The sequence below is a fragment of the Vigna umbellata genome, chromosome 1, assembly GCF_029865625.1.
Source record: "Vigna umbellata cultivar VRB3 chromosome 1, Vumbellata_1.0, whole genome shotgun sequence".
NCBI classification, from domain to species: Eukaryota; Viridiplantae; Streptophyta; class Magnoliopsida; order Fabales; family Fabaceae; genus Vigna; species Vigna umbellata.
Window position 1 is genome coordinate 58,769,509 of NC_142165.1, and position 144,179 is coordinate 58,913,687.

The 144,179-nt window shown below is 34.2% G+C and overlaps 7 protein-coding genes, 3 long non-coding RNA genes and 1 pseudogene across 11 annotated transcripts in view; 5 read left to right on the forward strand and 6 right to left on the reverse strand.

The window, feature by feature from the left end:
* Positions 1 to 7,466: 7,466 nt before the first annotated feature.
* Positions 7,467 to 10,160, forward strand: LOC124835675 (uncharacterized). The gene is made up of 2 exons (XR_007028594.2): positions 7,467 to 8,333; positions 9,890 to 10,160. It is a non-coding gene; the product is annotated as an uncharacterized LOC124835675 (long non-coding RNA).
* Positions 10,161 to 30,773: 20,613 nt separating this feature from the next.
* LOC124835671 (uncharacterized) lies at positions 30,774 to 31,621 on the reverse strand. Its single transcript, XM_047310637.2, has one exon. It carries the CDS (start codon positions 31,522 to 31,524, stop codon positions 30,934 to 30,936), a length of 591 nt encoding a protein of 196 aa, XP_047166593.2. The 5' UTR covers positions 31,525 to 31,621; the 3' UTR covers positions 30,774 to 30,933.
* Positions 31,622 to 38,634: 7,013 nt separating this feature from the next.
* LOC124835673 (uncharacterized) lies at positions 38,635 to 40,613 on the forward strand. Of its 2 annotated transcripts, none has more exons than XR_015783388.1 (2): positions 38,635 to 38,713; positions 40,184 to 40,613. It is a non-coding gene; the product is annotated as an uncharacterized LOC124835673 (long non-coding RNA). The 2 variants fall into 2 exon arrangements; XR_007028593.2 differs by lacking the exon at positions 38,635 to 38,713 and adding an exon at positions 39,836 to 40,094.
* Positions 40,614 to 42,070: 1,457 nt separating this feature from the next.
* LOC124835674 (uncharacterized) lies at positions 42,071 to 44,722 on the reverse strand. The gene is made up of 3 exons (XM_047310638.2): positions 44,362 to 44,722; positions 43,106 to 43,178; positions 42,071 to 42,952 (listed from the first exon to the last, which is right to left on the reverse strand). Exons 1-3 carry the CDS (start codon positions 44,386 to 44,388, stop codon positions 42,252 to 42,254), a joined length of 801 nt encoding a protein of 266 aa, XP_047166594.1. The 5' UTR covers positions 44,389 to 44,722; the 3' UTR covers positions 42,071 to 42,251.
* Positions 42,848 to 46,206, forward strand: LOC148205888 (uncharacterized). Its single transcript, XR_015783387.1, has 2 exons — positions 42,848 to 42,985; positions 45,702 to 46,206. It is a non-coding gene; the product is annotated as an uncharacterized LOC148205888 (long non-coding RNA).
* A 5,664-nt stretch (positions 46,207 to 51,870) lies between these two features.
* On the reverse strand, positions 51,871 to 52,917 carry LOC124835676 (uncharacterized). Its single transcript, XM_047310639.2, has 2 exons — positions 52,526 to 52,917; positions 51,871 to 52,308 (listed from the first exon to the last, which is right to left on the reverse strand). The coding sequence occupies exons 1-2, from the start codon at positions 52,823 to 52,825 to the stop codon at positions 52,207 to 52,209; spliced, it is 402 nt and encodes a 133-aa protein (XP_047166595.2). The 5' UTR covers positions 52,826 to 52,917; the 3' UTR covers positions 51,871 to 52,206.
* A 20,843-nt stretch (positions 52,918 to 73,760) lies between these two features.
* On the forward strand, positions 73,761 to 75,571 carry LOC148205889 (uncharacterized). The gene is made up of 4 exons (XM_088105613.1): positions 73,761 to 73,967; positions 74,013 to 74,129; positions 74,240 to 74,508; positions 74,965 to 75,571. The coding sequence occupies exons 1-4, from the start codon at positions 73,761 to 73,763 to the stop codon at positions 75,569 to 75,571; spliced, it is 1,200 nt and encodes a 399-aa protein (XP_087961739.1).
* Positions 75,572 to 85,958: 10,387 nt separating this feature from the next.
* On the forward strand, positions 85,959 to 95,343 carry LOC124844238 (HMG-box (high mobility group) DNA-binding family protein). The gene is made up of 6 exons (XM_047321132.2): positions 85,959 to 86,088; positions 86,971 to 87,126; positions 87,834 to 87,891; positions 88,153 to 88,197; positions 94,779 to 94,859; positions 94,950 to 95,343. The coding sequence occupies exons 1-6, from the start codon at positions 85,967 to 85,969 to the stop codon at positions 94,998 to 95,000; spliced, it is 513 nt and encodes a 170-aa protein (XP_047177088.2). The 5' UTR covers positions 85,959 to 85,966; the 3' UTR covers positions 95,001 to 95,343.
* On the reverse strand, positions 88,229 to 93,582 carry LOC148205890 (uncharacterized; annotated as a pseudogene).
* A 7,258-nt stretch (positions 95,344 to 102,601) lies between the features above and the next one.
* On the reverse strand, positions 102,602 to 105,574 carry LOC124844239 (uncharacterized protein ycf23-like). Its single transcript, XM_088103919.1, has 9 exons — positions 105,279 to 105,574; positions 104,787 to 104,852; positions 104,480 to 104,554; positions 103,978 to 104,040; positions 103,845 to 103,904; positions 103,637 to 103,726; positions 103,433 to 103,540; positions 103,009 to 103,131; positions 102,602 to 102,879 (listed from the first exon to the last, which is right to left on the reverse strand). Exons 1-9 carry the CDS (start codon positions 105,483 to 105,485, stop codon positions 102,748 to 102,750), a joined length of 924 nt encoding a protein of 307 aa, XP_087960045.1. The 5' UTR covers positions 105,486 to 105,574; the 3' UTR covers positions 102,602 to 102,747.
* Positions 105,575 to 140,874: 35,300 nt separating this feature from the next.
* The window catches only part of LOC148205891 (uncharacterized), a 3,862-nt gene continuing 557 nt past the window's right edge, over positions 140,875 to 144,179 (reverse strand). The window contains exons 2-6 of the mRNA XM_088105616.1: positions 143,951 to 144,077; positions 142,771 to 143,834; positions 141,755 to 141,843; positions 141,512 to 141,646; positions 140,875 to 141,413 (exon numbers count right to left, since the gene is read on the reverse strand). Of these exons, the coding sequence (XP_087961742.1) occupies positions 140,875 to 141,413; positions 141,512 to 141,646; positions 141,755 to 141,843; positions 142,771 to 143,834; positions 143,951 to 144,077 (1,954 nt within the window). The remainder of the gene's footprint in view (positions 141,414 to 141,511; positions 141,647 to 141,754; positions 141,844 to 142,770; positions 143,835 to 143,950; positions 144,078 to 144,179) is intronic.

Below are 144,179 nucleotides of genomic sequence, written 5' to 3' on the forward strand. Positions count from 1 at the left end.
AACTGCACGCTAAGTACAGAGTATATGTGGACAATACACAGACTAAAAGTGTTAATAGGAATAAGAGATATTATTCTAATTTAATTCAGATTATTGAGTAATTATTATGAATTAGTGTATGAACTTGTAACTAATCTAAGCTATTTGGATTTTCATAAAATATTTTCATTCAATAATGGTATCACTTGCATTATCATAGAAAACTCAAATCCATTATCATAACACATCCTATCCTAACAATTATAGTCAAACAAAAATTCATTTTTGAACCTTTTAAGTTACTTGCAACACCTCATAGTACTGGTATACAAAATTACTGATTAAAAAGAAGAGGTAAAAGTAAATTTATTCAAAATGATGAAATTCCGTTAGACCAAAATTATAGGCTTATATGTCAAGACTCATGTTCAAACATATAGAAAGATTAGAGAAAATTAAAACTAATTAAGTAATAATCTTTTTATAGATCAAACTTTTTAAAAATAAAAATAATCACGTTCATCTTAAAAAAAATTGTTCTTACTCTTAAATATTTTCTACGTTCTATTACAATATTAAGTTTATGACATCAATTATATTATAAAAAAATTACTTTCAATCAAATATTATAAGCTTACATTTATCTATTTTCTTAAAATAATTAAAATAAATTACAACAATAATTTATTACTTATAGAAGATTGTTTTCAGTTGTTTTAACAAAAATCAAATAATATTATTGTAAAACTAAAAATACTAATATTTGATTTATTGTTAGTTCAATAAAATTGATTATATACTCTGCGTATTTTTGTGTGAAATATAAAAGAAGAGTTATATATAATTATTTATAGAAAATAATTGTAAGTAAGAAATTTCGATATATTTACTCTTTAAATTTATTTAAAAACTGATAGCCAAATTAGAAAGTCGTTTTTATTAACTTTATATAAAAAAATTTGAAATGTATTTAAAGTAATTTTAATTAATACTTTAATAATTAATGTGGAGTGCATCCCAAGTAACCATTACTAAAGCTTTATTATACCTCTTTCTTTTGAGGAAGTAAATTATTTATCCCTAAATGCGTTCAACATGACTAAGTGGGAACTATTTTTTTTTTTCTAACCACAAAACTGAAATGTTAAAACTCTAGTCTTATAACAAAAATTTATGCTAAGACTAATTTTATAAATACATATGAGGAAGAAACTGCCTGCTTATTCTCTTCTACCTTGGGCGCTTCTTTCTGCATTTAACAAGAATATAATTAATTTTACTATAAATTATTTTTAAAAACTAAAGGGTAAAATGGGACATTAAATAAAGTTTGAGGGTGCAGGAAGAAAATAGTGAAGAAGCGCCTCTATCTTGCTACTTAGTAAGCCCAAATAACCACCATTGGATCCATCCTACCTTTGCAGCCCAAACTTATCAAATGTTCTGTCATTCACATTGCTTATAGATTAAGAAAAGACACACAGAAGAAAGAGAGGGAAAAAACTTATTTCGGAAGAATTAGCTTAATATTAAGAGCTGAAATTTTCATGTTAAATAAAATTGAGAAAATTTAATACTATTTAAGGAAAACATCATATAAGTTCTTTATCTTAAAATTTTAAGTTGGAAAAGATAACTGTTATTTATACCAAATATGTCATTATAATGAGACATGAGATAACACTAAGAGATAAAAAAGTATTAACTCTATGACCAATTTATTGTTCTACAAAGCCTTATCGCAAAAAATAATTAAGAAAGTTGATTTTAAGAGTTTATATATAGAAACCATTATATAACCTGGAAAAGAAGTTCCATTTATAGTTGCAGTCAAATAATTTAGACTTTTTAACTAGAAGTCACTTTAACGCTTTTGGCTAGAACATATATACTTAAAAAAAAAATTCTCACAAATTAATACACACTGAAATGTATGGATTATTCATACTAGATTAAAACTTTTTTGTTTTTGTTAAAAAAACTTCACAAATAAAATGAGATAAAGGAGAATAATTTTCTTTCTTTTTTTTATCTTTGCATAACTCGTTAATTTTGAGCAAAAGATGATTAAAGAGGTTGACATATTAATAACTTATATACTAAACCCATATATATATATATATATATATATATATATATATATATATATATATATATATATATATATATATATATATATATATATATATATATATATATATATATATATATATAAATTTAATTTCATTCATTATTACGTAGACATACTTTGAGTTTTCATTTGTGAGTTTATCTGCACCTCAATTAATTTTCCTATCTGCTTTACAAAAAGAAATTATATTGCGATCAAAATTTCGTTGGTAATATTATTGTCGATAAATATATTAATGGATTTTTTGATATGTTAATAATTATTTTTGTCAAAAATTATCGATATATTTTTACTTCAATAAATTTTGATAGAAAAATTTATCGGTAAATATTGTGATATGGTGATTTTTTTTTGTTTTTGTTTTTCTTATTTCTTTTAATTTTTTCTTATTTAAAAAGAGACGAAGACTAGCTGAATGGAGATATCAGCGTGATTGAACAGAGACGATGACCTAACTGAACGGAGATGACGATCCGTGATAATATTGGTACACCTTTTATAACCATTCGGTTAGGTTGCATGACCCGCTTTTGTAGTTATCCTTCCCTTTATATATCTCTCCCCTTTTCTGTACTCAGTGAATCAATCAATCAATAATATTTCCTTTTTCTCTGGCTTATCTTGTCTCTCTCTCTTCTCCTTTAAGCCTTCTTCTCTCTACCGTGCTGTGAATCTATGATGGTATCAGAAGTTATTTCTGCTGCTCTCTGATTTCTCTGTTTACTCCAATCTTGTTCTTGTTTCTTTCCTCTCCTTGAATGGCTACCCCTGAAGCCAATATCCTAACCCACGATTCTACACATTCATACCTTTATCTTCACCCCAATGAAAACCCCGCCATATCCCTTGTCTCACCCGTACTCAACAATACAAACTATCATTCATGGAACAGATCCTTCGTTACGGCTCTTTCTGCCAAGAACAAGGTGGAATTCGTTCTTGGATCCGCGCCTCAACCTGCACAGACTGATGCTACGTTTCAAGCTTGGTTCCGCTGTAATAGTATGGTGGTTTCTTGGCTGTTACACTCGGTATCTCCCTCCATCCGTGAGAGCATCATTTGGATGGACAATGCTATCGACATATGGAACGACCTGAAGATCCGTTTTGCCCAAGGTGACCTTGCAAGGATCTCCACATTACAAATGGAAGCCACCACCTTGTCCCAAGGCGAATTTTCTGTCACTGAATTCTTTACCAAACTCAGAATCATTTGGGATGAACTTGATAGTTTTCGCCCAGATCCTGTCTGTATATGCAAATCCAAATGTTCTTGCACTGTTTCTTCGATTCTTTCTCAACGGAAACACGAAGATCGTGCAATGCAACTTCTCCGAGGTTTGAATTCTCAGTATACCAATATACAATCTCATATTCTTCTTCTTGACCCTCTTCCTCCAATTTCGAAAATTTTTTCTCTTGTTATCCAACAAGAACGTCATATCATGACTGATCATGTTACTGCTAGTATGAAAACTATTTCCTATTCTAATTTTCCTTGTCAACCGAACGGTTCTACCACTATTACTTGCACCTACTGCAATCGGGTTGGTCATCAAGAAAACACCTGCTTCAAAAAACATGATTTTCCAAACCAAGATCACCGGAATGCAAAAACCACCAACAACAACAATCGAAAGATCTGCACATACTGTCGTAAAACTGGCCATACCATAGATGTGTGTTTCAAGAAACATGGATATCCTCCTGGCCATAAGTTTTCCGATAACAAACTCGGCCATATTCATAATGTTTCAACCGCCCGTGATGCCATTCAACCGAACGGATTGGATCCTGATCATTCTTCTACCGAGACCATTCAAATCACACCTCAACAATATCAAATTCTTGCCGACCTGTTCAACAAATCTGAATCTAATGCTCCCAATGTTCACATTAATCAAGTAGGGACACTCTCCACCAACACCTCTCCAGGTAATATTGTTTCTGCTCTTCACGTTCATTCGGATAATACATGGCTCCTTGATTCGGGTGCCACCGATCATGTTTGCATCTCTTTAAAAATTTTCTCCTTTTATCAAAAGATTACCCCTATTTCGATAACATTACCAAATGGAAAAATTCTCCAAGCTCATTACAAGGGCACTGTTCGGTTTCACTCTAAATTCCATCTTTCTAATGTGCTATATATTCCTGACTTCTCATTCAATCTTATATCTGTCTCACAGCTTATTGCTAACATTAATTGTACACTAATTTTCTCTCCTTCCGGCTGCATCATGCAGGACACCCAAAGTCAAGAGAAGATTGGTTTGATTAGACATCACAATGGATTATATCTCTTTGACTCATCTGTTTGTAAAAATGATACTAGTTGTAGTCCTTTAATATGCTCTATTCAGACTCCAAATCTGTGGCATGCTCGTCTTGGCCATCTTTCAAATGATAGGTTACATCTTTTACAAAATAAACATGTTTATATAACAAATGACACTCAAATTCCTTGTGATGCGTGCCATCGTGCTAAACAAAAGAAACTTCCTTATACTGCTAGTACATCTCATTCATCATGTTCCTTTCATCTTCTGCATATTGACATATGGGGCCCCAGCACTGCTTCTATGAATGGTTTTAAATATCTGTTGACCATTGTTGATGATTTTTCGCGTTACACTTGGATTATACCTATGCTAGATAAATCTTCTGTTAAAAACCATATTCTTACTTTTCTCTGCAATATAGAAACTCAGTTTAATAAAAAGGTTAAAATAATACGAACTGACAATGGTGTTGAGTTCAATATGCATGATCTCTTCTCAAATAAGGGCATTAATCACCAAACCACTTGTGTTGAAACACCTGAACAAAATGGTGTGGTCGAACGCAAACACCAACACATCTTAAATATCACACGTGCCCTCCTTTTTCATTCACATTTACCAACTGTCTTCTGGTGTTATGCAGCTCAACATGCTGTTTTTTTGATCAATCAGATGCCCACACCTATTCTACAAAATGATACGCCACATGATCGTCTTCATGGGTCTTCTTGTGACCTATCCATGTTGCGTGTTTTTGGTTGTCTCTGCTATGCCAACACTATTACTGCTCACAGAAAGAAATTTGATGATCGTGCTGTCCCTGGAATTTTCTTAGGTTTCAAACGACACACAAAAGGTTATCTTTTCCTAAATCTCAAAAATCATAAGGTTGAAGTTTCCCGTAATATTGTTTTCCATGAAAATGTTTTTCCATATCACAATATTCAAAAAACCGAGAACTCTTTATCCCTTCCTCTGCCAACTAACTACACCCATAATTATGATCATCTCCTACCGTACGGCCCCACCACTAATGATATACCGCTCGGCTCTTCTACTGCTGATAGACCGCCCGGTAATTTGATTACTGACTTGTCGACCGGTTCTCACAACACACCTACAGATATCACTCAGCTTGATAATAATTGTAATGATATCTCTGAAAGTGTAAGGCGTTCTTCTAGACCCCGAACGACTCCGGCTTACTTAAAAGATTATAAAACTAATAGCATTGTCCGCTACCCCATCAAAGATTATCTTTGCTACAATCGTCTTTCAAATCATTACAAGCATACTATTTTGTCTATAACTTCTAATACTGAACCAAACTCTTATTCTGTTGCTTCTAAAAATCCCGAATGGGTTACTGCCATGTGTGTTGAACTTGATGCCCTACAGGCTAACAATACTTGGGTCCTCACCACTTTACCCCCTAATAAAACTGCTATTGGTTGTCGTTGGGTTTACAAAATTAAATACAATTCTGATGGCTCGGTCGATCGTTATAAAGCACGTCTGGTCGCCAAAGGATACAACCAAATAGAAGGGTTGGATTACTTAGAAACTTTTGCTCCTGTCGCCAAGCTCACTACCGTCCGGCTCCTTCTTGCCATAGCTGCCACAAAGAATTGGTCACTAAAACAGTTGGATGTTAACAATGCTTTCCTCCATGGTGATCTTCATGAAGATGTCTATATGAAAGTTCCTCCTGGTCTTACCACTTCCACACCGAATCAAGTTTGCAAACTGCAGAGATCTTTATATGGTCTTAAACAAGCTGGCCGACAATGGTATGCTAAGTTACATACTTTCTTATTGTCCCATAATTATAACTGTTCAACATCTGACAATTCTCTTTTCTTGCAACATGATGGACAATACATTACGGCAATTCTCATTTATGTTGATGACATACTCATAACCGGCAACAATGATGGAGAAATCCAACGCATCACCAATCTTCTTCATTCAACTTTTCGCATAAAGAATCTTGGTGATCTAACTTACTTCCTCGGCCTTGAAGTCGCCCGCAACTCCAAAGGCATCCACCTTAGCCAACGAAAGTATGTCCTCGATCTTCTTGTTGAAACTGGCATGCTTGACAGCTCTCCTGTCCCTACTCCCATGGTTCACAAACATTCTGCCACTAATATCGATTCGTCTTTGAATGGTGATGCTGCTGCCTCTTATCGTCGTCTTATTGGGAAACTAATCTACCTTACCACCACCCGTCCGGACATTACCTTTGCCGTCAATCACCTCAGTCAATTTATGTCTGTCCCCACGACTGCCCATCAACAAGCCACTACTCGTATCCTACGATATCTCAAAGGTACACCTGGTACTGGTATTCATTTTCCGTGCAACTCTACTATCCAACTGAAAGCTTTTTGTGACTCTGATTGGGCCACCTGTCCTAATACTCGCCGTTCGGTCACTGGGTTCACTATCTATCTTGGAAACTCTCTCATTTCATGGCGTTCCAAGAAACAACCGACGGTCTCCCGTAGTTCTTCTGAGGCTGAATACCGTTCGCTCGCCAGCACTGTGTGTGAAATGTAGTGGCTTACATATCTGCTTCATGATCTCCACGTTACTTACACGACTCCTGCCCTCATCTACTGCGACAACCAATCTGCCATACAAATTGCTTCTAACCAAGTTTTTCATGAACGTACAAAGCACATTGACATTGACTGCCACATTGTACGTGAAAAGGTTGCAGCTGGGCTGATCAAGCTTATTCCCATCTCCACAACTATGCAAATTGCCGACATATTAACCAAACCGTTACCTCCCCCTATTTTTCAACTTCTTCGTTCCAAGCTGGGTCTCCAAAACATTTATGCCCAGCTTGAGGGGGGCTGATAATATTGGTACACCTTTTATAACCATTCGGTTAGGTTGCATGACCCGCTTTTGTAGTTATCCTTCCCTTTATATATCTCTCCCCTTTTCTGTACTCAGTGAATCAATCAATCAATAATATTTCCTTTTTCTCTGGCTTATCTTGTCTCTCTCTCTTCTCCTTTAAGCCTTCTTCTCTCTACCGTGCTGTGAATCTATGAATCCGACTGAAAAAAGATGAAGACTTGTAGCTGCTATGGTGGAGTTGAGAGGAAGAAGAGAGAGAAGATGAAACTTCCTCAAGCACTGAATATGTACATATATGAAGGAGTGAAAAATATATAATGTTTTTGTCTTGCAAATAGAGGAAAAAAATGGAAGGAAAAATTTCTGCCCACTTTAAAGAAAAAAAAGTAACTTTTACATGTTAATTTAGGTTTAAACATATCCTATTTACGAAAGATTGCTGATTTTATTTGTTTTTAACGCTTTCCAAGTTGTTGTCTTTTTTCTTAAGCACGTCAAAGTCGTCTTATATTAAGATTTTCAAATTTAAATAATAAAGACCCCAAGCGAGGGAATTTTTCAATATGCTGACTAGTCGTAAAGTATTTATTTTTAATCTTTGAGTATTTGAGTCTTTGAGTCTTTGAGTCTTTGAGTCTTTGAGTCTTTGAGTCTTTGAGTCTTTGAGCCATGGGAAACAATACAAGCCCTAACCCCGTGTCCAAGAGGAAGGCTTCCTCTTCCGGTGTGTCTCCTTCGAGAGAACTTTCCTTCAAAAACTACCACAAAGAAGGGAAACAAAATTTCAAAGATTCACAGATTAAAAGCGATTCATGTTCATGTGTTCTAAGAAGAAATAAGTCTGGTAAAGTGGTTTTCAACGGTGGAGCTGGCCAAATATTCGAGAATTCAATGATAAACGGCGTAAAAGTGAAATCGGAGACCACATCATCTTCTCAATCAAAGACCACAGGCGGTGAGATCTATTGCACAACTTGTAGATCCTTCACGAACCTTGGAACTGGATCCCAGAATTTCCAAGGTTTCGTGTTGAATAACGGTTCAAACTAAGGTAACCTAACAGTGAGGTAAGAAGCACTCCCCTCAGTGTTTTACGACTCAATGTGTATATGATAATGAATTTTTTAACTTTTCTATTAAGTTTTCTGGGATTCATGTCTGATTTTCAATGACAAGAGAAAATATTAAAAAATAAAATAAAAATCCTCAAGCTTTTACTCTTGGTCTAGCCTACAAATGATGATTGGTTCCCTTATTTTCCGTGCTTATTTGACCCACCTTTGAGACGTAGGAAGATTGGGTCAGCGCGAATTAGGTCTGATTAAGCATTATCAATATCTGTTAAGATAGCACGAAAGACAAAAATTTAATATCATGAAAATGAAAAACAAAATGAGAAAAATTTAAAGGAAATGTTGTACTAAATATGAAGTTTTACTAAGAAAGGAAAATTTAATTAGGCATTATTGTAGTGTTGTCCTTTAATTGAATATTTTCATTCATACGGCCGTCAGATATTCTTTGATAGAAAACGGTGGTTCGTTAAAAAAAAAAGTCGTAATCTACTTTTGCTTCATATTTTATGATTTTCAGGTATTTGTATTAAAAGGGTAAAATTAAAATAATTAGCAAATATAACTGTTTTAAAGTGAAAGTGAGAAGACAAAAATGTGAGAGAAGTTGCATAGTTATATATATCTGTTACTGTTATAGAGGTGTTTTGATATGTTTTAATCTAAGTGCATGATCCGAGTAATAGATCTTAAATACGTTTCATGCAATAGAGTTCCCAACTGTGGAGGGCACTTAGCCGCATCTTTGTTGGTTTCTGTAATCTTTTAATTTACTTTTATCAAACTTGGATTATGTTAGTATTGACGCTGATTTTAAACAAACCATCACAACTTCCAGCTCTTGTAAAGGAGACATCGATGTAAGACATTAAATATGTTTTTTATTCCTTTTAAAACAGTTTTCATGAAGGTTGTTTACTTTTTGTGTTTGTAAAATATAAAATTAATTTTTGTTATAGATATATATCACATCAATTAATTATTTATATGTCTAAAGTCACTTGATCATCTTTGGTGTTTTTATAATATTATGACATTATGATTTAACTTTTTTTAAATAATGTGTCTGACAATTTTGTACTACACAAAACTAGCTAGGAGTGTTCTCAATCAGATATCGCGAACTGTCAACTATAAAAGGAAAGGAGTTCCATTAGTTTTGGCATATGCTGTATAATCCATGAGGATCATGACTATGATATATATATGTGTGTGTATGAATTATGAACAATAGATATTTATTGTGTCTCAACCCTTTTAGATAATAGTCAACATTACAACATGTGTAAAACAATGTATCGTTTTGCTAAGAGACCTTGTTCTATTTTTTATGATTGTCTTTAGGCACAATATTCATTGATATGTATACTCCATATGTATGACTAACTTTGATTGAGTGCACTTAGAAAATTGTAGTGTTGTATGAGAGTGTTGTCTTTAAAGTTGTTAAATTTGCAACCTTCTTTGCATGAAAAGGTTACATGTTTATTTATTTCTTGCCTTTGGCTTACATTACAACAAATCTGACTCTTCCTTGTCTGCGTTTTCAGGTTTTGTTTGGTTTAAACAGTGGTGGGGGAGCAGGTCGCAAGAGGGCCAGATTGGTACTGGCAAGCCAATAAGATGTGCTGTCTGTGTTTTGTGTTTGGTGTTTGTTTGTGTTAAGTTTTACAGTGGAGTTTAACGACCTAGGCCTCCCTCATGGATATTTGTGTGTCTTGTTATGCCTTTCCTTTCTATCAACAACTCATATCTCCTAAAACTTTTATGCTCTAAATAACACCATGAGTGTTGGAATGTGATCTACTTCGATTTCCTTTATCTGCTTTGTCTTTTAAATATAGTTCTGATTATGGTATTTCCAATGATTGAGTGAACTTTTTAGTTGTGCATGTTTTTAGTCTGTCTTTTAAATAACATGTTCTCCCATCGAGTCCTATACTCTTCCATTCTTGTTTCTTATATTTTCATACATTTTACACCCGTTTATATTTTATAGCGTTCTTTGTGATGAAGGTATTTCGAGCCAATGATTAAGTTAGCTGTGCATGAGTGTAAAATGTAATGGTTTACTCACCCAAATTCGCAAATCAAAGTAATACTTTTTATTGTATTGTTTCAAATTTGTTATTCATTAATTATTTTTTGTATACGTTAAGTATATGTATCTAACATCGAGTTTAATGTTTTGTAAATATAATAAAAAAAATGAACTAATTATTTTCTACGCATAAAGATGAAAATGCTAAAGAAGGATTAGAAACGAACCAATAATCTTCTGATTGTAACTTATAACTTCCAACTCAAATCTATTTTTTAAATGATTTTTTATCGTAAAAAAATTATATTTAATGAAACAAATAGGGTGTTTTCGCCCAAATTTTCTATATACGTTTTAATCACAAACATAGAATACGACATCATATGTAAGTTAATGCCCCTGCAACTCAACAACAGACATTTTGTATTGTCAAATGAACCCGATCTGAAAATCGCAGTGAGTTTGTAAATAGCACTTACAAACTATGCCATTCTTTGTCTTTCCTCTAACGCTTAAGTTTTATCTATAGCTTCGTATTAACGAGTAAGATATGTACTTCTTAAACTGCAGAATTACCTCAACTTTGTTCGTATCTTCCTATGATACTAAAAATAAAGTTGCTAAATATAGGGTGATTTTGTTAAAGTTTAAAAATAAAGTGTTTTATCAAACGATTGTTAATAATTAATTTTTATAAACATAGAAATTGCCTATGTTTTATTATAGTTATAAAAAAGTTAATTTCTTTGTTAAATGTCTTTCGTATTGTTAAAAATATAGGAGCTAATTTTAGTAAGTTATTCCAGTTGTTTATTAAAATAAGTTGTTTTCAACTTATTTTTTGCTTCGGCTTTTAAAAAGATAAAAATAAGTTTATTTTCTTTTACATTTAGTTTATGCTTTATAATTGGTTCCATAGAAAAGTCTGATACAATTAGTCTAAGAGTTGACTCCCCCGGCCGTTTCTGTTTGGAAAGGAATCATTCTTTTGTAAAGGTTAATTTCGTTCATTTTGTTTGGTTGTGTTGATGTTTATGGATGTTATAACATTCATTTTAAGTTCAGACTTTTGAATTATGTGGTATTTGTGGAAATTAAAGAAAGAAAAACAGTTAACAGGTTGAAGAACTCACAAGTAGATGCTAATAAGTGGTTGGGGTAGATTTTTGCAAAGAAATTTCTCTATATGAGCCATTTGCAGCATACAAAGTCTTGTGAATGGGTAGAATAATATTGCGATGAACTAGCATGATGGGATGTTATATTCATTGATTCAATGTATGTATCTTCCATATTTACATCTTGTGGTTGTTAAATTATTTTGGTTGACGTTGTCGGGGAGAAAATCAAAGGGTCTTCGCTACACAACCGTGTGGGTCAGCGTAATTATTACAATAATGAAAATAAGTGGTCCTGTCCTTTTAAGAAACTATTCTTCGTATGCTTTTATCTGATAAAGATGATCGTGGTCATGAACAGTATCATATGTGATGTGATTACACTTTGGCTTTTGTTTATTTTGTTTGGTTTTTTATTGCTGTGTGCAGATGGAGATGAATTTAGTTTGTTTCTAGTAACATGTGAACAAGAGATTATTTTGCGTATTATTTCCAATTCTTTAGAACTTTTTCTCATCTATCCCTTTCAAGTTTTGGCGTGAACTATGTTTTAACTTTGTCTTCGTCGTTTTCCTGTCACCCACCTTTAAAATAGTCATGATAAAATAAACACGAGGCTGAAATGACTATCAGCAATTATAGATTCAAAACAATTAACCAACAACAAGGTAAAACTTAAATGCCAATAACCCTTCGGAATGAAACAATTAGGCATAAACTTAAATTTAAGGCTATTAGATAATTATTATGAGTGACCATTTTATAGTATTGGGAGAAGAAGAGTCACGAAGATACATTATTATGATTTTTTAATTTATGGTCATTATAATGTTTGATTTGTAATAACCGAAAATATTATGATTTGTAGATGAAAGATATAATGTTAATAGTAAAACTTGTAAAGCTTATGTCACTAGTAAAAAATGTGGTTTTTAATTTGCTATATACGCTTCGGTTACGTAAAAACCAAAGCGTATAACGTTATATACATCGGTTAATCTAATACCCGAGGCAGAATAGTAATATTTCACCGGTTAATCCAACCCCCGAGGCCTATACCATTGCACACCGCACCGCAGATCAGAAAAAAAGCCCTATTGCCTCGGGTGGCTAGGCAACCGATGGCCTATACCTCTCCACTTTATACCTCGGGCTAGCCTTTTAACCGGTGCCAAATACTGAACTTAACCTATTTCTGCGCTTCTCCTTCCTCTACTCTCCTATTCTTCCTCTATGTAGCGTGCTTCTCCTTCTTCCAGCTCTCCACATAGCTCTTTCTTCTGTGAGTTCCTCCACCACTGCCACTCCTTGGCTCGCCGCTCCACCCTTGTGCTGTCAATGCTCAGCCTATTGGTGCCCCGCCTTGCGCTGCTGCCTGCGGTGCTTCCTCCAACGACTCCACTCTTTTGCCGCCGCTGTAGCCTCCGTTGTTGCTGCGTACACCGGTGCTGCCTCCGCAACTGCTGCCTCTACCACTACTTCCTCCGCCGCTGCTGCCTCCGCCACTGTTGCCTCCGCCGGAAATAGAAAAGGGCCAAGCCCAAATGGCCAAATCTGTTAGGGTTTCTTTCTTTTCCAGAAATCAGAAACAATTTATGCCTCCTCCCCCTAAAATCAAAGAGAGTATCTTCAGATCGGCGAGATCCACCGCTCCAAATCTCCAAGTCGCTCCAGATCGGCGAGCCTCCGTCGTCTTCGCCGCGACGCTTGTCGTCAAACTCCTCACCGCGAGTCGTCACTACCCTCTCACCCCTTCGAATGTCGTCGCCGCCCTAGATAGTAGCGTTTATAGCTGCTCTGACGGTTCCAGGTGGCAAGAAAAATGACTGGTTCGTTGTCTTCTTCATCACAAATGCAATGACATTATTCAGTTCTTCTGCTTTTATACTCTTTTTCTTGTCAAATTTCACTTCTTCAAGATTCGCAGAAAGTGAATTTGTCATATCATTACATCCCAGCTTGACTTTTGGACCTGCTTTGCTAATAATCTCTGTTGTTGATATGGTTGTGGCTTTCTCTGCAGCATCTTTTCTGATATTTGAAGACACAAGCAAGTGGGTTTCTCTGGTTTGGATCGATGTTCTGTACTCCTTCTTGGTCATTGTTGGCACAATACTTTAGACGCACAATAAAGGCCTTCTTCCAATCATCACTTGAGGCATGTTTATGGTGGGACCGTGTTGCTTCATCTCTGCTTCTGAGTTTCTTCTCATTAGTTGTTGCTATTATCACTTTGGTTTTGTGGGTTGTAATTTTGACATTGGTTGTTTATATGTATATTGTTCCTCGAATTGCTGCTTCTCTAGACAAAAACAGAGAACCAACTTGTTTATGTCAATGGTTTAACATTGTTGTAATATTGTGTCTTGTTTGATTCCAGTTATGATTTTCTTTTGTTTGTTTTAGATTCTTGAGCTGGGAAATCTTGTTTTGTTTGGCATGATGAACTCAGTCCTAAAGTTTGAACAAATAAAAAAAAACACGCTACTGCCTCGGTTATCTAAGAACCGAGGCATATTCCTATCTCGTTTTATTTCGATCCGTAACCGAGTCATAAAGCTTACCCTTTTTACCTCGCCTACATATGCCTCGGTAGTAGAACTGATGCCTATAAGCACGAATAACCGGTGCCTTTTCTCTTTATTGTACTAGTGTGTGAAATGAAAATACATGAGAAGCATATTCAAAATATTTAAGTGAGTTCAAGTGTAATTTTTTAACAAATTAGTATAAGAGTTGACATAGCCAGAGTGTTCAAATGAGAAAAAGATAGTGAGAAAGATATAGCACTACAGGAAATGTGCTGATTACCGAAGGGATATTACCGACGGTCTTCAGTCCTTCGGTAACGGTCATTTACCGAAGGCTTTCCCGACGGCTCTCATTAAGTTATTTATCGACGGTCATGAGCTGGTGACATAACATACCGAGGGTCTTTGGCCTTCGGTAATGTCCACAGTAGTTTAAGTTCTCGAATTGGGTATTCGTTCCCATATACTCAGATTTTCCCCAATTTCCCTCCCCTTTGCCCTCGTCTCCAGCTCCCCTTCCCTTTCCTTCCCCATTGTGCTCGTGCCATGAATTAACGGTGTTGTTGTCGTCTCCAAAATCTTGTGGTGCTCTCGTCTCCGTTGCTTGGTTGGTTCATTGACAACGGTTTGGGGGTTGGGTGCTAGGTTCGGTGACGCTGCCTTGTGGGTTGTGGTGGTTGGTCGTTTGTGCCAATTTGGGGTTCTGTGGCGGTGCGGTGGCGGTGTGGCGACGGTGCTGTGGTGGCGTGACTACGGTGTTGTGGTGGCGTGACCAGGGCTTCCACTGTCGCAAGGCGAGGCCAATGTAGGGAGTCTGTGACGAGGTAAGAGGTGTGCTTTGAAGTTGTGAATGAACTGTGTGAATTAACTGTGTGCAAATGTATAATGAAAACCCCTAATTCACTTCCATTCCAAATGAAAGAGGTGTGGTCTGAACTTGAAATTCACTGAAACAAAGATTAAGTGTGGTGTTTTGTTCTTCATGAGGCTAGAATGGTCAATTAGAGTGCAATTAGATGGTTGATTGATGTTTTGCACATTGCCTTGATTGTTCAATACCACTTTCCTTTGATCTTGAATGCTCCACTATGATCCTAGCACATCAAAATAGTTGTTGTGTTTGATCTCAAATAGCTAGAACAACATTTGAAACTATTGTTTTAAATCTAGTTTGGCTTATAGATCATTGTTGAACATCTTACATTAATCTTTTAGTGTCTTGTTGATGTTTTAATTGTTGTTCCTGAGTCCAGTTAGGTGTTCAAAAGCTATTTGAATCTTTGAGTAAAATTTTGGGTGGTGGAGTTGCTTAATTTGGGAAATATAGGGGTTGGCTAAGTCAAATTCTGGAATATTACATTTCTGCATTCATTTGTTGTGCAAACAAGTTAGTTTTAGTGATTTCAACCTAATGATGCAAAGAAACTACGAGTCTTAGCTGCCTATGCTTTTTCACTCTTTAAACCACCAAATTTTTGGCATTTTTGATATACAAGTTGTTGTTTCAGTGCTGCATTTTTTAATTTCTGAATTTGGTGCATTTGAACTTGTGTAAGAATTTGGTGCATTTGGCCTTATTTTGGAGTGATTGTTGCATTTTATCTGTTTCTACCTCTGGCATTAGAGGTTGCTTTCACTCTCTCTTACATGCTTCTCGATACACTTTTGCCTTAAATTTTTTGTTCATTATATTCTCCAAACACTACACATGTTACTTCTTGTCCAAACCAAGCCTAGAGGTCTGTGACATCTGTGTATGGAGAAGCATTTATTTTCTCATTGGGTTTTGTACTTGGGTGATAGAAGTATAGAATATGCTCATAAGTTAGCTATATTTAGGAGATGGTTGTAATGAGAAGTGAGGAAGAAGTGATATAGAGATGCATTTCTAAGAAGATAGAGTCAAAATAAAAGCATGTCTCTAGATAATGTCAAAATAAAAACATGTCTCTGGATAATGTACAATAAATAAAACAACCCAGAAGTTAAACTAGTAAGAATAATAGGGTAAAAGTGGTAAGAATGAAAATTATATTAAAGTACCAATTGAAACTGTAAAATAACTATATAGACAACTTTTAAAACATAAAAGAGACTAAAATGAAGTCACAATTCGAAAATAAGAACAAAATAAAAATTTAACTATTGAGCACCTAAAATTATACTAGAATAGGGTGAAATTCTAACACTGAAAATGTTCATTCTGTTGTAGAGACCTAAAACTATCCACAAAAGTTGTAATGGAATAGAAATAACAAATAATTGAGTGAAGAAGTTATTCCTAAGACAAGTTTTAAAAATCACTACTTAAACCTCTAAAATTGGAACTAGAATGCTAAAAATTTGCAAAGTGCACTAAACTAGCCTAAACTAGAAATAAACTATCCTAAAAAGTTTAGAAGGGTAACACCTAGGTAATAAAAAACTCACACTACAAAAAGTACCTAAAACTAAAATTATGACAACCTAGAACCTAAAGTAGTAAGTATAATAGGGTAAAAGTGCTAAGAATGAAGATTTTATTAAAGTACTAATTGAAACTGTCAAATAACTATATAGAAAACTTTTAAAACATAAAAAAAATAGATAAAAATGAAGTCACAAATCGAAAATAAGATGAAAATCAAATTTGACTATTGAGCACCTCAAGTTACACTAGAATAGGGTGAAATGGATTAGGATGCAAATGTGCATTCTGTTTTAGAGACCTAAAAGTATCTACACCAGTTATAATAGAATAGAAATGACAAAGAATTGAGTGAAGTTTTTATTCCTAAGACAACTTCTAAAAATCACTACTCAAATCTCTAAATTTGGCACTTAAAACATAAAAAAATGTACTAAATAGGTGATAAATTCGAAATTCACCTAAAGTAACCTTAGAATGTGTAATCTTCATATTCTAACAACTTTTTAAACTACTTAAATGAAGGTAAGAAAGAAGTGAAATTGGTAGTGTACCTAAAACTGAAAATTGGAGCACTTAAAACCTACAAAAGTGAATTAAATAGGTGAGAAATTGGGGACTCACCTAAATTAGCATAAGACTGTGTGTTCTACTAATCCTAACAAGTTTAAAGTTGTTAAATGAAGTTAAGAAACATGTCAAATTATATGAAGTAGCTAAATCTCACAGTTTGGGTACTTGAAACCTTAAAAAGTCAAGTAAAAGGCTGAGAAAGTGGCAATTCACCTAAAGTAGACTAACAATAACTAATGTTAATATCCTAACAAGTCTAAAATAGTCAAATGAAGCTAGGAAACAACTAAAAAGCAAACAACTACCTAAAACTCAAAGTTTGATTACCTAGAACCTAAAAAAGTGTACTAAAAGGGTGATTACTTTTCATTTTTCGTTCTGCTGTGATTCTGTGGTGTTTGGAAGTTTAAACAAGTCCAAATTGATGTATTAAAGCTGTTAGAACCATTCATATAAAGTTAGAATCACCTGTATGCAACTGAATATGTCAAACCATCATATTTAAGACATTCTTGAAACTTGCAAATTGAATCTGAGTTGTTGATCTATTTTGTGCGTAATTAGAGTTCAAACGAGTGTATTTTGATGAATTAAAATTGTTGAAATGATTACCAAAGTGTCAGAATAGCTTAGGCACAAAATCACTTCCAAAACCACCAATTATGAGTCAATTTTGGGAAGTAGAAAGGTGATTTTGAGTAGCAGTTTGGTTTTGAGTTAAATTTGAGTTTTATCATGTTTCAATTCATCAAACAAAGTTGCTAAAGTAGTTAGTTTTGATCTAGAGTTGTTGTTGTGTACTTTTGACATAAGTTCTGTTTGGCATTTAGACCATGGCTGAACATCTTGCAATTTTATTTCCTTGTAAATACAAAGTTATCAAACCTATAGCCCACCTAGAAAAGTCTACTAAAGAGGTGAGTATTGAATTTGTTTTATAAATTTCACAGTTTGAGAAATTTGAGCATGTATGAATTATTTGTTTTGCTTATTATAGCCTTCATGAGAATTAAATTCTGCAAATTGAGCATGGAAACTTATGTAGATGCTTTATTTTAGTTTGTTGTTGATTGATCTGTGTAAAAGCCTATACATTGAACACACTTTTGTGTTCTCTAATTTAAAAAACTATAACAATTGATAACAAACCTAATGAAAAAGGAGATAAAGTACATGCTTTAGGGTTGCCAACAACAACAAGAATGTGTATTGTACACTTCTTCTCATCTTTGCCTTTTATTTATTTCTTCATTCTGCTCCTGCCAGGACCATCCCCCCCCCCCCCCCCCACCATGCTCCTTCCTTTCTCATTTAACTTCCACCCAAAAATCATAGGCCAGGACCATGTCCCTCCAACATGCACCTAGGGTCTCACATATTTCAACCACTTGTTCATCCCATATATATGCAAGAAAACAAGTTTCAAATGAACACATACACTTGCTCAATTGGTTAGAATGCATAGACACAGCCAGTGGCTTCATATGACAGCAGTAGTTGCTCAAAATGCCGAAAAATGCATTGAAAACTTTTGCAGATTTAATAAAACAATAGATGTAAAGCTGGCTGGTTCAAACAAAGACTCAAAGAATGCCTAAACACTAGATCTAACTGCAGGATATTAGCTAGAAGATTTAAAATGACCTAAAACCACACAAAGACTATAACCACGGTGCAAAAAGCTTGGGAAAAACTGTGACAGCACTGGTTTAGTGAATTTTGAATGAACTCAACTACTCATTTTGAAAATCTGTGATTGATTGAAGTTACTATCACTTGAATCATGCTTAAAATCATAAACGAAACTTGTCTTCAGTTTTAGATACAACAAAACTGGCTGAAACAGTATGTTGATAATCAATCTAGAAGTGAATTCTGATGCAGAATTTGAAACCAGTTTTATGAACTCAACCACACATTTTGCTTTTCTGAGATTAATATGAGTTTGTACACTTCTAGCAATGCTTAACAACACCAAATAAACTTGCACAAAGCTTTAGAAGCAAGAAATCTAGTCTGAAACAGATTAAAGAGCATGCACCAGATTTGAAAAGATTGTGCAGAATTGTGTAAAACAGAATCATAATTTTGGATGCTTTAGCTCATATCATCCAGGCCAGACATTATCTCATTGCCTTTTAAGATTGATATATTGCTACATATGCACCTAAACACAGATTAAAAGAATAACCATTGTTGGAACAGATTGAACACAAGAAGACAGAAATAACACTGCAACACATTGCACAAGACTTGGTCAAAACTAGAAAATGAGATTGCAAGTTGAATTGAAAATTGCTATGCAGGTCTATTTATGTTGTTGGTTTCATAATAAATACAAATGTGTCTTACATCTCCCTCGAACTTACCGAAGGCTTTTGCCCTTCGGTAAATACCCATGTTCGGTTATTACCGAAGGCTTTTGCCCTTCGGTAATTACCGAAGGCTTCTGCCCTTCGAAAATTACCGAAGGGCGGAAGCCCTCGGTAAATGTTAGTGACAAGGGATTTACCGAGGGCTTTTCGGCCGTCGATAAGTCGTCTGGAAATGCCTTCTACCGACGATTTTGGGCTGTTTCCGAGGGCTTGTGGCCTTCGATGATGCCCTTCTTTTTTGTAGTGTAGCTAACCTAGAAAATAGTATGTTCCTACCTCAAGTGACAAAGAAAGTCAACTTTTTCAACTAAAGTATGTAGATGAGAGCCCTTCTTAGATCCCAAGGCATGTGGGATGTTGTTGCGAATAACTACTAAGAATCAATGAAAGATGAAGAGTAGACAATGGCTTTAGTTGAGACATTAAAAAAATCACGTGCGAAGGATCAATTAGCTTTGTACATGTTGTACCGAGCTTTTGACTAATCTAGCTTTGAGAAGATAATGAATGCAAACTCTTCAAACAAAGAGTGCAAACTTTTGGGAAACTTTACAAAGGTGATAACTGTGCTTGCAAGTTAAACTTAAACTTTTAGAAACGAGTTTGAAAGTCTGAAAATGGAGGGAAGAGAACGAGTGGTCGAGTATATATCTCGGGTAGAGGCGGTATTGAATCAACTGAAAAAATTGGAGAGGAGTTTCCTACCAACTAGATTGTGGAGAAGATCCTTAGGTTATTGACTAAAGACTTCGAGAATATTGTGTATGCCATTGAGGAGTCCAAGGACTTCACCATTCTCTTGGTTGAAGAGCTTGATGGGTCTTGGAAAGCACATGAGCAACAAAGAAGGACGATGTTTGAGCCACTCGATGAAGTACTTTAGGTCAAGCTTGACCTAAAGGGAGGTGCTTAAACACTTGAGGTCGAGGTGGTCCTAAAGGAAGAGGCCGTGTGGATGAAGAGGTTGTGGCCAAGGAGATGTTGAAGACGACGAAGAGAAAACTAGTCTACAAAACTGGCATGGTCGTGGAAAATGGAAAGACCAAGGAGGTCGATCAAGTAATTTTAACATTGATTGTTATAAGTGTGGCAAGCACAACCACTATGCAAATGTCTACAAATAAATCAAATGTTACTATTATGGTAAGGCTAGTCACATTGCAAAATATTGACGAGATAAGAGAAAGGAGAAGACATATCTTCTTACTAAAGAAGTAGTTGAAGAATAGAAATTTTGATGATGGAAAGAAGCCCAAACATTGAGCTTCCAAGTGTGAGCCCAACTTTCGGGTTTCTAAGCTGAAAGAGCTTGGATGCAGTGTTGCGGAGCTACAAGGCCTGATCGCCGAGCTGCAAGACCGGGTTGTCGAGCTCAATTCTAGTTGTTTCAAGGATGTGTCGAGTTGTTTTTGGTTTAGTGTTGAGCTAGTTGATGTCGAGTTGATTGATGTCGAGTTGAATCTAAGCAAGAGGCCAAAAGACGAGAACAAGGAGAACTCAGCAAGCTCGTTGAATAGTAAGGAGAGAACAACAACAGAGCCGAGTAGTGTGGGGAACCCAACATTGTGGATCGAGAGCTTGACATTGTTCGTTGGGAGATCAAGTGATAGCTTCGTCCAGGTGTAGAAACCAACAAAACCTTCATGAAATCTGGATCAGTGGAAGTGGTTGAAAACTAGTAGTGGAGAAGGTGTTGTTTGTTGGTTGTTTGGAGTGGGTGAAGTGCTTAAGTGAAGTGGCTATAGCTTAGACGACCATCCATCAAGGAAGGAAGCTATAGGGGTGAATGGGGAAGCAAGGGAATTACTCTTGGCTACAGAGAACATGGCTGGAAATTGCATCAGCAGAGATTCTCAAATCATGCAAAAAGCACTTGACCTTCTAGAGGGGAATCTTCAAGGTCTTGTTGGAGTTTTTTTACCATGCCTCAAGTAATGGGACCTTGGTGTGTCATGGTGCTTGGTCCCCGCCTATCATCGGGCGATGAGTAGTTGGAGAGCCTGTCGAGCTAGGAAAGCATTAAGAAAGCTCATACGAGCAATTGGAGAGCTTGACTTCCTTGGTTTAACGACTACATAACTTAGAGAAGTGTAAGGCAAGTTTGGCCAACATATTGAGATGCCTAGAGAATGTAGAAAACATGATAGAGAGGTTGGAGAGCTCATATAGTCCAAAAAAGGACGTGTAAAGCTCGATTATGGACAATAATAGCTTGGTCAATAATGAGGTCACTTTGGAGGAGCTTGGCAATGTTGGCAAAGGAAGTGTAGAGCTTGGTAAAGTTGGTGGAGAATGTTAGTAACTCCGCAGAGTGCAAGGACAACACAACCATTATTGGCCTCTAGGTTTTCATCCATTACCCACCCAATAAAAAAAAAAGCCTTAAAGGTTCTTGAATCTTATCATGTTGACTTAATGTATAATCACCAATTGAAAGCTCAATTTCATAAATTAAGTATTTTTTTATGTTTCTATAGGTAGGCTAATAGACATGGAAATCAAATAGTATATCCTAATTTTTTTGTGCAAAATCTTGTGATTTTGTGACAAATATAATGATGTGGAAATTATGAGGTATGCAAAACTGTTGATAGGACTAGTCATTCAATAGTGAGAAACTATTGACGACTAGATTCCACCTTACTACACATGGGCTTTTAAAGAGCCAATCCTAATGTGTTTGTCTTAGTTGAAGAGAAGAAAAACTAGAAAAAATTGTGTCAAATATGAAAACATAGATGAATAGACTTGCAGGCCTTCAGATAAACATAAAACCTCCTGAAAATATGTTTACCCTCATTCTCTTCAACTTTCACCTTCACTATGGATCTAGGATTATGAGTTAGGAGCTCATTCGCATAATCATAGATCCTTAAATATTGCTCTTTGAAAGACCCATCAATATGGTCTGAAGCAATGACTTTTTCCCTATAAGCCATGGATCTAGATACACCTACATTCCACTTTCTATTTATGCAAACAGTAATCGACTAGTTTTTCAAATATTTTATGAAAACCAACTCTGGTGCCAATTGTTAAAAAAGAATGGCTCAATTTCTCACACCAATAGGAGGGGTGAATTGGTTAAGTATAAAGTTTAAAACTTTCAAAATCTTTTTCACCAAAAGTAATGCCTTTATAACTTTCTTGAAACGCAAGGCAAAAGACTTGTTTATGCAACGAAAATTAAATCGATAGAGTACAGTAAGAAGTCGACTGAATAAAAGAGTGTAGGGATAGAAAGATCAAACACTGAGTTTTTATACTGGTTCGGCCAAGCCTACATCCAGTGTACTTCCAACCACAGAAAGCCAATGCACTATAATGATCAAAGTTTTTATAACAAGGCTTTTATAGCAACCTCACGTCAAAAATATAAAACACCTATCTAACCCTCTAATCAAAATATAGGCAGTATACAAACACACTAGCAACAAGAATCCCCTCTGCTGAAGTCCAAACCCTTTGAGTCACCCTCAAAGTCAAGAATGCAACACGCTCTTCTTCCTATAATCACAACAGGAAACCTCAGTCCAATCTTCACAAGATTGTAGCCTCTGATCTCTCAGTTACACCCAATATGCAGATATGATCAGCCTTTGTACGTGCAATTAACTTACTCTTCAAGAATTCACAAGTACATGATCACCACGGTCACTTCTTTTTTCTGGGAGCTCTTTCTCTCTTTCTTTAAGAATGCACTTTCTGCAAAAGATATCACAAATTGTTAGATTCACAAAAGTTCTTACAAAAATCAAATTCACGTCAATTTATAGATAAACACAACCTTAACGCATTTTAATCGACTAAGCTACTAATGTATTCGAATATAGCAATTTTGTTATTGCAATTATCAGCAATCAATGTAGTTAATTGAATGTACAATTAATGCAGTCGAATTTCATTTAATGTTTGGTCAACATATTTAAAAATATAGTCTTTGTGACAGTTATATCAAGCATTAACAGTTATTCAAAACATAACAAACTCAATCGAATACAACACGCATGTAATCGACTTTATAACAGAGTAAAACATTGTTGAAAACTTTTCTCTTTGAAAAACTCTCACAACACACTTGAAAAAGTTTGTGCAAAGACACGAGTTTTAATCGAGTCATCCCATAATGAAATCGACTTAAAACTGTTGTTTTGTCACACAATTTAAGTTCAACAAAACTACTTGTGGTTTTTCTTTTCCAAAAACATGTGTCATGCATTCATGTATAAAATCACATATATAACACAGTGAAATGCAATGAACAACATAAACAACACAATCATGTTCTCAAAAACGCATATAACATCTAAGCATAGAGCATGTAACACCAAATACATGTGTTTTATTAATTATGTATTGTCATCATCAAAAACTCAGATATCACTGAGATTGTGGGTTCAACTAAACTAGTGTTCCCCTATCAACAATCTCAACAGTCATGACACTTACAATATTACGGGAATAAAAGCTAAAATCTTCACAAATCAAATCAGATTTTTTATTTATCCTAATAAAATAAAAACTAAAAATGCAAATCAACATATTCTCTACCACTCTTCAATTTAAAATAAAAACAAAGAAAAATTACATAAACACCCTTTTCTTAATTTAAGTTTATTCCAACAATTTTATCTACCAAATAAAGAGTCTCATGCAGTCATGAAAGAACTAACTGAATATCACCTTTTAGAAAGATCTATCTTATTGTTCTTGTATTGATAATTTAACCCAACCAAAGTTACACCACTCTTTTCTTGCCTCTTCTTTTTCATAACTAATTAAATATTTAAACAGACAAAATCATTTATCCAAATGAGAGAATTTAACTTTTAAGTTTTTATTAGTAAAGTCCATATAACGTTTTAATTATAAGGTCCATGGTATTTTTTCTAATTTATAAATTTGTCTTGCACAAAATAATACTTATCGTATCATTAGATGGTTTTGATTTTAATAAAACCATACACCACTGCAAAAACGACCTTTAACGTCTGTTATTTTGGACATTCAACATCCAATAGAGCACCAATGTCTTATTGGTAGACATCAATTTGACGTCGAACAGTTTTGACACTAATCGACGTCTTATTTGATTTTTTTTAAAGAAATAAATTTATTTTTACAATAAAATCACACCTGAAATACAGATAATGTTCCTAGCACATCACAAAATTATGCGTTTCAAGTCATTATAATACTAAACAATCTATAAAGCAATCCAAAATACTAATCTTCTTGAAGGGTTGAAAATGGAAATCACCGAAAGAGAATGGGCATAAACAATGCAGAATGAACACAAGTAATGAAAAGGGAAAGCGTCGTCGTCGATATCCAAGAACTCAGGCACAATAACTGTACTAAAAGTCAATGAAAACGAATTTTAATCGGTGTAAATGAAAGATAGTGGTTCCAAACGTAATATAATCCGTGAAAAATGATTTTAAACGATGCAAAGTGGAAGAAAACTAACCACCTTAATGGCGAACGAGAGAAAGTAGAGGAAGAAGATGAACACAGCAAGAGAGAAAACGCGTAACAGGTGCTCGCGTTCTGGAGTAGGTGTAAATGTAAGGTATTTGACGTCATCCCTCCTCCCAACCGACGTCAAATTGCTCTAAGATGTTAGGTCCCCTTTCCAACCGACGTCTAAGTGGTTAAAGAAATTAATATTGACGCCCAAAATGAGGTAATTGTGCACCTTTTTTATGTCTAGGGAAGGGGCCGATGCATAAGTGGTAAAAAAAATTAATATTGACACCCAAATGAGGTAATTTTGCACCTTTTTTACATTTGTGGGAAGGGGAAGCTGACGTTTATTTCAAATTAGACATCGAGGGACTTATAACCTACACCCAAAGTCAATAAAATAGTGATTTTTCAGTTCTAGGTGCAAACCATTTAACGTCTTACGTTGAGAAAGTCAATGCCTTATCCATATTTGATGTCAAGGACCTCAACGTCTATAATGATATTTTATTTACAAAGTTGTTACCGATCATTTTTATGTTAGATTTTCTTACATTAGACGCTAAACATGTGACGTTAAACGTTATTTCTACACTAGTGGTAATCAATTATTAAGTGTGTGACACCCTTCATTGTGTGTGAGAAAAAATAGTAGTATATTAACAATAAAATTTAATATTATTTAATTTAAAAGTTGAATGATGAAATAGATAGGGTTAGATATGTTTTTAGTCCCTAAACTATTGGTCGTTTCTGGTTTTCGTCCCTCTTTCAAAGTAAAGTACAATTTGGTTCTCATTCTTTTCGAAACGTTCGTTTTAGTCCTCGAAAACTAAACACTGTTTATATTTGAACAAAATTGTATTTTACTTTGAAACAGGATAAAAAACCAGAAATGACCAATAGTTTAGGAACTAAAACCATATTTAACCTAAATAGATATAATACAATTTTTATAGGACTAAAAATTGCATTTGTAAAGTTACAAAGAAGTTACAAAGACGAAAAGTAAATTCAAATTTTCTTATGAAAGTTGCGTTATCTATGCCGAAACTTTCTCCAAACCTCGGATAAATATCCTATAAAAGCAAAGGTATGTTTCAAGGAAATTTGCAAGTACAGGTCACAAAGCATCAACGACAAAACTCTGATGTCTGGTCAGTCATTCCTGACACGTTTCTCTTGAGGTCAAATATAAACGGTGCTAGGTGCATATAGTAGATCCAATAGCTATTTATAATTTTCGTAATGCACATTATCCAAGGTTCAATATCCATATTTAAAAATAAATGAAGATTATGTAAGTAAATGACGATCTTAACCTTCTTTTGGGATGTCAAAATGACTTATAGGTATCTAAAAACTTGAGAATCAAATATATAAACTATACTAAAATTAAAAAATATTTTATATATTAATTTATATTATGAAAATTGAGGAGCCAAGATTAAGAAAGCTCCGCCATGGTGAACGTCGAGAGCCAAATAATTTATTAAAGCTTTAGTGGCCGACATTGGGTACAATCATTTTGAATTTTAGCAATCCATATAATCACGTATTTCTCCCACTTTCTTTGTTTTCACATGGATCATTTTCTTGACAATTCTATTTTATCAAACCGATTCATATATATATATATATATATATATATATATATATATATATATATATATATATATATGAACAAGTATATGTGAGGCGAAATATTGATACTCAAGAAAGACCAAATATCTATAAGACTAAGGAAGGTCAAGCATCTTTGGGTTAAAGATTAGTCGAACGCTTATGAGGTCAAGAAAATCGAGCACGTAGGAGGCCAAGGAAGGTTGACCACCTGTAAGGACAAGGAAGGACAAGCACCTATGGCCCAAGAAAGGCCAAACACTTATGAGCCAAAGTTTAGCCTAGCACCTTTGAGGCCTAGGAAGGATGAATACTTGTGAGGGCAAGGAAGACAAGGACTTGTGAAGTCAAGGAATGTTGAGTACTAGTGAAACCAATGAAGTATGAGCACCTATGAGGTCAAGAAAGACAGAGCACATGTTTGGCTAAGGAAAGTCATGTACCTGTCATGACAAGGAAATTGGAGTATATATGATGTCAAGGAAAGGCGAGCACCTATGAGGCCAAGGAAGGTCGGTCACCTTTGAGGCCAAAGATTAGTTAATGCATGTCAAGTATTTATGAGGCCAAAGAAAGAAATTAAGCACAACTTAAGAAAATAAATAAATAAGAATAACTAAAAAAGATAAAAATATTTAACAAAAGAAATATATTAAAAAAATTGATAAAAATATCTAAAAATAAATATAATATTTAATATAATTTGATTTATTAAGTCTAAGTAACAAATTTATATTTTCTTTAAATTTTTATTAATTTGACATTGTTTCAAATATTTATATAATCTTATTTTGGATAATTTTTTTTCGACATTAGAATGATTATATTAATTTTTAGAAATAGTTGATGTTATGATGTTTGTATAACTAAATTAGCTAGAATTTCTTATTCAGACATAGTAAAATCATACTTTGATGTTAGTTGGGCTTAAACAAATATTCATTGAAACTTTTTTTCTTTTATTGTTATCTTATGTGATTTCTTTTTAACTGTTAATAAGGAGGAAGATGTGCTTTCTTAAAAAACCGCAAAAAAAGTATTACTTATTTATTGATTTGAAGGTTAAAAAAAAAGTGATTTTATGTTCTATGTGTTTTTTGTGGAGTAATAATATTGAATCTTTCTCCCACTTGTTCTTTCATTAATTTATTGTTATATGGTTATGGGAATGGTTGAAGGAAGTTTTTCAAGATTTTCATTTTTTTTATTTGGTTGTTCAATTTATGAAATCTTCAAATAGCCCTTTGCTTAAAGTAACTATCATTATTGTAGTTAATCAAATTATTTGGAGGAAGAGAAATTATAGTAGATTTTACGATCCAATTGTGTTTTCTTTAACTATTTTCAAATTAAAGAGTTTGTGAGTGTGACAGAAAATAAATCTAAAAAGCATGAGTAATATTATCTTTGACTTTTGGTGTTGGAATTTTTCAATATTCAAACTATGAAAGATTGAGTAATTTTATTTATATATGGCAAGTTCCATATGCTAATTAACTTAAGGTGAATATTAATGGTAGAGTTAGGTATTGTCTTGTTTTGGCTTCATGTGTGCTAGTGTTTTCTATAATAAGTTGGAATAAATACGTCCATAGTTTTTCAATTTTTTTAGGAATACAAATTTTATTTATACTGAGTTTATAAGTCCATTTATGATTTAAGCATCCTTGAAAGAATTACTTTTAAAGATTTGATTGAAAAATGATTATTCTTTAGTCTATCGTGGTTTATTTAATCAATGAGTGATTCCTTTGAGCTTAGAAAAGGATGACATCAGTGTTTGTATTTTTGTATACAATTTAAAGTTTCTCATTTTTTTGTAAAACAAATTATTCTACCAATAAATTAACTAATTTAGTTTAGAGAACAATATAAATAATTTAATATTCTACTTCTATATATTTATTTAATTTTTTTTATAATAATTATAATTTGCCTATAATATCGTGTAAATTTTATAATGAATTTAATGTAATCTTATAACAAGTTTAATGTGATTTGATACTTTGTATTATGTTATTTCATCTTTTTAATGAATTTTATGATTAACATGAGCTTATGACAAAGAATAGCACATTTAACCCTAACCTTAATTTTCTTATTGGTTGGTTTGTAATATTTTATTAACAAGGTGCATTTTGTTGTGAGGGTATTTTTGGAAAGACATTTGAGATTCTCTTCTTCATTTCGCGGTTTCGTTTGAGACTTCCTTTCTCTTCACCATTTTCATTTCCGTCTTCTTCGTCTCTCTCCATCATTTTCACTTTCTGTGTAACATTGCTTTCACTCTCGCAGGTCTTTTTGTCCATCGAAAGAAATTTCGCCATTGTGTATCCCTATTTTCAGGTTGGTGCATTTTACTCTTCATCTCTCTCCACCATTTTTACTTTGTCTGGAGCATTACTTTCACTCCCAAGGGTCTTCCTCTCCATCGAAAGAAATTTTTCACTCGAGTTGGAAATATTGAGGGACAACTGAATTACTTATGCAGTCACTTTGATGAACAACCTCGTAGTTAGATTTGATAGTATAATGTTATTTACTTTGATTAGGAACATTATGATTACTAAATTGCTTCATAAATATTGTAAGGTTTTTAAGACTCAATTGCTTTATGAGTATTGAAAGTTTTCTTCATCAATGTTTAACTTAAGATTTTACCAATTTCTTATGCTTAATACATAAGTCTTCCACAATAAGTGGTGGAAATACTTAAATCAATCAAGCATATAAGAAAACGTTGAAAGGAAACTCATTTGGAAAGCTTAGAAAAACGTTATTTTTGGGAAATTAACTGCATGTACTAAAGTGGTCTAAAAATTGAGTTAGTAGTCATTTGAAATATTTTTGAATACATTCCAACAAAACAAGAATCAACTCATTTGGAGTTCGATGAAGAAAATTATGATAAAAACAAGGTCAAAGGTGGCATGAATGTATAAAACGATAACTTTAAGGAATTAACTACACTTATTCAGATCTCCAAAAATCACAAATTAGTAGTCATTGTAAAGAGTTTTGAGTCTATTTTCCAATAAAAAAGAATCACATCATTTGGAGGTCTATGAGAAAAGTTATGATTAAAATAGTCGCAAAGGTCAAAGTTGACAACATGTTATCTCACTCAAATTGCCTTTGGGTAGTGACGTTCTCACAGTTGGGTACTGTAGTACAAGTTTTTGTACAAAACCAAATTTTTGTACGTATAATCATTTACAGGGTCATTATAATCGATTACAAGGGACTGTATGGCCTACACTTGTTTGAGGACTTCACCTAACTTGGTCATCACACCAACATTAGGTCTTTCCTCCAACATGGACTGCCCAAACCTTAGTTTTCAAGCCCCACTCACATAAACACTAAAAAGAAGTCTCATCCATTGAAGAAATATGAAAAAAAAAATACTTAAATTGTTTTTGGGAGTGACATTCTCATAGCTAGGTACTGCACTACAAGTTTTTGTACAAAACCAAAGTTTTATACTTGTAATTATTTACAAGATCACTGTAATCGATTACAATGAATTGTATGACCTACAAGGATAATGAAAATGAAAAGATATGAAGTGGGAGGAGTATTTTCAGAAACAAATTCTCAGTCGTCTTGCACGACAACTTTTTCAAAAGAAATATTATTTTAAATGATCCAATAACATTTTGACACATGTCCGTTGTCAAAATGTTTCGTTGTTATAACATATCGAGATTCTTATCCAAATGTGGTGAGACAGGTACTTTATTTCATCAATTAAAATTTAATATTTATAGATTTAGTGTCTTTTAATTTTCTTATATTGATATTCTTAATTAAATTTTTATTAAATCTAATTATAAATATTAAATGTTTTTAATTATTAATCATTTAAGTAGTTAACAATCAAATAAAATAACAAATAATATAAATTTTTTAATTATATATAATGCAAACTAAATTAAAAATATTTAAATTTATTATAAAATTAAAATATAATATAATTAAAATAAAATGAATATAAATTATAAATATTAAAATAGAGATAATAAAAATAAAAACCCTAGTTCAATGTGTTGCATAAGTATCTCATAGTACCGGTATTTTAACACCACACTCTTTATAAAAATTATAAAAATTAATTTTCGTTAAGACTATTTTATCTTTATAAAAACAATTAAATGGTAGTAAAATGATACAAAAGACCTTTTTCCTTCTCATAAATGTTATCATAAATGTTAGGTAGAAACCTGTATTTTAAGCATAGAATCAAACAGGCTAGCTCTCTTATTCGTTCCATCTCTCCTTCACCAATATGCAAATAACATAAGCATAAAATCTAACAAGTTATCCCTTTTACTGGTTCTATCTTTAACCGATATGCAAATAAAATTAGTATCGGAGTCTATCTTTTCCAACTGCTGCAATAGAAGTTTTGAATTAAAAGTCTGAAACTTTAAATGGATACATTGGAAACTCACAAGTGGTCAGTTGAGCTTGAAACCGTCGAAACACTGGGATCCCTTACCGTTATTATTGAAGGAGTGGAGAGTTCCGCCGTGGGGCACACGGTCTTGTTTCAAGGAGAAAATAGATCTACTCTGTTTGCTAGATTCCTTGACACAACGAATCTCTGCATCTCTGAAAGTTTGGGAGCCTGATCCGAGGTTGTTGAAGGAATTTCCAGTTACAGGGCTCTTGATCTTGGCCCGGCTAAAATCTTGAGACCCATCTTCGGAGTTGTTGAAGGACTGAGCTATTGCAGAGAATTGGGGGCTGTGATTTGGAGTGGGGTGTGGGTTGTTAGGGAGGGAAAAGGAGGTGGTGGTGGTGGTAACAGAAGGGGTGGAGACACTCACGATGTGATGGGTATTACCTCTCTGGTTGTCGATTTGGGTAGAGTTATTGCTGTTCGTTGAGCCACGCTTGCCGTTGCTTCCATATGCCATGTTGCATAGAGGGAAGTGGAATTTGGGTTTTGGTTTTCCTCTCTTCCAGTCGGAGTACACAGGTAGATGGGACAGAAAGGAAGACTGTGGGAAGAGAAATTCGGGGCAACTTCGTATGCTTACATTCATACAGTCATTTCAGAATCTCTCTTTCCCTTTCTTTTCTTTCTACTCCTTTGTTTACACCGGATTTCACTTTGAAGGAAAGATCGGGGAAAGTCAGTGGATAGATATGAACATATTTGAGAGTAAATTAATGATTTTTTTTTTATCTTTTAGTGAATTTGAAGTCTAAATTTCAAAGTAAAGTTGGAAGGAATTGACTCAAAATTTAAAAATGTGAGAAATAAAATAAAATTATTTAATTGATAGAAATTAAATATTATTAAAATAACTCTAGTTATTAATGTAATATAAAATGATAATTATTAATTTTATATTTAATTATAAAAATATTTATAAAGAAAAAAAAAATTAAAATTAATTATTAAATATTATTTTTTAAAATGTAAAAAAATTTAATTTAGTAAAATGAAAAAATTATTTTTGAAATGTAATAACATAAACATTATAATTTATTCATATTTTATAATTATATGATTATAAAAAATCTTATAAAAAACATAGACGTGTTATTTTGTAGAAAATGGAAAATGAAGTATGATAAATCTTTTTTTCTCACATTAATTTCCACACCCAACTACAATAAAGTTACCCATAATTTTGGTAACTTGGCTTATAGGTAGGTTAGAAACATCATAATTCATTAGTGTTATCAGTTGTGGTTCATCATAGCCATTGTTGCAAAATTTATATTGTAGTAAATTTCATAATACATATGTTAAATATCAACAAACAAAAGTCGTAAGAAATCATTCAATACCTCGACACAATGTGCTTCGCTACCCTACACAAATGTTATCTACATCCTCCAACTTCGTCTATTGCTTCAACGATCATGGGATGCTTGCTGCATCCTCCACCATCACAGACAACTTCGTGGATTGCTTCAACGACCATGGGATGCTCGTTGCATCCTCCATCATCACGGATCATGGCGCTTCCACCACCAATCTTGGAACCAAATGCTAGGCTGCATCCTCCACCTTCATCACATATAATGGAGCATCCACCACCAACCTTGCAACCTCCACCTTCGTCAAACATGATGGCGCCAACCACGAAGCTTACAACACAATTTCCTCAAAGGGAACTGAATACACGCACTTTAGAACCGAATAAAGCATCAAACGTGGAGACCACAACCCTGGGAATCGAATAAAGCACTTGGGAATCAGATACACCTCTTCTAAACAATTTGGGGGAACTGAATACAAAGAAATGGGAACCAAATACAAGTTCCTTTATTCGTCTTCATACGGTTGGAACTGTGACATCCGGGCACTGACGAGGGCGGGGAGTGACGCCGGTGCAAGAGGCATGGTGCAGGGGGCACAGACAAGGAGCGGCTCTTGGCAGTTTCGGGTGGAAGGGGTACATGGACGAATCGAACATACACCGGAATGAGAGGGATCTGGAGACTGTGTAGGTATGGGACTATACAGTTGAAGGATAGCTTAAAGGAATTGATTTGACTACTCATATCACCAAAATGCATTTGCTTTTCGGTAGCCTGACTCATAAGAACTCCATGGTTAAGCGTGCTTAGCCTGGAGTAATTCCGAATACGGTTTCATGTTCTTCATCTTCTTCAACTTCAAACACTCGTGTTCTTCATCAACCACTTTCTTCTTCATCTTCATATGGCCATCAACCTTATCTTTTTCATCTACCACCAACCCTGCAACGTAAAAAACAACCAATACTTGCCTAAACAACACTATTGTCATACTTGCCTAAACAACACTATTTCTCTTCATCCGCACCCAACACATATATTAACATCATAATTACAAGTGGAATTATGTCTAGATAAAGGGGCAATTCAGACTTTTAAAATTTGATCCCTCCAAATCTCACCACATTCATGAGTGATTGAAAAGTGATTCATCCCACAAATTCCTTCAAATCGTTCTCTGCATTTCTTTTCATTTCTTTTTAAACAAACACAAAATTCACTTCATTTCTTTGCTCGCAAAAATACATAAACAATACATTCTCTTCATGTGAACACGACAATAAAGATATAAATTAGATCATCTCCACGTTTACCTAATAATAATTTATGGACGCATCACTTTAGGCCAACTCTAATCTATTTTTTAAACGATTCTCTTTTAAGAGATCCTCTTAAATGAAATTAAAAAAAAAACTCCAATATTTAGAAGCGCTCTCTCTCTCTCAAAGTTAGAAATATAATTAAAATATGATTCTACTAAAAATTTAATTAATTTTTAAAAACAATATCATTTATATATATACAAAATTATATATTTTATTAGATAACTTAATATATTATAATTTTTAATATTTTCATATCATATTTATTGTTATGCTATTAAATAAAATTTATAACATATAATTTAATATTGATTATAATTTATTATTAATTTGCAATGATGTTATAAATTATATATATATATATATATATATATATTTAATTTTTTTCTAAAAATAGAGTTCAAAAGTTATAAATCACTTATATTTTTTTATTCTTCTTTAATTTTTTAAGATAAAAATGTTAAAAGAAAGAACAAATATGTAATGTTCACCGGCAAAAAACACCTTTTTAACGCGTCATATACGCTTCGGTTTTTACAAAACTGAAATATATAAAAACGCAGTGATATTTTCGTAAATATGACGAAGTTATATATCTCGGTTCACTGAAAACCGAATCATAAAAGCTCTACTGAAAGGAATAGGCATCGGTTGTAAACTTAACCGATATGGTAGGGTGTTATTGCCTTGGTTGTATACTTAATCGAGGTAATATCGTTAATTTACTTCCACAAACACATATAGGGTTTCTTTTACGAGAAAACAATTTTCTTCTTCCTCGCGAATCCACTATTCCACTTCTCCCTCTCGCGGCTGAGCGTCCTCTCTTCTCACCTTCATTGTCTCCAGCGTCGCCATCTAGCGTCTCCGCCGTTCGTCAACGTCGCCGCCACCTGCTATTCTCGCTGTCACTGTCTCCCTCTTCACCAATCACAAACGAAAGCCCTAATCCCCAATTATCTTTCACTCTTTTTCTCTCTCAGCGATTCATCTCTCTTAAATCCAATCCATGGCACGGATGGGTCTCGGCTTCTGATTCCACCGCACCGACGAAGAGTTGGTGGTGTTCTACCTGAACCTGAAGCGCAAGATCACCGGAAATCTGTCCCGGTACGACCACATCACATTGGTTGATATCTACAAGCTCGAGCCATGGGACCTTCCCCATTAGCATTTTGCCCTTTTTTGTGGTATCGAATTGTTAGCAATAGGGTTTGGTTCCAAGGATTCAAAGTGTTTCTTAACTTATTTTTGTTTTTCAGCTCTGTCAAAGTTGAAGACCAAGGACTTGGAATGGTACTTCTTCAATGTGATGGACCGCAAGTATGGAAATGGTTCCAGGACCAACCGCGCCATCGAGAAGGGCTATTGGAACACCACTGGAAAGGACCGCCCTGTGACCCATGACGACCGCACCATGGGGATGAAGAAGACCCTCTTGTACCATGCCCATGTTCTCACTATCACCGATTCCCACCTCTGCCAAGTTTAGTTATCACTGATTCCCACCTCTACTCCTTAATATTTGTTTTTCACAGATTATTGGAATTAATAAGCCCTAGCATAACAAAAAACCACGCCCCTGTTCTTGCTGCTTGGGCAGTGTCCAAGGCTGCGAGACACATCATATGCTTAGGTTGCTGCAAAAAATAATGTGAAGAGAAGATCCTGCCATGTTGTTTTAGACTTTAGAATCATTGTGCACTAAACACAACTCTTCTTCCCCACTAGCAAATGGCGAGGTCACAAGAAGCTCAACACCCTTATTTTCTTGGTCGAGGTCAGTCAATTCTGAAACAACTAAGTGGCATTGCTACCAGCCAGAGGAATGCAAGGTAGGTGAGTCTTCTTTAAATAGAATCCAGTTCTTATTTTTGGGTTGAACTAAGACATGGTACATAATGAACCCCAAGAGAATTACAACTCCACTCACAAAGAAAGTTCTCGAAGAAGCCAAACACATCACAAGAATAAGCAATAAAGCAGGAGGCAAACATAACATGGCCGCCCAAAATGTTGGCAACAACACTCTGTAAGGTCTGTAGAGTATTGGCTTGTTCAACCTCAAAGTAATAAAAGCTACAAACTCAAGAAGCACAATTGTAGTGGCTCCTCCTTTGGTAGCAACTGATGGTGACTTTTGCAAGATACTGCCTCGATTCAAAAGGAACCGAGGCGAAAAGTCATTTGAAAAAGAAAAATAAAAAAAGAAAAAACATAATGCTTCAGTTACCTTTGAATCGAGGCAAAATTCTATCCCTTTTTGTCTCACCTGTATATGTCTCGGTTCAGGAATCGCTGTCTATGGGCGAAAATAACTGTTGTCGTTTCCCTTAACTACACTAGTGGTTAGTTTGATATTATTATAGAAAAAATGAAATGAAAAGGAAACAAACTAACATTATCTTTTAGTTAAATATATGATTTTACTAATAAGTGTGTTAAGAATAATTGTCTTATTTTAATAAATGTTATTATAGAATATAACTTTTTTTAGGGTTAAATATGTTTTTAGTCCCTCAACTATCAAGCGATTTTGTTTTTCATCCCTATTTCAAACTTTGTACGCTTTGATCCATCTCCTTAAAGTAAAAATAGTCTGAGCTGGCTAACGACCCTCCTCCCTTTCTCGACTTCCACCCCCGACACCACCACCTCTGCCTCGACCTTTCACCTTAGGCCCGCTGCCCTCCACCGCCCTTCGGCGACCTCCGCTGCCCTTCGCCACCTCTCTGGAAAGCCTCTCATCCTCGTTCTCTCCGTCTACAACAATCTAGTGGGTCGTTCTTCAACTATTACAGAAGATTGCAGTGAGTCTAGAGTGCCAACCAGTGACAACAATCTACACAACCATAACAACAAACGCTTGAAAAAAATTATATGTTTCATGCTACCATACAATCAGGTTTCAAATCTTCTTTCAGACTTTCAGTTCCTCAGCAACCAATAAATAACAAGAGTAGGAAAGTGGACAATAACATGCAATAATAAAAGATCTAACAAACATAGGATTTTTGTGGTATATTAGTTGAACAATTAGTCAAATTAAAAAACCAAAAATTTGACAGTAAAGGTTAAGTAAAAAAATGTTGGACCGCAAGAAATACCCTTTCCCCCAAAACACACACAAAAATAAGGGAATCCATAAATTGTTACACACACCCATGGCAAAACCACAGCTTCCACTTGCAGAAACTCCATTAGTAAAATGCACAGCCAGATAAAGTTACAAACTTTAAGATTCTCACCTTAATGGGTTTCGTCGGTTGAAAGCAAAGCTAGAGTTGACAATCATGGCAATCCAGAAAGCTATAAATCATGGATTGATATGAACTATGATTATTTTGAGTTCCTTACGCCAGAAATGAGAAACTCTTCACTTCAACTTCAGGGCCCTTGTTATCCTATCTTATTTCCTAGTATAAACGGTGAGAAAACTTTTTGCATTCCTAATGAATTCATAAATGTCACCCAAACACTCTAGACTCACTACAACCTTTAAGTGAGAGTCAAATCTTCTGTAAATGGGATTGATATCACCCAAACACTCACTGTAATCTTCACTTGATAGATCTGGCTTGCACTGAACCAGAGTATGAATTTCCTAGGACCCAAACACGGTAGCATTTTTTGTTGCAAATTTCATGGTGTTGGTGGGACCAGCGTTCGCTGCCTTGTGGTTGGAGACGGCGGCTTGCGCGAGAGGTTGGTGGTGGCGGGCTTGCGCGAGCACGAAGTTGAAGGGGAAGGTGGTGAGAGAAGGAGAAGAGGGTGGTGAACAATGGCACACCGTGAATGTGGCACAAGATTACTGTGAAAGCTAGTATCATGTGTGGCACATCGTTAGCCACGTCAGATAAAATTTAACGGTGTTAGTTTTGGAGGACCAAAAATTATGATTTCTTTAAGGAGAGGGATCAAAGCGTACAAAGTTTGAAATAGGGACAAAAAATAAAATCGCTTGATAGTTGAGGGACTAAAAACATATTTAACCCTATTTTTTTATCCTATATTGTGATCACACTTATTTGATGAATAATTAATTACAAAATTATTTTATCTGTTATTTCTACAAGAGAATAAAAACGGTAAAAAAATGATATGAGTCTCTATATTTGAGATTTATAATCTTATCTTAATATAGACTTTATAATCTCTACTTGCTAATTGTATTTATTTTCAATATTTTATTAATGTTTAAACTACTACTAACTATTTATTTTTAATATTTATTAAATTTATATAAATTATTTATTTTTAATATTTATTTTGATTAATGTTTTATATTGATGAATATTTATTTTAATTAACTTGTTATGTATCCAACGTCTAAAATGTATCCAACGTCTAAGTTTAGGAATTATAAACATTTAAGCCTTATAATTATTATAATTTAAGTCAAACATATGATACTTGAAAATATATTTATTTAGAAATAATAAGATACTGTACGTAATATATAGATATTGAAATCTATGTAATAGTTTATAAAAAAAATTTAATGATTGTTTGTGTGAATCAGAATTAAAATTATATATATATATATATATATATATATATATATATATATATATATATATATATTAACATTATCAACATGAAAAATTATAAATTATTTTCATCATCAAAATACTATTTTATATAAATTAGATACTTCATTAATAATTTATTAATAATTAATAAATATCTTTAAAGTATCATAAAGCATCATATACATACAAGTCAAACACGATAAGTGATTTAAATTGAAGTATAAGTATAATATCATCGTTAAAATTAGCTATTTTAAGGTATAAAATGTGTATTCTTGTAAAGTTAAAGAATAAAATCGGTTCAGTTTACACTTTTAAAAATTAAAACAAATTTTTAAATTTTCAAGATCAAGATGAAAATTATTTAAAAATTATTGAAGATTAATTTTTTTTTTAACTAGTCAATTGGTCTACTGGAGAGTACTGGCCAAATCAGTCTTGTTTACAATGGATGGTTTTAGAAATAAAATATTTATGAAAAATTGATTAAAAGACTTATTTATTTTTGTCTTAGTATCAACCAGTTGACTTTTCCTCATTTCTTCCCTATTTGGACGAAGATATCTCCACCTATTTTCCCTTGTCTCCAAAACTCTGAAGCTAAGGTGAACCTTCAAATAAACTTTTATTCCTTCCTTCACTAGTACAAAAAGAGGATTTAAAATCGCTATATATGCTTCGGTTTAAGTAAAACCGAAGCATATAAAAGCGCGGTGGCAGAATCGTAAATAAAACTAATATATATGTCTCGGTTAAGCTAAGACCTGCAGTAGAATAATGATATTACACCGGTTAATTTGAAACCCGAGGCCTATATCACTGCCACGTCAGACTTAAAGGCATCGGTTAACTAGGAACCGAAATCGTAAATGGTTTCGAGGGCTTTATACCTCGGGTTGGCCATTTAACCGGTGCCAAAGCAATAGCTTATTTTCCCTGCCACTCTACACTTAGCGTAAATCAACATTCCACGGCTTCTCCTTCCTCAGCTTCTCCTTCCTCCACGGCTTCTCCTTCCTCCACGGCTTCTCCTTCCTCAGCTTCTCCTTCCTCCTGCTCTCCATTCTTCCTCTGCGTCGCGGGTTCCTCCACCTCTTCCACGGCTGCCTCTGCGTCGCGGGTTTCATCCACCGCTCCAGATCGCGACCTCTGTGTCGCGGGTTCCTCCAGATCGCGACCTCTGCCTCTGCCTCTGCCGGAAATAGGGTTCCTCCACCGCGCCACCGTCACCGCTGCGTCTGCCTCCGACAGTGCTCCAGATCGCGACCTCTGCGTCGCGGGTTCCTCCAGATCGCGACTCTGCCTCTGCCTCTGCCGGAAATAGGGTTCCTCCACCGCGCCACCGTCACCGCTGCGTCTGCCTCCGACAGTGCTCCAGATCGCGACCTCTGCGTCGCGGGTTCCTCCAGATCGCGACCTCTCTGCCTCCGACAGTGCTCCAGATCGTGAAGCCCCAAATCGCGAAGCCCAGATCGCGAGTGGGTCGCCTCCGGCCCGGCACCATCGCGCGTTTCTCTCTCAACGACGACTGGGTCGCCTCCGCCTCTGGTACCGACACGATCTGGGGCACGCGATCTTCAGTCCCGACGGCCACCGCGAAACTTCTGATTTGTTGATGATGTATACTGTGCTATGAAGCTTTTGCGTTGTGCATTTATGTTGTTTTTGCTGTGAATGCATTTTTGAACTGTTGTTGTTTTTGCTTTGAATCCCAAATGGCTGGACGGCTGAGGACGGCTGAGAACGGCTGAGAACGGTTGTGGATGGTTGAAAAAAAAAATAATACGTTACCGCCTCGGTTCCCTGAGAACCGAGGCATAATCCTATTCTTTTTGACTCGACCAGCAACCGAGGCATAAAACCTATTATTTTTTATCTCGTTCGTATACGCCTCGGTTGTAGAACCGGGGTCTATAAGAAAAAGCAACCGGTGCCATTTCCTTTTATTGTACTGGTGCTTTCAGTGTTTGGAAATAAAATTCTTTGGTGAGTACTTCACTTATTTTCTTCTCCTTTCTTGGCTAACCCTCTCCAACCATGTTTAATGCTTTGATTTTTGTCAATGAAAATCTTAGCTGGTGGTGCTATATATATGTTGCTTCCATTCGAGAAGATTGCTCCAAGATTCTCCATTTTCTCCATCCATAAGCTTCACAGCTTGTTTGCTTCTTGGCTAAAGGGAAGGTTTCCGATTCTTCATGAAAATATTGTGTTGAATATGAGCATATGTTACTTTGCCTGAAGTTGCATGATTGGATTCTCTCGTGATTATATTATATATTTTTGCACTGAAATTTTGTCTCTAAATTTTTTGTATTTGTTAATTCTATGCTCTTTCTATGAAATTTATTGAATTTCTGTGGCTTAAAATAAATATTTACTTTGCCAAAGTATTGGCTGAAAGTCTGGTTTCCGCAAATCTGAGAAACTTGAGAAGTTGTATGGAATGCATTTAGTTACAATACCTACCTAAACAGTTAATAAAATTAAAATAGTTTTTATGAACAGTGGTACATAGACATTTCATTTTTCTCTTACCTATTTAACACTGTTAAAATTATATTTTTATTCTTAAATATAAAATAATTTAAGAAAGAATAAATAAATAAGTAAATATATTAGGTTTATTATGTGTGGAATAGATGTAGTTTCGTAGAAAATTCGTGGAAATTGAAGAAGTTGAAGGATACCAAACCTACGTAGCATTGGTATCATACAACAGCCGACAAAAGAAAAACACCAATTAAGAGATGGTCCACCACAGAAAACAAATGACCAATCAGTATTTTGATAGGACAAATGAAAATGCGAGGAAGAACATGTGGTTCTGATAGGTTCTGTACTGTACACCATTATCCAAACATATATAATTAACCTTCCAACAATCATTGAAGTCTTTTACAGTTTTTTTCTCTTTCCTAACTTGCGACTTTTTAAGTGTCTAGGACTAGAGCAAAGATTGGCTTAAGGCCCAATTTAATTTAGGTCTCCAAAAACAGTTTCCAACAAAATTGATCTTGTTATCTATTGTAAAAACATTCCCTATAAGAGTACTATAAATGCTTTTTATAATTTATATTCTTTAATATCGAAAAGAAATACTAATACTATTCTCAAAACAATATATTAAAAAATTATGCTGTAAAGAAGCAAAAAAGCTTTTGGTAAATAGAAAATGGGTAATCTTTTAACCATTATAGAAGCAATTATATATAATTAGACAAACGTATTTGAGATAAGTGTCACTTCTTTCTTTTGTATATAAAACATTATAAATAGCAAACTTTTTTGTATAAGTGTGTGATGTATAATATATTTGTAAAAAATATCAGTGCATTTTATATGTGATTTCTCTTTTCTTGCGTGCATGACTTAATCAGACGATAAGAGTGTTCGATAGTGAAAATTTCATTGTACCAGTTTATTAGAATTGAAAATGAAAATAGAGATAAAATTAAGAAAGAATTGTGAGATAAAAAAAATTACTGATAGATTTTTTAAAATTTAAATTGGTTTGGTAAATTTAAATTAAATTATACTCAGCAACTAATTTCCAACATCAATTTTAAATACTGTCTTCATTTCCCGTACTTACAAAGACCAATGTGATTAAGAAAAAAAAAACTCACAAAGACCAATAGTGCTTTAAACTGATTTTCTTAAACATGATTTGATCCGAGTTTATTTTAAACAACTACATAAATATATTATATAGTATAATATATATAACAATAAGGTTACCCAATCCTTCTAAAAAATAAACTTTAACTCCAACAAGTTGTTTTTCATAATTGTAAAAACTAACTTCTGGTCCCAATCGTACTAGCTGCAACTGATGAAAGAATAGTTCTGATCTTAATTAAACTAAACTAATTACATTTAGATGAACCCTTAATGAATCTGTTTAGAACATGTCACGCACATTTAAAAATGTGTGAAACTGAAACGAAGGAGAAATCATATGGGAAAGAAGAGTAGAACATATAGCTATTAACTTCAAACAGTTCGATATGGTGTCCATGCATGCATACCAACAATAAACATAGTCTTGAGATACATGATAAATAAATTGCATGATAACGATAACTGTCTGTAAAATCCATACTTTTTCTCTCTCTTGAATGTCAACAAGGACTTTGGTGTTCATTCATTATGTTTCCCCAGCAAATTTGTATAACCATCGTAGTTTTGGACTCCGTTCTTTCCATTGTTGTAGACACGACGAATTGCTTTGCGGTCCTCAGAATTGCCAATTTTTGCACCCCTGTAAGTTTGTGAGTATATGCTCATGTTGTTAAAGGCATCTTCACTTTTAGAAGTCCAAATGTTTGCACCGCTGAGAGCTTGTAGGCCCGATGCATGGTTGTTATAGGAATCTCTACTTGTAGAACAGTTAACCTCACAATAGCTGTAATCTTGCTCCCCTTCGCCATAGTTGTTAAAGCAGTTATCAATTGCATAGCCATGGTCAACAGAATTGGCAGTTTGGCTGCCAGTAATGACGGAAGCATACAATCTTCGATTCTCTTTGTAGTTGCCATGTCGGTTAGGGTTATTGGTTTCTGTGTTCCTTGTCTCTTTATCTTTCCCACTGAAACTAGCTTCCAGAAAATTTTTGGTTTCGCCACGATTCACGTGGCTCTCTCTTTCCTTACCCTTGGCGTTTAATTTCTCTGTGGTTTTCCTTAGCCATATGTTAGCGGCATCTAGACAAATTTTGGGGAAACAAGCTGCGAATACAAGAAGCGAAAAGAGCACAGCGATGAACGCAGATATAACAGATAGAGCTCGGCTAATGACGACGAATGGGGAAGCTTCAAAAATTGGCTTGTCCAAGGAGAGTTCTGCAATGTTTTTAGAGTTTGAAGAATAAAAAGGTGATCAAAGATTACTCTTCTTCTACTAAAGCAAATTTGAATGGATTCTAGCAAAGAGGAGTGAGAATATTCAAAGTAATTAATATGAATGAATCCGTTCGTGTAAAGAAGAGTATATACCTTCAAATTCCACGGACTTGGTTTTGGTCCTGGTTGTTGGAGCTACAGGTTCAACAGGTTCCCAAATTGGTTCCTACAACATGAGTTTCTTAAAAGATTAATAAATAAATTTGTGGATAGAAGAAGGATATAAAATATATGCATAACAAAGGTGTTATAACTATATTTAACAAAACACAACTTCATACATATTATATATGATTTCAAATTTTTGTGTTATATTAGGTGTATCACTTGTTTAGTTGGAAAATGGGGAATACAGAATATGCTTCATTCTTTCACCTTTTGTTTGTATTATATCCGGGATTACAACTTATTTTAGTGAAGAATGGTTGTAATAAAGAAAGAGAAAAAAAGTTAACAATATATATAACATTGATTAGAAGAGGAAAATAAAATAAAAAAAAAGGATACACAAAGTAACTGATGATAAAATATTAAGGGAATGGGAAGATATGTGAAAGACGGTCACACCTATTACAGCTACCCAAGAGAAGAAGTCTGTGTCGTAGTTTTGTCATCATGTCTGAATTTTTTACCCCGTCGTTAATTTGAGACAGCCCTAATCAGTTTTCACTTTATGAGTTTATATAATCATTGATTTCGATCTCAACGGATCATTGTTTTATACCATAATTTGTGTTAGCCCATGTTGTCTAAGGACAAGATCCAACACCTGCCAGAGCATCCCAGGAGTAGAAAACTTGGAGCTCGAAACCCTTTGCGAATATAGAAATTTTAATGTAGTAAACGGGAAGCAATTAAGAGAGAGACAGGGAAAAGGACTGAACTCTTATAAAAAGCAAAAGGGTTTTGGTTTATCTCCTTACACAACAGCGTCGATCTCGTGGGTCAGCCATGTACAACGAAAACCAAAAAAAAATTAGATCCACCGTTAGAACAGACGAAGATGTAAAAATAGGGTTTCAATGAAACCTCTAAGCTTTAATTGGAGAACCAAAACTGAACCTCCATGTCTACAAACGAGTGAAAACAAGCTTGAGATGTTTGTGTTATGGGTTTCTCTAGTGCGGATCTTCAATTCACCAACTCAGGCACAAGATTGATAGTGTTACAGAAGTACAGAAGTAATCATTTTTCTTTTTCTTTTTTTTCATTTTTCGTTGATTAGAAAGAGAGTTGAAAGCACAGAAGTAAATATAACAGATCTAATAATTAGTAACAGTAATATGAGAGGAAAATGAAACAGGAACAGCAGGAAAATATTCTTTAGATGCAAGCTTGGGAACTCATACCTTAACTGAATTCTCCTTCATTTCCATCAAACTATGCAGAAAGACGCTCCTTTCTATTTTCTGCAGGAGAGAGAGAGACAGAGAGAGAGAGAGAGAGAGAAGGAGAGACACCAAAATAAAGAATGGAGAAAGAGAGACCCAGTGTGTGGAAAAGAGTATGGAAGGAATCCAAGTAACACAAAAGGATAAGTGTCATTAGAAAAAAAGAAAAATGATCATTTCCCACCCAAATTTTTTTATAACTCTCACTTTACAATTCCTGGTAGTAATAACCCTAATAAAAATAAACATAAGTAAAAGTTTGAAATAAAATAGTAATATTAATAGCTATTAAGTGGTAATATAAAGAAAATATAATGTCAAACTATCTGATCCGTGTCTATTAAGTCTACCATTCAGAACCTTCAGATATTGTACAAATGTGTGTATATTTTATGCACACTTTGTTAAAGTACATGTATATATATATATATATATATATATATATATATATATATATATATATATATATATATATATATATATATATATATATATATATATTGACATGCATGCTCGTGCTCTGGATAATTAATAAGGAAAATTTTGGTGATAAAAACACAAGTCCTTTTTTTTTTTTAATTCATGTAAATTATACTTTTAGTAAACATATATTAAATATTATCTCCATCACAGTTAACATTTTGAACTCTTAGTTGTGTCTAGAGATAGAGACACACAATTATTCATATATAAACAATGGTCTTAGCAATTAAACACCTATATACGATAATGTTTTACGTTAGATTCATAGACCTCCTATTATACTTGTAAACTAATTGTTAAGCACATATAATCAAACTATTATCTTTGTTATCCAGTTACATTACTGTCTATGTTTTACATGAACATTGTCATCAATTTAATCATATAAATATTTATTTTTCGCACTTATTTCCTCTCTATGTAATCATAAGTTGTATCCGTCTAACATTTTGTTAACAACTCCTTACCCTCATTGTTGGCATAGTGTGATTAATTTTGGTAACTGGTGTAGCATTAGTTATGTAGTTTTCTTGTACAATTCTGTTTCCACCTTTCTTTCTACTTTACCATTCGGTCTGTTCATTTTTTTACTCTGCACCTCAATCATAAAGAATTCATACTATGCAATGCTTCTATGTAGATGAGGAATAATCCTGCAGTTTTGCTGGCTTTACGTTGGCATTGGATTACAGAGGGTGTAGGATCAAAAACATACGCATCAAATAGTTTTAGTTTATGCGATAAGATCCAATATAGCTACACTTATATGTGATGGTTGTGTTCCTGCATCATTACTTTTTGCTATATTATGTCAGGTTGTTTGCTCAGGTTAATCATGAAGCATTAGTTCAGTTTGCTCTTGAAAGAGGTGTACCTGTTGTCATTGGCGTTTTGGGGAGCATAAAGTTTAAAAGTTGTTTAAAACTGCATTTTGGACTCTTCATTTCAGATAACATATATCATTGAAGTTGATCGAGCTCTAAGACCTGGTGGATATTGGGTGCTTTCGAGTCAACCAATCAATTGGAAGGTTAACTGCAAAGCCTAGAAAAAGACCTAAGAAAGACCTTCAAGAAAAATAAAGAGTGAATAGGTTGTTAAGAAACTTTGTTGGGTGAAGAGGTCAGAGAAACCTAAAATGGCCATTTGGCAAAAGGTTGTAGACTTCGAATCATTCAGAGGAAAAAAGATTATACGATAAAATTTATAGTGTAGACTAAATATTAGGGGAGACATTTGTTGTAGTTTTAATTATTTTAATTAAGTGGTTTGAATTATACGGATGAATCATATGTATTATGGATGGTAATATTGTTTGAACTGTTGATGTGTGATCTCTAATTATATAATATTATGAGTCGAAGATATTTACAATTTTCTCATCATGAAGTTTTGTATAAACAATTTATGCAATTTTTTTTTTAAAAAAATACCAATTACCTAAAACCATAATTTAGTAAATGTGGTTTAGACTCAAAGTCAAAACATGTATTAGTGTAATCTAAAACATAAAAGAAGAGTTTAATAAATGTAGTCTAAAGCAGGTTTAAAACTGTAGTGATTGCTAAGATTTTAATCCACGATTTTGAAAATATTGTTACATAGACTGAGTTACTATTTACGGCCAGGAAAATCTAATCCTCGGCTGGAAAAAAAGTAACCTAAATTTTAGGTCATAGTTTTCATGTTTTAGGGGCTATGATTTTATGCTATGACCCAAAGCAATTTTTTTTTGGAATAATTACTTATCAAAATTTTAACTACTTATTATTAACAAAAACCAATAAATAGATAAAACTTGAATACTTCAACCTTTTTACAAAATTAAACAAAGTTGTTGTCACCAAAAACCCTATGATTTACTCTTAGATGTGAAAAAGCAAACCAAACCCTAGACATATAACATAATCAAATCCAATAGACATGAAGTTTAATAAACTTAAACGAAGTGTTTTATTTGTTGTATTTACACTAACCAACTGTTTAATCCTTATAATTTTATGCAATTATCTTTAGAGTTTGATTACTTTTATTTTTGAATTCTCTTAATCTAGAAATAAGATTATGAACGAATCTATTTTCTTCTGAATATCTCCTACCTAACCTCATCCGTCCACAAAGATTATTCAAAAGGCTGGCATTCCTGGCATCAATGCAAAAGCTTTGAATATTTTTTTACGAGGATGCAATTGGATTATTATTCTAACGTTGTTTTACTTACACCAACCAACATGGAGAAAAGGAGACAAATACTTAAATACTTAACTAGTAAGCACCATTGAATACTATTAAAGAACTAAAGTTGCTAGTGGCTATGAATAAACAGTATTCATGGTCCCGGTTTGCACGCACCCAACCAACATAGTACTCTCGTTATCTTCATTGTTTTAGACCAAAACTACAACTTGTCGTTTCTTTTGACCTTTCAGGCCTTCAGTCAATGAAAAAAATGTGAGGATGAGGACAGAATCGACAATTTCTGATTCTACAGAATGCCTATCTTTCAAAGACGCGTCAAATTAATTTATCATATGATTGGGTTTTACCACTACTTCCATCATGAGAGTATTAATATAGGCCAATTATAAAGCGTATTAATGCCCCAATACTCATAATTAAGATGGTCCCACTGACACCTAAAATGAATTCACGTACGTAAAGCTGCTCAACCCAACACCCACGCACTAAGTCTTCAAACTCTAATTACATAACATGTGATACTAATGATTACCTTTATAATATAAAACATGCAACTAATAATACTTTTATAAGATAAAACATAGAAAGATCATTCATAACAAAGACTCATGTGCATCTGTTGTCATTCCAATTATTTTCTCGTTTGAGGGAGAAATACATAGATTACAGATTTGAGGAAGTATGAAAATATGAAGATATATGATTAAATTTGGATAACCAAAATCTGTTGCGAAGAATATGTTTTGACTTATTAGGAAACATAATATATATATATATATATATATAAGAATGGTTATCTAGATATTCAAAATTAGAGAAGTGTATTCCCAAGAAAGCTCTTCAAGAAAGTTTAATAGTTTTGAGAAAAAAATAGATTCAGAAAAGCTAACTAATGAAAAATATGACAATGTCATCACTAAATTTATGCTAGATTCTGATATATTGTGGAAAAAGTTTGATAACATGTTTTTTTAAGAAAGTGTGGTAACATCTTGTTTTTCTAATATGTTTATCTTAATTGGTGTCAAACTCGTTATGTCTGACATCATATGCATTATGTCTAACATAAAAATTCATAAAAGAAATCAATGAATTAGCTTTCACAATGCAGCATTGGTTTATATAGTAACATCGGTATTGGACACATTTTTATATGTTAAAGTCGGTCTCATAGTAAAACTAAATTTAATTTTTATTCATATAAAGTTAGTGTTGGTCAAGTCCACATTAAATAATTAACAAAATATTAATATTTATTTATAAAATACTAGTATCAGATCCACGCTAACACAAAGTAATACAAAAAAATTATTTTTTATTTACGAAGATGTAATGTCATTTAAACCACCTTAAGTAATAAAAACAATATTTTTATTTATAAAAGAATCGTCTCAGTCAAATCAGTGTCAAAGAATAAAAAAAATGATTTTAACCTATAAAGAAGTAGTATGGGTGAAGCCCAGTAATAAAATAAATAATTTTTATTCATAAATAATCAGTATTGACTAAGTCCACGTTAAATATTAAAAGAAATTTTATTTTTTATAAATATTAGTAGACATAATATTAAAATAAAAATAACATTTGCATGAATTAGATCGACACTAAAATATATATTATAAATTCGTTTGTTGAGAATAAATGATAAATTATATATTTATGAATCCATTTATATTGATGAAAATAAATGATGTAGATTATTTTTAATTTAATGGTCGAAATGTTTGGTCGAGAAAGACATTCCATGATGTGTTGATGTGTTGTTGTCAACTTGGATGGTTCAATAATGTTGTTCTCTCCAAACTTGGTGTGGAAGTTAATCTATTTCAGGATGGCATATTCGAACACTTCTAGACGTTTAAAGGTTTTCCGCTGGAGTATATATATTCAGTTGTTATAGTCAACCTGAAACTTTATCAAAATGAATTTGTCTATCTTGAAGGCGATCATTATGGAGATTGTCTTGTTTGAAGGCATAGTCCTCGTTGGTATGGCTGTGATAGTGTTGACATTGTATGACTCTTAAGTCCACTTTTTTCTAACTAAAGATATAAAAAAAAAAAAAATCATAACTGCAGATATTTAAAGATAAAAATCGGTAGGAAATAGATATATAAATGATTTTCTACAAATAACAGATATAGGTATTGTTTCTAGCTGTACGTTAATGAGACTCGTACGAATATCATAGTATTTGTATATGTAGATATCCGTTCCCACTAAACTCTAATTTAAATTAAAAAAAATTATAAAATTTAAAAAATATGATTAAAATGTTAAAACATTGATTTTGAATGGATTATATTTTATCATTTGGTTTTAAAATAAAATGTCCCTTTCTCTCTGTAAACTTTCATTCAAAACTATTTATTTCAAAAAATAGTTTGTATTTATTGATTTGAAATTCTAAGATACGGATTTGATTTTAATTATGATTTGACAACCTGTGTTTTTTACACAGTTTTGTATTTTTAACAATAACTCTAATAATGTTAGAATCTAATAATAACTCCAATTTCATTTAATGGCATACACTACTTTGTTTTTATGTTTTTATGTTATTTGTGTTCATAATTACTTAAATTGTTTTCCATGTAATAATAGTCACATCAGAGAAGAAAGTCTTAAATTCACAAAGAATGTTTGAAGTCTCATATCGACTATAAATAAGGTCAATTTATAATATATAAGTGAGGTGTAAACCTCACCTTACAAGCCGATTTTGTGGGGTTGAGTTAAGCCTATCCTAGCGAGTTCTATGTGGACATTTCTATTTCCACCCGTTGTCAGGCCGCTATCAGACCAGCCCATCAATTTCTACTCTCACGCACGAGATATCTATACCTCAGCGTAAAGGGGATGTTGGAAGTCTCACATCGACTAGAGATGAGGCCAATTTATAATATATATATATATATATATATATATATATATATATATATATATATATATATATAAGTGAGGTGTAAACCTCACCTTATAAGCCAGTTTTGTAGGGTTGAGTTAGGCTTAAAAAAACCACTTTCTAGTTTTTTTTTACCTGTGAACAATTTTATTGATGCATTACACCAACTTATTAAGATCATAAGCGATAAGCTAATTGTGGTTTCATAGGATGAAGTTATATTTGGGAGAGTTATAATGAAATCATACTGTACTTGCATAGGAAGATATGTGTTAGAAATTGTGTCGGGAAAGAATAATTGAATATTACACTTACTGGATTATGGATGATACAAGTCTTTGAACCATTATTTATATTTAATTAATGTATCTAGTTACTTATATTAAATAAATGTTTTATTTTTAGGTATATGTTTGATGTTAGTAAGAATGCATGATCGAGTGATGTATATAAGTTCATAAAACCCAACTCATTCATTAAGGTAAAAAGTTTGATCTCACCCAAGTATACATCACCATTTGTTTTGAATAGGTGAAGAAAATATATCTTAAATCCCTTTTATATATGTGTAAGTGTAGTTTGTTGTATTATAATTATAATACATCATTTTAAGGTATAACAACGATTGTATTTTCAATTCTGACGTCATTAACGACTACTTGTAGTTTTCTCAAATAGAATATTGTTGTATGGTTTTGGTTGTTGTATAAGTCTCCGCTGAAACATTTCGATTAATAGATTAGTGGGGACCTTAATCTTATGAACTTTCTTTGTTATATAATGATATATTTAATAATACTCCCTTTTTCATGGTTTATTTGTTGAACATATACAACTAAAAGGCTTTCATAATTTGTTCCTCCACGGGTTTGTTATTTTTGGTCATATATAATTATTTGATTCTTTTTTTCCTAAATTATTTATAATTGTGTTAATATATTATAGTGTCATAAACAAACCATATCATATAAATTATGTTATGTAATGGATAACAAACTTGGTTAGTTCTCATATTACAAATGATTGGAAAATGGTGATAATTAATCGAGTCAAATACATCGGAACTTTGTCCTTTTATGTAATAATAAAAAATATTGTCTCTCGTGTATATTCAACAATCTCACACCAATGTCAACACAGTATCTAAGAAAAGTTTATATAAAATATATAGGATTTGTGAAACATTGATTTGTCATTTATATATTATTGTATATGGATTTTGTCTACTGGTTCTTGTTGTTTTTATTCTGTCCATGTTCGTTATGTAGGTACATAAAAAAAAACAAAAATATTAAAAAAATAAAGGAAAAATAAGTTTTGGTTCTGGTATAAATGAAGCCTAATCCATTTTTAATTCTAAAGATAATCTAAATTTAAGAGGAGAAATGACTTTTATCTTAAAAAAATTGAAGTCTTTTCAATTACATATTTCGATTTTTTAAATCGAAATCTCTTCTCTCCTTATATTTAAATTATTTTTATAATTAAAAAGAGATTAGATTCCGATTATTACTATAATCAAAATCATTTTGTTTATTTAATTATTTGCATTGTCCATTTTTTATTGTTTTATGCTTCAATTTTAAAAATAACCAAAGTTTTATTGAAGTTTATACTTCAATTCCAAAACAAAGTCAGAAGACTCTCTTTTTTTTTTTACTTTATTTGAATATGTTTCAATTATAATACAGAAATAAAATGTCAAAAACAACTGATGTTAGAAAACATTTCCCACTGTGGTCCTCTCTATGTTAAATCATACATAAGTTCTTTATGTTAAACTTTGAAATCTAGGTTAATTAATCAAACCTTCCACTCAAGTTGATAGAACAAAATAGTAAGAAATATCACATGCTTTTTCATTTCAAATAACGAAATAGTTGAAGCATATCATAAACAATGGGCTCCTCTTATACTTTCGATATCAGGAATGGAATGTTTGCAGTCACATCCTAAATCTGTAGTAAGCTAGAGTTTTCTAAGAACCAACCAGAAAAGAAAACAATTGTAGAATACAAGCAGAATATAAAGTAATAATTTTTTTTTCATTGTTGAACTAAACTAGTCTATCAACATTTATTTAAAATAGGGTGATGTTACATGAACTTTATTATTAACTTCTAATAATAATTAAGACACGAGTTTTAATTATGATAGTCATAATTAATACATGTAATTGAAGGAGCATGACACAAAAACCTATAACTTTTCCTCACTCATGGTTTTTTGGAAGAAGGTTTGGGATTGGACTTCGGATTGGTTGAAGACTTTTTCTTCACCTCAACAGAGTTTCCCTCTTCTTTGGCAGGAATATTTTGCTGAAGGTAATAACATGAAAACCATAATAAGCATGAGATGTTGTTTTCAAGTACAGTATAAAATTATAAATTTGAAAGTTATATTCTGTTTGGATGAAGCTAAATAATTACAAAAAATTCAGTTTGTTAAGTTAATCGAAACATAGCTTATTATAGGGAGTGAGTATATGAATTAAAGGTAAAGTTAAAAGCACAGAAAAATGAAAAGACAACGTACCGTCAATTCCGCGGGTAGATGCTCTGGAAAATCACTGTATTTCTTGGTTTTGCTTCCGTCGTAGTTGAAAAGCGAAGATATCCCAGACTGAAGGCGTTTGAATTTGTCCCAAATAGATGGACCACATTCAATCTTTGAGCCACTGAAAACTTGGTGGCCTGATCCAATGTTTAAGAAGGCAGATTCAACCGCCGGGCTCGTAATCGTGGCGTCTTTGAAATCCTGTGATCCGTTTTTGTGGTTAATGAAGGCATTTTTTGTTGCAATGTTTTTGTCACAGGCGGGGTCTTCTCCTGCCATGGATTGGAAGGGAAAGGAAAGGAAAAGGAAAAGGAAAGGGAAAGGAAAGAGTAGCAAACGCTTGGGACAGAGATAAAGAGAAAGGAGTACCAAAGTACATGAATTCCCCACTATAAATAAAACACAGTTACTGTCTACTATCTCCAAAAATATATTTAGAATTAAACATATTCATATTATTATATATTATTATATACAGATGTTATATACGGATTATCCGTATATAACTTATATACAGATGTTATATACGGATTATCCATATATAACTTATATACGGATATATCCGTATATAAACTATATACGGATCTATATACGGATCATTCGTATATAAAATATATATAAATCATTCGTATATAAGTTGTATACAGTTTTTTTCCATTCACGTGAATAGCAGACCTGTCCATATCCAAACAAACAACTCATAAGGCCTAGTTGGGTTGTGTTTAGCCAGGATGGGTTGTTTGGCCAAGTTGTGATCTTTGGTCGAGCTGGATTGTTTAGTTGGGTTGAATTATTTAACCAGGCTGGGTAATTTGGTCAAGTTTGATTGTTTGGTCGAGCTATTTGGTCTAAGTTGTTTTAAGGCCGTACTTAAAAGGTTTTGGAACTCAGTCTTGATATTTTGGAGGTCGGCCATAAGGTTTTTGACCTTGGCCGAACCTTTTGTTATGATTGTCAAGTTGTGTGTGTTTTTGACCATGTTGTGATTTTCTTTGCAAAGCTACGTATGTTGGTTGTTGAGTTCTATTTGAACATGGTCGAGTTGTGTTGTGGTTTATCAAGTTGTTTTGTAGTTGTTTGTTGAGATGGTGTTGATGACCTAGTTTTGTGTTGTTTCTCTTCGGTTCAGTTGGTGTTAGAAGACAGGATTGTGTTTTATGTCTTATTCTCGTAACTCTAAAGTCAGATTTATTCCTTTCACCTAGAGGGCTTTGGTGAGTCAAGGAAAAGGCAAAGTTGTGATTTGCCCATAAGGCTTTAGCTTGAGCTGAGTCTAGTGGTTTGTTCATAAGGCTTTTGTAGAGTAAACAAAGTTTTTACTCATAAGGCATATGAAAAGTGTCGATACCGAATTTCGTCCGGATTGACTAAATAATGTCTCTTTTTATTTTTGTATTATTTTATTTTATTTTATTTTCTTTCATTTTCATTTAAATTCTATTTTTATTATACTATTATTTTATTTCGTTTAATATTATTTTATTTTATTTTCTATATTAGTTTTTTTTAAAAAAGAAAAACAAAAAAAAGAAAAAGAAAAAAACAAAAAAATGTACAAGTCGCACCATCATGATTCAGGCACACTGACACGCTCTGCCCTTTTGCAATCCACCCCTCTGCTCCTCTGACTTGTAACCACCCCCAACCACATTCCTTTTCACTCCCAATTCCTCACCTCCAACAGATCCATCATCCACCTCTGACCATTCTCCATTGCCTCCAACACCGATCATCTTAATCTGAGGCCTCCATAACCTTGGAGCAACACCTCCGTTCTTTTCACACATCGTCTTCATTATCACCCTTCATAATTCCTCACCAAACCAGGATTCACCTCTCACACTCCTATCACATTCTTACATTTCACCTCTAGAGCATCACGCGCATCACACCAATAACCCATATCCACCCACCTACCACGCACAACCTCAAATCACCTTCACCATTTTTATTCACTGAATTCATCATCCATCATAGACCACACACACAACTCTGAATTCCTCTACTCACTCGCATAGATAAATGCCTTCCTCATCATCAGTGCATCTTTCGTTTTCCCTTCCATCTTCTTCAGCACACTCAAAGCCAGAGAACCCATCATTTTCCCATCTTCCATTCACACATCAGGACCCTCACCTTCAACCTACAAAACCAAATCACATTATTTGCTCTGGTATTCACTCACTCGCACTCGCATCATTGGCACAAAGAATATAGAATATCAGAACAGAACGTCGCACACACCCAGAGTTAGTCAATGGTGGATTTGCCACAATCAATCTCAGCGATTGGTGCGTCCTTTGGAGTTTCTTTTGCCTTAGCAGCGAAGGATCGAAGAATAGCGTCTGTGGAGCATTACGTACCTAAACTCAACAATTAGAGCCAGTCCAGAAGGGAGGAAGGTTGTGGCGTTCGGAGTACCGAAAGCGAAGAAGCATGGGACGTTGGAGAGCATGTAAAGGATGCTAACGGAGCGGCGAGCAATGCCGTTAACTAGGCATTTGAAGAGTGCGGAGACGTAGGGGACACCGTTGAGGGATTTGAACGGTGGACCTGTGATGCAGAAATCAGAGACGTTTACTCGGAGGGAGAAAAACACGCCGACAGGGCTGAGGAAGGAGCCATCGTTGAATCGGGACAAATTGAACCGGCGAGTGGAAGCGTTCATCAACAAGTTCAACGCGGAGAATGGTGGAGTTGCAGGCAAACTGGCCAAGGCCGACATTGATGAAAAAGAGAAGGGGAGAAGGGGGAAACTCATTGGCTCTAGGCAGCACTGGCGGCAGGCTCGACCGTGGCGGCGACGCGACGGTGGTGGAGAGAGCTCGACGGAGAGCGAGGACCCTGGCTTGGAGGCAGCAACAGGTTGCGCGACAAACGGCCGACGTCTTCACGAACGAGAAGGTTTCTCTCTCGCGAAAAGAAGAAGGAGAAGGGGAGCCTGGTGCAGTGGCCGGCGACGGCTTCGGCGGCGAGTGTCGTCACTAGCGACGCCGTGGACTGCGGTCTGCGGTGGCCAGTTGGGTGGAGGCTAGGTCGTGGTCGTGAGCGGTGGTCGGTTAGGCGGAGGCGGCAGCGCGCGTGCAAAGGAGACAAATATCCCTAGGATACCTTTCTCATAGAGAACCCTAAGCGTGCAAGGTCTCTGAATGGAAAAATTAGATGAAGTTGGAGGAACCCTTAATGGGTTTCCGATTGTGTTTAAGAGGCCTTGGGCCTGGTGTGGGTTGCTTCCTTTTTCTTCCTACGGAGAAGCAGTTCCTATTCACACCCCCTTCCATTTGGGTTGAAGCTCATTCTGTTTCTTCAAACAAAAAAGAGAGATTTGGGCATTGGGCTCATTTCGTTTCTAGCACCTCCAACCTTACTGTTGTACCCCTATCTTTGGGCTTGGATAAGAAATTTACTCCGCACCTCTAGGTTTTATCTCTACACCCCTATTCTTATTGGGATCGCTTTTATTTTATTTTTATGCTTTTATTTCTTCACTTTTACTTTTTGTTTGATTATTAGGTTTTATTATATGTAACCCCTTGTATGATGACCCCATCCCTTTGTTTTACTTTTATCTATTGAACTTGTTTGTTTTGTTTTACATAAAATTTATAAAGTAAAAAAAGAAGAAGATAAAATTATAAAATTACAAAAAAGTGATTTTCTAATATTTAAAAAAAAGGGATATAAGTACTCGTGCGATCGCTCGCATCTGCCTAGTACTTAATATCCTCAATCTTAAAAAATTAAATAATGGTATGAGTGCTCGTACGATCATTCGCATCAGCCTAGCACTCAATACTCTCAGGTCTTTCTAAATGATTAAATAATGATATGGGTACTCGTGCGATCGTCCGCATCAGCCTAGTACTTAATATCCTCAACTTAAAAAATTTAAATACTGGTATGAGTGCTCGTGCGATCGTCTGCATCAGCCTAGCACTCAATACCCTTAGGTTTCCTAAATAAGTAAATAACGGTATGAGTACTCGTGTGATCGTTCGCATCGTCCTAGTGCTTAATATCGTTCTTTCTCTTTTTAAAAAAATAATCAAAAAATATTTAAATATCGTTTTAAAGGTTGAGCACTCGTGTGATCGTCTGCATCGTCCTAGTGCTCAACACCTTTCTTTCTTCGTAAAAATAATTAAAAAATAAATATTTAAATATCATTCTAAAGGTATGAGTACTCGTGTGACCATCTGCGTTTGCCTAGTACTCATTACCTTCCTTTTTCGCAAAAATATCAAAAAATATATAAAATCTTCAAAAGCTAAAAACACATCAACACTTTCAAGCAAACAAACAATCTCTCAGCAAGAACTATGTGATCCTTGACTCTCCATCAAAAGTGGAGATACGTAGGAGCAAGGCTAGCCCTTGTCAGGTTCACTTCCCAAAATTCCAAAATTATCCATAAGCCATAAGGCTTATGTGGAGCAAGTAAAGTAAATGGTAAGTTACATATTGGTTGAGTATTACTTGGTTATAATACGACTTGATGATGTTCATGAATGTGGTTTTGCTTCAAATTGTTGGTTTAAACGGTGTGGGTGAGTGATAAGATTCTTATATTTTATCATGTGTATTCTCTAGTTATCTTTTTCTTGTATTTGTGTGATTATCATATAACTCATGTTGTTATACGGGAGTAGATGATATTACAAATGATGTTGGTGTTGTTTAGAGCGAGAAGAGGTGTCAGAAAACCTTATAGGGGATTTTTCAAATTGTAATTAAGCCAATACCTTATTTTAAGAAGTAATTTTTAAATAACATCTCATGGATTGGGTTTGATATAATGTTGTTTTCGCATGGTTTGTTTTCATTCGCGATAATTAAACAAAGTTTTTTTATTCACTATTTCGCTATGGTATTAGAGTTTGTGATTTTCTTAAGTTAATGAAATTGTTGTAAGCTACATGTGGCATCTTGAAAGGGGTGTTACACTTCTCTCCCAAGTTCGTCCCTAGACCCAAGCTAACAATCAGCCCATCTGAAACCTCTTGTTCTCTGAATGTAAGCTCATCATCAACGATCCCCAACCACATTTATCACCAACCTAGAGCACGAAGGCCAACAAGACCTTGGTCCATGATTTTGGGAGAGAGGTGGAAAGGGTTTTTAACGACGAATTTCTTTATAGAGTTGTTGTTAATGCCGAGTTGGCCTAGTTGCCGACAAACCGAGTTGTTGAGTTGGTCAAGCTAAGTTGGCCAAGCTTGAGAAGGTTAATCATAAATTTGAGCTTTCCATTAAGACTAAAGACCTATAGGTGACATAAGGCATAGGAAAAAACAAAAACTTGGAACTGCAGGTAGCCTTGCTGAAGAAATGCCTAAAGATTGTATAAAGGATGAATATGAAAATTGCTCGAAGAAGAGGAAACAGGGAGGATGAAGAATATGAATCAAATCACTGTGTTTATCGAAGAGTTTTTTCTTTGGTAATTATCGACATAATTTTCTTTTAGTAATTATTGGCGGATATAATTTTTATCGGTAAATATTATCAATTCTACTTTTATTAATGAATTTTTATCCGTCAGAAAATTTTCAAAAATAAATATTATCGACACTTTTTTTATTTTTGATGAATTTTGACAATCGGTAATACCTATTATTTAAGTGAATTCAGTTACTGACTAATTTATTGACCAATTTTAGCATAAAATAATTAAACCTTAAATTGGTGAATTTAACCTTATTTTATTAACAAAATTTACCAAACAAAAAATTCTCGGTGATATCAATAATAAATTGTTGATAGAATTTATCTATAAATATTTATCGGTGATTATTTTTATTGATAATTCAAATTTTAAATTGGCAATGAATTTTATGGATGAATTTATTTTCATAAAAAAATTATTTTCTTTTATAAAGTTATTTTTGTTGATATAATTCCATTAGTAATTAAAAGATTTTTTACAGTAAATATTTGAGAATCTAACATAGTTTCCTTTAGTGACATTTTTAAAGTTAATTTTCTCTCAAATCAATTTAATTTTCTTGAAGAGCTTTGTCGAGGAGGTACACTTGTCTAATTTTAAACATCTAAATAATTATCCTTTCATAAGACAAAATATAATGTTGTCTGGGTGCATAGATTTGGTAATCAAAATTTTACCATATTTCATATATCTCCATATTTTATACTTCCTCAAATCTCAAATCATTTCACTCTCATAAACGAGAAAATAATTGCAATCACAATACATGAACATTATGCCTTTCTTATGAATATTCTTTCTTTGTTTTATCTTATAGATGTAATGGTTAGTCACATATGCGATGTGAACACAATTCGAAGACTGGGTTCGGAGTCATTTTAATTTAACTGAGAAGCTTTACGGAATACGTAATGGAATTCAAATATGAAAAAAATAAGCAAGCATTCCGTAAGAATTTAAGTTATTTTGTTTATTAACAAGATTCTTGTTGTATTTCTGGATATAGTATTTAATCTATGCATTTTGAAAAATGACCTTTAATTGTGTTTTTTTTTTCTCTTTCTTATGGATCTATTGACCAATGTTGCTTACTAGTTAAGTATTTTTGTCTGTCCTTTTCTGTGTCGGGTTGTGTAAGGAAAACAACGTAGAATAATTGTCCACTTTCTATCATTCCTCGTCAAAAATATTCAAAGCTTTAGAATAATTTTTGTGGACGGGTGAGGTTAGGTAGGAGATACTAAGAAGAAAATAGATTCATTCATAATCTTATTTCTAAATTAAGAGAATTCAAAAATAAAAGTAATCAACACCAAAGGTAATTATATATAAAAAACTTCGTACTCCTACGTAGTATCTATAAATTTATTTGTAAATTTACGAATAAATTCATAAATAAAGTTAATTATGATAAATTTATTTACTATTTTGTACATGATTTATTGATAAAATTATCTTATTTATGAATTTTGTGAATTATTTACAAATTTTTATATTTGTAGTAGATAATATAATTTTTTTTCTTCTAATGCATTTTTCCTAATTCTAACAATTAATGTTAACTTAATTCAAGACATAAAATATTAATAATTTAATAAGTAGATAATTAGAAACATGTAAAATATTTAATGTGCTGATTAACATTTGTTTTATTAATTCGATTAGTTTGGAAGGTGGATGAATAATAATTATATAATAACTAGTGAAAAATTCAATTGTGAAAGAATGGGTAATCAACGTGCTTGTTTAATTTTTTATTCCTATTATAATCCCCTTATTTAATTTTGTTTTTTATTTCTATTATTTTATAGTGTCTTCAAAAATCGCAAATCCTCATTTGATGTACTAGTCCTTTTAATTTATGTTTTTTATACACGATTCTATTTTATTGGAATTATAATTATATTATTTGGGAGAAAATTTTGGAATGACTAATAATTACTTTGACTTAGAGATAAATTATTATATATATATATATATATATAATAAAGAATATAATGATAAAAATAAATAAATGAAAATAAATTAAACCATAAACAATCCAAAATAAATGAAATTTTAATAAAACAAATAATTTTATTAAGATTAATATAAGAAGATCTGACTTCCCTTTTACCCGATTGGGGTCACTCTAAAAATATATTATAAAATTAAAATTTCGTAGAGCTCCTTGCTCCAAATTGTATTTCATTTTTATCCCTGCTTCATTTTTATTTTTATTTTTATTTTTATTTTCATCTTCTCTTTCACTCCATCCATTTACATTCAATTTTTTTAAGGGATGACTTTTATCTTTTATCTTATATTCTTCTGTTTCTCTTTTGTTTTATTTTATTCTTTTATTTTTATAAGATTTCAGATATTATTAGAATGTTATTTTAAATATTTTTTTATAATAAACATATGTACATTAATATTAATATATTTTTAATAATTACTTGATGTACATATTTTAAATAAATTGTTTTTAATTAAATATTTTTTTCTTTTTATTATATACTTTTATTTTTTTTACTTAATCATATTACATTCTAAAAACTAATTGATTTTATTTTCAATGTTCAAATTTTATCTAGATAGAATACCAAACATTTGTTTTAATATGAATTCAATCATATGAATTATTGCGTATGATTTTATAACTCTTACTTTTAAGGATAAATAATATAGTTATATATAAAATTAGAGAAGTTATATCCAGTGCAAGAGTATTGTCCAATGATGATCCAGATATAAAGTAGACGGTCTAAGAAGGGAGTAGATAGTTAAATGTTAGGTCTAAAATTGTTTATTGCATAAAAAATTATCAAAAATTAAGTTTTGATAGGATTAGTCAATCTAATGTCGTCTTCTAACGAATTTAGTTGCTATTTTCATAAATCAAATTTTGAGTCATAAGTAAGTTAAAGAAGCATGTTGGTTCTCCAATTCATCTACAATTAATTCATTAACTATCTCACACATTTTCAAGCGTTTACTATTAATATTTACATTTACATCTTGACTTAAGTAAATAAGATATTATTAAAATTAAAAAAACTAAGATTACAATAAAAAATAAAATTGAATTATGAACGGGCGTTCAAACACAATTCCAATAATATAAATTAGAATTAAAAAAGAACATATAATATAAGCATATTTTGTAGAAAAATGGGCAAGTAAACATGTTTAGTATATAACCTTAAAATTTACTGTGAACTAACAAGAAAAATAATTACAAAAAGAGAACATAGAGAACCGTGTTTCTACTTTTATTAAGGCCTCTAACATTTTGTGCAGCCCTTAAAATGAAATAATTGTATCTTTAAATTAGTAAGCACTTGATTCTGCATAATCTACATTATCAAGCATTTATTCTTATCCCTTTGACATAAGATGCTCCATGAGAAAAGTTTTGATCAAATCTTCAAATAATATCTACCCTTTCTACTTAATAAGGAAATAAATAAAACAATTACAGTTGAGAAAAATTGTTTCTTTCCATAATGAAGTGGTGGTGAGAGAGTCACACCTTTCTCTCCTTCGACCTCATGTTTTCTGGCAACAGTGGGTGTTTGAAAAATCAAAGTTTATAACCAAGCAACATACAAGCTTTTTTGCTTCAACTCCATCACATTTTCCCCACCTAAACTTTCAGCCCATGAGAGATCAGAAAACAAATTAACTGAATTTAAGATTATGAGCTGGTGAATGAGAGCTCCCTACCAAAAAAAATGTTAATTGAAGAAGCATGACTCATATGGACATTAAAAAAAATTCATATTCCGGAATAATTATTCCGGAAAGTGTTTTTCGAATGATAGTTTAGAAAGTATGACTTTTATGGAAGTGTGGAACAAAAACAGGGGGTGCAGGAAGAAGCACCTTGATTAGCCGAAACTACTAAAGCAGGGTATTTTGTAGGTCTGAAATCTTTGAATTTATGTGTAGATTATCTTCACATTCATCCACTTCATTTTTATTATTCCCTTCTAGCGGTTACTTCCATTCACCATTCCACTTTTACTTCTCTAATACCAGAAATAGTCCCATTGATGAATCCGACCAAAGTCTTTGGGAAAATAGTTGTTAAATTGATTTATAATTTTTTTTACCTAAACTATTTATATAAATTTCATTTCTATAAATATGAATTAACATTAACCGACACCTTGAACACTTAAGATGACTCGTTCTTGATCTACCTAATTTATTTCATAATAAAAAATAAGGTAAAAAAAATTGGAAAAGTAATAGGGAAAATTTGTGTGAAAGAATGTAATATCATGGTAATAAAACAAAATCAAATAATCCAACAAAATAATATTCAGAGTAACTAATGTGGCTAAAGCAATCAATATATAAACATATATATATATGGTCTGCATGTACATAATAAAGTATAGTTAAAATTTGTTGTAACAATCCAAAGTGAAAGTTCAATGTGGGTATAAAACAAAGTCACCCCCACGAGAATATAAAATAAAGACAGTCTTGAACAAACAAACTGTGAATGGAGAAAATCCTTAGGGTAGTATTAGGCCTCCATGACTACATTTCCCTAGTTCCGTATTTCAGCTGCAATAACCAAGCAACACAAAGAGAAAGGAGGAGTGAGGTTGTGATGGCATACATAGTTATGCAGGAGATATATCACACATGATAATCGCACATCAATCATATGCTAAACCAAGATTCAGACTCCATAACTACATTCGGAAACCACATAATTCATGGCATTTTGGCTTTCAAACTCGACACATATATATACAATATCATATTCCTCACATCCAATTCTCACACGCTTTATTAAATTTAGCTATTCTAAACATTTCTGGAAATGTATTTAGACCCTCATCAATGAAGTTGTAATAGATAAAAATAGGAGATCTGATCGTAGATGATTGTGGTTTTGAAGGTGGTTATATAAGACCCTTTTTATGTCATTAAACAATATACAGAATTGGGATTTCATTTGTTCCTTCAGAGTGATTGTTCGTGTAGGCAGCATTAATACGCAGTTCTATGAGTCCTAAACCTGAAGAAATGCAACTTTAGCACGTCACAAGTGGATTATTTGGACATTAGAGTTCAGCAACAAGGGTGCAACAAGATCCTGATAAAATTGTAGTTGTACAACAATGGCCACGGCCAAAACATTTGAAAGAACACATAGGCATTTTAGGATTATAAGGGTATTATAGAAGGTTTATACATGGATATGGCCAAATTGCAGTATCCTTAAGTAGTCTTTTACAGAAGAGTGAAAAATACAAATGGACTGAAGCAGAAAATAAAGCTCAATAAGTTAAAACTGGGATTAACTTGAGCACCTGTTTTAATCTTACCTGGCATCACAAAGCCTATCACAATAGTGACAGATGCTTCAGGCATTGGCTTAGGAGCAGTTTTGATGCAATCAAACCATCAAATTGCTTATATAAGCAAGGCTATGGGGCCAAAGTAACAGTTTCTATCAGAGTAAATTTACTATTAAGAGTAAATGATAATAAAATTGAAAAAATAGGTCGAGAAGTTGAGGAAGAAGATGAAGATGAATATGAACTACAAGAGAATCTTATATTAGAGGAATAAGATGATCTAAAGTGACATTCATCTCGAAGATGATGAATGAAAGGATATGATTAAGATGAAGGATTTAAATATAGGAAGAGTTTACTTTAAATAAAAAAATTAAAATTATTTACAAATAATATAATACTTTATTATTATATGATTATGTAAATAACTTTAATTATTATTATTATTATATTTTTAATAAATTATTATTACTATTAGATTATTATATTATATTTTTCTTATATTACTATTTTGGTAGAAGAACTTTAATTTTAGTTAAATTATAATCTATACTTTATATACTATTATATATATATATATATATATATATATATATATATATATATATATATATATATATTTATAATAAAAAGTTACTGGATTGAGTCTCAAATAATTAAAATCTGAAATTGAAACACCTAATTCTTAATTATTAAGAAAAAGTTAAGAAAATAATTTCCTAAAGTCAATTAAAATCCTACCCACCACACTTGCACGAAGTCAAACAGTGCAGGGAAGAGTGATCTCCCTTTCTCCACCTAACCTCGCCCAGCTTCTACTTCCAACCTGCCATTAACTACGACGGACGAGGGCGCAAGACGACGATAGAAGGCTACGGTATGTGACTCGACGGCGAGCGGTTAAAAAAAACTGTTGTGGTTTTGAAGGGGTTATATAAATCCCTTGTTTATGTAGTTAAACAATCTACAAGTTTTATTTGCTCGTCTTCAACCAAGTGTTGAGAGCGAAGGTTTGTGTAGGCAACGTTGACTTTGTCTTTAACAGAGTCTTAAACCTAAAGGATAATGAGAATAGATTGAAGATGCATACAAAATCTCTTCCATACGCAGGAGGAAGATTTGAACAGCTTTTTTGAAACAGGATGTGACCACAATTAAACTTGATCAATTACTTTTAGACGAATCACGTTTACAAGATTTAACTAGAGTAAAACAGAAACAACCGAAGCAATAAAAGAAAAAACAATTGCTCTCAAAACATATCGTCTCGTCTTAACTCTCGCCATAAGTGAAGTAAATTAACCAAATAAATATTGCTGGAGAAAAAATGAATATGTAAGGTACCTCTCATCCCAGACGGGTAAGTCTCGCAGATACCTAAAAAAGCTGAAGCCAGGGAACTCCTGAAGTCCGTTCCCGTTGTAGTTGAAAAGTGCAGATATCCCACTGCCGACACGGGCTCGGAAATGGAGCAAAACAGATTTGTCATGGCAATGAATCTTTAAGCCCCTTAAATTTTGGGAACCAGATCCCTTATTATTGAAGGACTTTACAACTCTAGGGGCGCTAATCGAGGCCTTACAGAAATCCTGTGATCCGTCTTTGTAGTTATTGAAGGACTCTTGGGTTACAAAGAGTTTATCACAGCGGTGGTGGTCTCTGTTTGCCATGCCTGCAAAACAAACACTTGAAAAACCTATCTCGTAGGGAAGAAATATGAAGGTTCAAATTAGGGGTGGTAAAACGTCTCGCCCACGTTTCGGCCGATACTGTCTTTAGTCCGCAAAACGGACTGGATTGGACTGGTTAGTCACATTTTCTAATTTTTTAAATTTTTATTTTTAAAATTGGTTTATAAACATTTAAAATATATTTAATTAAATAAAAATCTTCTAAACGTTTAATTAATTAATTAATATTTTTAATCAAATAAATTAAATATTAAATTATTTTGCTATATTAATAATTAGAATTTTTTAGGATTAATATTTAAATTACAATAATATGATTTATTTATATTTTTTTAAATATAATATGAAAACGAACTAATCCTATAATATGACTTACTAAACAAATTATCGGATTAAAATTTTCATCCTAACATGTTCTATTTTAACACATGGCACTTTTGACATGACACGCTACACTATGAGTTTTAATAATAATTTTTTTGAGTCAATCATATTAGAAAGAAAAAGAATGCGCGACAACTAGTGTTTCCTAAATTCTCCATAGTACTTAATATGTTCTTAATATCACGTTTAGTGCTACTAAATCTAAGACATTGTTCTTTTGAGTGGATTTGAGAGATTTGAGAGAATTTGAAAATAATTTTTTTTATCGTTTATTTGAGTGAATTTGGAGGTAAATAAGAGTAAATTTGAAAATAAAATTTATGAGAATTAGTGTAGAATTGTATTGACGTGACAAATTAAAAAAATTTATTTTCAAATTCACTCTCATTTACCTTCAAATTCACTCAAATAAACGACAAAAAAAAATTATTTTCAAATGCTCTCAAATTCACTCTCTCAAAAGAAGAAGCCCTAAATATTTCACTAATAAACGAGAGTGTATTTAGAAAACCAATTATATTTTGTTCCATCCGCATATTTAAACAGGGTACTCGTTCGATTCTCTCCATTCTTATACTATTGTTATTGTTTTAAATTCTTATTAACTTCACCACGTGGAACTTCTGTTACTCAATTGCAATAAAAGTTAATTCTTGAAAAGTTTTGAGACCCACATTATCTAATATATGTATAGAAACATTTAATTATTCATTGTTATTGTTAAAAAGTTTTTATGCTAACAAATAAGAAATATGAATAAGTAATTTAACCACTCTTTTAACATATGTTTTGTTGAGTAGAATTGCAATTGTATATATGAAAATCTTGTATGTATTCTTGCCTTTCATTAATCGGTTAATTAGGCGTTAAATAGTTAAATGTTGACTATAATCTAGTCCAACATGTAGATATATTTAAAAACAACATTATGTGATACGATCGAAGTTATTCGAATTAAACTTAATATATAATAATTAGTGTTCAATTGCAAACGAGGTTAATTTTTAAAAGTGTTGAGGAGACCCACGTCATCTAATATATGTATAGAAATATCAAGAGTAAATTCCAGACAAAGTTGTTCTACATTTTGTAGGCATTATAGCAAAAAGGAGAAAGCAAACTTACAAACTGAGATTTAAAGAGAAGAAGAATACAGGTGGTAGCGCTTTGAGAAGATAGATGAAAAGTATTTTGATTAATGTGAAAAAAACGTTAAAAAGAAATAGGCGTTAATGCTTATTTATACAAAGGAAAAGAGAATAACAGAAAACAATAAGCAGTTACACATAACAATAAGTAATTGGTCAGAGAAGCGATAATGGTCAGGATTGAGCGGTGGGGATGAAGAGCCGAGTGATGAAAGATAAACCGAGTGGTGATGAAGAACCGAGTGGTGGAAGATGAAATCGAGCGGTGATGAAGAATCGAGTGGTGGAAGATGAAACCGAGCGATGGGAATGAAGAGCCGAGTGGTGAAAGACGGAAGCATGAATGAGACCGAGTGATGAAAGACGAAAGCATGAATGAGATCGAGCAGTAATGAGTATGATGGAGACCGAATGGTCGATAATTAAGTTTTTGAATTCTAACAGCTCCCCTCAAGTTGGGCATAGATGTCTATAGTGCCAAGCTTGGAATTAATGTTGTGGAATGGAGAAGGAGGAAGCGGTTTTGTCAGAATATCAGCAAGTTGGAGAGTGGAATGAACAGGGAGAAGTTTAACAATTCCTTGTTGAACTTTCTCACGGATTAAGTGGCAGTCTATCTCAATATGTTTTGTTTGTTCGTGAAAGACTTGATTAGTAGCAATCTTGATGGCGGATTGATTATCGCAGAAGATGGTGGCAAGTTGGGAGAAAGGGAGGTGAAGGTCACTCATGAGGTGGCTAAGCCATTGAATTTCGCAAACGGTTTGTGCAAGGGCACGATATTCGGCTTCAGAGGAACTACGAGAGACAATGGATTGCTTTTTAAACCTCCATGAAATTGGTGAATCTCCTAGGTAAACAATATAGCCGATGGTGGATTTACGGGAGTCAGGACATCCAGCCCAATCAGAATCATTGTAGGCCTTTAAGGTAACATTGTTGGTGGCTTTGAGAAATATACCTTGACCAGGAGTACTTTTGATGTATCTAAGAATGCGGAAGGCAGCTTGGTAGTGAGCTTGCGTTGGTGATGCAACATACTGGCTAAGAGGGTGAATGGCATATGTGATGTCTGGACAGGTGCTGGTGAGGTAAATAAGGCGCCCAATCAATCGACGAAAGACAGTAGGGTCGTCAAGCAGCTCTCCTTCGGAAGATATTTTTGTGGAAAAATTCATAGGCGTGCTAACAGGGGTAGTAGCGAGCATCATAGTTTCGTTGAGAAGATCTAGCGCATATTTGCGTTGCGATAAATGAATTCTTGTAGAGTTACGAGCAACCTCGAAATCCAAGAAGTAAGACAAGTTACCCATATTTTTTATTTTGAAATTGTCATTTAGCAGAGCAGTAATATTATCAATTGTATGCATGTTATTGCCAATAAGGATAATATCATCGACATAGATTAATAAGATAGTGATTGTATCACCATTGTGATGAGTAAATAAAGAGTGGTCACCAGATGTTTGAGTAAATTTATGAGAGAGAAGGAAAGAAGACAGCTTGTCATACCATTGTTTACTGGCTTGCTTCAAGCCATAGAGAGATTTGTGCAAGAGACACACTTGATTTGGAGCGGAAAGAGTGATATCTGGTGGGGGTTGCATGTAGACTTCCTCGTTTAAGTCGTCGTGCAAGAAGGCATGGTTGACGTCTAGTTGTCTTAGATACCAATTCTTTGCAGCCGCCAGAGATAAAACTAATTGAACGGTAGTAAGTTTAACAACTGGTGAGAAAGTGTCAAAATAATCAATACCTTCTAATTGTGTATACCCCTTTGCGACGAGACGAGCCTTGAAGCTTTCAATTGTGTCGTCGGCCTTGTGCTTGGTTTTATATACCCACTTACAGTCGATGGCTTTCTTGTGAGAAGGAAGAGTGGTGAAAGTGCAAGTTTTGTTCTGAGCGAGTGTAGTGAGAGCTTCCTGCATCGCTTTCCGCCAATGAGCATGTTGCGTGGCTTCTTTGTAATCGTGGGGATCAAAAAGACTATCTGTGGGAAAAATGAAGGACTTATAGGCAGGAGATAATCTATCGAAAGTCAAAACATTATCAATAGGATATTTAGTGTTTGTGGTGTTGTATGAAGATATTTGGAAATCTTTTAGGTATGCAGGGATTTTTCTAACTCTAGTTGTTCGTCTAGGGGTGTGAGATTCGTTTTCTACATTATCCTGGGCATGGTTATCAATTATAGGCAGATTATGAGAGGGAACAATTGGCTGAATGTTATCATCATCAAAAACCTGTGTGGTATAATGTAAAGGTATAGAAATGTCAGTAGCATCATCATGAGTAAGATTTGGAAATTAAGATTCAAGAAAAACATTTCAAGAAACTTTAATATCATGAGTGGCAAGGTCATATGTAATGTAACCTTTTGTAGTAGGATGCAAACCAAGAAAGAGACTAGGTTTGGAACGAGGATCAAGTTTCTTCCTATTGGCTTGAAGGGTGCTAACATAATAAAGGCAACCAAAAACCTTTAATCTGGAAAAATCAATAACTATTTGATATAACATTTCATGTGGAGAGTTATTATTGAGAAAAGGAGTAGGCATAATATTAATGAGGAGAGCAGCATAGTTAACATAAGTCCAGAAATGCAGAGGAGTTTTAGAGTGAAAAAGTAAAGCTCTAGTAACATTTAAAAGATGTTGATGTTTCCTCTCAACTATACCATTTTGTTGAGGGGTTTCAATGCAAGATGTTGGATGTATGATACCTTCATAATTGAACAAATCTGTCATGGAAAACTCGCTTCCATTATCAGACCGAACGGTCTTGATGTTGGCTTTAAATTGGTTTTTAACATATGCAATAAAATGAATAATATGTTGGCGAGTTTTAGATTTGGTTTTCATTAAATGAATTCATGTATATCTAGTATGATCATCCACTATGGTTAGAAAATATCTATGAGAATGTAGTGAAGGATTGGAACAAGGTCCCCAAATATCAATATGAATAAGGTCAAAAGCATTTAAAATATGAGATGTGCTATGAGGAAAAGGAAGCCTTTTCTATATAGCAGTATGACAGACACTACAATTATTAGTTCTTTTATCGATGTAGCTATGCTCACCAGTGCAGTAAGAGGAAATGACATCGGTTACTTTTGCTTTTACAGGCATTATGGCAGAAAGGAGAAAGCAAACTTACAAATTAAGATTGAAAAAGAAGAAGAACAGAGACAGCGCTTTGAGAAGATAGATGAAAAGTATTTTGATTAATGTGAAAAAAACATTACAAAGAGATAAACGTTAATACCTATTTATACAGAGGAAAAGAGAATAATAGAAAACAATAAGCAGTTACACATAACAATAAGTAGTTGGTCAAAGAAGCGATAATGGTCAGGAAACTGAGCGGTGGAATGAAGAACCGAGTGGTGGAAGATGGAACCAAGCGGTGGGGATGATGAAGAGCCAAGTGGTGAAAGATGAAACCGAGTGGTGATGAAGAATCGAGTGGTGGAAGATAAAACCGAACGGTGATGAAGAATAGAGTGGTGGAAGATGAAACCGAGCGGTGGGAATGAAGAGCCGAGTGGTTAAAGACGGAATAATGAATGAGACCGAGCGGTAGTGAGTATGATGGAGACCGAACGGTCGATAATTAAGTTTTGAATTCTGACAAAATATTAAATTATTTATTGATATATTTAAAAAGTTTTGATGCTAATGAGAAATTAAAGCCTTCTTTTTTTATTTAGGTTTAATTATTATTTTAATTTTTATATTTTGGACTTTGATTTGATTTTGTCTAAATATTTGTTTTTTGTTTAATCATGTTCCATTATGTTAAATGGATTCATTTTCATTTTTTTAGTTAGATTTATATAAATGGTATTAAGAGTGTTGAGTTATCTTTCATAAAGAACGCATGTCAATATATTAATTAGTTTCATACTCTCTGTAATATACCCGATAGCCACTAAAAGAGGCATGGCCTGACAAGGAGTAGGACCGATCGGCGAAGATGGAGGGGTCAGGCATGGTGCGGTTGGCTGATTGCTGATAAGCATTAAAGGTCAATTAATGCTATCAGGAACAGAACGTATGGCTTTAATGACCAAATAACAAGCAATAGGAAATAAAATATACGGCATTGATATGGTATAATTAGCCGTTAATAGTTTGTATTAGGAATCAGGTCTATAAATATGAGATTTAAGTCTAGGTAATGACACCTTTTTCTGAATAATTATCACCTTGATCTCCTTGAAACTAATCTGACTTCAGCATCAGAGTGTTTCTTGTAGGTGACAACCGATCGGTATCGTGGAGAGGAACTTTTACGTAGTGGGAAATCGCATCAACAGAGTAAGGAGGAAGGAAGAACAGCAGTCTCGGTCCCAGTTACCGAAACATTTTGGCGCCCACCGTGGGGCTGAGAGTGCAGAAGAAACCCAAGTGAGACCATGATGGCAGAGGAGCTTCAGTTGCAGGTGATATAGGAAATGCAAAGGCAAATGCAGGAATTGAGGGCTGAGATGGTAGCGATAAGAGCTGATCGGGGCAACGGGCTGAGAGGACAATCGGCGTAGTCAGTGAATAATGAAGCTATCAATTTGGAGAACGGGGGGAGAGTAGTCACGCAGTGCATGATAATGGAACAAGGGAAGTAACCAATGTTTCAAGGCGTGATACCCAGGATGGGGGGCGAAACACAGAGAATCAAGCTGGACAAAACGTAGAGAATCAAGATGGGCGAAATGCAGAGAATCGGGCTGGTCACAATGTGGAGAATCAAGTCTCGAATAATCTGGTCCGGGAGAATCATTTAGCGCTTATTGAACGCCCTGATCAGGCCGAGGGGCTTCACCATTTTACCGCAACCGTGATGAGGACAGTCGTGCCTGAAAATAAGGTGCTCCCAGTAATGGAAAAGTATGGCGGATTGACAGGTCCTGAGAAGCATATTAGATCCTTAGTGGACGCCATGGCGGTTTATTCCTCGGATGACCTGGTTTAGTGTAGGGTCTTCTCGTTGTCCTTAAAAGACGAGGCTTTGGATTGGTTTCACTCACTGCAACCTGGGACTGTGGATGGGTTTGCAACGTTAAGGTATTTGTTCAGTCAACAGTATGCATCTAGCAGAACACAGGGGTTAACGTATCTCGCTCTAGTTCGGATGAGGCAGAGGAGAGAAGAGACACTCAAGATGTTTATGGACCACTTTAATCACTTTGCGGGGCGTCATCAACATTATTTCGAGAGGATTTGCTGACGGAGGACCTTCGACATCGGTGCAAAAGTGACACTTGAGAAGTTTGCATAGTGTTAATCGTGCGGAGGTAACAAGAAGGTCAATGCCCAGAAATACATTTTCGGATGAAGATTTTCATGCTCCTGACCCTAATCAAGACGCCCTATGGTCATAACGACAGTGATCGCTCGGTATAGTGTGGGAAAGGTTCTGGTCGACCAAGGAAGTTCGGCCAATATCTTATATTGGAAGACTTTTCAACAGATATCATAGGACATGATCATGTCTTTCCATGAGCAAATTTTAGGATTTGCAGGTGAGAGGGTAGATACGAGGGGTTACGTCGACCTAAGAATGTGCTTGGGGACTAAGAAAAAGGCCAAGGAACTGAAGATCAGGATTTTGTTGGTGGAAGCTAATACCTCATACAATGTCTTGCTAGGTCGTCCATGTTTGAATGCCTTCGGGGCCATTGTATCCACGCCTCATCTAACGTTAAAGTACCCACCCGATGACGAAAAAATATGTGTTATCTGAGCAGATCAGAAGGTGTCTCGAGAGTGCTATGTCGCGGGGTTAAAAGTAAAACCATGGGTTTCAACTAAGCAGGTATAGCGTTCAGAGGTCGTCATGGCGGAGCTGGATCCCAGAGTTAATCTAGAGGGCCGGATGGAGCCGTTGGGTGAGGTACATCCTTTCGTACTGGGAAGGACGAAAGAGCAGAGTACTACCATTGGGCGAAGTCTTACTGAAATTCAGACTCGAGAGGTTGGTCGGGTTTTAACTACGAACAAAGATCTATTTGCGTGGACTGCAGCTGACATGCCGGGAATTCATCCTGACATAATTTCCCACAAGTTATCATTGTTCAAGGATGCACGCCAAGTTGTGCATAAGAAGAGGAGGTTGAGAGCGAAAAAAAGAAGAGCGATGGATGAAGAGGTCCGAAAGTTTATGGAAGCAGGCTTTATTCACGAGGTGAAGTACACTACGTGGTTGGCTAACGTGGTAATGGTGAAGAAATCCAACGGACAATGGAGGATGTGCACGAATTTTACTAATTTGAACCGAGCATGTCCGAAAGATGTGTATCATCTTCCTAGTATTAATGGACTGGTAGATGGAGCTTCGGGATATCAGGTGCTTAGCTTTTTGGATGTGTATTCTTGGTATAACCAAATTCCCAAGTACCACCCGGACCGCGAGGAAACAACCTTCATAACTGAACGATCTAATTATTGTTATGATGTAATGCCCTTCGATTTGAAGAATGTGGGGACCACATATCAGCGACTAATGGACAAGGTTTTCCAGCAGCAGATTGGGAAATGCATGGAGGTGTATGTGGATGACATGGTTGTAAGAAGTCGGTCGGTAGAGGAACATGTGAAAGATTTAGAAGAAGTGTTTGAGCAAGTACGCAGGTTTGGGATGCGGTTAAACCCGACAAAGTGCACGTTTGGCGTCCTAGCGGGAAAGTTTATGGGTTTTATGCTAACCGCTCGGGGAATCAAGGCCAACCCTGATAAATGCAGGGCGGTGCTAGAGATGAGAAGCCTACAAAATATCAAAGAAGTTCAAAGGCTAGTGGGGCATCTAACATCTTTATCTCGGTTTATACCTAGACTAGCCGAGCGTATACGGCCTATACTTAAGGTAATGAAGAAGGATGCCCAAGGATGTTGGAGTGATCATTGTGAGGAGGCCTTTAAAGAGGTTAAAGAGATTCTTACCGAACCACCTGTCATGGGGCGGCCAAAGCCAGAGCATGAATTGCAACTCTTCTTGGCGACAACATATGAGGCAGTTAGTGTTGCATTGGTGCAAGAAACCCTGGAGTTCAAATTAACATACTTTGTAAGTAAGAGTCTCAAGGATGCTGAAACTTGTTAATAGCAGGTGGAGAAGGTGGCTCTGTCCTTGCTCAATGTCGCTCGTCGCCTTAGACCCTATTTTCAGGGACACTAGGAGGTAGTTAGAACTGACCACCCGGTAGCTAAAATCTTGCGAAAACCCGTCCTGGCGGGTGGAATGGTGGGATGGTCAGTAAAGCTCTCAGAGTTTGGTTTGCGTTACGAGCCACGTGGGTCGGTACGAGGTCAACATTTGGCTAACTTCGCGGCTGAGTTGCTTGTAGAGGAGGGTGTCGTAAGACGTTGGAAGCTCTTTGTTGATGGATCATCCAATAAACATGGTGGAGGAGCAGGAATTGTCCTCGAAGGACCGGACGGCTTGCTGGTCTAGCAGTCGTTACTTTTTGGGTTTAAAGTCAGCAATAATCAGGCGGAGTATGAGGCTTTGTTAGCTGGCATGGAGTTGGCGCATGACTTAAGAGCCGAATTTATAAAATGTCGGACGAACTCTCAGTTGGTCGAGGGGCATATGAGTGGCAATTTTCAGGTTAAGGACGATCAATTATTGTAATACTTTCACAAAGCCAAAACAGTTGGAAGCTCAGTTTAAGTCGGTAGAGTTGAAGCATATTCCTTGGGAGGAAAATGTTCGGGCAGATAGGCTGTCAAGAGAAGGGGCAATTGTCCTCAGTTATTAGACAAGTTCTAATGAGACCAACAATCGAATGCCTCCACGTGTGTAACACGGTCGGGCAAGCCGATTGGAGGAAGGAGGTTATCCAGCTGATTAAGGAGCAAGAGGAAGGGAAATTCCTTCAAGTTAAAGATGCAAAGATGATTGCCAGATATCTCATTGTGGGAGGAGATTTGTACAGAAGGGGTTACACCACGCCAATGATGAAGTGTTTGTTCATGGAGGAGGCCGAGTATGTTATGAGGGAGCTGCACGAAGGGATTTGCGGCAAGCATACGGGCGGTCGAGCACTCAGAGCTCAAATATTGAGGGCCGAATTTTTTTGGACAACAATGGAGAAAGACTGTGTTGATTTCGCGCAAAAATGTATAAGTTAGCAAAAGCATGGTAATGTTTTCAACGCCCCCGCAACAGAGTTATATGGCATCGTGTCTCCTTGGCCGTTTGCCCAATGGGGAATGGATATTGTGGGACCCTTCCCCGTCGGTAGAGCGCAAAAGAAATTTTTGCTGGTGGTAGTAGATTACTTTACTAAGTGGGTGGAAGCTGAATCTCTTGCAAACATTTCTGCTGCACAGGTTTAAAAGTTCGTTTGGAGGCTGATTTCTCGTTTTGGCCTGCCAAAAACAATTATCACTAACAATGGTAGACAGTTTGTGGATAAAAAAACTTGTTGCTTTTTATAAAGGCTTGGGAATCACTCCTGTTACGAGCTCGATGGAGCATCCCAAACGAACGGGAAGGTCGAAGCAGCGAATAAAATCATTGTTCAGGAGTTGAAGAAGCGACTCGGGGAGTCAAAGGGGGCGTGGGTGGATGAGCTTCAACAGGTACTATGGGGTTATCGTTGTTCCCCACACGGCACAACCGGAGAGTTACCTTTTAATCTAACTTATGGGACATATGCAATGTTGCCAGTGGAAGTAGGAGAGTCGACCGTGAGGAGACAATTGGGGGATATGACTTTGAATGAAGAACAACTAAGGGCCAACTTAGATGTGCTACAAGAAAGAAGAGATGTGGCGGTCGTGCAGACAAAAGCTCAAAAAAGGTTGGTAGCACGAAGATATAACACTAAAGTTCGGCCAAGACAATTTGTTGAAGGTGACTTAGTATGGCGCAAAACAGTTGATGCTCGGAAAAAGGCAGCGCATGAAAAATTGGCAGCCAATTGGGAAGGACCGTTCAGAGTCCGAGAAAGTTTAAATAATGGTGCATATCGACTGGAACATCCGACCGGGAAGGTCATACCTAATACATGGAACACTTCCCATTTGAAATTTTATTTTAGCTAAGTGATTATTGTAAGGCTAAAGCAATGAATAATATCAAATGTTCCACCATATTTTCTTGTTTGACGAAAAGTTTACATGCAACGCAGGAGGTCAGAAAAATGACTTCAGAAATCCTCGCTCAACCCAGAAAGTCAGAAAAATGACTCCTGCCTCAAGTCGCTCGGGGGGAAGTCAGAAAAATGACATCAGAAATCCCCGCTCATCGCAGAAAGTCAGAAAAATGACACTTGTCTCAAGCCGCTCGAGGAGAAGTCAGAAAAATGTTTTCAGAAATTCCCGCTCAACGCAGGAAGTCAGGAAAATGACTCCTGCCTTAAGCCATTCAGGGTAAGTTAGACAAATTACTTTAGAAATCCCCGCTTAATGCAGGAAGTCGGAAAAATGACTCTTACCTCAAGCCGCTCGGGGGAGTCAGAAAAATGACTTCAGAAATCCCCACTCAACGTAGGAAGTCAGAAAAATGACTCCTACCTCAAGCCGCTCGAGGGGAAGTTAGAAAAATGACTTCAGAAATCTCCGCTCATCGAGAAAGTCCGAAAAATGACTCCTGCCGCAAGCCGCTCAGGGGGAAGTCAGAAAAATGACTTCAGAAATCTCCGCTCAACGTAGGAAGTCAAGAAAATGACTCCTGCCTCAAGCCGCTCGGGGGAAGTCAGAAAATGACTTTAGAAATCCCCGCTCAACGTAGGAAGTCAGAAAATAACTCCTGCCTCAAGCCGTTCGGGGGGAAGTCAGAAAAATGACTTCAGAAATCCCCGCTCAACGCAGGAAGTCAGAAAAATGACTCCTGCCGCAAGCTGCTCGGGGGGAAGTCAGAAAAATGACTTTAGAAATCCCCGTTCAACACAGAAAGTCAAAAAAATAACTCCTACCGCAACCCGCTCGGGGGAAGTCTGAAAATTGACTTCAGAAATCCCCGCTCAACGTAGAAAGTTCGAAGTTAGAGAGACGAAGATTAAAATGCATCAACGATCGGTTATAAAATATATTTCTCATCGCAGTAATAGAAATTGGGGCTGAAAAAGAAGGTAAGCATTATGTAGAACAGTCAATACATGTAGTTATATAGCAAAACAGCCCTTCGGTCATAACCAAAAGCTTCTACAGAAAGAAAATAGAAACTAAGGTGGAACAAATTAAGAGCGTGAAGTTACAAGTTTAAAGGAGAACGTAAACTAAGTAACAGTATTTTCAACACCAGAAGCGACATTCAAAGTTCCTTCAGCAGTAGCTAGACCGGCTGAAGGTGCGGCTTCAGCAGTGGCCTCGGTATTAATTGCTTTCGGGATCGACAAGGTTACTAGCTGGTCGTCCACCAAAACTTTCATGATGTCAAATCCAGCATGATTATGGGGAGTATTAAAGAAGTAGTGACATTGGGCAATGCCCTGCTCAAAACCGGTAAGGCATTCATTGCAGATCTTGTCTTCTAGTGATAAATTTTCAGCAGCTAACTTATCCCGAGCAGAAACAAGAGAATCCATTTCTTTAACTAAAGTTTGATATTGAGAAGTAGCTTTATGAAGATCCAATTTCAAATCATCATTGGTTCGCTTAAGTTGGCGGAGATCATCTTGAGCTTAAGTTAAAGCGGTGGCAGCTTTCTCCCGGCTTTCCTCAGCTGCTTTCAAGGCCTCTTCAAGACGACAAGACAACTCGACATTTTCCTTTTGGGAAGTTTCCAGCTCCTAACGCACGGTGTCCAATTCCTCCGCTGGCAAAGACTTGGTGGAACCAGCAGCACAATTCATGCAGATACTAGCCCGGGCATTGAGCTCGTAGGCCATGTCAAGAGCTTTGCCTGGGGACATCCGTTTGAAATGTATCTTCTCTTCGAGAGTAAGGTTATACTGTAGCCGCTTGGCAACATGCACGAGCGGATCAAGAGGACCGGAAAGGAGAGGACTAGTGATCTTCCTCTTCTTGTTGAACGAAACTGGTTTGTCACGGGATAACTTCCTCTTCGTGTCATCTTTCGGAACACCAGCACTCGAAGGCTTAGCTGGAACGAGCGAAGGCTTTTCATTGTCTGAAAGTTTCAACACGAGATTCACATGTGAAAGGGGAGCCTTTTGTGTAACGATCTTCGAAGGAGATGAGGTACCTTCGCTTGACTTCTCGAGATCTTTCTTACGAGCCATAATGCGCAAAAAAGCTTGATGTTTCTCCATCCCGCCAAATATATCTGAAATAATAAGACAAATTTAGACAGTCAATAATGACTAATCGACAAATAGGAAGTGAAGGAGAGCTTACTGAATACTCTAGCACGTAGAGTGTCAGACCCGAGTAGACCGATGAGCTTGCGAGACGAGGTCCGCCGAGGTAGCTGATCGATCTGACCGACGATATCTAGATCCTCTGAGTCATATCAGTCTTGGCCTAGGAAATCACTTTTCTAGGATTCGTAGTCTAGTAGAATGGGAATTTTGGTTGGTCGTCGTCGAAATAAAACTTTGATCGACCAGAATCTCTTATGGCAACTTTGAAAAAGTTAGTTTTGAAATCTTTTTACGATGTATTGAACAAAGTAAATAGTTGGTTGTCCTTTATAGAGGTTAGTGATATCCAAGATTTGTTTGGATGAGGAAGAGCGCAAAAGAAATAGAGGAAGGAAGCCAGTGTAGGGATCAAGACAAGGGCAGTACAAAGGACACTAAAGGCTTGCATGAAAGCCCACCCGTTGGGATGAAGTTATGTAGGGCAAACATTTAACTCCCGCAAGACGCTCATCTGAAACTCAAAAAAAGGAATTTGTACCCCTAAATCGGGAAACAAGGTAACATAAACACATAAGAAGTCTAAACTATAACCCTCGCAACCATGACAGACCCGCTCATTTGGTCTACACACTACTAAAGAAATGCATTCCGCATCCCTCAGGTCGGCCAACAAATCTACTCGCTCAACTAATAACGTTATGGAACACTAGTGGTGAAATATGGAAAGTAACCGCAAACCTCATTAGGAGCTCATTGGTATCCCTTTACTAGAGGAGGTGGGTTGACTTCGGACCATTCAAGTGAGTTATCAACATTCAACACTATTTCGTCGGAAGTGTTTTCTGAACGACCACTATCGCCTTCTGACCCCATAATAGAGGACCTCATCGACAACGACGACTCTACTGCATCATCAGCGTACCCCCGACTTTCATCGGCAAGCTCATCAGTAGACCAGGTGGAAGAAGACATAATCACCTTTTTTAGCGAAGTTCGGTGCAAAAAAGGAAGAGAGGAAGGCGACGAAAACAGGTGGACCCTCTCCCTATTTATAGCATACAAAAGCGGTTTCAAGGACAGATCACCACCCTTCATGGTTGGTAAATCCAACGATGGAGAATATCTTACCCTTCACGTCCAACGATAGTGTTTTTAGAGGAAAATCCTAACCCTTCATTTCGAATTAATCGAGTGGCAGAAACGCGCGACCTTTCAGCTCCAACCGATATGTCATGTGTCAGCCTACCAACAGTCACTCTGATTCGACTTTGACACCAGAATAGTGAAACCCCTTCGCGTAAGCTGCCACTCGGGGCTTGGGGGCTTATGTAATATACCCGATAGCCACTAAAAGAGGCATGGCCTGACGAGGAGTTGGATCGATCGACGAAGACGGAGGGGTCAGGCATGGTGCAGTTGGTTGATTGCTGATAAGCATTAAAGGTCAATTAATGCTATCAGGAACAAAACGTATGGCTTAATGACCAAATAACAAGCAATAGGAAATAAAATATACGGCATTGATATGGTATTGATTAGTAGTTAATAATTATTATTAGGAATCGAGTCTATAAATATGAGATTTAAGTCCAAGTAATGACACTTTTCTGAATAATTATCACCTTGATCTCCTTGAAACTAATCTGACTTGAGCGTCAGAGTGTTTCTTGTAGGTGACAACCAATCGATATCGTGGAGAGGAACTTTTACGTAGTGGGAAATCGCATCGGCAGAGTAAGAAGGAAGGAAGAACATCAGTCTCGGACCTAGTTACCGAAACACTCTCTTTTTTTGTTTTCTTGAATACTTTTAGATTTTTTTTTCTCTCTCATCCTTCTTCTTCTCCATAGTAGTACCATATGTAGGTCATGGGAGCAACACCAAGATCAGCCTTGGCATCACCTTTATTAGCTAAAGTTGTCGACGACATTAGTCACTACTAAAGGCCTTATTGACATTGTTACGCACTACCTTCTCCTTCATCTTTCTCTTTCAAAACCCAAATTTGAAACCACCATACTCCATTGGAAACATAACTGCAGTAATGGTATGTCACTTGCTCACCACTGATGTTTACCCTGCTTCTCCAAATCGTAAGATTTTGAGAAGAAAATGATAAAGAGAAAGTAGGTGTGGTACGACATTAAGGAGACCTTTGGTAGTGAGCAGTGTAGTCGTTGGTGGTTTTGGCTAGTAGAAGTGGCGCCACATATGGTCCTAGTACTACTCCCACCCATACATAGTGTTGCTCGATGATTTGGAGAAGAAAAGAGAGAAGAAAGAGGGAGAGAGAAATAAAAAAACAAAAAGAATATTAAAAAATTTAATATATAGGCATGTGTTTGTTACAAATAACTAACTCACCACTTTTTTAACATGGTTTATACAAATATAATGGAAATGACCAAATTAAATCGAAACTCAACCAAAAACAAATGTTGAAAGAAAAAAATAATCAAAACTTAAAACATTGACACCAAAACAAATCAAAACTTAAAACATTGAGACCAAAACAAATCAAAAATAAAAAATATATTTTTGTGTATGCAAATCTTATTTGTGTTTTGGTCTTTCATCAATCAATCAATTAATTATTTAAATCATTAAATGTTAACTAAAGTATAATCCACACAATAGTAGATTTTCACATGTATTTAAAAATTTGGTAAGATTGAGGTTACTCAAATTAAACTTAAAATATAACAATTAGTGTTTAATGTGTTGTTTTATAAATAAGAAAATATATGATTCCACTAATATTAACCAAGCTTCTTAAGATATCATTTGATCTTGAAATCAATAAAGAATGTCGGTAACATGAAATCAAAAGTAATCAAATGTATTTTATGAAATATATTTTCATTGTTTTAATATTTTATAATTCGAAGGTAGGAGAAGAAAATGCAAGCTTCTATATTTAAACTCTTATCAAACCAGAAACATTTTTGGTTTCAAAGTTGTATGGTGTGACTACTAAAAATAGATAATGTTTGTTTTCTTTAAGTCATATCATATAGACCTGTCAAAATGGTGGAAAATGGCAATCACAACGCTTTGAATGAGAACTAAATATTAACAAAAATTTGTCTAATTAATATTATCCAAGTTTCAGCCGAAATTAGTGGTAAAAATCAATTTTTAAGCCTTAACAGATGCTAGATGATCAAATCAGACAAATCTTACCGGAGGCTCTGGTTTGTTTAATTTCATTAGATGATCATATGATTATCTCTGTTTTGAAAATTTTTATAATAATTGAATTTTATATTTGAATTCATTCATTCTCTTAAAACATTCTAACTTGTGTTATGTGTTATGTGTAGCTAATGAATAAGTAAAGTTACAAAACATCTAGTTTATTTTGTATATTAGAGTAGAGTTTACATACATGGTCTAAGAAACCTCTGGATTTGCTAAGACTGATTTGATTTACTAATTTAAATTGAACGATTTTATTCAAGAAATACATTCAATTTAAAAACAAAAATAAATTATTATTTTTAATTATGATATATAATATTGTTTAATTTAATTCCTTGAAATAAGAAGAGACATTCAAGAAATCAAAACATGACTTATACATCTTACCAAAACCATATCCTAACTAACATAGTTAACCAAGTAGCACAACAAAGCATATTAACCCTTCCTAAACAACAATAACCACTATTTGTAAAGAAAAAAAGTGTTAAACAACTAAAATATACTTTATGAACCATTTACTTAACAAAATTGACTAATTAACATAAATGTTGTATTGATTATTTCCTTAACATAATTACCAACTCTCTTAAAAAGAATTAACCCACTTAATTCAAATTAAACTTATGCCTTAATCTTAAGTATTCTATTAAGAAAGTTTACAATGATTTGCATCTTACCTTTAACTAAATGTTTATCCCTATTATAAGTACATAATAGATAAATATGAAAACTAAATCAAGTATCAACGAAAGAAAATAAAATCAAACACCAACCAATAATTTATAGTTTTAGGGGATTTTTGTCACCGAAATTCATTCATCTTTGTATTATATGCTTAAAATTGTTGAAAATGGAACGAAAAGTTATAACTTATTCTACCATATCATGAGATATATATATCAAATTAAAATTCATTTTAATAATTTCTGTTTCTCTTGCGTTCCACCGGATTGGCTTTCCGTCTATTGAATTCACTTCCTCTTTTATTTGAGCTTACACTTTTCTTCTTTAACTTACAAAGTCTCTCTTATCTTAGGGTATGTTTGTTTGGAAAGATGGATTTGTGGGAGTGAATTTGATGAAAAAAAATGTATGTATTAACAATAATATATAACAAATGAAGAAAATTGAGATAAAATTTTAATAAAAGTTATTGAATGATGTAATTTGATAGATTAAAAATTATTATAAATTTTTAATATATAAAAATATATTTTAAGAAGATAATATGGAGCGAAGAAAGTTCATATGCAAATTTTATCTCGATTTGCATGTAAATTATTTTTGGTTTCCACACTTTCCTTATCAATAGTAAATTCGCACATTTCCATCACATGATAAAATAAGGGTTTTACAATCATTTTCTTTACTAATTGTTTTTCAATATATTTTCCTTCAATAGTTATATTCATCCTATTTTTTAAAAAAATAAAAGTTCATCGTTTTGAATGAATATATTGTTATAGTTGATTACCTCAAATGGATTTGGGATTAACTGCATGTTCACTTTAAATGATCAATTGGAACATTGATTTGCGGGGGAAAAGATTTTTCCAATCTTCCTTTATTTGTGCAAATTTGCAGCAATGTATCATCCATTCTCAATTTTATACATTTTATGTATCTATTCTCAAATTTTATTATTATTGTTATCATCCATTCTCAAATTTGCAGCAATGTATCCTTATACATTTTATGTAATGGATTAATTCAAGATGAATTAATAACATCAATAATAATAATAATAATAATTTTTATTATTATTATTATTATTTCAATTTACTAAATTACTATTTTTTACATTTTAAAAATTAATTTTTATTTTTTTTCTTTTTATAAACATTTTAAAATTATATATAACATTAACAATTATCATTTTATATTATTTTTATAACTATAAGTATTTTGATAATCTTTAATTTCTTCTAATTAAAAGATTTTTTTCATTGTTACATGTAACATCCTAAAATATAGTATAACACTATATAATAATTTAATCACATATAATCATATACTAAATCAATTCATAGAGAATTTGGTAAAGTATTGATCATTACAGTTATCCAAAATAACTATAAAATTTAACACTTTACAGAGTAGCATAAGTTTGATACAGACTTAAAGAAATAGACCGAACGATAATATGAAATATATATATATATATATATATATATATATATATATATATATATATATATATATATATATATATATATATAAACCGATCGATTTTACAAAGAACATAAGCAACCTATGGATCAAACGACCTATCTAAAACGAGTTACACATATGACCGAACGGTCATAACCTTACACAACTGGGTCTTCTCCTTCCAATACTTGCTCCACTGAGCACTTGTCACCTTCTGCTTACATCTATAGGATGATCATCGTAAAGAAAAGAAAAATCGAACATACAAAACAAGACAAAAGAAAAGAGTAGGCTAAGCTAATGTAATTTAATTATAACATATATATATATATATATATATATATATATATATATATATATATATATATATATATATATATAAACTGAACTATATGACTTGACCATCCGGATTGTATGAATATGTAGCTACAGACATTCTTGCCATTGTGGTAGTGAAACAACTAACACCAATCAAGCTACTACCTAAGGTTAATCCCATAATACCTACCTCGACACCCTGAGGCGGTAGGACCTCCTGCCATTCTTACACATGAGCTACTCCTCTCTACTTGAGAATGAGTATAGAATATCAGGATGAACATCAGCTTAACATATCCATATTCATACTTTACAATTCCACAACCATACACAAGACATTCCTCCTTGAAATTCTCTTCCACAATATTTTAAAGTATAGATTTTCAATACTCAACATACAATTCATACATCAATTATATTGCCAATCATAATAAAGAGAAATCCTGTGAACATTGGAGACCTAACACTTTCACACTACCCAACCGAGAGAAAAACCGAACTGTCTATAAGAAATACTAGAAGAAACGACCGAACGCTATAGAAAAACTGACTACTAAAAACTTAACGCCCAAACCCGAAAACCTTATACCGAACACTCATAGCTCAAACTGAACTCTAAAAACTTTGACCGAGCACTTGATTATACTGAGTATTAGTTTATTATCAAAAACTGCGACTAGACCGAACGGTTAGAAATAGCTAATACCTCTACTAGACCAAACCCAATTAAAGACTGAGTAAGGAACACGACCGATCAGTCAACAACGACCGTTCGGTTATATACATGATTTTGTAAAACTTCAATTGAATACTGAATATCACACTCTATACTTAAATAATATATTTTCTGAACTTCTAAAACTCTAAGTTTGATGTATAAATTTAATCTAAATCTAACCTAGTGAACCTATTTGACTATCTCTCACATTTCACATCCTCTCATATATGAACCAGCAAAGACCGAACGGTCTACACCAGGAAACTGCCAACCCAGTTCACAGGTCTCGGCCAAACACAGAATTCACATACAATTCAATCAAACACATCATCATTCGTACATGCAAGCATTCAAACATAAATTTCAACAGAGAAAGTATAATTAAATTACTAGCTCCCTTTACCTTGAATACTCTCAACAATTCTTAAGCTTTCACCGTTTGACTGACCAACAACCACTTCTAAAATTCTGATCGGTGAACAGGGACCAAACAAAAAATAAAATACAAAAACAGATTCAGAGAAAGATGAAGGAAGAACACATGCAAGGTGAACAGTGCTTGCATGTATCAGAAAACACAAAACTACAAAGATTGAGTGGTTTTAACGTACCAACTTCACACCACAGCTGGTTTGATGGAAAGAAAACTCTTGCCTCTAAGAAAGAGATCAAACACTCCCTAGATAATGATCAGAATAAGTAGAAAGTGAGAGCTTTTAGAGAGAAGCAGGAGGATTGTAGAGAGAAGGAGGAGAAAACTCAGAATTCTAGAGAGGAGAGGTGCATGCAAAAGTGACTCAACGTTTGAAAATTTTGTTTATATATTACCGTCAAAATGGATCGGCCAACCAGATGCATACACCTGTCTTCCACTTTCTGAATTTTCTAAACCCTCACACTAACACCTTGACTCCACTAAAACACTAAATTTAATGATTCTGACATTACATCAAATTCTATCCTAATTTTCATACACTTTACTTTTAAATCTATTCTCACTCACCTCCAAATCCACTAAAAGAAACTAACAATTAATTTACCCTCAATTCTCCTTAAACCCATCTACTTACTTTCCCCATGTCTATCTTCTAAATCGAACACAACCTCTTATTAGCAAAACCCTATACGAGTACCGGATCAGTTTTAAATCATTCTCATTAAGCTAATTGAAGATTTTTAAATAATTTACAAATCAGGTTACTACTTTGATTATTTAGTACTTCTTTAAAATATTTAAATATAAGATAACGAATCCCTTTTATCCCTAAAACAATATAAAATTGTTAAGTAAATTAATAAAGAGTCTCTGAAAGACAAATCATCAACCACTTCCGTAAAAAACAAAAACAAAATTATATTGTTTTTAAATGATAACATTAACTTATGTTAAAAATTAAAGTGATATCATATGGTTAGTTTATAGACTTATTTAATGTTTTAAAAGCTTATTTTGAAATGTTATCGTTTCAAATATTAATTATGGAGAAAAATAGTTTTTATTACTTTGGATTAAACGTGACAAATGAGATTGGAAAATAAATGCATGATATTTGTAACGTTTTTATATGTTAATAAATGTAAATTAAAGATAGTAACTTTTTTGAAACTAAAATTCAAACAAAATTATAAATAGTTAAAACTAAACAAATAAAACTGTATAATAAATAAAAATATACAATTAAAATGATTAAAAATTAAGAGAGTAAATCTATATAAACAAAAGTTTAGAGATTTTGTAAAATATAAATACCAAAATTCCATTAAACCTTTATTTATTTATAAATGCAATTTTACTTCTGCGGTTTGGGTGAAATTGCAAGACTCTGTTGTCTCCGAACAAGCATGGCGAAAAAGGCAAAAGGGTCTCACTCTACTTCTTCGGCCTCTGCCTCTTCCGCTTCTGGGTAAACATTTTTCCTTTCCCTTTCTCAATCTCCATTCCGTCCTCTGTTCTTCTCACTGTTTTACGGTTCCATTCACTTTTTCTGCGGTCCCACTGCAACCCAGAAGAAGGAACAGTCAAGTATCAGGATAAAGTTTTTACTTTTGTATTTTATTTGAATAAAATTTCATCTACAGGTGGTTTCTCTCAGTTGGGTCAATGTTTTTCTCATTTCATGTAACTGTAGTCACTTGAATTTTTCTAATACTATACTTTGCATAATTTTTTTCCCTTGGCTATTCAACATGAAGTTGTTGAGGGGGTGACTTTCTGTGAAGAAAGAGACTATAAATTATAAATATTGGGTGGGATTTGGTCGTCACTTTTCATGTGTTGCATTTTGCAAGTGAAGGTGGTCGTTTGATTATGCTCTTTATTTCTTTGGTTAAAGTTTTTCATCCCTTTTAAGACTGGAATTCAGTATATAATTGTTCGAAAGTTGAGGAAAGAAAGGGTAAATAGACAGTACAAGTTGGGTGGGATTGTGTTGTTGATTTTTTTGTGATGTCTTCAGACTTTAAACCAGAATCTGAATACATTGATGCCGTTGTGAAGTTGTACTGGCTCTATATATGGTTACTCCTCTGACTTCAGGTGTTGGTTTGTAGGAAGTGTGAGGGGGCGGTTGATAATGTTTGGGGGAAATAGTTCCATAATTTATGTCACAATGTGTGAGATTATGCTGTTGCTTTTTATGTAATGGCTTCAGACTTTGGACCAGAATCTGAATACAATGATGGCTTCAAGTGTTGTTTATTGGGAAGGGGGGATTGATAATTGCAGATAAATATGTATTTCCGAAATTGTTCCATAGCTAAATGTTATGTTACAATGGATTTTTCAGTAAACTAGTTTTGAGGATTAAATCAAATGAGGGAATCAAGAGATCCGTGCGGCAGACTAATTCAAGAAAGAAACCCAAAGCAAAACTAAAGAAGAACAAGCGGAAGTTTGATGCTATGAAGCCGAAGAAACCTCCTACAGCTTTCTTCTACTTCTTGTACAGTTACTTTTGTTAGCTATTCTTTGTATTTCTTATGTGTTATAATTGTTTTGTGGAAAACATTAATCTTATCAAAACTTGGCCAGTTTCTTGTATGTATTTTCTAGATATCTGGCATTTCCATAGCTTTGTTAATATGTTTTGAGTTTCTGAAATATTAAGCTCTCTTGAAAGGTAGTGGTTCATTATTAGAGTGAGCAGAGTATGATTGGTGTTATATTCTTATATTTTTTTTTTCTTGTGTTGATCCTTGTAAATTACCTTTGTAGGTAATGTTATATCTAAAGAAGATGAGATTCATTCTATTTCAAGCATCTTAATGTTTTATAGTGTATGCAGGATTTGCAAGTAGGATATATTTAATTTTAGAGGATTAATATTGAGGAGGGTCATTGTGTGATGTTAGCACATACGTTAATCAGTTTTGAATGCATCACCACTTTATGTTCAAGAGTTAAAAAGACCATTCATTTTTAACCATGATTTTTGTGACATTTAAATATGGTTTTCTTGTGATACTTTTTCACTTACTCCTAGTTTAGTTTATTATTCTATGTTCAACTTCAGTATACTACTATTTGCTTTATATATTGCACTGAACTTTGCACTGTGGCCATATTTAACAACCAACTGCTTCTTTCTTATATGGAATGTCCTATCTTCAACACTATTATGTTTATTGGAAGTTCTGTTTCATTCTTAAGGGAGGATTTTCGTAAAGAATTTCAAGAGAAGAATCCGGATGTAAAGTCAATGCGTGATGTATGTGTAGAATTCATTCTATTAGTATTTCTTCTAATTTAGTTTATATTTTTAATTTCTCCAGAAGCAAGATTGTTGCAAAGTTGATTATTTACAAATTTTCAATTTCTTTAAGGTCAATGCTATGTAAAATTTGAGCATCTCTTTTTAATATTTTCCTGTTGTTTAGAGGATTAGTGGGAAGTTTTTATACTTAGCGATTCTATTATTATCTTTTGCAAATTAATATAATTTTTTTTATTCTATCCTGTGGTCATTCAGATTGGCAAGGCATGTGGAGAGAAATGGAAAACAATGACTTATGAGGTTAGTTTTCTTTTGTAGCCTCTCCTTTCTATTGACTTGAATTGCATTATTATAGTTGTGATGTTGGATGGCTAAACACTGAGTAAACTAAGCATGTAAAGAAGGACAACAGTTTTGTTCAAATTTGAAATTAATTGTAACTACATTTGTATGTTTAGGCTGATTAGTAACAGGGCTGATATATTTGCTGATAAAAACAGAGTCTAGATCCTAGTTGAAAGTCAAGGATAATTTAGGTTAAAGCTTGAGTGTGTATATTCACTCAATTGGCAATGATTTGTGTGTTTATGTATAAATGATGTCAAGAAAGCGAAAAAAGAAGTTACAATGAGTACACCTATTGCCTAGAAGCATGGTTATCGAATTGAGGTTCAAATTGTGAATTGTTTTTCAATTTTTTTGAATTGTGAATTGAATCTTATTACTAATAGTAAGATACAAATAAATAAAATATGATACTTTTAAGTAAACGGTGATATGAAAAAAACATTAAAAATATCATATATTAAAATGAAGTGAAAATGTTCAATCCATAAAACCAAAACATAATAATAAAATGCGTGATGCTATTTCTTATATTTAAATCCTACATCTTAATCTTATCCTTTCATTCATCATCTTCGAGTGTCACTTAGATCATCTTCGAGATCGTGTCACTTAGATCATCTTCCTCTAATACATTTTCTTGCAGCTCATCGCCATCCTCTTCCTCGATCTATTTTTGACTATCTCTTTAATTTTATTATCATTTTTTGTTATGGTAGATTTTCTCTTTCTTCAACCTTAGTGATTAAATTTCTTAGACCTTTTAAGAAAACAAAAAACTTTATAAGTATTATAACATTTATGATAATTGCACAAACAAATATCCCTCTTCCTTTTCTTGCTTGGAGCTCCCTCTTCAAGAGTAAAAGATTCATGTATATCCATCCATGAAACACTGTTTGGTAGGCAAGGATCATCCTTTTCAGTAATCCACACATCATTGATTCAATATCAAATAGATATATAGGATTATTGAATATAGTAAAACTAGGTATAGGATTAATCTCCTTTGTGTTTAAAATACATAGGGTAATATATTTATAATGAAGAATGATGCAATGGCAACCAAACATAAATATGGTAAATAGAAGATATTGTTAAAAAAAATATCTACCAATATCAACAGTCTACAGTTCCCTAAGTAACATAAAATACAATATATCTAAAACTCCCCCTTAAGCTAGTGCATATAAATCGTATGCACTAAACTTGTTACAAATATAATCCATTCTTGGTTCTCTTAAAGACTTAATGAAAATATCTATTAACTGATCATTTGAGTTAACGAACTCAGTCTTGATGTCTCTAAATACAATTTTCTCTTGGATGAAATGATAGTCAATCTCAATATGTTTGGTCCTTTCATGAAAGAGAAGATTAGAACCGATATGAAGAGCCGCCTAATTGTCCTATATCAGTGTCATTTGAGTGACATCTCCAAATTGTAACTCTTTAAACAATTGCTTAAGCCAAACAAGATCACAAGTGGCTGAGGCCATAACTCTATATTCTACTTTTGCATGAGATCTTACCACAACACTTTCTTGCTCTTCCAAAAAGTCAAGTTACCACCAATGAAGACACAATACCTAATGGTAGATCTTCTAACGAAAGGAGATTCTGTCTAATTGGCATCTAAATAGCAAACAACTTTTGTATGGTTATTGGAATCATATAGAAAACCTTTTCTAGGAGATCCTTTAATGTATTTTAATATATGAATGTCTGCATTCCAATGATCTTCACATGGAGAATTGAGAAATTAGCCCACCACATTGATTGCAAAGGCAATGTTAGGACAAGTAATTATAAGGTAATTTATTTTTCCAACCAATCTTCTATACTGCTTAGGATCTAATTAGGTTCTCCCTGATTTCGTAGGAGTTTGGTATTAGGATCCATGGGTGTGTCAATAGGTTTTGAATTCATCTACCTAGTTTCCTCTAAAATATTGCATACTTCCTTTGAAATATAACAATACCATTGTTGGATTGTGCTACTTCAATACCCAAGAAGTATCTGAGTTCGCCAAAATCTTTGGTTTGAAAATGATGATAAATGTGTTGTTTCATCTGGGAGATGACATGGTAGTCACTTCTTGTAAGAACAATATCATTAACATATACTATCAAATAGATACATCCAACACTTGAGTGATGGTAAAAGATTGAATGATCTGCCTCACTTCGAGTCATACCAAATTGTTGAACCACACTGCTAAATTTGCCAAACCAGAGACTGTTTTAGGTTATATAAAAATTTGCAAAGACGACATACTAATCCAGAAGACTCCCTCTGAGCAACAAATATGGGAGGTTGCTTCATTTAAATTTCTTCTTGGAAATCTCCATGGAGGAAAGCATTTATATGAAGCCAATCTCCATTGCTCCATATATATCTAACAAGGATCATAAGTATCCCTTTAATCTTCTCTAACCTATTGCTTCATCTCAAGTTGAAGATTATACTTAACAAAGACAAGCATTTAATCCTTGTTGCTCTAAGCAATTTCTTCTTTTAGTATGCACTTAATCAAATATGCTCCAATTTCTTTTGCATCCAGTAGTTCTACAAGTGAGACTCAAAATCCTCATTGCTAGATTTTCTAATTCTTTACCATCTCCACCATAACTTTCCCACCAAAGAGATGCAATTTCAAATAAAAAGCAAATATTTATAATTGTGAAATTATGCTTTGAATTAAATCTTTAAAAATAATTAAATACCAGGTTGCTTCTTATCCCTCGTGTCTATTGCCATACTTCTTCCAAACAACCCTTAGGTTTTCTTAAATCTATCAAGTTGAAATAAAATCCTTGTATTTGGGATTATTTTTCACTTTTCTCATACAAATATATAAAACTTCACATCTGCATTGAAGTATTTGTCAGAAATTTGATAAAAGAAATTTGAAAATACGTATTAAAGATCATCATGAAATTGTAATATAAGAAAGTATAGTGTTATAGTTACTTATGATCAAGATAGTAAGTAGTAACATGTATCAATTATCTTCCACACCTTTTTATATTGATAGTCATAATTCTTGAAATTTGTAGTTATTTGCTCTTTAGCTCTACCCATAGCTTCATAAATGTATGGCATGTCACGTTTGAGTCTCCATCTACAAGTCTTAATACTTTCACATGTTGAGTCACACACTCCAAGCAATATTGGATGGATTTTTAAAATTTATCATATCATTAAACAATGTTCACCACTTGTTTACCTTCATTTTTACTAGCATGATTACTAGCTGTCCATTTAGATAGCAAAGCATTCTGTTGTTCTACATAAGTTTAGGACTCATGTGCCAATAAATGAAAGTTTTGACTGTTTTGGCATTTGCAATGGTATTATAAAATACTGACCAATGTCTTCAGGAATTAAATCAAGGTAGTGAGTTGCACAAGGAGACCAAAATAGTTTTGTTCTCTTCTCTAACATTTCTCTTGTTGGAACAAAATTAGAAGCACCATCTATCATGCAGAGAGATTTTTGATATTTTTTGTCAGTAGGAAAGATGTTAAAGGAGATGAGAACAAAACTATTTTGATCTCCTTGTGCAAGTCTTTGCCTGGATTTAATTCTTGAAGACATTGGTCAACTTGCAATATTATTGCAAATGCCAAAAAAGTCACAACTTTCATTTGTAGGAACATGAGTCCTAAACTTGTATAGAAAGTATTCTTAAGAAAAAGATTTATCTCAACCAATAGTTGCAAATGTATAGCAGCACAACAAAATAGTGCTCTTCGATCTATGTTTGTTTCACATGAATGGACAACTAGTAACATGCTAGTAAAATTGAAGGTAAACAAGAGGTAAACATTGTTATATGTAATGATAGATTTTGAAAATTCATCCAATATTGTTTGATGTGTGTAGCTTTACTTGTGAAAGTATTAAGGCTTATAGATGGAGACTCAAAACCTGTCATGCCGTATATCTTGTGAAGCTATGGATAGAGAAAATAGCTACAAATTTCAAGAATTAGGACTCTCAATATAAAAAGGTGTGGGAGATAATTGATATTCATGGGAATTGCAATTATGAATAGATACAGATACAGTCAGCTTGTAGAAGCTAGACAGCAGGTAGCATTTTGTTTTCTAACAATCCTGGCAAAGATAGAAATTATGGAGAATAAAAGATAAATCTAGAGTCATATGTAGAGGCATTTAACATCTACCCCCAACCCATTTCCTTTTCCTCCCAATTCATGTTCCCCCATCATTACCCATATCTCCCTTAATATTCTCATTTGTCCCAGTTGATTTCCTTCCCAATATTTTGTTCCTGCTTAGTATGCAATTATGAATAAATTTAACAACATGAATATTTCCTATTCTATAGTCCCCCTACAGGTGTCTTTCCTCTTTCTTCATTTTAGCATATTGCTCTAATGCAGAAGTAAAACTGTGCTCCTATTAGACAATTAAAGGTATATGTGAGGAGGAATAAAAGGAGAGAAAGTTAGAGGCGGGAAGGGAGGATTAGTCTGTTAGAGGAGAGAGGCTAGTTTGTTAGAAGAGAGAGAGTATAAATAAACAAACATAATAGAGAGAGAGGTTAGGAAATATTTTGTTTTGGTTTAGACTGGACCTCTTGGCTAGTGGAGGAAGGGAGGCTTCCTTGGGGAAGATCTATACTTGTATTTCTCTTTTTACACATTACAGAGTAAATAAAAATACATATACACAGTTTCTTTCTGCTGTTGAGTGTGTGATTGAGAAGAGAAGCTACCGTTTGGTTTCCTTGAATAAAGGAACCTAACAGCTCCACATAATTCTGGACTATTAAAGGCTGCATTAACTTAAATCAAGATAGATTATAATCTTAAATTGTCTTATTGGATACATGATATTTAGCTCACTGTTTTAGTGTTGTTAAAATCGCAAGTAAGATCATAAACTTGCACGATTTTGTGAGTTTGGAGTGCCAAGCGAGTTGACACGGAGGGTGGATCGTAAGAGTGAGTTTGGATACTCGTTGAATCCGGGATCGTAGGCTGTTCTGGTCCTATGATCGACCCAACCCATGAGTGCTCTTACCTTCTTTAAGGTGCATGCCTCTTGGTGACTCGCTATCCTTGGAATCTTGCTATCCTTGGAATCGTTGGTACTTGCTGTCGCAGAATACACCTGTTTATGAATATAATTTTTTTTACAGTTGTAATTCTTACGTGTTGCGATCTTTTATTGTCTTTCCGATCCCCTTACGTTCTTGAGTTTGACAACACTGCTCTGCATCAGGTTTAGGAAAGTAATATACTCAGAATTGATCACGAAAAAGAACCTGTGAAATTATCTTCACATTGTTGTTAAACAGAGGGGCCATTGCTTCAGTTGAGGAATGGCTTGTTAGATAATTTTCCAACCGTCATGGGCAATTTGTGAAGGGAGGTCCACTATGGTGGTGCCATAGGTCACAATGGCGTGTTTATATGGTAGAATCTGCCCTTTTGCTGTCCACCTTTGTTAACACTAGTTAGGGTGTTGGTGGCATTGGGAAATGTATCTTGTTACGTTGAATTAGTTCTTGGTCAGATCTGACAGCAGGCATTGTTTATCATTGCGATCTTCCTAAAACCATGAAAATCTAAATGGAAAAGGCAAGGGATTCTGAACCAGTTTTATATGCTGCCACACATTGGGGAGTCAGACTACTGAGGCGTGCAGAGTTAACATAACTGTTGAGAAGAAACTTCTGCTTGTGTTAACTTAATTGTTAGTTACATAATACTCTGTGTGTGCATGACAAAGCGGCACTAAACTATTTGTATTATGTTCCTTCTTTTATTCTTGATTTTGTGTTTTGGGTAGAAATTTGAATGGTATAGAGGGAGAGCTTCAACTTGAGAAACACGGCCTCTTGTTTTCTTGATCATGTGACATTTTTTTGGACATTAGGTGTGGTCACTGCATTTTTTTTTCATGAATTGATCAAAATAGCCTGTTCTAACTAGTGTCTTTTTTGATGTAATAGATTTGGTTTAGGATGTTATTTTATGTTTAAAAGGTTGACCACATTTACAAAGGTATATGAGAGTTACCGTGTAAAACATGCCTTGGGTCCCCTTTCTTGCAATAATGAAAAAGTAATTACTTACACATATTCATTATTAACTGTGTAGTAGATGGCTATTAGGATGTTGTTGCAAGCTGGTTTTACTCCCATGCTGAAGGCTAACGACAATGGGGGAATTAGTCAAAAGCTCTCATGTAAATAACATCGATAAAAAAACTTTGGTCTTCAACCAAGCTAAATGAAATTATTTTATCCATGTAGTTGACCCCACCAAGCGAAACAAAGCTTTGTGTTGCTGTTGTTGGAAGGATGAGATAGTGGGGTTATTAAAGCCTTGGCTCTCCAACTACTACTATCTTTTCTGGTTTCATTCTGCAAAGTTCTTATTAGCGTCCATGCTCATTTGCTGATGTCTATTCCAAAAATCAATATAGAACTTGTTCTGCAAAGTTTGGCAAAATGGAGCTTCAAGTTAACATATAGTTCATTTTGACTGTATTCTGCAGGAGAAGGTTCAATACTACGATGTAGCAACAGACAAACGTGCAGAGTTTGACAGGGCAATGGCAGAATATAACAAGAAAATAGTAAGCAATCTGTCATTTTCTTGGGTATGAGCTGACTCTTATTTGGCCAGTTATGAATGAATATACAATTTATTTTCTACTACTTGACAGGAAAGTGGAGAGTTTGATGAAACTGACGAGGAATCAGAGTTTGATGAGTAAACAAACTATTTTATTTCTTACTGAGGTTGGACCTGTATTAATTGAAACTATCTGGACTAACAGTTGTATATTCAGTTTTTGTCTGTCCTTGTTGATAATTATCATTTCTGTGTCATATGTAAAGTATATTAGTTGTATTTAGATGATTAAAATGACAATTTGGGCATATATATATATTGAGATATCAAATACTGAGTAAAAGTCAATCAGAGAGAAAACATAACTGGTGCACTTGATGGATTCATGAGTGTAACACTATTTCCTTGTGTCAACCTAGTATTTAGAGATACCTTCAAAATATTATATTCTTGAATGTTATTATGTAACAGCTTTGTAGTGTTTACATGCTGGAGTGGGGTGCTTACAGACCTGTGTTAAATTAGTTTGACATAAATTTCAATTTAATGTTATATGAATTTAAATTTACAACGTTATGTTATAGAATGAAAGTATAATATATAAACTCAATTAAGCTATATTTTGTAATATGTATTTTCAAAATAAATACTGTTAATATAAATTATGTTATTGCACAACATTATTCCTTGAGTTAACAATTTGTAAAATAGATATATTTAAAAAAAACATTATTATGTTTAATTGCTTTAATATGTCTCGGTAAAAATCAAAAATAATTTCTTAAACACAAATCCATAAATTTTATATTGCCCACAGTTTTATATGTGATAGAGAGAACAAAATGTAAGAAACAGATGGTGTAAAAGGAAGTTTTTTTTTTCAACATGGCACTCATTAGGCTCATTAATTAACTATCGACTATCTTTCTAAATTCTTTTATAAATATTAATTTTGATTACCAAATCTATGAAAAGTCATTATCTAAAAGTAGTATTAACTAATTTTCAAAAATTATTCAAATAATTATACCATAAACACATATTTTCCTCATTTGTGAAAAATAAAAAAAATTCAATGTATTATACATATTCAAGAACATCTTAGTCCACTTGGTTCGAGATAATCTTGGCTTAAATATACTTTGACAACATAATAATATGTCGATTAAGACATCAACAAGGATAATTGTGATTAAATTAAGATAAATGGCTAAAACGTATTAATAGAATATTAACCAAGTAAACCAAGGTTATTAAGTACATGAATTAGGTTCATTTAGGTAAAACTTCATAAACACAATACAAATAACACAATACATGATGTAGAGTAATTATGTTCCATTATTTTAACATTTATTACTATCTGATGCATTTTTGAGGAGGCATAAACTTAGGACATCTCAGCTTGAAGCTGTGAAGTTGGAGTTTGGAGCATGCTTGAATAGTTGTTTGCCAAGCTGCTGAAGAGGAAGGTAGAAGGGAAATAGAAAGAGATCTTGAAGAATACTGCTTTAGTGCAAAAAATTGCATCCCACCTTTGAACTATACCCGATACTAAGGAGGAAAATGGTTATAACACCACTCTAAAGACTGAAGGTGCAACCAATACATCACTCGTGGTGGGAGGAAGTCGTAGACATCCTTTCATGGACGACATCATGGAAACCACTTTCTCTGTCTCTCGTCCGATTGGAAATCCCTTTCCTTGGATCAATATGATATGATGTTAGTACAGAACTGAACGAGCACATTAATGTTTATGTCACTCACATACGCCTATATACAACTGAGGACAAAGTCATGTGCATTATCTTCCCCACGCCTATGAAGGGAGCAATTTTAAATTGGTTTACTCCATTACCTCCTTTCTCCATTGATTATTTTAGCACTTTAGCATCACATTTTGGGACCTAGTTTTCAATAAGTCACCCTCCTCGTCTCACTTCTTTGGCACTTGTCAACATAAGGCAAGACAAGGAAAAATCTTTGCGTGATTTTGTGAAGTGGTTCGACAAGGTCGCTCTCAACATCAGGAACTTGTATCTTGAGGTAGCTTTACACCATATGGTCAAGGCGCTACGGTTGGGACTCTTTGCAAATGATTGATACATGACACTGATTGCCAACTTGGACAAGTTGGAGGAATTAAGGGAGTTCAAGAACAAAATATAAGCCAAGACCATGCTAGCCGAAAAGAAGTCAATAGAAGTAGATCCTATGCATAAGAGTAGGTTCAGACAAAGGGAGCCAATGCCTACTCAGTTTGCGCACTATACTCCTCTAAATGCTCCCAAGATCTTATGTCTTGGAAGATGCATTACAGGTAGACCTTATGCGCCACTTAAAAGGTCACAAACCCCTAAGAACGTAGATATGAGGAAACATTGCATGTATCATCGCAGTTATGGGCACACCATTAATGATTGCGTGACCCTCAAGGACAAGATAGAAGAGCTTATTCAGGTTGACCACCTTAGACATTTTGTGTAGATAGATGAAGTGGGAAGCTCGTGTGCTGAGTTCTGAAGAACTGATGATAGGAGAGATGGTCGTAAAAAGCGCGATCGATATGATAGAAATAAGGAAGAACCAACCCAACGTGAAGAAAAATGCTCAAATGCTAAATCCTCACTTAGGACCATAAACACTATTTCCGGAGGATTTTGTTCTAGGGGTTTTATCAGCTTTGGCTAGGAAGAGACAATCTATCAATGCAATATTTAGAGTCATTAAAAGGAGGAGAATGCCTCTTTTCACCTTTACAAATGTTGACTTTCAAGGAGTTGATCCTTAACAAGATGACCCTATGGTAATCACATTAGAGATTGAAAACTTCGCAGTCGAGAAGATTTAGTGGACCAAGGATGTTCTATAAACATCCTATACTAGAAAACTTATAAGAAGTTACAACTACCAAAAGAGGCCATGACCCTATATGATGAGCCTATAGTTAGTTCTTGGGAGAAAGGGTGAATACTAGAGGTTATATTAATCTATATGCCACCTTTAGAGAAGTTGAGTTGACAAAAACTATACCTATACGATATTTGATTAATGCTAACACATTATACAACATGCTTTTGGGGTGCCCATCACTTAATCAGTTTGGCGCAATCATATCTACCCTCCATCTGACCATGAAGTTTCCTTCACCATCAAATGATATCATCACAATCTCCTTCACCATCAAATGATATCATCACAATCCATGGAGAACAGAAAATGACACAAGAATGTTAAATTATAAGTCTTCAACTACCAATCCCACAACTCAACATTAACAACATTGAAAGAGACAACATGACTAATATGATCATGGAAGGAGAAGACCTAGACCCTAGAGTTGAGAATGATGTTAGTGTTAAGACAAAATCGTCTATGCTCCTAAACACTCTCATGTTTTGAAGTTTAACCAAATAACATTAAACAAAATAGTAATATGAAAACAACATAGGATGAAAATACAAAGACTTAAAACCAAATCTAAAAGCTCCTTGTCGAGAACCATCTTGGTCCTAGTTGAACAAACTCTTGAAGTTTCTTGCCGAGTATGACCTCGGTCTTGTTGAACAGAATCTCGAAGTTCCCTATCGAGAACCATCTTGATCCAGGTTGAGCAAACTCTCAAAGTTTCCTATCGAGTCCCACGTCAATCCTAGTTCAACAACATTTTGGAGTTCCTTACCGAGAACCATCTCGGTTCTGGTTGAACAAAGTCTTGAAGTTTCCTATGTAGTACCACCTCGGTCCTAGTTGAACAACATCTTTTGAAGTTCTCTGTCGATAACGAAGTCGATCCTGGTTGAACATCCTTCAAAGTTCGATGCCAACAACCATGTCAGTCTAGGTTGAACATTGAAAATAAACTCTAAGTTCCTTATGGATGGTTACCTCGGTTCTCATTGAATATGATTTCCCAACAAGGTGAACAAGACTTGCAGAACTTGAATGGTACATGAAGACTTAAATGTTGTTTCATATCTTGAGTACATGTATATATCAGACTCGACATGCAAATGTTATTGAAAAAATATACTAGTTATGTGAAGAAAGTATATAGGAAAGAGACGACTATTGAAAGAAGACAAATTTCATTCATAGGCCCTAAAGGAGCTCCTGGTTACAAAAAGATAGCCTTCGTACATTTCAGCCTTTGCGATACACAAAAAAAAGAGAGTAACCTACTTAATAGTCTCAAGGTTGGTCTCATCAACATTCTCAGCTTCCTTGGTTATGGGGCTTAGATCAACAGTTAGATAAGACATCTCGGTGGCCTCGTTGTTTTCAACTTTAGCATTTTCATTGACATCGACACTTCCAAGGGTGGCAGTGTTATCGCCATCATTTTGTGCAACAACTATCTTGTCAACATCTATGAGAGCACCATTGGAGACGTCCTTGTTCACGTTAAAACGCTCACCCTTAACAGGAATTTGAAAAAGGAATTTGGCCTAACTCAATGCCTTGTAGAACTCAATATTGTGCTTAGAATTTACAAACTTTTGGTACCTGAACAACTCGACTTTTACAATCTTCCAAGCCTTCTTTTCATCGGCAAGCACAATTGTCAGTTGTTCTACCTTATCCTTGCCCTTCTTCTCTCAATTTAGGCATCAGATCTTCCAAGTCTTCATCCTTTTCTCTCACTCATCCTTTTCCTTCTCCCGTTTCTTCTTCATGGCATCATGCTCTTTCACCCAGGCTTCTTTGTTCAAGGCATATTATTTCTTTAAAGCCACCAACTCATTGGTCGTCTTCAGTTTCCTTCATCTTCAATTTCCTTCTTTAGAAGGTTGGTTATCTTGTGGTGGGAAACGAATGTGCGACTTTGTAGTTCAATGAAAGCTTGCATTAGAGCATATGGGTCGCTCTTGACTATTAGTATTTCTTGCTCGTTATTTAGGTTGTAGAGAACATTTTAGTGCATGTTAAGTTGGGTGTCGACTAGTCCACCCCAACCAGCGAACATAATCCTAGAATAAGTTGTGTGGGAGTCGACACCTCGTCTTTTTCTCTTTCTCTCCTTTCTTAGTCTATGAATCTTTGAAGGTTGAAGTTTCTTGGGAGGACCTTGGGGAGGATGAATATCAACTATAGCATTTGCTAGGCCGAAAGTCAAAGATCTTACCCCTTTTCTCTTGCTTTCAACTAGCATTTTGTTCCTTAGCTTGCAGAACACATCGTCTTTCCCATGTTTTTGTTCGTGTTGGGCCATTGCTCCTACAAGTATTGAGAAGTATTCATATTAGCCAAATATTAGTTCAAGTTAAGTAAAAGAGATAAACTTACAAAGCAAAGAAAATTAGTTAATGATTGAGTTGATTAAACTCGAACAATTTTTATGGTAGAAAGTTAGTGTGGAAGTTCGTCCATGACACTCATAATTCTCTTATCTTCATTATTCATGTGATCTCTAGGCTAGTCTTTGCATCTCATTGGGTTATTGCTCTAGTAGAATAGGAATTTAGAATTGTTGTTTAAGTCATTAAAGTAGGAATGACCTACTCGGTTCACAACAACCTTAAAGAACTTAGTCTTGAAATTCTTAAAGGATTGTGAGTAAGAGCTAAACAAACATGTCCTCGCTTGACTGACTAAAGAAAGCCAGCTAATGTCTGACCTAGGGCGAGTACTATAAAAATGAAGAAAACATTGAGGTATAAGCTCCAATTTTAGGGCTTTACAAATTAACCAAAATGCTTAGAGACATCCCCAACTATTCGAATGAAGTTGGGTGAGACAACATTTAAAAGACGTAGTACACCCATAGTAAACTCGTTGAATGGAAGTCGAATATGCAACTTAGTGAAGAAATCCATATACATGTAGAAAAATTCTCAATCATAGCCTTCTCGGTCATGATAGACATTGTCTATGGTTCATACCCTCTTGAAGGAGACAATATCTTTTGCCTCTCTCCATCATACGTGTATACGCTATGCAGCCACCACATAAGGGTAGATGACTACCTAAACTTAGAAAATACAGTTTCACTTGAGGGTCTACCCAATGAAGACGACATGTTTGAACTATTAGAAGATATACTTGATACTATTTGAAACTAGATACTGGAAATTCTTTGAAAGATTTTAGTAGTAGAAGGAAGGCTTGGAGAGTGAAGGGCTCAAATTTAACGACAAAAGGTTACAAATATTAAACTTCCCAAAGTCACATTGATATTTGATGACCTAACACCCATCAATCAAGCCTCTTCATCGTTGCATTTCTTGAGACTAGAGGGCTACTATACCTATAAGGCGAGAGGAAAAAAAATACAAGTTTTCTTTGCATACATCAGTCAAACCGATACTGACATCCTAACAACAATGTAAAGACTTGAGCACATAACTTGTCAAGCTTGGAGACTAGTTTACTATATATACCGAGAACATTTTGGCCACTTGGCCCGAGATGATCTTGGCCTAAATATATTCGAACAACATGATAACATGTCGATCAAGACATCAATAAGGATAATTGTGATTAAATTAAGGTAAAGACTAAAAAGCATTAGCAAACATTAGACAAGTTAATCAAGGTAATTTACATGGATCATGCTTATCCAAGTAAAAGCCCATAAATACGATATAAATAGTACAATACACGAGGTAAATTAATTATGTTTTATTATTACAACATTTATTATCATTTGACACACTTGACTAATTTGAGTATTAGAGTGCCTTCTATATACTAATTCTAACTCAATATGAACTTAAAGGTGTGAAGTTGAAGTTTGGAGTCTCTTTAAATAGTTGTTTGTGAAAAACTTTGAAAAGCATAACGCATAAACATTTAATAAAGGGTAAGACTCAATGGTTTTGTTGAGGAAAAAAATGTGTGAAAAAAAGGTGAAGGTGAAGAAATTTGTGTATTTAAAACAATTCCAAAAGAAAGTGGAGTTTTGGAGTAAAAGCGTTGTAAACAGCAACTCGATAATTGCTTTCCAAACCTATATGCTATTTGTAATTAGAAAACGACTTTTTAAAACTTTTATACTTTCTGAAAAAATTAATATAAAATATATTTAAATATTCTGAATTACACGTTTTCCTAAACACCATATAAAATGTATTTAAGAATTTGGACTTCAATTCTCATTGATCATTCTAGAACGTATCTTTTTCTAAATACGGAATAATATTTTAAAATAATTTAAAGTGCATTTTGAATATTAATGAAAAACTTAACACCTTCCAAAATATTTATCTATAAAGTTTTCAATTCGAAAAGCTTCTTCTAAAATGGCATTATAATCCCGTTGGACCAGATGGAGCCAAGACAATTCCAAATTGGTATCTCAATGACTTTCCGAAAGGTTTTAAGAAACTTTTCAATAAAAATATTCAGGGTTTTAAATTTTCTGAAAGTAGTACGAAAGGTTTTAAATTTCAAGTTTCCGAAACGAGCCCTTCAGAATGTGTTTCAAAAAGTGACAATCTATAATTAAAGATTTCATAATAAGATGTTCCAATAGGATAAATTTGGAAGCTTCTTTAATATATTTCAGAATACATTCTTCAGAATTTGTAAGGACTTTAAGAGGTTGTTTTTGTTATTACATTTAACAGAAAGGTGCACCAAGAAAATAAAACTTTGTAATAATAGTAGTTAATCCATAATCACTGTATTAATAAACCATTCTTGTAATGCAAAAACTACTGATTAAGAACATTTTTTTACCTCTTAAAATATAAACTTTTTTATAGCAAGCAAAACCTCTTAATGAACAAGAATACATAGTTCCACTCAACTGACCAACAAGTTTTCATTAGAGAACAAGTCCGAAATATAAAGGACAAAGAAAAATGGAACCTAAAGGATCCAAATTTTCGTTGCATGTTTTATTCACTACCTACACATCCTTCATTTGTTTCTTGCTAAACAAACTACTGTCTCTGAGTTTCCACTTCATAAGTGGTTGATGTCTGAAATGATGTCTGCAATGAATTAGCAATGCTTCTGACCTCCGCAATCATTGCAACCACATCATTAAGTCTATTAACTGCAGACCCTACACCCTGTGAATAGGAACACTGCTCAATAACTTCCCTCCAAAAAGGTAGAACATTACATTGGTATAGTGAAGTTTATAAGTTTATGGTTGCTGCAAAAGTTAGATTGGGAAGAAATTTATTAAAATTCCTTACCACACCAGCTGCCCCAGCTGTTATAGCCATAGGTGCTGTGACTGCGCTTAGCCCTGATGAACACATGACAGGGATCTTAACAGCTCGTGATATGGAATATGCTGCTGCTAAAGTTGGTGTTGCCTACAATCACCAGTGATAAGAAAGTTGATAATTTGACGAAGGATTTTCCATAATCAACTATAGTTTTACCAATGCAACAAACAGCATGAATGTGAGTAACCCTTTAAGTTGTAATTGCTTTCTGGGCAGAACATGTTGCTTCAGAATTGATTTTGGGGGAAAGAAGAATTAACGACCAATTGTGAATGCCAGAGCAGTAAATGCAGCAGCTTAAATATTTTTTCAGACTCTTAACAGCTTAAATCTCCAGCAATGAAGATGCAAGCAATAGGAAAAAAGACAAAAGTAATTTTCCGGTTACCTTTTCAATCAAACCCATAATACCAGATTTTGTGGGATTAGAACCTTTTCCTCCTTCAGTTTGAATAACATCTACACCTTCTAGTTCCAATGACTCTGCAAGCTTGACCTGTTAAGGATTTGGACTTTTTATTTACATGCGCAAGTAAATATTGATATTATCAGCATAATTGTGAACTCTGATAGAAAGAATGCTGTTTGTAACCTGATCAGGGAGGCTTAGTGTGTGAGGAACAGTGACAGACAAGACTATGGATGGAAGTATTCTCCTTGTCTCCTTTGTCAGACCAAGAATCTGCAAAAGGTAGATCATCAACATAAAGAATTCAAGTGCAGGCTTCTATTAAGAGTACATTTCACAATCATTTTAGCATCTGATACTCACAACCCTTCGTTGCTTCTCTACTCTTTACCTTTTCAGGAGTGAAAATTATTCCCTTCTCATAGAATGAATCATAGTTTCCAATCTCAACCTGCCAAAGCCATTTAGCATGTTAAGTAAAAATCTCACAAGGACCATTTTGGAACTAGGCAAGAAGGTCAAACCATTAGTGCTCCTGCTTCAACTGCAGCTGGAAATGTTACAGGATCTACAGAAGAAACACAAACCTGCAAGGAAGATCAAAACATCAAATCAATCTCCTGATTACTCTTGCATCTTCATGTTCCCTACGTCACTAGCAGTTGAAAGTTTAATCTACAATTAAATATGGTTGCATAGCACATTCAAAATATTGTCTGTACAACCATGAAAATTTATTTGGACTCTTATGGAATTATGTTCACCTTTTCAGAATTGATTGATGTGTTAAAGTTTCATGCAAATGCAAATTTAACTTTTGGGTATTCATTGCTTGCATCAATTGTTTTGATAAATGTGATGCTAGAACAAAGAGACCTACAATCTAGTTGGGAGTTCCAAAAGAATTAAGGGAAAAATTATGGTCATAAATTTGTAACTGGTTTGGATAAATTCTTAAACCAGTAAAATATACATGCAAAGTATAACTGGTATACATGTTCAAAATAAAGAAAAGTGAGAATATACCGGACAAGAAGTTAAGCCAATAACTAGCTTTACCAACTCAGGGTCACATGCTATATCCACGTGAGTTGCTCCACCCTATAAGCACAAGGGATTACAATTCATACACATTAACATTAGTATGTTAGTTTGTCTTTAAATGTGAATATTTGACAGGTGAGAAAGCATGACAAGTTACCATATACAAAACTCTATTCGGGTAATTATTTTTAAGGATGCAAGGATTCTTGATCTTATTTTTTCATGGATGAATTACAAAGCTGAAGAAACAGAGAAAACGTAACAAGAGAGAAGTAAAAAAATAAAAAACCTTGTCAGCAGCAGTGACCACCGATGCAACATTGTCTTTATTGAAATTCTGCAAGCCTGAGATAATCTTCAAAAGAAGCCAAATGTTTGTTAACATGTATGAAACAAAAATACACCAAAAAACATCATAGAGAATATTTTAATGAACGAAGCAATATAAGCTAGGACAACTGATATTGCAGCAATCTCTTTAAATACTCATCAAAACCACCAAACTCCCTTTTTGCTCCCTATGATTTTAAAACATTAAAAAAGACTATCACATTTTTATTTCAGAATTCTAAATTATGTGTTGTTCCATGAAAACTTTAGCATCAACACCACCATACATGCATGTTGAGCAGAAAGATTAGTCTCAATGAACATCAAACAAACCAACGAAAGACAGCACACAGATGGAGACAAAAAAACTGCTTTTGGGTGAAGAAAAGCAACAAAATGAGAAGATGGAAGAGAAAGCAAGAAATGGGTAGGTTTTGCTTTAATTTCTTACCTTGAGAGCTCTACGTTCGTTGAAGTGCTTCAAGACATCATCTCTGGTGGAAGAGAGTAAGGCTCTGGTAGTAAAGCAGGTTCTTCTTTTGAAGGGTAAAGAAGATGGCCTCGAAGTTGCATCTGAACCTAGCAGAGGGTTGAGATTTGGCTTTAGAGTGGTGTGATGAGAAGAAGAAGAAAGTGGTGTGCATGTTAAGGAATGCATGCTTGTGTATTGTGTAATGCCGAAGATGTTATCGGTGGGAAGCAGGGTTGGAGTGTAGAGCAGAACACAACAGATAAGATTGGTGGTCTTGTTTCATTGTTTAATCTGTCATGTTCATCAGATATTTTGTCTCCAACACTTCACAATGCAATCTCTCTCACAATAAAATATAATTCAGTAAAAATAAAATCATGAAAAAGAAAGTTATTATTAAGATATAAAATTCGAAACAGTGTTACTCGTTTTTTTCTTTTAGTTTTTTTGAGGGCCTATTTAAATCCATATAGGTTTCTAAATCACCATCTAAATTGGTGGTTTTTTTTTTCAAATATTTGTAAAAATGGATAAATGATAAATTTTTAAAAATTACTCCGATATATAAGTTGGACATATGTGAGTTATACGAAAATAATATAGCAGCAAAAAATATCATTTAAAGATACTTTTCTTTTAAACAACTATTTCACAACATTTTTTTAAATAAAATATTATTTATTATATTCAAATAATGATAATAATAAATATAAATGGTTAAATATGTTTTTAAGTCTTTAAACTATCAAACGATTTTGTTTTTAGTTTCTCTTTCAAACTTTGTTACATTTTGATCCTTATCTTTAAGGAAACTATAATTTTTCGTTCTCCAAAACCAACGGCGTTAAAAAGAAGCTGAGCTAGCTAACGGTGCCACGCCATTTTTTTTTGACATTGAGTCAATCTTCTAAGCTTTTCTCCCTCCCTCACTAGCGTCGTCTCGACTCCTTCGCGGTCTCCGAGCAGTTCCTCCTCACCAACCTGGCCCTCCACGGCGAGACCCGCCTCGACTCCTTCGCGGTCTCTGCTGTCCTTTGCAACCACTGCTAGCAGTTCCTCTAAGACCTCCGCAACGCCCCTGATATCCAAATCTTGATCATCTCCCACGCCAACCGTTACTTCACCCCTCTCCCACTTCCTCTCCCACCGCTTCGGCCCCCACGATCTTCTCCCTAAAATCGCCTCTCTCCTCTTAGAGCCTCGCCACAACGCCCTCTCTCTTCCCACTCCCATTCCCCAAAACAACAACCTTAATCTAACGCTCGTAGTATTGTGTTCCCACGAAATCGAGGAGGAGAGTGAAGAGCGTGACCATCATGGCGAAGAAGCCGGTGAAAGGGAACTTGGACCACGAGAACAAAGGCAGGCAGTATGGAGCGCTTCGGTGGCATCAGAGAGCATGTGGACGAATCCCATGGCCAGAATCACCCTAGTGGCAAAGGTCTTGTCACCCACGAAGAGGTTTCCGTCGGTGCGGAGGAAGCGATAGTGTTTTTCGACGAGGGGGATCGCGATTCCAGCCATGTCAGAGAGGAGAATGGAGGCGATAGTGACGAATTTGAGAACCAACGCCGCCGACTCGTCTCGGCACTGGTCGAACTTAGTGCCTGCGCAGGTAGAGTAGGTCATCGATTCTAGAATGTTGTGGAAGAAGGACGATTTCTCTATTTTGGAAAAAAGGAGCGGTTTCATCTGAAAATATATTCATTAAACACAAGAAAATATAGAACAAAACGAAAAGTATAATATTGCCAACAAAGTACTATAAAAGTAGAAAATTGCATTTGTTTGGTTTGACGAGGGTAAGAGGAAAAGAGCGATTTTTAATGAAGGGAAAAGGGAAAGATGAGAGAGATTTCAATGGAGATGCGGAGAATCCTTGCTTTGTTCTCACAGGAGTAGAAAAGGATTACAAATTTTACACACAGATCCATGGTCGACGAGGGCGGTGGACGGGGACGAAGATGCAAGGAGTCGAGACGATGCCAGTGAGGGAGGAAGAAAAGCTGGGAAGATTGACTCACTCTCAGAAAAAAAAAATGGTATGACACTTCACCGTTAGCCAGCTCAACTTCTCTTTAACGTCGTTGGTTTTGGAGGACGAAAAATTATGGATTCCTTAAGGAGAAGGATCAAAATGTAGCAAAGTTTGAAATAGGGATTAAAAACAAAATCTCTTGATAGTTTAGAGACTAAAAACATATTTAATCCTAATTATAAATATAAATAAAATAATAAAAATTCAACATATTAAAATTTTATTCCCCTTTTGAAATATAAACAAAATCTCTTTATGGAAAATTTTGTAGCCCTTGAAATTTATATTCTTATTGCTTTCAGCGAGCTTCCACTTGCATGCTATGGTAGGAGAATGATGTCCCTCTAATCTAAGAAAGCTACATACGTATCTGAACAAGCTCCAACTTTTGCTCATATACAATTTGTCTGCAACGAGTACCTCATACACACAAGGTATGCATAAAGTGCTATTATTATTTGGGGTGTTTGTAAATTACAATTTTCTTTCTTTATTTAGTATACACTTTCGTATATAATTATTGTACTGTATGGTCCGGACAACCATACACTTTCCCCACACCAAACAAGTCAAACGGTCTTGGGTTGTAGAAAACAATTAAGAAGCAATTGAACGTGGCAGAAACAGTAGACAAGACTGAACGATGCAAAGTATTGGCATCTGACCGTAGTTGATAATCAGATTTCTCTACAAAGATTAAGGTAAATGTTAATTAGAGGTATTGGGCTGAGATTGGGCTGTGATTAAGATTTCACTAATTTCAAGCTTATGTCAAAAACTATAAATATAAGTCAATAAGAGGTAGGTGATAGCATTTACTGTGCATTTATTATCATTGCACTAAACTCCCTTACAAACAGCTTACTGACTAAGCATCGAAGTACCTTTGGTAGGTACACCTCTAGACGATGAAACGAAGAGAAAGACTAGAAGAACATATACCGGACCACATTCCAATGTTAAGGTGTGCAATTGTTGAGGTGTGTTAAACTCATAAAGGATGTCCTAGCCCTATGGATGAAATTGTTGAGGTGTGCAATTCTCGTAGAGGGTGTCTTATCCCTATGGATAAATTTGTTGAGGTGCTAATCTTGTGGAGGGCGTCTTAACCCTATGGATGAGGTTGTTGAGGTATGCAAACCTCGTGAAGGGTGTACTAACCTATAAATGAAGGTATGAAGGTGCGCAAACCTCGTGGAAAGTGTGTTAACCTAATGGAGAAAGTTGTTTAGGTGTGCAAAGCTCGTGGATGGTGTCCTAACCCTATGGATGAAGGAAGTGAGATGTGTAAACCTCTTGGAGGGTGTCCTGATTGTATAGATAAATTTGTTGAGGTGTGCTAGCCTCATGGAGGGTGTCCTAACCTATGGATGAAGTTGTTGAGGTGTACAAACCTCGTGGAGGTTGTCCTAATCCTATGGATGTAGTTTTTGAGATGTACAAACCTCGTGAAGGGTGTCCTAACCCTATGGATGAAGGTGTGGAGGTGTGCAAACCTTGTGAAGGGTGTCCTAACCGTATGTATTAAGTTGTTGAGGTGTGCATATCTCATGGAGGTTGTCCTAACTCTATGGATGTAGTTGTTTAAGTGTGCAAATTGAGTTTTGAAGGACAACGTAGAAATTGAGCTTATGAGCCAATGTGGGAATTGGGTCTGTGGGCCAATGTAAACATTGAACTTAGATGTCGGTGTCAGAATTGAGTTTTGAAGGACAATGTATAAATCGGGCTTATGAGCCAAGGTGGGAATTGGACTTTGAGGCCTTTTGCAGTATATGGGATTTGATGACTAATGTAAAAGTTGGGCTTGTTGGTCAATGTAGAAATTGAATTTGGAGGCCAATGTTGGAACTGGGATTTGATGGTTAGTGTGAAAGTTGGGTTTTGAGGCCATTATGAAAACTGGGTTTGGAGTCGAGTATGGAAATTAGGCTTTGATAATCCAAACAAAACTGAGGTTGTTACCATCAAAATTAAAAATAATGAAAATTTCAAAATATTAATTTTAAATTTTGATTTATCTTTTTTAGGCTTAAAAAAAGGTTGAATTGGGCTTAAACAAAATTGGGTTTGAACGTCAGATGTGCTGATTTTAAAAGGATCAGATGGGTTGAGATATGCAAGTCTGACTTAGAAAAATATTAGAAAAACAAATGTTTTTATTATTTTTCTTTGAATTGATTGACATTGATTTTAAAAAATGTAATGAAATGTGAAAATTATGAAATATTTTTATATTATTTTTCAAGTCATTTACTTTTTACCGAAGAAAATAGCATCAAGGTGGCAATTGGACCAATAGGCATGAAAACCTTTTTTTATCACAGTGAAAAAACTTAAAGAAAAAAAGTTGGATTTTTTTTTCAAAATTTTATTTTTATTATGGACATGTAGATCATTCACTAAGATCTGAAAAATATCAATAAAACAAGTTTATGCACATGCTATTTTTCACTTTAATAATCACAATACAAAATGTTCAAAACATTTTTACAAGATTAAATGAGAAAATCATGAATTTGAAAATATGTTAAAAAAACCATTTTACCTCTATTTTTCTTTTAAATTCAGAGAAAATGGGCTCGAAGGAAACCATAATAGTAAATGAATCTAATGGGTTGGAGAACTGTTCTTTCTCGTCTTTTTATTTTTTTTATTTACAATGAAAAGAAAAAAAAAATAGATTTCAAATAATTTTATTAAAAATGTGATGAGATATGAAAATTATAAACATGCTAAAAGAATCTTTTCATATTTTTAAAATTTCAGAAAAAATCAACTCAAAGAAGGACGCGAACACCAAGTCTAATGAACTACAAAATTATTCTTTACCATCCTAATAAAAAATAAAGAAAAAACTTGGAAAATATGATTTCAATTTTTCATTTTTTTTTTCTGAAAGTTTTATTTATTTTAAAATTTTAGAGAAATTGGATCCGAGGGAAATCATATATGACGACCTAATGGGCCCGAGCACTATTTCTTGTATTATCATAAAAAAGACCTTGGAAAATATGAGTTCATTGAACTTTTTTAGAAAAATAAAGTTTTCATTTCCTTTTTTTTATTTTTTTCATGTTGTTATTAAGAAAATAAATTTATATACATGTTATGAATGTATAATGTATTTGCAATGTATTATATATTATGTATTGTGTATTTACAATTTTCTTTTGATTTTTTGATTTTTTTTGTTTTTTTCTTTTGACCGGTATTATTGAGACCATCATTAACCAAAACTGTTGACACTCATAAAAAAAGATGATATTTTCAAACATTATGCTTCAATATTTAGATCTTTAACTACAACTTGTTCTATGCCTACAGGAACAAATTGAAGTGGGTTTGAGTCAAAGCACTACTGATGAATCACAGGTTTCCCCTCATGATGTTGTTGGTAGAGTGTTAGGCCCAGAGCATTCTGGGAGAGTGCGATGCATGGGTTTGGGAGCAGCTCCTACTAACTCATTCAGAAATACAAGAATGCGACTTTCAGATTTAAGCATGGGTTCATCTAGTACTGCCACATCATCAGCATCTACTAATCAATGGGAACAAAAGTACATGAATTTAGAAGGTGCGCTGAAAGCATATATGATAATGAAGGAAGGAAAGATTCCTGATGAATTGGCTACCTTCTTTGATCCTCAACCACAAGTAAGATACTAAATAAGTATAAGTAATATGCTTGATATACTGTAATAATATACCAATTCTGTTTTATGAGTACATGCAATTGATGTGGCTACCTTCTGATGAGACATTCACCTACATGTTAAATATACCAATTCTGTTTTATTACAGGGGAATAGAATGTGATGAACAGATGACAAAATCAAAACCACATCATAAAAATTAAAAATAGAGACACTTAGAGATGAAAGATATTTATGATTTAAAATATCTAGTAGTCGAGAAATGCAGTGATCAGTTCTTTAACCTCATAAGAAAGACATAATTATAGAATTTGAAAGCTTGGGATAGGAAGTCTGTCACAGCTGATATATGGAATTTGAAAGCTATAATTAATTAATTATTTCTAGTTTTTTGTTGGGTGGAGGGCCTACACCCTGCAAATTATGAATCCCTACTATTTGTATGCCTGTTATTTATTAGATGTGCATGCAAAATATGTAATGAGAGTACCATGCAAACTACAGCACAATGCATATCCCATATCCACTCTCCACTGTCATTCTGTAATGTTGTGCATTTCCCCTACTTCTGCCACTGTCATTATTATATAAACAGCCTTTGGTTGGCGTGATCACTCTATATATGCAATCGATAATTACCATGATTCTTAGAGGATTTTGCATTCGTTATTGGAGACCCAGTTATATAATTTGAGTTATATTATATTATTTTGAAAGACTGAAATGTAAGAAAGACATATCTCTAAGAATATGGCTAGATGTTTTTGCAAGCAATTAAAGTACCAGCGAACGCCGGGCTCGAACTAAGGTAGGCTCATTTGGCTTTTTACTAGAATGGTTGACATGTAAATGTAATCAAAATTTGTTGGATTCTTTTGTTCCACTGTTGCTTTTAGACTCAAATTCTCCATTTTCCGATAACTTTTTCTCACTTGGATTACTTATGGTTTATATGGGGTGTAATTGATAGTGACAATGAAAAGTGTTAGTGGACATGAACCATATTGTACTTTGTTTATATATTCCGAAAAATCCTTTCAACATGAAACATGTACGAATATTAAGCCCCTAATGCAAACTTTGCTGGTCCGAAAGAATGTCTGTCTTGTGCAACGTGTGGTATATTTATATTCTCATTCTACTCAGCAAAAACAATCAACTTGCTGATATGAAGGGTTAGGTTTTCGTATGACTAGTAAGATAGTAGCAATTAATTTTCACACACTTGTTTCTGGTGCAGAATTACATCCCTTCTGTTTTAGTGATTTTGAAACAGTCTTGTTGTTAGGTTGGTGAAGGGAAGGGATTAAACAGGGGTTTGGTTGATGGTCAAACCGTGAGGTAAGCTGGTGGTGGTGTGTCTAAGCATCTGAGTAGGTTTCTAGTTTGGAAAACATATAACGCCGATTATGAATAGAACGAGACTTGGAATAGTCTTTCTTTCTCTAGGTTAATTAGTTTTCCTTTAGATGTTTAAGGTGCTATCTGATATAGTGTAAAGTTTAGAGAACCGTGGGAAATACTTGATGCAATTGATACAGGGGCTGATATGGTAACTAACAGGTGTGGCTAGTGTGCTTAGAAGTAATTAAGGCTATTATTAATCAACTTTACAAACTCATATGGCAGTCGAACTTTGATCATCAGTTGTTTATATACTTGGTAGTAGTTTAGACTTGTTATGTGGAGGCCTGCCTTTTAGCTATTGAACTATACGTCTGACTTGGTAGGTTGTTAGAATTGATAAGAGTGAATTTGATTATTTTTTTATATATTATTTACAAAATGTGAGTACATGTAATTGAGTTTATTTCATTAATTTTTTTTTATATTATTTCAGCAAGCTCCTGATGCAAATGAGCCAGAGTCTCCTTTGGGTGCAAGACAATCATCTGATGGAAGTAACATTTAGGAAGTTTATGATATTGTTTATGATATTGTTTTAGGATAAAACTATACCTAGTTTATTATGAATTGAGTAACATTTCTTTCTTTGTAACTACTTTTGTAATGAGATTACATTGACTTTTAGTCTATCTTGATGTGACTATAAAATTGTTTCTCAATTTATTTTTCTAAATTTCTTTCTATTCAGGGGCTTTTGTTGTATGATATCTTTTTTTAATCAAATGAATCATATTTGTTTGGTATTTAATAATTTTAGAAAAAAATTAAATTTATTTAATTTTGAAATTGAAAAAAAAAATTAATGGAAATAGATAGTTATTATATATTTTAATAATCATCAAACAAAAAACGATATTATATATTTTAATAATCATTAAACAAAAAAGTGACAAAAATATAAAGGAGGTTAAAAACCCCCTCAAAATAATAGTCAGTAATAGAGGAGGTTTTTACCCTCCGCCGAAAAACCCCCGCAAATTGAATATATAGAGGAGGTTTTTACCCTCCGCAGAAAAACCCCCGCAAATTGAATATGATACCAGGGGGCGAAAAAAACCCCCGCAGATAATTTGTGGCGACTCAAACTGCGGGGGTTTGAAAAACCCCCGGAATTTATTTAGCGGAGGGTAAAAACCCCCGCAAATTGAAAAAAAAAACCCCTCTAAATAAGCTTTTTTTTTGTAGTGTAAATTAACCTGGTTTAGAGGTAAGTGGGGATTAGAAGCTATTGGGCTACTTTGGGCCGTGATTAACTTTTCACTAATCCCAAGCCCATAGCAAAAACTATAAATACAGGTCCATGGTGAGTGGTAGATAGGTTACATTGAATGCACATTTATTGCTGTCCTTGAGAAAAACCATTGCTTTGAAACTGACTTTGGCATCGGAGAGTCTTTTGCAGGTCTCCGCCCCCCAGGATTGAAAGGAGAGCTAAGACTTGGAGGGAAGATTAGCCACCGAGACAAGAGCGCAGGAGAATTGGGAGGTCCGGAATAGCACAGCCCTACACATCCGAAACAATATGCTACCCTATACGTGTTTCTTTTTTATATTGAATCAGTAGTAATATAATATTTTTTATGTAACTTTTATTTTTCTTATAAAAAAATATATTTAATTAATATTTGAAAGCAAACTAAAGATATACAATTATTTGAAGAAATGAAAATGAATTAAAAATTTAGTATTTATTGGATTAAACAGGAATAAGGATGAATTTTTCTTTTGAAGATAAGAATGATAGTCAAATACACAATCGTCCCACCCATTGTTATATGTATTTGCTATTTTTATTATTTTGAATTCCCTCATCATTAATTAAGACCTAGAAATTCAAAATAAACACTCATTATCTTCCACATAGATTTACCATCTTTTCTATAAATATATGTTTAATTTTTTCTTTGTCTATATCATTCTGTAAACAAGATTGTTCTTTTTTATTGAATATTTTAGAATTTTAAAAACATATTTATTATTATTATTTTTATTAAATATACTATTACATACATATAAAAATTAAATAAATCAAAATAATGATCTATCCTAAAATATATAAAAACACTATTTTGAATAATTTAAATTAGCCCATTAATAAGTGTAAAATTGTTTTGATATGTCAACTACTATAAAATGTTATAAAAGAAAAAAACATAAAAAAAAGTCAGTCCAAGCAGTTTTAATGTAGTAAAGTATTTTCAGAATTAAGTGGTTGTATGTTAATGAAAAATACAATATATAATAATTTTACATTAGTTTATAAATAAAAACTAGTTAAACTACGTACTACAATTACTAATAAACTGTTATTAGTACTTAAAAATTAAAAAAAAAAGGCAAAGTCTTAAATTTTAAGATTTACTTTTAATGGTAAAAGATCATGATCAAAGTTTTCTTTATTGAAAAGAATTAGTAACGTAGCAAATTAATATGTTAAACCCCACAATGGTATTTTAGAAGTGATGGTAGTCTAAAAGTAGTGATACTAGGTTATTTTAATATTAAACGATTTTATTATAAATAGTTTTGTTATAAACCGGTTTCATTATTTTAAAACGTATTATCTCTCTAAAAACTACTTTTCTAAAGTTCTCTATCTTCTCTGTAAGAGTTCTTAATCTCGAGTTATTTATTTGACAATCATGAGGTTTATAATTGATCACGGCATCAAGGTCTAAAATTTTAGCCGATCAATTTTTTTCATAGAGTAACAAAATTTTTACACCTTTTTCCTCCTTCATTATTAATCCATTTTTAAAAGAATATAGTGTCTTTGCATGTGTATCATGTTTCTCCTAATAATTTATGCTTCATCTAGAGTTCTAAGGACTTTATTCGTTTTCAATTTGGTATTTGTAGATTCGTCTAGAGATTCCTTGTGTTTCAAGTAATCGACGGAACATTCTTTGAGTTTGATAGTTTTCTTGTAAGGTAAGGGAAGCTAGAACTTGTTTTAGATTACTGTGTTAATTTGAATTTAATATATTTATGTAGTATAAAGTGAATTACATTTATTATTATTGGTTGTTGTAGTGATGTTTGAGTTTAAATGATGATCCAAGGTGGTTTGATGTTTGAATGCTTGTCGTGATATGTTTATATTGTTTTACTATTATAATTATGTCTTTGTAGGTTGTATTGTGGTTTAAATGGTGATCTTAAAGTGGTTGGAGTAATTGAGAGTGAATTACTTGAGTTTCAAGATTAAAAGAGAGGTTCTGGTGAATGAAATTGAGAATTTAGTATTGGAGTGAGATGACAATTGGTTTAGCACTGTTATGTGGTTAATTGGGACTTATTAGAAGAGTTAGATGGTTGAAAACTCATATGAAGCAAATATTGGGGTTCATTGTTGAAGTTTTAAAGTGTTTTAGTGAAAAAAAAGGGAGGTTTTGAGTAGTGAGAATTGGAAGTAAGAGGTGTTGACTGTTTTGGATAGTTGGGAGTATGTTATAAGAGCCATTAGGACTTGTCTAGACTGTTAAATGAAAAATATCTGGTATAGAACAGTTGGTGTCATCTTAGGGTGAGTTCTAAGAGGTTTTTGGCCTAGTTTGAGGTTTTGAATGGTGAGATCTTGAAACAGAGTGACTTTGAGCAATATGAGGTGTTGGGGTGTACTAGTAAGTGTATTTGGAGCTGGTTATGCAGTTGGGAAACTGATATGGGGCTAGAAAGTGTAGATTTGAGTTTGGGTAGCATATAGGAGGGAATTTGGGTTTTCATAGGTCAATTTGGGTTTGGAGTGGTCAATTCAAGTTAGAGGTCAATTTTTAGATGTTTCTCAGGGCCTAATAGTGCTTAGGAATCATTTAAACCTATGTAGAGGGTCACCAAATTCAAAATAGGTGTATTTTAGAACATGGTGCAACATAGGGCGTGCTCCAAAGGGTCCTTGGGCGTCATTTTTGCCAGAAGAACTCGCCTGAGCACCCATTGAGCGCCCATCAAACTTTTATTTTTTTCTTTAGTTTTTGGGATCTCAAATTCGGGGTTTCGGTTATCAGTTTTTGATGTTCTTTAGGTCGTTTCATGGGTTTGGACCCTTTCGGAGTTGTTGATGAGGGTTTCAAAGTTGTTTTCCTTACCTAAATGTGAGTATCAAGAAGCCATGAAGAAATTGTGTTATTGTGTGATTTTTGATGACTTTTATGGGTGTTATATTTCTTTAATGTATGACCAGTAGTATCATGTATTGGTGTACTATGTGAATGTGAAGTGATCTCAATGGTTTCAAAGGTATGGAAGAGAGTCCCAAGGAGGAACTTATCAATGGTGGTTTCAAGTATTATAAGTATGAATATGGGAAGCTCAGTCTTGGAGTTCATCCTAACATTCTAATGGTCACTCATTCTCAAGTAGAGAAGGGTGATGCATGTCGTGAGAATAACAGGAGGTCCTAGTCTAGGGGTTTTACCTTGGCGTGAGGTGAGTGATAATGGACTAACCTTGTGTGGTACCTTGAGGTAGGCTAACTGTTTCACCACCACAAGTGCATGAACTATCATAGCTTAATATTCATAATAATCCGGATGGTCAAGTCAAAGTGTGGTCATTCATAAAGTGTTTGCTTGTTTTGATGTGTTGTGTGTATCTTAGGTGAATGTTTAACATGTATTAATATACCTTTAATTATTTGTATTCTAGCTTACCCTTGCTCTTGTGTTGTCTATTGTGTGTTGTTTTCTCTTTGTGATGATCACCTTAGTGGTGTAAGCTTAGGGAGACACTCTTTTCAGTTGTTTTTGTAAGAAGTGAGGGTGAAACAGTTGGGAAGTCAGAAGATTCGATAGGTGTAGACCTTATCCTTCGTGGGTTTGTTTTCTTATAGAGGTTCAATTTTCATATATGTAATATTTCATTTTAGTAGTATTTTACTACTAAAAGTGGGATGTTATATTAATGGTATCAGAGCAGTTCGTCGTTAGGATACCTGCGGGTTGTGGGTTTGTCGTGTCTTTCTTGAGAAAAGTTGAGTCTAGGTGACATGATTTGTCATTTCTTTTTATGTTTCAATCATAGAGTTGGTGTATCTAACTGGAAGTTTTGAGAACATAAAATGTCTTGATATGAGTAATGAGGGTGTACACTCATGACTATATTAGAGATGATTTTTCCTTTCTTAATTATGAAGGTTTAGTGAAAGAAAGGGTTGTGATTCCAGTGTTGTTGTCTATAGTGATTCTTGTCTTGTTCTTTCCTTTTGTGGTAGTGTATTATGCTCTATAGTGGTAGAGGAATGCATATTCAAGGACAACTTGACATGTATACCTCATTAGAATTGGTTAAAGCCTTTGAGATAAATTCTTGCCTCGAAGAGAGAGAGTTAGAAGATTATATGTTTTGAGTTTCAAGGAATGGATTAAGATTTGGGGAGGATGAAGCGCCGATTTTGTTTCAAGAACAAAGTTAAGGGAGTAGAAATCATAAGTTACCAAGAAGAGTTTAGGTAAGCATCGTTGTAGCAAGATTTGGGAAATCAATTGGGTCTGTGTGTCAGAAACTTTAGAAGTCAGAAAAAAAAGAAGGTGTTATTAAGGAATGGAGTAACGATGGTTAAGAAGGTAACATGGTTTGTTATATTAGCGATGATTGAAATCTGAAGAAGAAAAGTGATGGAAGGTTTGAAGCTTAAGTTAAGAAAATAATAGGAATTCTAAAGTGGACCAAGGGAAATCAATATCTAGAAAGGATGTAGAAGAAGAAGAGTTTGAGAAGAAAATGTGTAGGACATAAAGTATATTTAAAGAGAACTTAGTAGAAGGCGAAATTTCCAAGTTGAGAGAACATGAAGTCTTTGAGGATAATTGAAGTATTGTAAGGGTTTTGAGGTGAGTAATAATTAGAAGAAGATGGTTAGATATTTTCAACAAATGGATGCATCAGAGTCAAACTTTGAGGGATGTTTCAAGATTTGTAGTTCGCATAGAAGTGAGGTTTGTCTTTGGGTTGAGGTAGAAGACTCCAAGCACCCAAGGAAGAATCACATCAGAATCTCGTTTTCCTTTCATTTAATGAATGAATCTCATTTTTAATTTCAATTGTATTTACGTTTTGTGTTCTTGCTTCATTCTCCATTTTCGTTTCTCTCATTACTTGTTGTTTTGTTTTAGCTTTTTGGGTTCCTATTTAATTTCCTTTTTGCTTTACTATTTCTAATTTCAATCCGAATTCCATTTTCCAGATGCGTTTTAGTTCTCGGTTTTGATTTTTTTTTTTTTGCATTTTTGGAGATGAATTCTACTTGCTGCATTGTGTTTTTTGTTTGGTAATTAATGATAGCTTAATTCTGTTTTGGGTTGGTTGCTGTGAGATTGAATTGTTCCATGAGATTTCTGCACTATGAATTGCCATCTACTGCCTTGCCTTGTGCGTTGTTTAATCTGTTTTTGCACTTGCAATTAGAACATGCTTAGTGGTTTAATTGGTGTTTGATTTTTGCTTAGTTAATTGGATTGTGTGTTCAAAATTGATTAGGACATGTGCAATGTGTTTGCTTAATTCACGTTTTTAAAGACCGGATTAACCTTCGCTTAGTTCGTTAATTCGCGTTGGATTAGGGGTGAGAGTAGCGTTTAATCATTGTTAATCTAGGATTGGAACATTGATATTGAAACAGTGACCAACCGGTTTAAATTTGTGCTTTAATTAGTTTATTTCAGTTCACACAATCTGTTCACAAAATCCTCCCACCAAGTGTTTCATCTAATGATTAAACAAATTGTTGGTCCTTGAGAGACGACCTAGGAGTCACTTCCTAGTCGATACTACACTTTATTGCATATAAATTTGATTCGGGTACGACCTTGATCAAATTTGACGTTGTTACAGCGGACCAATGGTTCGGTGTTAGGATCTTTGTTGTGTTAGTGTATGTGTGTGTTGCGTGTTTATTTTGTGTGTGTATTGTTATGGTCTATGTGTGAGTTTTGAGTGACTTAATTTTGTTTGTTTGGATCACAAATAGGATAAATTGGATGCCATTTGGCTTGTTGAGGCACGAAAATGTAATGGAAGAGTTGCGCGCATTGTGAATAGTGTGTGAATAGTGCCAAAATTTTCCTAATTAATTGCCATTTTTCGTTTTGATAGTTAGAGGCCTTATTTTTTGTTGAGATTTAGTGTGGTCACTTCTTTTACTCCATATTTTCATAGAAAAGTCCTAGAAGTATTGCTTGTTGTCCAAATCATATGTGCTTTTTGGGTAGAAAATCACGAGTAATGCAATACTCGTCACTATGCCATAGGCTCATGCGTCTAAATCCAAAAGAGATCGTTTTCTATTTCTTTTTTATTTTTGAAGTTTTATTTTTAAGGTTTTTCACACTTTCCTGTGTTGGTTGACCTAGCTATACTTTGAGTTTTTCTTTGAAATTTTTTGTGCTATCTTTTCATGATTTTTGGGTATTTGTCACAAAGTTTCAGCCTATTCTGATTTGATTTGCATATACTTGTTGTTTACCTCCCTATGTTTCTCTATGTTAACTTTTGTTGATAGGAGTTGACTTAGTGTAAGACTAGGGGCAATCCTAGGCAACTACCACCCTTTGATCTTGAAATTGATAGGACTTTTCATAGGTTAGTTAGGTATTCTAGGAATTGTTAGTCTTTGCATTTAGATAGCCTTAGTTGGACAATTCACTGTGTTCTCCTACCACATGTCTACCTATTTTTGTTATTGCATAATGCTTCTTCTGCCTGTGACTCTAATGATGATTCTCATGTATATTCTACTGATTTCTATGTTGAGAACAATATAGCTGATCCTCCAACTCGTGAAAGTGCTCTTTGGGAGCTGATTCCACCAAATGAGGATGATGTTCATTGCATTCTCAACATTGGACTGATACATTTGCCATCCAAGTTTCATGATTTTGCAGGTGAATGTGCACATAAACATTTGGAGGAGTTCCATATCATTTTCTCTACAATGAAACCTCCACATGTCCCGAATGATCACATGTTCTTAAGGACATTTTCGCACTCATTACAAGGAGCAGCAAGGGATTGGATGTATTGTCTTCCTGCAGGGTCCATCAGTGCTTAGGAAGATCTTAAGCGACTATTCTTCGACGAATTCTTCCATGCTCAACATCATTTTGATTCGTATAGTTACAACAACAATCTAGGATGGATGAATGACCCTAACCTGGATGGTACGGTACTCCACAGTCGCTACATCAATATCAAGAACCACCATTTCAGTATTCTTATATGCCTCCACCAGTCTAGCAATATCAGAGTCAGCAACATGATGCTCTTGCCCAAGCAGCTCCTCAACCTTCTACTTTTGAGCCTACATTGGAGGAGTTATTGAAGTAGATGACCATGCAGAACATTCAGTTCCAAAAAGAGACCAGAGCATCCATTCAAAGCTTGACTAAACAGATGGGGCTGATGGCTACTAAGCTCACTTAGGAATAATCTCAAGATTTAGAGCTATTACTAATTCAGACTGTTCAGATTCCAAAAGATTTCAGTGTTATCACATACGAGATGGGAAACAAAATCATGTGCTCACTATGCCACCTACTTTCCCACCTTCATATGTCTCTACTCTTTCACCTGAGGAGGCTGATAAAGTTTATGATCTTCATTTTGATCTTCATTCTGAGTTTGATACTACCGAGACAAAGCTTCATAAGGATGAGGACCAGGTAGTTATGAGTAGTAATTTTGAGCCAGGTAGACTCTCTTCGTCTTCCACTACTACTTTTGATTGGTTGCAGTCTCCTATTCAAAACAAGAGGATGGAAGAACTAGACAAGGAGACTCTAAAAACCTTTAGCAAAGTGGAGGTGAACATACCTCAGATTGATTATGTTGTTCATGGGTATGATGTTGATGATTATGCATTTGATAGGTATGTTGTTGATGATTATGTTGTTGATGAGTATGCTTCTAATTTTCACTCTCTCCATGATAAGAACCACTTTTTGCTATCACATATGAATGCTTCTTTTCCATGCACTGAACATGAATCTGAGTCTGTTGTTGAGATTGCTTCTAAATCTGAACCTGATTTATGTTCCGAGAGTATATTTAAGGTTAAGTCTTATACATTGAGATTGGGTGTTGTACCTCTGCATATAAATTCTTTGGAGCCACATTGCACTAACCTTATTGCAGGAGGTACGCATAGCTTTGACCAACAAACACCCACAGTTGACGACAAAGGTGCTTACATACACAAAAGATTGAAGATCAATAAGCACTAGTTGAACTCGCTCATCAACAATCCTTCCTTCTTGGATCCTACTGTGGAAGACATTTCTCTTCTTGATCAGATTTGGTGGATGAAGCAATTCCTCAAAAGTACTTCCTTCCTAGATCCAGTGGTGGAAAACACTTCTCTACTAAATCAAGTTTGGCATTTTATACCCTGACTCAGGGGAGTTTTATTTTCCCTTCTCCACTTTTATTGCACTTGTCCATGATCTATTGATTTTTCTGATTGTTTATCTTCTGTTTGTGACACATTGAAGACACTATGTAGTTTAAGTGTGGTCTATTGGGGGAGATTTTCATTTTTTTCTTTGTTTAGTTTTTTTTTTCATGGTTGTTTTTGTTGTGTCTTGTGTACAGTTTTGCATGTTTCTCTTGATTTTTGGACTTTGTTTAGGTTCTAGATGTGTCTTGCACTTGATTTATACTTATGGTCTTAAATCCTTGTTTTCCTCTTATTGGAACATGATTATGATGTCTGAGAGGTTGAATTGATTGTGAAAAAAATACCCTATGTGAGAATTTGAGCCACTTGATGTTCTTTCTTGTGTGTGATATACCTCTTTATTGCTTGCACATGTACCCTGGCTTGACTCTTGTGGATAATTCTTTACTGATGTGCATGTTTGAAAGTGATAAAAGCAATTTTGTTCTCGAGCCTCTCTAGCCAAATAAGCCTACCTTGTGTTAACCCTTTGATAACCCGTTTGAGCCTATGCTTTCCTCTTTTCTTTGTGTTGAAGCTCATACATTAGCCTTAAGTGAAAAACCATTATTACCTTAACCTTAGGGAATTTTGGAGCTTTGGAATTGTTTTGGGAACAAGTGTTGTCTTCTTGGGGATTCTTATGAATTGGCTAGTTGGTTCCTCTTCTTGTTTGTTTTTGTAAATATGTTGTGTATCTTGTCTCTTACAGTTGTGTTCTAAAAAAAGAGAGAAAAGAAAAGAGACAAGACAAGAAAAGAAAGAAAAGTACAAAAAAAGAGGTAAAATAAAAAAATTTGAATAATGGAGTCAAGAAGGAAGTTGAATTAGAGGTTTTGGGTGTGATTTGATTGTGTTTTCACTTATTCCCCATTGCTCCTATATTTCTTTTGCTTTGTAGCTTCTCATCGATATGTTATCCTCCCTTATCCTTGGCCCCATTACAACCCTGAAATGACCTTTTAATTTGTACATGCATATGTTTTGAGTGTTGATATTAGAGACTTGTCAAGTTTGTTTGTGTTTGCTTTCTTGAGTGCATTGAGTTGACATTGTTTACCCTAGACACTTGAGAGAAACAATAATAGTGCATTTGTGAGATTTTTTTGCTTTTGATTCACCTCTTGAGCTGATTGATTATTTTGTCATGTCTGGAATTGTTTGGATGATTTCCATGAGTATCTATTTTCTCTGATTATCTATGTGTTGGATGTTTTCTACTCTTTTTCTTTTTCCAAATTCATTGAGGATTGCGTAAATCTGTTTGTTTACTTTTGTGTCTTTTTGCCTTTGTTTCCTGAGGATGTGTCACTCTCTTGATGTCTTTTGTATTATTCCTTGTTTTGCGTCTTGATTTTGCCCAGAAGTGCAAAAGACTAAGTGTGGTTTATTTTGGTGAATCACTATTTTTGTATTATTCACTTAGCTTTTCGCAATGAATTGCATTATTGAATTGAATTGAATTCTTCATTATTGTCTCATTTTCATTAATTGGGCTTAATTTGACTAATAATTCTTATTTTAATTAATTTGAATTATTTGGGCTTAATTATTCCAATTATTATTTGCAGAACAATTTTGGAATTATTATTGGAATGTTAAGAGGGATGCCACGTCATTTAATTTTGTTTGTAATTTTAATTATTTTAGTTTTGGACATATTTGTACCTTTGGGCTCAATTTTAGGTCACATTTTGTAAAACCCCATTAAAAGGGCATAATTGTTATTTGGGGTCTATAAACCCCAAATCAGATTTCACTTCCCCTCTCTCTATATCTATCTATCTCTCTTTCTCACTTATTTCACGTTTTTCTTAGGTTTTTGAAGCATTGGTGTGTTTTCTTCCCCCGTTTTGGGGGGTTTTAGGTTTTGTTCTCTTTTCTTTTCAATTAATGAATGAATCTCATTTTTAATTTCAATTGTATTTACGTTTTGTGTTCTTGCTTCATTCTTCATTTTCGTTTCTCTCATTGGTTGTTGTTTCGTTTTAGCTTTTTGAGTTGTTATTTCATTTTCATTTTGCTTTACTGTTTCTACTTTTAATCTGAATTTCATTTTCAACATGCATTTTAGTGATAGGATTTTATTTCTGTTTGCGTTTTTGGAGATGAATTTTGCTTGCTTTGTGTTTTTCGTTTGGTAATTAGTGATAGCTTAAATTTGTTTTGGGTTGGTTGTTGTGACAATGATATGTTCCATGAGATTTCTGCACTATAAATTGCCATCTACTACCTTGCCTTGTGTGTTGTTCAATCTGTTTTTGCACTTGCAATTAGAACACGCTTAGTGGTTTAATTGGTGTTTGATTTTCGCTTAGTTAATTAGACTGTGTGTGCATAATTGATTAGGACATGTGCAATGTGTTTGCTTAATTCAAGTTTTTGAAGACCAAATTAACTTTCACTTAGTTGGTTAATTTGTGTTCGATTAGAGGTGAGAGCAGCGTTTAATCATTGTTAATCTGGGATTGAAACATTGATATTGAAATAGTGACCAACCGTTTTGAATTCGTGCTTTAATTAGTTTATTTCAGTTCACATAATTTATTCACAATTTCCGACCACTAAGTGTTTGATGTAATGACTGAACCAATTGTTGGTTCTTGAGAGATGACCTAGGAGTCACTTTCTAGTTTATGCTTCACTTAATTGCATATTAATTTGATTCGGGTACGACCTCGATCAAGAATTAAGAGCACAATCTAAGAAGAAAGGAGAGGAAATGTTTTGAAATAGATAACAAGGTAATGTCTACAATATGTGTTGCTAAATTGATTATCTAGATTATTAGAGAGCTGGAATTAATTGAGATGTTTAGAGTTGTGAAGTTTCAGGTTGATTTGAAGTTAGTTTTCATTAGGTATGGTTTTATGTTGGTTTTGAGTGACTGACTGAATTTGATCAATAGAAAAGTAGTAGTTGGATGTTGGGTTATAGAAGACGGTGAGTTTGTGGGTTCAGATTAGGCCAGAGAGCTAGTGTTGAGAGTTGATGATACTCAAAGGTTCAGAGGCAGTGTTTGTTTTTTTGAGGTTTAGAGGCAAGGTTTGTGTTTTTGAGGTTCAGAGTCGAAGAGGTTAATTCTTGAAGAAGGTTTTAGGATAAGCTGGAAGTGTTTGTTGTATTAGTGGCTACATGAAGTTTTTATGGTCTTTGGCACGTGTCGAGGTGGTCAATGAGTTCAGGTTTGAAGTTAATATGAAGTGGTTTCTTAACAAGTTTGGAGCCTAATCTTATAGGAGGCTTGATTGTCTTTAAACTTTGTTTGGTAAGTTTCTAGTCTTTTAGCCCTTGTTCACTTGAATAAATTTGGGGGAGAGTGATTGAATGGATTTGGGAGGATTTGAAGGTAAATTTTTTGTTGTTTATTTAAGTGGATTTTGGAGGTAAGTGAGAGCGGATTTGGAAGTAAATTTTTTTAATCTGTCACATCAATCAAATTCTACACTAATTCTCACAAATAATCTCTTTTACAATAAGAATACCAAGTCTAGAAACTTTTAAATAGAATTAATAATTATTCCCAAAATAAAAGATCCCAACTCTCACATCAGCTACTTCAATCCAGTGTTTATCTGCAACGCCATCTACTCTCGTACAAGTACGATCATCGTAGGTGGAAACCACAACTACAACATACCAGGGTGAGCAACCAGAAATATCATAACACACAATATATATAATAATCATTTAAACACATAATAACTAAATCATAAACATATAACATCACAACATTAACATCAAAACATTAACATCACAACGTCATCCTCACAACTTAACGATCTATTTCCTCTACACTACCACACCACCTAATCGTCATAACCAATTCACTACGAGTCACACGACCTTCTTCCCACATCACACGGCCAACAAGAACCTCTTTTCCGCATCACACGGACAAAAGAGTCATCAGTATCAAACCATCATATTCTCGCATCACACGGTCATCACTATTAAACTGTCATCTTCCTGCATCACACGGTCGAAGAGTCATGACTATCAAACCATCTTCTTCCCGCATCACACGGCTGAAGAGTCATCACTACCAAATCATCATTTTCCCGCATCACAGGGTCATCACTATCAAACCGTCATCTTCTCGCATCACACAGTTGAAGAGTCAATGCTATCAAACCATCATTTTCCCGCATCACACGGTCGAAGAGTCATCACTACAAAACCATCATCTTCCCGCATCACACGGCCGAAGATAATTTCTTTCCCGCATCACACAGCCGAAGAGTTATCACTACGAAACCATCATCTTCCCGCATCATACGGCTGAAAAGAATTTCTTTCCACATCACACGACCGAAAGAGTCATCACTACAAAACTATCATCTTCCCACATCACACATCCAAAGAGAATTTCTTTCCCGCATTAAACAACCAAAAATCATCACTACGAAACCATCTTCTTCCCACATCACACGGTTGAAGAGAATTTCTTTCCCGCATCACTACCCTTACAACATTAATCTTCAAACTACCGGATTCCAACACTCACGCCCTCTTGTTTTCTCTACTAGACATTAAACCCGAACTCCCTATATACTCATCTTCTCAAACTATCACTCAACCTCTCGATCTCACATTTACGTAAAAGATTAAAACCGTACTTATACCTATGCAAGCACACCTCATCTCACCCATAATAGGTAAAGAACCCATAACAATCGAAACAAGATTAAGAGAATCACACACATTCTAAACATATGAGATATACTAGCTACTCCCCTTACCTAGAATCCAAGGATTTACTCACGCTCTTGAAGGACCTTCATGCCCAAGGAGATCTTCTTTCTCTCAAGACAACGACCTTCTCTTTCCTTGGGTGCCACGTGTCGCAAGCTCATTTGTGTATTGGCAAATGTCATGATATTGGCGTTGGCAAAGGAAGATATAAATCTCTTTTGTGCCTCTTTCACGGTTTCACTTGTAGCATTTTGGGAGGGGAGAGAGAGAGCGAGTTAATTGAAGGTGGGGTCCATAACATTGTGTGGCCAATGGATGCAGAGAGAAGATTGGAAAATCCCTTATTGTCATAAAATTGAAACGTGAGCAGTGTCACGTCAACTATTTTGCATGAGCTTTCAGAGATGTGAAACAGGTTTTGAGTTTGGGCTTGACAAGAGGGATCCAATAAGATAGTAAATTAGAAGATTAGATTGTTGTTGCTAAAGATAGGATTAATAGTATATTAAGGGATAGTTAGGGTACTAAAAAAAGGGTTTTAGGTTAAGAGAAGGGAGAATATATCACGACAGCAGTGTGAGGTATAGGAGGTGAAGTACTATAACTGGGTAGTTTCTCAAAGTGGTTGAGCTAGGGCGGTTGGATAAATCCTAGTTTGAGAGGTATCTTAAGGTGGATAAGTATTAATCAAGATAGTGATTTCAAGTTAGAAGGATTTAGATCTAAGTATGGGTCGGGTTGGCAAGTTGAAGAAGTGAAGATGGAGTGTTCAAGTTAGTTTTGTCACTGCAACGGATAATAATTCTAGTTTGGTAATGGGATAACATAGTTGGAAACTATGTTACTCAAGAGTCGAGATCAATAAACCAATGTGAAGTCCTCAGAATGGGTGTGTTTAAAGGTGATCATGAGTGTTTAACATTTGACACTAAATCAGAAGTTATAGTGATCAGGTTAGTTGTAGGGTGTTTGTTAGAAGAATCAAGAGAAGTTCAAGGGAGATCAGTCAAGGGTTGATCTGAAGTCAAGGTTAGCAGAAGTTTATAAGAGTTTCACAAGAGGCAACGAAATTCAAATGAGGAGTTGGTAGTGTGGTAAATACAACATGGTTGGTTAAGTGAAAGAAAGGTTCTTAAGAGCTGAGGATTCGGGGCTCAAATTTGTTTTGAGAATAATGGCTAGATCAATCTACATTATTGAACATTAGAGCATTTTAGCATAGAGGCATGATTTTTCATGTTAGTAAAGTTGTTGGGGAGTGATATCTTTTGTCAAATAGGTGGTTGTGATAGACAATGAGAGGAGAATAGGTTGTTCCTTCTATTTGATAAGTGAATTTTCGATATTTTTCTTGTTGGGGAGAACGTAAAACTCCAGAAAATAGTATTTTAGAAGTGCTGGTAGTCTAAAAATAGTGAGACTTGGTTATTTTACTATTAAACGGTTTTATTAGAAATATTTTTGTTATCAACGAGTTTCATTATTTTAAAACGTATCATCTTTAGAAACCACTTTTCTAGAGTTCTCTACCTTATCTCTAAGAGTTCTTACTCTTGAGTCATCTATTTGACGATTAGGAGGTGTATAATCGTTCATGGCGTCAAGGTCTACAATTCTAGCCGATCAATTGCTATAATAGAGCAAATAAGTTTTTATTCCTTTTTCCTCCTTTATTCCTAATTTGTGTTTAAAAGAATCTAGTGTCTTTGCATGTGTAATCATCCTTCTACTAATCATTCTTGGTTCATCTAGAATTATAAGGACTCTGTCCTTTTTCAATTTGATAATTCATAGGTTCGTCTAGAGATTCCTTGCATTTCAAGTAATCGACGGAATGTTCTTTGAGTTAGCAGTTTTCTTGTGAGGTAAGGGAAGTTAGAACTTGTTTTAGATTATTGTGTTGATCTGAATTTTATAAATCTATGTAGTATAAAGTGAATTGCATGTATTTGTAATTGTTGTTTTAGTGATGTTTAAGTTTAAATGATGATCCAAGGTGATTTGATGGTTGCATGCTTGGTGTGATATGTTTAGATTGTTTTATTGTTATGATTATGTGTTTGGAGGTTGTATTTTAAATGGGAATCTTAAAGTGGTTGAAGTAATTGAGAGTGAATTACTTGATTTTCAAGCTTAAAAGAGAGGTTTTGGTGAGTGAAATTCAGAATTTGGTAGTGAGATGACAACTAGTCTAGCATTGTTATGTGGTTAATTGGGACTTGTTAGAAGAGTTAGATGATTGAAAAGTGATATGAAGCAAAGATTGAGGTTCATCGTCGAAGTTTTGAAGTGTTTTTATGGAAAAATGGGAGGTTTTGAGTAGTGAGAATTAGAAGTAAGAGGTGTTGATTATTTTGGACAGTTAAGAGTGTGTTATAAGACCCATTAGGACTTGTCTAGGCTATTAAATAAGAAAAATCCGGTATAGGACAATTGGTTTCATCTTAACGTGAGTTCTTAGAGGTTTTTGGCAAAATTTGAGGTTTTGAATGGTGAGATCTTGAAACAAAGTGATTGTGAGCAATCTGAGGTGTTGGGGTGTACTAGCAAGTGTATTTGGACTTGGTTATGGAGTTGGGAAATTGATATGGCGGGTTAGAAAGTGTAGATTTGAGTTTGGGTAGCTTATGGAACGAAATTTGGGTTTTCATAGGTCAGTTTAGGTTTGTTTCTAGATGTTTCTCAATGCCTAAGAGTGTTTAGAAATCATTTAAACTTGTGTAGAGGGCCACTAAATTCAAATTAGGTGAATTTTAGAACTTGGTGTAGCGTTGGGCGCCCTCTAAGGGGCGCTTGGGCATCATTTTTGCGAGAAGAACTCGCCTGAACGCCCCCTGGGCGTCCCCTGAGAGCCCTTGTTCCAGGGGTCTGGCGCCCGAGCGCCCGTTTTGGAGCGTTAAGCACCACTCAACAGTTTTTGTTTTTTTTTAGTTTTTGGGATCTCAAATTTGGGGTTCTGGTTATCGGTTTTTGACGTTCTTTAGGTTATTTTGGGGGTTTTGGACCCTTCTACAGCTGTTGGTGAGATTTTCAAAGCTGTTTTCTTTACCTAAATGTGAGTATCCAAATGCCAGGAAGAAATTGTGTTGTTGTGTGATTTTTGATCACTTGTATGAGTGTTTCTATTTCTTTAATGTATGATCGGTAGTATCATGTATTGTAAGTATGAATATGGGAATCTCAGTCTTGGAGTTCATCCTGACATTCTAATGGTTATCCATTCTCAAGTAGAGATCGGTGAGACATGTCGTGGAATAACAAGACTTCCTAGTCTAGGAGCTTTACCTTGGCCTAAGGCGAGTGATAATGGACTAACCTTGTGTGGTAACTTGGGGTAGGCTAGCTGTTTCATCACAACAAGTGCATGAACTACCATAGCTCAATATTCATACTAATCCGAATGTATTGTAAAAATGTTTTGAACATTTTTTGTGTTGTGATTATTAAAGTGAAAAATAACATGTGCATAAACTCGTTTTATTGATGTTTTTCAGATTTTAGTGAATGATCTACATGTCCATAATAAAAATAAAATTTTGAAAAAAAAATCCAATTTCTTTTCTTTAAGTTTTTTCACTGTGATAAAAAAAGGTTTTCATGCCTACTGGTCTAATTGTCACCTTGAGGCTATTTTCTTCCGTAAAAAGTAAATGAGTTGAAAAATAATATAAAAATATTTCATAATTTTCACATTTTATTACATTTTTTAAAATCAATGTCAATAATTAAAAGAAAAATAATAAAAACATTTGTTTTGCTAATTTTTTCCTAAGTCGGACTTGCATATCTCAACCCATATGATCCTTTTAAATTCAACTCATCTGACGTTGAAACTCAATTTTATTTAAACCCAGTTTAACCTTTTTTTAAGCCTAAAAAAGATAAATCAAAATTTAAAATTAATATTTTGAAGTTTTCATTATTTTTAATTTTGATAGTAACAACCTGAGTTTTGTTTGGATTATCAAAGCCTAATTCCCACACTGGACTCCAAACTTAGTTTTCACAATGGCCACAAAACCTAACTTTCACACTAACCATCAAATCCCAGTTCCAACATTGGCCTCCAAATTCAATTTCTACATTGGCCAACAAGCCCAACTTTTACATTGGTCATCAAATCCCAGATACTGCAAAAGGCCTCAAAGTCCAATTCCCACGTTGGCTCATAAACTCGATTTATACATTGTCCTTCAAAACTCGATTTCGACACCGACATCTAAGTTCAATGTCTACATTGGCCCACAAACCCAATTCCCACATTGGCTCATAAGCTCGATTTCTACATTGTCCTTCAAAACTCAATTTGCACACCTAAACAACTACATCCATAAGGTTAGGACTGTTGTGTAGGTTCAATATATACACATATCCATAGATCTCCATACTAGTAAGATATTGTCCGCTTTGGGCTAAGCCCTCACGGATTTGCTTTCGGTACCTCTCCAAAAGGCCTCTTACTAAGGAAAGTATGTTATGTGTATATAAACCCATGTGTATTTCATATTTTATCCGATGTGGGACTTTGTTTGTACCCAACATCCTCCCCTCAAACAAAGGGTTATGGTTCTTCTACCTCCCTTATAGCGGAAGTTTTTTGTTTCTTTGTTTTTTCTTTCCGGTCACCAGACTTGAACCATGGGCTCTAATACCAGATGTTGTGTAGGCTGTGTATACACACATATCCATAGATCTTCACACTAGTAAGATATTGTTCGCTTTGGGCTAAGCACTCACGGATTTGCATTTGGTACCACTCCAAAAGGCCTCTTACTAAGGAAAGTATGTTATCTGTATATAAACCCATATGTATTTCATATTTTATCTTATGTGGGACTTTGTTTGCACCCAACAAGGACACCCTCCATGAGATATGCACACCTCAACAACTTAATACATAGGGTTAGGACACCCTCCACAAGGTTTGCACACCTCAACACCTTCATCCATAGGGTTAGGAAACCCTTCACGAGGTTTGCACACCTCAACAACTACATCCATAGAGTTAGGACACCCTTCACGAGGTTTGCACACCTCAACAACTACATCCATAGGGTTAGGACAACCTCCACGAGGTTTGTACACCTCAACAACTTCATCCATAGGTTAGGACACTCTCCATGAGGCTAGCACACCTCAACAAATTTATCTATACAGTCAGGACACCCTCTAAGAGGTTTGCACATCTCACTTTCTTCATCCATAGGGTTAGGACACCATCCACGAGGTTTGCACACCTAAGCAACTTTCTCCATTGGGTTAACACACTCTCCACAAGGTTTGTGCACCTTCATACCTTCATCTAAGGGTTAATACACCCTTCACGAGGTTTGCATACCTCAACAACCTCATCCATAGGGTTAAGATGCCCTCCACGAGATTAGCACGCCTCAACAAATTTATCCATAGGGATACGACACCCTCTATGAGAATTGCACACCTCAACAATTTCATCCATAGGGTTAGGACATCCTTTATGAGTTTAACACACCTAAACAAATTCATCCATAGGGTTAAGACACCTTCCACGAGGTTTGTACATCTCACTTCCTTCATCCATAGGGTTAGAACACCCTTCACGAGGTTTGCACACCTTAACAACTTCATCCATAGGGTTAACACTCCATCCACGAAGTTTTCACACCCTAATTCCTTCATCCATAGGGTTAACATACTCTTTACGAGGTTTGTATACCTCAATTCATTCATCAATAGGGTTAACATACCCTCAACGAGGTTTTTATACCTTAATTCCTTCATCCATAAGGTTAGCATACCCTTCACACGGTTTACATACCTCAATTCCTTCATTCATAGGGTTAGCATACACTCCACGAGGTTTGCATACCTCAATTTCTTCATCCATAGGGTTAACATACACTCCACGAGGTTTGCATACCTCAATTCCTTCATCGGGTTAATATACCCTCCATGAGGTTTGCATACCTCAATTCCTTCATCCATAGGGTTAACATATCCTTCACGAGGTTTGCATACCTCAATTCCTTCTTTCATAGGGTTAATATACTCTACAATGTTTGTATACCTCAATTCCTTCATTCATAGGGTTAGCGTACCCTCCACGAGCTTTGTACACCTCAATTCCTTCATCATAGGGATAACATACCCTCCACGAGGTTTGTACATCTCACTTGATTTATCTATATGATTTGTACACCTTTGACATGCTCAAATAACTAAAAGTAAAAAAAACGGATTTCAAAATAAAAATAATAATAATAATAAAGTCCAAACATCTTTTCTTTGAAGAACCAAAATCTCAAAAAAAAAAGAAAGATTCAATGGTTTGCCTTACATCGCGATCCCTTCTACTAGAGTGTTTTGTTTTTGTTGTCAAATCGTGACTATTTTCACATAATTGGTCATCGTATCTATATTGTTATAAATTCCTTGTTATTTCTTTTTTCTTTTCTGGGAATTTTGAAACTCAAACAAAATTAATATTTCTATCTTTACTTATCTTTTTGTTAAAAATAAGGAGGGTTGTTTCTAAATACCAAGAGGGTGGGTGAATTGGTGTTTTATAAAAACTTGCACTTTTAAGATTTTTTTGTAGAAATAGAATGATCTTGAAATCTTTCTTGCACGGTAAGCAAAGTATATATGCAATGAAAATGTAAAGAGATAAGGAGAGAAGATCAAACTCAAGACTTTTATCCTGGTTCGGCCTCAATGCCTACATCCAGTCACTCTCCCAATCAGCTTTAGATTGGAGAATATTTCACTATAAGGCTCAGAGTATTACAACAAAGGTTTTACAAAGCTCTCTCAAATGCAAACACCTTCCAAACTCTCAATCAAATATAGAAACAGAATACACCTGTACACATATAACCACTTGTCCTTGTTGTAGAAACCCTTTGAGAATCCCCTCTCAAAGTCCAAGAGCTCCTCACTCTTCTTCCTGACACGCACATCTAGGGAAACAACAGATCAAAGATTGCAGAAACTTCTTTTGATCAAAACCAGATACACCTTCAGTAGTGCTAATGTGATCAACCAATGTAGTCCACGAAAATGCCTTTCAAGAATGCCTCAAGATTCTTCAAATTCTTCACGTTCTTGATTCTTGAAGCGTATGTGCAACCTATAAATCTTTCTAAGATCAAAACTGTAAGATATGAAATTGTTAGAATGATCAAAAGTTACAGAATACAAACAATGCATCAATATATAGTTTTTATCAGTTCATACGCAAAACAATCGATTACGTTATTTATGTAATCGGTTACATTAAACCAGATGTAACAGTATTACAACAAACTCATCTCTTAATTGAATGCTCAATTAATGTAATTGATTTGCAATTAATGTAATCGATTTGCAATTAATGTTGGTCAAACATATTTAAAAATATGACCGTTAAAATAGTTATGACTAGCATGAAATCAGTTTTCAAAACTTAACAAACTTAATTGAATACACAACACATGTAATCGAATAAGCTTAACACTTAAACATATTTTGAAAACTTTTCTTCTCAAAAACTCATCACAACACATTTGAAAAACATATATGCAAACACACGAGTTTTAATCAGTTTAACAACTAATGTAATCGATTCAAACTAGCTGTTTTGCCACAGTTCAAAACAGTGTTTATGGTTTTCATTACACAGAAACATACAGTGTGCATACACAAATATAACCACATCATAATCACAATAGTATGCAAAACCAACATAGTATGTCAAACATAGGCTTTTATCATAGTATGTGCATATAACACAGTAAGCATGTACATATTCCACATATGTATAACACAACACAAACACTTTTTTGTTGTGACATGACAACATTTATGTGTTGTTGCTATTAATGTGTTGTCATAATCAAAAACAACATAACATGGATTGGGTTCAGCGATCACATTGCTCCCTCTATCAACACTTTTAATTCGATAATATGAAAATTTTAATTTCCCACATTATCTAGTAAAATTTAAGTAAAGAGGAACAATTATCAATACCCAAAATTTGTTTGGGTGAATAAAATTTATTTCCTACATATAAAACAAAAAATAAAAATAAAAATAAAAAATTTTCAAAAAATACTATTTGTTTTACTATTTACACCCCCTATTTAACTATTTCAAAACCTATTATTGGTTTTCTATTTTTAGTCCTTATCCCAATGGCCCAAAATAATCCAACACATTTTTACTTCTTCACCATCGTATTTTTCTTCTCACACCTCACTCTCCACATCACCATCCACATAAACTACTTTCTTTATCTAATTTTTCACTCATTTTTTATATTATTTCACACATTAACTTTTATTTATTTTATTCACTTTTTTATATTTAGCCACCACTTTTTCCACAAACTTTCTTTTCTTATTTCCTTCATCCACTTTTTCACCTCATTTTTATACTTTTTTATTTATTCCATCCTTTTTTTAAAAAAAAATATATTTTATCTATCACTTTTTCCACCAACCATTTTTTATGCTTTCCTTCATCCACTTTCTTCATCTAATTTTTTTACTCACTTTTTATATTAATTTCTCACACTATCTTTTATGTATTTCATTACTTTTTTTTATATTTTATCCACCAACCTTTTTTTTTATTATTTCTTTATCCATTTTCTTCATCTACTCTTTCACCCCTTTTTTATATTAATTTTTTTTTACACAACCTTTTGTTATTCCGTCCTCGGTTTTTTTTTAATTATATTTTATCTACCACTTTCTCCACCAACCATATTTTTATTCTTTCCTTCATCCACTTTCTTTATCTAATTTTTCCACATTAATTTTTTATATTCACTTTTTTATTATGTTTTATTTCACCTAATTTCTCCACTCACTTTTTATATTAATTCTTCACTTATTTTTCACACTAACTTTTTCTATTTCTCCCATCTACTTTTTTAAATTATATTTTATTCAACACTTTCTCTAATCATAACTTTATAAATACCCACGTTCTCTTTACTCTATTTTACACACACACACACATTTCTTCTCTCCTACACTATCGCTCTTCAACAATACACATTTATTTTCCTCCACACCATCACCATTTTCTATTATCTCCCTAATTTCATACCTTTTACCATTATATCATCATTCCCCATTTTCTTTATCCATACTTTACATTGAGAAAAAACTCCAACAACATCTTACACAATCACATCACCATCTTCATCTCCTAAAAAACTCCATTTTTACTTACATATGAGTTTTGGCTATCTTTGCTTTCTCCATCCAAGTTCTTATTCCTTCACACCCTTTCTTTTTTAGCTTAAATTATGCTCTTAAGGTTTATTTCTATTTGACTTTTACATTTTTATAATTGTTTTATTGTTTTTTATTGATTTTTTACATTTTTATTTCTATTTGACTTTTACATTTTTATAATTGTTTTTTATAATTGTTTTATTGTTTTTTATTTCTATTTGACTTTTACATTTTCGATTATCATGTGAAGTCTAAGATTTTCTTGATAATTGAATTTTTCATAATAATAATTTTTATTGTCATGTCAAATCTCTCATTTGCTTCATAATTAAATTTTTCATAATAATTTCTATTGTTATGTCAAGTCTCGGACTTGTTTGATGATTGAATTTTTTACAATAATTTAAAAAATATCGATTGTCATGTCAAGCCTCGGATTTGCTTGATAATTAATTTCAAAAAAGTGAAAAAAGTAGATTTCTTGGAAATTAGTATAAATATTCATATGATTGTTTTTACCATTATTTTCTTAATCATATCAATCATGTAAAAACTATAAAAAATACAAAAGTCTTAAAAAAATCACAAAACTATTTTTATCCTTCACTTGTTTTGTGTTTAGCTCGTTGTTTATGTCATGACATTACGAAAAAATCATAAAGTTCTCGAAAACCAAAAATATCAACATTTTTAAATGAAGAGTTCAACCATAACTACATGATCCCGGATTTTCTGTCATGAGTAGATATATATAGGAGCAAGGTCAATCCGTGTCGGTTCCACTTTCCTATAATCCAAATCATTTTCAATGAAGAGTTTTAAAAGAACTACGTACCCCTAGTTTCTCCCATGAGAATACGTAGGAGCAAGGCTAATCGTTGTCGGGCTTCCTAAAAAATAAAAAATATTTATGTTTCTTTAGTGTTGTCTTACACTCTTATTTTTGGTAAGAAATGACATCTTGAAAACCACATCAACTTTATACATTTAATTAAAGGTACTGCTATCCTTGGGCAAACATGGTGTTAATACATTCCATACTTCCCTAGGTGTAACTGACTCCTGCACTCAAAATCTTGATTTGTAGACTATGGCTTATCATTTGATGGTTTTTTTCATAATTTTACAGAATAGACTATGGTTACGACTTCAAACTCTAATTTTCAAAATGTTATTATATTTTTAAAACGGTTCGTCGCCCCCGTCGCGGTTTCAGTTGCGACAATATGGATACAAAAGATAAGTCTTATTTTAGGAATAAAAATTGTGTAACATATTTTTATTGTATGAAAAAGGGATATACTTCTAATAAATGTAGAATAAAACATTTTAATTTTTCTAATAGAAATTATAAAACATTTTGACCCAAATAAGTAATTTTGGGACCAAAATATTATTTTTCTATTTTGTAAATTATTTCAAAATTAAGGAAGAATCTTTTGGATGCTCAAAAGTAAATATATGCACCAACATCTGGTAATGTATGTCAAAAGTAAATATCTTTGATAAATTATTTATCTTTCTGTCTTCCTTGTAATTTAAGGGGAGCTTAAATGTTGTTTAAGTTAACTCACTTAGGGGGAGATAAGCAAATGAACAATTTTTTATTATGATAAAAAACGGGAGAAAAAGTTTAAAGTTTCAAATTTCAAATTTGCATTATTTTTTCAAAGTCCATCTTATGCTTCTTTTCTATTTAAGTTGTGTACTTGCATAGCATAACAAAAAGCTTTAAACCATATTGTTGATCATCATAAAAAAAGGGAGAGATTAACATTTATAGTTTGAGGAAGATCCTTGGTTTTCCCTCTTCATATTTGAATCTTCCATTTTCTTTGGATTTGATGAACTTGTTAACCTTCTTGATTATGAGACTCAAGTTTTCTTCTTCTTCTGAGTCTTCATTTTCTACTTTGCTTTTGCTCTTTTCTACCTTGGACTTAAACGCAATATTTCTTTTTATTTCTCGATTCTCTTCTTCTTTCAACCTTTCAAGTTCAAGCTCATGCTCTCTTAATTTACAAAACAGAGCCGCCATAAACATGGTTGCAAGATTTTGTGACTCTGTGATGGCCGTGACTTTTGGGTGCCAAGTCTTGTTCAAAGATTTTAGAATTTTAATATTTAACTCTTCCATATCAAAACTCTTACCTAAACTGGATATATGAGTGACGATGTGTGTAAAACATTTCTGCACATTGTAGATTGTTTCCCAGTGTTTCATCTAGAACATCTTATATTCTTCAACTAAAGAATTTTTTGGAGCACACTTAACTTCATTTGAGCCTTTATGAGTTACTCTTAAAATTTCCTACATTTCCTAAGCACTTTTACAGACAAAAGTCCTATAAAACTCATCAAGGGTTACACCTCTCTTGAAGTCACAAGAGATAAAACTCACTTCCTCTGAATATCCCAAGGGATGAACACTTCCTTTGAATATTCACGAAGCATGAACACTACTTCAATCAACAACTGCAATAACACTCAAACACAACCCTTGTGAAAGTTCTCACTTCTACTCACTAAATTCCAAAGCTGCAACACCATAGAGAGTTCTGAAGTGCACGTAGACTTCTCTATCTCCTTTGTAACTTCTATATGTCCAAATGAGATCCCAACACTCTATTTATAGGTTCCTTCCACGAATAACTTCAAAAATTCGTTTTTAGCCAAATCTTACTGCAATAATCGATTATCTATAGTGTTAATCGATTATCCACTAAAAACAAGCATAACAGATAATTGAACAGTTCAAAACAACTTGTAACGACTAGTGATAATCAATTATTAACATCTAATAACCGATTATTAATAATCTATTATGAATAGTGATAATCGATTATGAAAAACTATTTTGCTACAGTGATTTTTAAAACACATTTTCTTCTCTATAATAATTGATTGCCTCAGCTGCTAATCGATTATTTCCGAGAGTTTTTGGCACCTTTGAGTTTTTTTGACTTATTTATACAAGGTATTAGAAGACACTCTTAAGCTAAGTCCTATTCATTAAATCTAGACTTATTACAAAAGTTTTATCTATAAAATTACAAGTCTTTCACATCTTTTTCATGTTTCTTTATACTTGTTTTCATCATCATCTTATTTTTATCATCATCAAAAACACCTCCTGTTTTGCTTACATTGTTAAACCAATGGATGAAAGTTCCAACAAATATTCATGTTGAACCTTGTCTCATCCACCTAACACCAACAGGGCTTGTAACATCTTAAGATGACAATAGGGATCCTAGGAATCTATTACATTAAATCTTTTAGAAATATGTGACGATAGTGGTTCATCCATGACCTTTATCAGAAGCGGTTTAAAATTATGTTGTTTCATTATATGGCCAGTGTCTATTCTTTGTTGATTAGACATTTAAATCTTAAGACTCCTAAGCTTTCGTGGTTTTCTTCTACTTTGTTAGTGAGATTCTTCAATTTCTTTATGTAGCACCTCTTATTCCTTTAATTTATTTTTGTCTCCTCATAGTGTTGCCTTAAAGTCATCATCTGTGATAACCTGAAAACTAATTTACAAATTTGGTCTATTTCTAATTCATAGATTGAAATCCTCTCAAGAATATATGTGATCAGGTCGAACCTTAATAGATTGATATTGCAACAATCACATAAATTATGAGTAGACACAAATCCTCAACTTTAAACCATGCAATTAATTGTATACTTTGATCAATTTAAGACTAACTCTAATGAAACACTACAAGAAAGTAGACATTTAATATCGACAAAAAATTTATGTTAACAAGTAAAGAGCAACATTAATTATCCAATAGGGTTAGATTTGAACCACACATGTAACAGGCACAAAAATCATTGACGCTAATTAATTAGCATTAAACTTTGAAGACCGACTCTATATAGCATCGACCAATTCATCAATAATTTTTAAATTAATTTTAATTAAAACAGTTTAGCATTAATAAAGTGATGACACGTCTTGTACACATTTCATACAGTGATTGCACTTTTGATATACCTTATTTTCAAATTTTACATCATGTTCTTTCAATCGTAACAAATTGGGTTTACTATACATATTTGTTTAGTTTTGTATTTTCAGCTCATCTAACTTTTTCTCATTGTTTTGTTCATAACTTATTTTTGTAGATATTATCTTTTACCGATTCTAGTTTGATTGGATTCTACATTTACAAGGATTCAAAATGGACATATCATTTTTTGGATTTGGAGTGCTATGCTATTTTTATTATGATATTTATAAGTTGAGGTAATTTACTAAAATTTTGTAAAGAAGCCCAACATATTAGCTTATTCTTTATTATAATAAGGCATGTAATTGTTTTAACAGAGGTCCAAAGCATAAAGGCCCACGAGAAGAAATATCTCGTGTATGAAGCCACTCGCGTCAGAACATTAATGAAGAAACACGAGGCTGGTCCGCGAGAGAGAGAAAGGGCTGGAGCTCTCCATGGCAACACCCAAACATGGCATCTGGAAGAAAAAGAGAATATCGATCGGAAGAAGAGAGACTTCTAGAAGGTAAGAGAAAACTAAACTTTTATTAATACTGTGTAGAAGTGTTTTTACAATTACTACTGAAAGGGAAAAACCCTAACCTTTAAATAGGTTAGGAAAAGGGAAAAGGGTACGAAACAAGCTGATGTAACTGATTACTACTTCTGAGTAGTAACAGATCTAACAAAATATACATCAATATCCTCCCCTTAAGCTGGATTGTGTATGTTCATCAATCCAAGCTTAGGAATAATGAACTGAAGACGCATGCGGTGAGGGAGTTTAGTGAAAACGTCAGCGAGTTGTTCATTTGAGCGAATAGGTAGGAGATGAAGAAGGTTGGCTTGAATCTTCTCATGGACAACGTGATAGTCGAGCTCAATATGTTTATTCTTTCGTGAAAGCTTTGATTGTGAGCAATATGTCTGGCAGACTTATTGTCACAATAAAGCGCAACAACAGTAGTGGTCTCAACATTGAGATCTTGTAGAATGTAAGAAATCCATTGGATTTCACATAATGTGGCAGCCAGGGCTCGATACTCTGCTTCAGTAGAGGACCTGGAGACAGTATTTTGTTTCTTAGTCTTCCACGATATAAGAGAGGATCCTAGGAAGATGAAAAATCCAGTGGTGGATCATCTAGTATTAGGACAAGTTGCCCAGTCCGAGTCACTAAAAGCTTTTATCTGGATATGTGAATCCGCAACAAAGAAGAGGCCTTGTAATGGACTGGACTTAATGTATCTAAGCATGTGCTGCAAAGCCCGATAATGATAATCAGTAGGAGAATGAACAAATTGACTAAGAAGATTAACAGAAAAACATATATCAAGTCTAGTATTAGTGAGATAAAGTAACTTCCCTATTAGTCTGCGATAAGAATTAGGATTGGCCAAGTAATTCTTTGTCTTATATAAGGAACTGGTGTCACTTAGAAAGGGGGTAGTGCAGGGCTTGGATCTCAGCATCCCTGTCTCTTCAAGAATGTCCAAAGCATATTTTCTCTGACATAAGTGTATCCCTTTCTTAGATCTGGCAACTTCAAAGCCTAAAAAATACTTCAGCTCTCCTAGGTTTTTGATCCGAAAAGCATGATGAAGAAGAGCTTTTATATGGTCTATTTCTTTGATAGAATCTCCTGCTAAAATGATATCATCTACATACACAAGGAGAGCTGTGAAATTTGTGGATGTTTTCTTAATAAAAAGGGAATGATCAGATTTAGATTGAGTGTAATCAACAGAAAGTAGAAAATATGATAGTTTATCAAACCATTGTCTACTAGCCTGTTCAGCCCATATAGAGACTTAGTTAACCTACAAACTTGACCTTTTGCATGAATGTTCAATCCTGGTGGTGGTTCCATATACACTTCTTCATTTAGGTCCCCATGTAGAAAGGCATTATCTACATCAAGTAGATGTAGATGCTAATTTTTTGAGGCAACAATGGCATTAATCATTCTGACAGTGGTTAGTTTAGCAATAGGTGAAAAGGTGTCCAAAAAATCTATACCTTCTTGCTGGGTATAACCCTTAGCAACCAAACGAGCTTTGTACCTTTCTATGGTGCCATCAGTTCTATGCTTAATCTTGTAAACCCACCTACAGCCAATGGAGTTTTTTCCAGGAGGGAGTTGAGTTAAGTACCATTATCCTGCAAAGCTTTGAGTTCTTTTTGCATAGTTGTAACCCATTCATGATTTTCTTTGGCTTCATTATATGATTTAGGCTCATTAGTGGCAGATATGACCAATGTGTACTTTAGGTGCTTCTCCGACAAAGAGTCATAACATAAAACATTGGAAACATGTAGGGAATTGGTTGAGGAATGATTAACCTGGTGGATGTAATCATTTAGATATCTGGGGACCCTTTTGACTTTAGTGGGTCTTCTAGAATTATGGTCTGTTCTATCATTAGTGTGATCAGTACCAGTGTTAATGGTGGTGTCTTCACTATTATTAGATCCCTGCTCAGTATTTCTATTCTCACAAAAATTTTGAGTTCCATCACAGTTTTGAACATACCAAAAATCATTAGGCAAAACACTTTAATTTCTTTTTCAGCATAATTGGTCTCATTATTCTGTTGATCCTTGAAAGGGAAAATATTCTCATAGAAAATGACATTCCTGCTTAAGAATATTTCTCTAGTATTAACATCAAGTATGATATATCCTTTAACACCATTTTTATAACCTAAGAAAACACCTTTTCTAAGTTTATGTTTGTTGTGCTCTAAAGTGGAAGCAAAACATAGGCAGCCAAAGGTTTTTTAAGTTCAAATAGGTGGGAGGAGTGTTATATATCAAATCATAAGGAGTCTTACCATTTAGAACAAATGTGGGCAATCTATTTATCAAATAAATGGCATGAGATATAGCATAGGACCAGTAGGCAGTAGGAATATTAGATTGAAAAAGAACATTTCGAATTTTATCTAATATGTGTTGGTGTTTACGTTCAACAATAGAATTCTGTTGTGGTCTCTACACAACTCTTTTGGTGTTCAATACCATATGAATCATACATAGCAACACAGTTAAATTCAGGACCATTATCAGATCTAACTGTTTTAACAGTTTTGCCAGACTGATTCTTAATTTTTAAAATAAAATTCTGTAGAAGTTCTCTAGTTTGGCCTTTATTGTGCATCAAAAAGGCCCAAGTATGCCTACTATAGTCATCAACTATGGTAAGAAAGTATTTATGCCCATGAATAGAAGAAATAGAAATAGGTCCCCAAATATCACAGTGTATCAATTCAAAACAGTTAGCAGAAACAGTGGTGCTTTGGGAAAAAGGAAGTCTATGTTGTCTTGCATTATGGCAAATATCACAAACAGTCTTAGATGGAATTTGAACATAAGGAAAACTTTTACATATTTGTTCTATGATTTTATGGCCAGGGTGTCCCAATCTATAATGCCACAGATCATCATTAACATGTTTACAAGAAAGAACAGACTTAGGAACGTAATTCTGACTAAAAATAGGAAAAGATTGCAAATAGTAAAGGCCTTTGTAAACATTAGCATGCCCAATTATCTTCAAGGTAGAGTTGTCCTGAATCTGGCAAGTCTTAGAAGAAAAGGTTAGAGTGCAATTTAAGTCCCTTGTTAGACTTTGTACAGATATACGATTAAAGGAAAATTCTGGGATGTAGAGAACATTGAAAATGATGAAATTTTCTAAAAATTGAATGGTTCCAGCATGTTGGGCTCTAACCACAGAATTATTAGGAAGTCTAATAGATATAGGTTTAATTTTATGAAAAGTAATAAAGTGTTTTCTTTCATGGGTCACATTATCAGTGGCCCTAATGTCAATAATCCAGGAGAAATTACCTTGGCTGTCTCCAGAGGTGTTTCTTTGCACTTGACTAATACTGTGTGAAGGGTTATCAATGTCCTCTATCATTTTTAACAGTTTCTGCATCTGTTCAGGAGTGAAAGTCTGCATAGAATTGTTATTATTTTCCTGTTGAGCATTCTGTGTCTGGGTAGAGGTAGAATCTTCTTTGCAAGCATTAGCATAACTCCATTCATTCTGGCCTCCCCTATCTTGACTGTTTTGGTGGTCATTTTTCTTGTACTATGGTGGATAACCATGTTTAGAGTAACACTCATCAACCGTATGATTCATCTTATGATAATGGGAACATTGTTTCCCATAATTGGGATTTCTCCCTCTTCCTCTTCCTTGACCACCTGAGCTAGTGCCACGGCCTTGGGATTTCCAATTGGGTTTGTTAGTAGTGCTGGCCAAAATTTTGAAAGAATCATTCTGATTGATGACTCCAAGATGTTGTCTTTCTTGTCTTTCTTGTCTTTCTTGCTGCATAAGGAGAGAAAAGATCCTGTTGATGTTGGGAAGGGGCTCCATCAAAAGAATTTGAGTTCTAACAGTATGATAGGTGTCATTTAAGCCTTTTAGGAA

Bases quoted from the DNA above. Each gene is read 5' to 3' on its own strand.
- LOC124835671 (XM_047310637.2), bottom strand. From the start codon at position 31,524: ATGAATGTAAGCATACGAAGTTGCCCCGAATTTCTCTTCCCACAGTCT.
- LOC148205889 (XM_088105613.1), top strand. From the start codon at position 73,761: ATGGTGGGATGGTCAGTAAAGCTCTCAGAGTTTGGTTTGCGTTACGAG. The intron at 73,968-74,012 runs GTCTAGCAGTCG...AGCAATAATCAG, and splicing joins AAGGACCGGACGGCTTGCTG to GCGGAGTATGAGGCTTTGTT. The intron at 74,509-74,964 runs GTATGTTATGAG...CTTTTTATAAAG, and splicing joins TTGTTCATGGAGGAGGCCGA to GCTTGGGAATCACTCCTGTT.
- LOC124844238 (XM_047321132.2), top strand. From the start codon at position 85,967: ATGCAATTTTACTTCTGCGGTTTGGGTGAAATTGCAAGACTCTGTTGT. The intron at 87,127-87,833 runs GTACAGTTACTT...TTCATTCTTAAG, and splicing joins ACAGCTTTCTTCTACTTCTT to GGAGGATTTTCGTAAAGAAT. The intron at 94,860-94,949 runs GTAAGCAATCTG...ACTACTTGACAG, and splicing joins CAGAATATAACAAGAAAATA to GAAAGTGGAGAGTTTGATGA.
- LOC124844239 (XM_088103919.1), bottom strand. From the start codon at position 105,485: ATGCATTCCTTAACATGCACACCACTTTCTTCTTCTTCTCATCACACC. The intron at 104,555-104,786 runs GTTTTTTATTTT...TTGTGCTTATAG, and splicing joins TGGTCACTGCTGCTGACAAG to GGTGGAGCAACTCACGTGGA. The intron at 104,041-104,479 runs GTATATTCTCAC...TCTTCCTTGCAG, and splicing joins TTGGCTTAACTTCTTGTCCG to GTTTGTGTTTCTTCTGTAGA.
- LOC124835674 (XM_047310638.2), bottom strand. From the start codon at position 44,388: ATGGAAATGAAGGAGAATTCAGTTAAG. The intron at 43,179-44,361 runs GTATGAGTTCCC...CTCATGTTGTAG, and splicing joins TGAAGGAGAATTCAGTTAAG to GAACCAATTTGGGAACCTGT. The intron at 42,953-43,105 runs GTATATACTCTT...AAAACATTGCAG, and splicing joins CAAGTCCGTGGAATTTGAAG to AACTCTCCTTGGACAAGCCA.
- LOC124835676 (XM_047310639.2), bottom strand. From the start codon at position 52,825: ATGGCAGGAGAAGACCCCGCCTGTGACAAAAACATTGCAACAAAAAAT. The intron at 52,309-52,525 runs GTACGTTGTCTT...TATTACCTTCAG, and splicing joins ATCTACCCGCGGAATTGACG to CAAAATATTCCTGCCAAAGA.